Here is a 135,108-nt window from a genome sequence, read left to right on the forward strand (position 1 = left end):
CTTCCGCTTAGAAACATTGATTTGCCATGCAAGAAAAATACTCATCATTTTTTATGCACTTCTACCGAGATGCTTAAGCGACCGTCTGAAGAAAGAGCAGATTCAGATGATGCAATAGAATCTGACTGCCTCCTTACTACACCACATGGCCACCCAGTGTTACACGAGTTTCAAACGCTTTGTGACTCGTGGCTGGATCTTTAGGGCCATCCCAATAACAAGGGGGACCGCCTCTAAGAAACCATTGGCATCTAAATAATAGGTCAACGCAATGAAAGCAGTGGCAGAGCTGTCAGATCCGCCGGTGATTTGGCAGCAGAATAGTACGTCCGTCAGAACGCCGATCAAGCAACTCCCTCCACCCAAACTAAGCATACGTAAGTCCTCTGGCTTTGCATTCAATCCTTTAGAGCGACAGTACAAAATTACACGTCTATGCGGCTTTGCGTCATTGATTACTTCTATCCATTGCAGTTGGACATATGGGTTTTACAAGACTTCAGTAGGGAGTTCTGGTTGAAGAAATACAGCTTTAGTGCACAGAAAATGTTGCCATTAGGACCAGAGACCTCAATGGTTGCAAGAAGAATGATGGGGACTGCAGGTGAAAAATGTTATTACATTTTTAAATTCAGGATGTCGTTGAAGGGTCTCTGTCTATCTTTGATTACTTCTATCCAATGCAGTTGGACATATGTGTTTTACAAGACTTCAGTAGAGGGAGTTCTGGTTGAAGAAATACAGCTTTAGTGCATGGAAAATGTTGCCATTAAGACCAGAGACCTCAATGGTTGCAAGAAGAATGATGGGGACTGCAGGTGAAAAATGGTATTACACCCTTAAATGCAGGATGTCTTGGGCATAATTATAATGTTATTAGGCACATTAAGATGGATAGTCTAGTTGGGTTGAGAATGACTTTCCCCCATGCTCATGCAGTTATTGATACTGCTACAAATCACTTTTCTAAAACTTTGTACTCCGTTGCAATCTAAAACTTTTTTGCACTATGCATTATTTGGCCAAATTCCCAAATGTGATATTCAAGGCACAGCTTTTTTATCAAACATTTCAATCATGATTACAGAAAATTAAGAGTGTGATTTTGAAGCTATCATGTAATGCAGGTGAATGTCATGTTGAGAGAACTACTAGAAGAGGAATTTGGCCCCAGGATTGACTTCAGAAAGTCAGAGAGTACCCTTTCCTTGACAGCCCGTTACTGCCCAAACGAGTAAAATAAAATTCAGTTATATTATATTCAAAGGAATTAGGAATTTCTCGTTGGCTTTGGCATAAGTGTAAACTTTTTCTCTCGATGATTTCAGGTAAAGGAATCACTGCGTGAAGTTCAACTTTGTGAAGAGCGATCCTATAACTGCAACATATACACAACGAAACAAGTCAAATGGGGATACTCAGATTTCCTAAACATAGCAGTGAAGATATGGTATTCAAAATTGTTTTGTTAATATGCTATTCTATCAATAAGATATGATAATTCAAGCTTCCAGCCATCCCTCATTCATGTTTTTGACTGTTTCTCAATTTTTTTCTACTTAGTATTTTGTTGAATAGATTGCAATTCAAGTTTCTTGAAGCTTCTAGGTTTGGGTTCACTCATCTTTGTAGATGTCCTAATTCCAAGTTGAACCCTTGAATATGAATTATGTCAAAACTTTGCGGCCATTTTGGTCGGAAAACCATCAAATGTTATATATGGTTCAAGGGTAGGAAGAGATTAATGTTTGACAGCTACAACATAAAATGCCCTTTTGTCATTCCAAATTTTCTGGAACAATTAGTCCACACTCCACAGCACACTAGAGATGTCCAGAACATGTGTATTTCTGTATGTGCTCATTTTAGGAGTATAAGGATGCCATTGTTTCTATATAGATAAGTGGCATTGTCTATGCTTCAATTTCACTAACTCTTTTAAGATTCTCCAGATCACTGAAGGCCTAACTGACCACCGATTTTCTAACCTCACAGCTCAGAAAGGTATTCTCCTCATACAAGGATGTCAAAGTCATTCGATTCTCATCCACGGAGAATGCATTCCAAGGTTTCACTGACAAGGCAAGCTTTCTTTTCCAGCATACTACTATCTGAATAGCATACTTTTTTGTAAACAGTATGGGTATAGTCAGGAGGCAATGAGTACTTTAGAAACTATTTTCTGTTACTATGATGCAAAATATTTGAACCTTAAAATCAGGTAAGAGAGGCAAAGTTCAGGAACCGTGTGAAGCAGTATGTGGGGATATGGTGCTGCGTGGAGAACCGTGATCGTGGCCACATATATTATGATATGTGCTGGGATGAGAAGTCTGGATGGAAACCAGCTCCACCTGAAACTCCAGAGGACGACCATCCAATTTGGTAGACTTGATCTCGGCCGTGCATTGTTTTCTGAAAAATGCCCAATAATAGGGAAATAGAAATATCCACAACTGAAAGGCGGCCCTACCATGCGTCATTTAAAGCGCGAAGGTAGTATATCTTTATCCTGTAGGATGAGAGGGTACTTAAGAGTAAAACGGGTGATGTGGTCATGTAGAACAGCATAAAAAATTTTACATTAAAATTTTTCGAAAAAAAAATCAATTGATCCTGTAGATTTCATCACCTCATGTACCATTCTTTATAAATGCCCCTTTTGCGCCTTGGTGGGAAGAATAATACCTTGTTTAACTGTATGTCAATGCATGAAATATTCATTTTCTGTAGAATTGGATGGAGTTGTTTTTCCATCCTTCTTTACACTAGATCAACATTGCGGGCAGCAGGTTCAGGGATAGTTCTAATTCAACATTCTAATATATGATCTTTCACTTCATTACAGCACTGGTATTGCAATAGAGATACACTTTGAATCAAATTTGAGTTCAAAAGATGTGTGATTGCAGAAGAATGTATTCATTATATCTGCCCATTCCCCTACACATTTTAGACTCACTGGCTATTACGAGTCCCTATGAGAGCCAATGAAGGAGTTTCAAATAGAGAAGATGAAAGGTAATAAAAACTAGGGCTGCAACTCGGGTCGGGCGGGTCGGGTTTTGGAGAACCCAACCCTACCCGAGAAATATCTCAGGTCGGATTTTTTTTCGGAAAACCCACGATTCCCAAACCCGGCCCTACCCATGATAAATCTCGGGTCGGGTCGGGTTTTTTCACGTTGACGCAATTTTTTAAGGAAAACTCTTGTTTGGCAAGGCAACTCAACTCATAGAAGCAGAAATTACACTCACATTACACTTGAATCAAACAATGATGTAATTACACTAACTTTACACTTGAATCAAACAATGATGTAATCAAACAATGCTGTAATTACAATCAAACAACGCTGAATCAAAGACTTGAATCAACTCAACTCATAGAAGCAGAAATTACACCCACATACTATAACAGTGGGTGCGTGGATTTTCACTTTTAACTTTTAACTAACAATAGAAAAAAAATACATACTATAACTTATGTAACTCGGGTCGGGCCGGGCCGGGCCGACCCGACCCGAGATTCATGCGGGCTTTTGGATGCTCAACCCGGCTCGACCCGAAACCCATGAAACCTGAACCCAACCCAGGCTATTTTCGGGTCGGGTCGATGCAGGTCGGGTAAAACCCAGCTCGAGTTGCAGCCCTAATAAAAACAAGGGTGTGAAAATATCAGCTCCCTCTTAAGAAATGAGCCGCTCTATGGTAAGTGTACATGCATTTCACTGAAAATTTACTAGCGGCCAAAAACATCACCTGTTTGACCAACTCAACTCAACTAATCCTTTGTCCCAAACTAGTTGGGTCGGCTAATGAATCCTTCAGAAAATTTTCATGAAGAAAGTGGAAAGGATCTACCCGGCTCAAATTGAATAAGTTTAATCACCTGTTATACCCTTTCAAAAAAATCCTGCCACTCTCTCTTAACCCTCTGATTTGTTAAGACTTGCCCAATGAACGTGGATTGTTGCTGTTACCGTTAAACACAAATTGGAGGGTTGGGAACACTTGATTTACAAGAAGTTTGGTCATGGCCCATTCAGTGCATTGGCCCAATAGATGAATGATTTGAATCATTTTGTGTCCATTTGAACCTATAAGCCATAGAAACAGTCTAATGAGAGTTGCAACTTGCAACATGATAGAGAGAGAGGAATTTATCATCTATAAGTCATGACAGCCTAATTTCAGAGTTAGGTGACCTAAACCATTAAAAAGATGGCCCCCGGGTGGTTAGGCCGTAGGTGTACAAATCACCCGACAGAGGCAAGACAAGACAGCCCACTTGGTTTACTTTCCCATTACTTGGCCAAATTGCAACCAAGCAATGGGTTTTTGCCTTACGTGGGAGCTTATTCTCCTCGTACAATCTCTATAATTGCAGCCAATGAGCCAAACATTAGCCATGGAGGCTTAGAAAAACTCCATGGATCAGAGTGAGAAGTGCATCCCATCATTGTGATCTCAACATCATTATTTTATCTTATAATTACAGTTGGGAGTGTTGCTAGCAAAACGGGACCCCGTTTGGAAAATAAAAAGTACTATAATGTCTTCTCGTGACACATGCCAAAATTCAATTTATATACGGGAACCCATGCCAACATGTAGGAGTAGGAGCATCAAAGTAACTTTCTCCTTAATTTCTTTTTAGCGTTTTGCTTGAAAATAACCAAACAACATGGTGGGCCTCTTATCATGACAGTTAACTGGTGATATTTATGAGTGTGGGAACGTTCCAAAGAGAGAGAGGAGAATGATTGAACACTAAGACTTATGATAAGATAATGGTACGTGGGAAGGAGAGGAAAAGAAAGGAGGAAGATGATGACAATGGTGGGATTGGGGTCACCCTGGTTAGCCAAACCACCCAAACCCCAACAACACAATCTCATTCTCCCATTTGCCTCACCAAACTCTCTCCAATCAACGCTCAACTGTCGCCCTGCCGTTATTCTACCAGCTAACTAACTCTCTCTCTCTCTCTCTCTGTCTCTCTGTCTCAATAGTTTTGACAATGAATGATCGAATGATAATTTCTCTGTGAATTGCAGGGTTTGGGTAACAATACAGGGGATTATGACAAGTTGGCATTTTCATTAAAGGAATATGGTGTTCCAAGTGTGATAGCTAAGGTTTCGCGAGTTGATTGGTTAAGGAATGCAGCTGGTTTGTTTGATGGCAATTACTGGAGGGGAACGTTCCGTCCCAGACCCATTCTCGATTGGTATTTCCACATCCTTCTTCTCAATTTCTCAATGAAATCATTAGTATATCTGGCTACGCTACTCAATATCTGTTCTTCATTTCCTTTCTATCAGGTATCTGGAAAGGGTTGAAAATGCCATTTCTGAAGCAAAACTACTGTCTGAAGGTGAGGTTTTCTAAAGTATAAGTTGCATTATTTAACATATTCACTTCTCATATTTCAATCTAGGACAATGATAAGTACTCCATCTACTTGTTACTTCGGCCATGTTCGTTTACGATTAATTTTGAGTCCAATAATAGGTTCTGGACTCATAATCGGTTAGCATAATCTTGAACGAACAGAGCTTTAGTATCAAAACCACCACAATCCGAGTTCAAAATGCAGAAACATGTTTATTTTATAGGTAAGCTGGGATTTGGCGGGGAACCCTACTGGGTTATCATTACAATCAAGCATACAAAACACTCACTCTATCACAAGAATAGGGATACTAACCAAAAGAACAAAGACAAGACCTATCCCTAGAATCCATTGCTGAGAGTGAAAAGTCGGAATTCTCCAAGCAGTTTCCACTTCTTTGAGAGATTCTCTTTAAGAGCCTGAAAGTAAGGCCGTTTGCCAAAGAAGTACCCCACCGGACAGTTTTCCCATCTTCTCCCTCTTTCTTTTTTTCCTCCTCTTCAAATTTGATGATAGGATTGCCTTCTGTGTCTTTCTATAAACTTATGAACTCCAAGCTTGACACGTGCTAGGTTTGGTTTTTTGCAAATAGAGCCCGTGTTTAAAACTCGCCGACTCTACTCGGAACTCGGCCGAGTAGACGGGGATTTGTGATGGCCGCGTTCGGGAGTCACCGACTCGACGAGTCCAGGCCGAGTCTGGCTGAGTTTGGCTGAATCAAAGGGCTATCTAAAGTAAATGGGCTCTGACTTGCTTTATTCGCATATGATGAGATGCGTAGGAAGAATAGAGTGTAATATTCTGTGAGGTACAACCGTACAAGTGGCATGCTTTGTTCCATCACCTCCCTCACCTGCCATCATTACCCTCTATTAAATATTAAATATTGGAAAGTGATATATTCACCCCCTTTTATTTACTAGGCCACCACTCTGTAAAAGCATTTATGAAAGGGGAAGGCACAGCAGGCATGCTTGGTCTCATCCTCTCTCTCCTTCTCACGACCATCTTTAACCTCCGTTAAATATTACTGGAAGTGATATATTCACCCCCTATTCTTTCCCTGGTTTAAAATTTCGGTTTTGGTACCGGTTTCGGACCCCTGAAATTTCGAAATTTCTGCCAAAATCCGGCGAAATAAAGAAAAGAATATTTTTTCAATATTACATTTCGGCCGAAATTTCTGTGAAATATTAAATTAATTAAAAAAAACAGGTTTTTTGGGTGAAATTTCGACCGAAATTCCAAAATTTCGACCGAAATAAAATACCGTTCGGGTTTTCGTGATCGTGGTTTAAAATACCGGTTTTGGTCCTTGGGAAAATCGAAATTTCGGTTGAAATTTGGTAAGAAATTTAAAAGAGTATTTAATTAATTTCGGACGAAATTTTGTAACAACTTTTTTTTTCCCAAAAACGAAATTTCTGTATTTAGCAAAAAATGGGATTTCGGGAAATTTCGGTTTCGGTCCCTACTGAAATCCGAAATTTAAGACCATCTTCGTGATCTCGGTGTTGGTCTCAAATTTATCCTTTTACACTACAAGGAGTGGACCAAAGAAGGAAAGGGACCAAATATATCACTTCCGTAAATCATCTAGGCCACTGATAATAACTCATCTTGTCTTTATTAATTAACAGATGCACCATAGGATGATCCAAACCGTCCATTAAATGGGCCACAGCCTAAATAGCTTGTGCTCTAAAATCATTTCCGTAGGTTGATGCCAACCCTCAGATCTGAATGTTAGAGGGTTGATCCTAAACCCCTATAAAAATAAAGAAGTTATACATCTGCCCCTGTTTCTTCCTTGGGCCAGCTCCCTCTAGTGCATTTATGATCATGGTTTTAAATTTCGACCGAAATCCGAAATTTCGGATACCGGTGGGGACTGAAACCGAATTTTTCCGAAATTCAATTTTTCGCCTTTTACCAAATTTCGGACCGAAATTTCATTTTTATTTTTTTTAAAGTGTTACAAAATTGCGGTCTGAAATTTCGGAATTTCGGTCCGGAATTTGGAACCAAATTACCAAATTTCAGTTTTTGGTGGGGTCTGAAACGGTTACCGAAACCGAAATTTTAAACCATGTTTATGATTACTCTTTTACACTACAGGGGAGTGGCCCGGGGAAGAAAAATGGGTGAATGTATCATTTCCCTAAATTTATTACTTTTTTGAAGATATATATGCTTCATATCACTAAAGATTTAGTTTATGATGATAATTATAAATGTTGTTTGTTTAATACTTATTTTTTCATTCTTTTTATATTTTTTTTGTATTTTTTCATTTAATTTTTTTATAAAAATTATTACTCATACGACTTGGCTGCGTCCACGCCGAGTCAACAAGGATTTTCTTTGGCCGCATTCCACGTCGTATCCGCGTTTTTAAACACTGGCCTGTATGAATTAAAAACAGACCAATGTATGAAAATAAGAGATTTCGGATCAATCAATTGAAAACCGATTTCACCCCGGTCTCTTAAACAGGTTTCACCCCTATGACCTTATGAGTATATCTCATAGGTATCTGATCAAGAGGTTTTCCACTCTTTAGGCCGTGTTCGTTTGAGATTATGCCTATCAATTGTGAGTCCAAAACCAATTATTGGACACAAATTTTGAGTCTAGTAATTGGTTTTGGACTCACAATCGATTGGCATGATCGTTAGTCTTTTGGTTTCACCAAAATGTCAGCTCCTTCTCCTCTAATTCTCCAATTCTAAGCTCAGTGTGTACAAAAAATAAGAAAGAGTGACCTTGTTTTTTTTTTAATTGAAGTTCATTATTTAAAAAAGTGCTTAGCTGCAAGTTTCAAAAGTGTGTTTTTACTGTCTTTACTAGTCACTGGACCCTGCTAATTCATAAAAGATAATTTTCGTATTAATGAAGCACTTGGATACAAATTCCTGTGGATAGTCATTCAGGGATCCCTTTTACTTACTTCACATTCAAAATCCTTGAAAACTCATTCCAGAAACCAATATCTGAGATTATGTGTTGAGTACATTACTAGTCCAGTATTTCTGTACTAACAATCTATGAGACTGAGTATTGTGTGCATTGATCAGAAACTTTTGCTAATATTTTTAGAGAAATGTCTTACATGAATAGTTAAAGGGGCGCAAAATACTATAGATATGCATAATCGAGACTTACCGCAGTTGAGACTTTGTGCCTTTCTGTATTTACCTACATAATTGTTCTTTTGAATACCTATCTTAACTATCTACATTTGTTTCCATGCTTTATGTAATTTCGTTTCTGAATAAAAATTATGCATTGTAGGTGGGAGTTTATCCATAATTGGACATTCAGCTGGAGGATGGCTAGCACGCGTCTGCTTGGAGGAATTTGGGATGTCTCATGTTTCTTTGTTGTTGACTCTTGGAACCCCTCACTTGTAAGAATTTATTGTAAAATCAAGTACGAATGGCTTGAGTTTTTCAAATTATCTACGAGATGTGACTTTTGACCTCAAAATTTATAGCCTAAGACAACATTTAGAACAGAAGACAAGTTAGTGGTAATTCAGGAATGCATCACTAAAAATTGAGCCTTCTTATAGCCATAATAATGTGGTTCTGTTTAAAAGTTAAGTGTTTCCTACTTTTGTGATTCATTACCACTTTGTTTCGCACATATGGATTGCCATTTTCCTTGCACTGTTTTCAGAATTGTAACCCCCCTTAAAAGTGATAAACACATTTCTTCTAGGACTTCCAGTCATAGAGTATATAAGATGCAATAATGAGCCTCATAGTGGAGCACAAACAGTTTGTTCTCAGTGATTTGATTTTCTATTTGGATCCGGATTGAAGTTAATGTTTAAACTAAGAAATACTTCTTCCAGTGTTGAAACATATTCAACATGACATTGTCAATGCTGACGGACAAATGATTAACCTTCCTGGCAATTGATTCTTTCCACCCCTGAGTTTTATTATGAATACTTTAATGAAAGATAGTCTTCTTCTTTTTCAGGCCACCTCCAAAGGGTTTGTCGGGAGTTATTGATCAAACGAGGGGCCTCTTGAATTATGTTGAAGAATATTGTTCAAGAGCTGTTTATACACCGGAGTTAAAATACGTATGTATTGCAGGGAGGTAAGTTTGATTATCTTATCTGTTACTTTTTCATTTTCTGATCATTATTTTGAAACTGATTATGACCTTAGGAATGCCTACATGCACTTAATTCTGCTAAATCTTATGCTTATATGCTCCATGTATATTTCATTTTGATTCATGTATCTTTGCCAGACATGTGTTAGGTACTTGTATGGTACTCACAGTTTAAGGTACTCTAAGAATCATTTATTCCCCTATAACTGTCTTGCTCATATGTTATGCTTCCAAAAAGAAACCTTAATCTTTGGTTTTTCATTTAGCTTGGACGATTCCTTTCCAACTCAACTCAACTCAACTAAACTAAGCCTTTGTCCCAAACTAGTTGGGCGATCTCTTTCCAAAGAGAGAAAAATCTACAGTCCCAGTTTCATCAGTAGTTCCGTCCTCTCTGCTTGTTGTATGTGAGAGTTGTCCCTTACTTCTGGATGCTGTTATGCTATTGACTACAAGTAGTTGACGGGGCATCAAGCTACCAAAAAATGAGAAGTATGAACTGACATGTAAGCATGGTGAGCCAATGAATGCATGAACCTTGAGTTCCACATTTGGAGGTTGCAGAGAGGATCATAAGGTATTTGAAGGTATCTTCTGGCAACGGGATTCTTTTCTCTAAGCATGGTCACCGTAAGATTGAGGTGTATACTGTGCTGGTACAGTTGACGATCGCCGATATGCTTCAGGTTACCTTTTTGAGGATCATCGATATACTTCAGGTCATTATACATTTGTGGGAGGCAATATTGTGATGTGGAAGAGTAAGAAGCAATCCATAGTTGCTCAAACTAACGCTTAGGCAGAATACAGATCATTGCGTCATATAGTTGCTGAGCCTCTCTGGAGAACTCTTTTATTGGAGTTGGTTATCAGAACTGAACCTCTTGGAACAATACCATTACTATCTTTTCAAAAGAAGATAGGACAATCGAAATCTAATATCCTCATGATGATTTTAACAGATTGATTTTGGCCTTGGAATTGAATCATTTCTTGATGATGAATTGAAACGATGAAATAGCTGACAGTTCAAAGAAACTCATCATTTGAAATTGTAGTCAACTTTCATGCTTAGTGTATCCAGTGCGAGATTTTGGAATTTTCTCTAAGCTTTCATTGTAATTCTGCAGGTATATTCAAGGAGCTTGTTTCTATGGAAACTTAAATGCAGGTTTAGATGTGGTGGCTCCAATTGATAGTGATCAACATGTGAGTGAAGCAGTTGTCATAAACAGCATAGACAAGTCATCAATTACTCCCTCAATACGTTCCCGCTTCATCGGTCAGGGGTACAAGCAGGTTAAACATAACTTATATAATTACAGTTTATATAACTTCATATGAAATCTCTCGTCATTGACTTGCATCCATGTCAGAACAGCAAGTTTTGTAATTTATAAACAATGTTCATAATATTAATCTCCAATTATGCATTTGTTCTTCTTTGAATCCTCAGAAAAAAATTTATGTTACAACTTGTAATGATGTGGCAGGTGTGTGGGCGGGCAGATGTTTGGGGCGATGGGGTGGTTCCTGAAGTGTCAGCTCATCTGGAGGGTGCCCTGAACATTAGCTTTGAGGGTGTTTATCACTCTCCAGTTGGTTCAGATGACCAACTGAGGCCTTGGTATGGCTCACCTGCTGTTTTAGCGAAATGGGTTCATCATCTTCTCAACTGATAGCTACTGTTGTCAAGATGAAAGGAAAAGGTTGTTATATGCCATCCTTATATTAATTTAAGTTCTATACTTGGTTATGGTAGTTAATTGTCCATTCCGTACTCTCATTTTTTGTTCATTTCAATTATGTACAAGGGTTTGAACCGTCTCTATTATTATGGATAACTTAAGTCTACAAGCAAGTTCATTTCTTTTCTTTTGCATTGGATCATAGCTCACAATCGTCTCATCTTCAAGCCTGTGTTGATGCGATCTTAACTTTGATTTAACCATTGTCTCTGGACAATCGTCTCAAGATTTACCATCACCCAATCGACCAAGTTTCACCCTTAATCCCTCAACATTTGCCAGATCAAGGCATCATAAGAACTCAACCCACAGTCTCCCCCCTTCTGCAAGTAAGCCTGCAATATCTGTTGTGCTTCTGTTTCCATGTGTTGGATTTTGGTTGCATGTCTTTAGGTTCTCCCAACACCAACCCAACCTTTCCCATGTCATTGCAGTTCCAATGCTGCCTATAAGTACCTAGATAATAGTTTATTATGCTTGCTAGTGAGATTTTAAGGATCAATTTTAGATTTTGGATGAATCGAGTGGACAGTTGGGATTGAATGGTATCTTTATGGGATGATCCGTCTCTCCAATATGACCAAGATTGAAACAGATCTATCTTGTAAGTGCAGATTATCCTTAATTAAGAAAGGTTATCTAACTGTGCTTTTATGGGTTACTAAGGTTATCTAAGGTTTGTTGTGGCCTAGGCAAGGTTAAAGTTGACTATGGTTGCTTGTTACATGTGGGCCCAGCAATGATCTTGCTTTAATCGTACATGATCCCCTGGTTTTCTTCTTCTTTATGAAGAGGCCGGTGATTGTTTATTACTATAGATCACGCCTCAGTACTTTGCGAAACAAAACTTGTCTACGGGTGGAATGGGGAAGGTTTTTTTTTCGAATGGATGAAATGGGAAGTTCAGAATCAGGTATCTTTTGTTGTATAATTTTCCATTATGTGTTTGAACTTCTTAATTACTTGGATATTTTCCTTATGCTATTCCATATAATTATTTGGTTTTCTCATTTGTATATGTAAGCGTTTAAAGTTTTCCTTGGAAATGGTGTTAAAAAAGTTTTTCCTTGGACAATCATTTTTTGATGACCTCTTTTTTAAGGTTAAAATTATTTCAGGTGGACCTTCTCTCGCGGAAAATTCATACAAAGAAAATCATAAAACGAACTTCTCGATTTGTTTTGCTTTGATCTCTTCATGTCTGCCCCACATTCCAGTTTGATTTTGTCCGAAATTTAATGTGCTTGTAGTTGTTGATAGGTGAGTAAATCGATTCATAGGTTGTTGATGATTGATGGAGGGATTGCTTACAGTTCAGGATATATAATGACTACAACTGTGCAATTGAATTTGGGGAATTTTTGTTTGTTTCATTGCTTCATAGGCATAGCTACTTTGCCACTATATGTCTTTAGTGTTTTTCATTGGAAATGGATGTCGATGCTTGTAAATTCTATTGCTTCTACACTTTTGCATAAAACTTAAGAATGCCGCATTGGAAACTCTCTGTCAATAATACAGACTCCTAGTTCAGATTCTGTATTTATTTCTTTGCGTTTCACTTAAAGGTCTGAATTTCAGGCAAAGAACCACTGGATGTCTAAAAAGGATTCTGTCAGAGGGAAGTTGACTGTTCTCCTGATATTTCAGAACAAAATGATGCTGTTATAAAGAATCTGGAAATGGGATGGGAGGACCAAGAACAGCATAAATGCATTAGAGAGAAAGATTCATATTGAAGAACATGGCTTCTCAATACTAAAGCTTCTTTTTTGAAAAAAGAGCTGATGATGAGTCTGCTACTTGAACTATGATAGTCATAGTTGAGTGTCAGGAAATCTTATAGAAGTTAACATATAGGCCTGATAACTTCCAAGTCCCCAATAACAAGTAATGAATATGAATATTGCTTCAGAGGTCAATAAAGAAAAGTCTATTATGCAGACGATAATGCATTGGTAACTGAGTAACGGAAATGAAATGGTTGTAGAAGTTAAGAAAATGTATGAAGCTAGAACAAGGAATATTTTTAAATAAGTATGGGGATTATGCAGACGATAATGCATTGGTCTTTGAGTAATGGAGGCAGTGGGGACACTATCACATATGAACGCTGCAAGAGAAAATTATCCTGAGAGAGATCGACAGGAACTTGGGAGGCCGAAAGAAAATTATGAAACTAGTGTTGTAAGCTTGCAGTCTCAACTTGGAGAATAACAATGGATAAGGCCCAGACCAAGATAATAAGTCGTTGAATGCAGAAGTCATGAGTTTTATTTTCTTTAACTGCATGATATTGTGGTTTGCAAGCTTAAACTTAGTGTTTCTAAACTCTAGTTTTACAGAACAATCCCATCCAAAACTCTCATATCCAAATATGAGAGGCATGATTTCCTGAATGTCACAAACCTGTGTTTTCTTGCCGATACTTAGAGAATGCAACTGCAAATTTCCTCTATATGTACGATTTACATATATAAAAAAAAAAGATTGTCTTTTGCAGTCTCTTTGTTGTGACTTGTGAGCATTGATACTATAGGAATTATCTACGATTTTTTTTTTTGGAATTGTAGGAATTAGCCACGATTTTTATCACATTATAAGGTAATATATATTTTGGTGAAGTTACTGTATAGAGTAAACCACTATTTTCTTGAATGTTATTTGTGTTGCATTTTTAGTTGTCTGATCCCTCTCTTCAATCATGAATGCAGCTTTGGCCATGCTCCATAGAGAAAGAAGCTAACCATAGTGAAGGGTCAGTCCAGAGTTGGCACTTGTGAATATTGGAGCAAAGGAGGTCAAGGAGAAACTTGTGGTGATCTTCCTTTAGCTATGAAATAACAGCTTTTGCTATTTTCAGTATTCTTGAGTAGAACTTTGGAGTAAACAGAAGTAAATGTATTTTCCAGTATGAGCAAAGCATCAAAAATGATACTTGCTTTTCGTGATCTCGTATTTGAGTTTACTTGAAACCTCAAATCATGTAATATAACAAATTCACGCATGTTCTATTCTACTTTCTTTCTCCTATAGATGGAGGCTTGTACATTCCATCCCTTCTCACATAGTTTAAAGTATTTTAACAGTATTTTTTGGTTTTGGAACCCTCATTCTTGGTCCTGTTTGTTTTAGATTGTGACAACCGATTGTAGGCCCCAAGCCGATTATCGTATTCAATTGGTTGTCACAATCTAAAACGAACAGCGCCTAAATCTTCTCTCGTTACAACTTGTTGGAAAATATAACAGATAATGAGAGACGTAATGAAATAGAGAGCTGCCAAATATCAAAATAAATGTGCCCATTGCCTCATGCACTTGCCAACTTGAAGTACTTAAAAACTGGAGGAAAGCTAGACTCCCAGGCGCCCCCATTGGTCAAATTCCATTTAAGATGGCACAGAAAATTGCAATCATTACTGTCTTTTAATGGAATTTGACCAGTAGTAGCACCCTTTGTCCCCCAGCTTTTTTTTGCGAGGGCACTTGTGAATCTAGCATTCCTCCAAGAACTGATATCTGCAATCCCTTGTTTTGATAATGGCTCTCTTATTTGTTCTAAGCTTTTTCAATTAGCTTCTAAAGGCTACTGCAATGACCAAAAGGCAACAAGCAGCTATTTAGAAAAGTGCTTATGAAAGTGAGCAGTGACATTATCAAAACAAGACTATGGATATCATTTCCTTAGGCAAATATATAACCAAACCATGCATGCAAAACCCAGCACTTTTAGAGCCCCAATGACAAGTTACATAAGAGAGCAAAGAGACACAGACTAGCTACTTTGTACATGAGAGCCATCCACTTCTTCTGACAGTGACACAGAGAAAGTCCATTTTCAAAAGGTAATAGTTTTGCAAATGAGCAATTAAAAAGGATGCAAAGGTAGTTATAGGAGCTCAAAATACGGTCAGTCCTAGTGCAAACAAAGGTGTAAGTCAGGTGGTCTTGACGAAATGGACAGACATCAACCTTGCAACCTCCAGAAACCCAACTCTGTCTTTCCCATCAAATATGGTCTTCAGCTTCTCGTCACAGATAATCTCTCTTTTATTAGCAGGGTTCTGCAAGAATAGAGATACATTGCATCATCAAAGAACTGAGACGGCAAAATCAAGTTTCCTTGACATCATTCCACAAAATGATGAATCCACAATTCACAGAGAAATAAAACCAGAGAAAATGAGAGACAGCTTTATAACCTAACAAAAAAGCATCAGTGTCCACAATAACATTCATTGTTTTTTTTTTTTTTTTGAATGGCCACAGTAACATTCACTGTTAATAACAATTGATCTATTAGTAAGGGGAGATGATGCCAAAGGCTGAGAGGCAGCTCCATGGAATATATAAAAAGTCATATCTTCTTTACATAGATAATATTATGCTACAAAAAAAAAAAACAGATGCCTGGAACAAAACACTCGTTTTTCTGTTAAGCCCTTCTCTTGTTAGCTGTTACCCAACTTGACCAAAGCTCTTGGTTCACCTTGTGCCCATAGTTTTCGAATAGCTAAATCACTTGCTAAAAAGAGTAAAGCACGAAAACAACGAAAGGAAACAAGCAGACAGCCCCATAAGTAACACACTTTACTATCACCCTTAGTTGTAAATTTCGTTTCGGTCACCATTTCGTTTTGGTGAAGTTTCGGTCCGGTTTCGGTCATTTCGTTCTGATTTCGGCCGATTTCAGTCATTTCGTTCCGATTTCGGTCATTTCATTCATTTCGTTCCGATTTCAATCATTTCATTCATTTCGTTCCGATTTCGGCCGAAATTTCCGGAATGGACCGAAATCCGGAACGAAACGATATTTTCATCATTTCGTTTCGGATCTTGGCCAAAAACGAAATGTTTTGTCCATTTCGGACGAAATGAAACAAAATTTACAACTAAGCTATCACCCCTCAGAACACACTAGGAAGTGTCATTCCCTCCACCTATGTCATGTATAAAATCTCATCATTAGTAGAAGCTAGTCTCCACGGCCAATGGAGACCCTATGCAAGAAAAAATCCTTGTAACTTACACACACATTCTGAAAACGCCTCTCTTTGGATGCCACCAAAATTGGATTTTATTAAGATTGTTTTATCTCAATCTTATTAGCAAATGGTTTTTTTTTTTTTTGAATGGTAGAATTCATTAAAAAAAAGACCGAGATGGTCGGAAAATACAAATAAAAGAAAAACAATACAAAGAAGACATTACGCTAGGGCTGGCAATTTCACCCGTTAAAACGGGGATCCGCCCACCCCGTTCGGGGTGGGGACTTGAAAAATCCCCCGAACCGGGGACGGGGGCAGGGATGGACCTGCCCCGCCCCGACCCGTTTTAATATGCAAGCCATTATTAATATCCTCTTATTTTAGTATTGTTTGTGTTTTTTAAGTTAACAGTAAATATTTTTTTATAATAGTGATATTGGCACTACCAGATTTTGATAAGTGCACAAACACGGCTTGTCTTTCCCTTTTTTTGGGTGTTAAAAAGTTTTTTTTGAGGTGAGGATTTTTGTATGAGGCAGGGATGGGGATTAGGTATTCCCCGCGGGGGCGGAGACAGGGATTCCCCGTCATCCCCGAAAAGGGGACGGGGCGGTGACGGGGAATGGTCCTTCCGGCCGGGGCGGGGACGGGGAATGCAACATCCTGCCCCGTCCCGCCCCGTTACCAGCCTTACATTACACCCTCAAGGGGGGAAGAAAATCAAATCTCTCCAAGGACTCCAAATCAATCCCCCCTCCTAGCTTGTGAATCCACCTCTCCATTTGCCGATCTCCTAACATGATTGAACTCAACATGAGAATCTCCGATAATATATAGGACCTCATTAAAAAAATCCGCAAACCTCCACGGAAACTTATGAGAACCGGACAACCATCGGATAACATTTATGGAATCACCTTCCACTACAACATTATTAAGATTCTCCCTTCAAGAAGCTTTATTCCTCGATGCGCAGCCCTCACTTCCGCCTCATTCGAATCAGCAATCCCAATAGGCCCGGCAAAAGACCAAATCACCTCACCCTTATCATCCCTTAAGAGCCCACCAATACCTGCCGGTCCGGGATTACCTAAACTTGATCCATCAAAGTTAAGCTTACACAAGCCATACCCCGGAGGTTCCCATTCTTGTACAATATTATTACTCCTTTCACCACTTGAGCACACCTCTAACCATCCATACCATAAATCAAACGCCGATACAAAATGAAATAACTGTAATGACTTCGCCCAAAATATTGTTAACGCCGTAACTTTAGAAGCAACGAAAGTAGCACTTTTAGAAATGCCTCTGAACGTTCTAGCATTTCTTTCTCTACATAACGACCAAATGACAACAAGAAAAGATAGTTTCCAAAGAATTTTCCCTTCAATCCCCACGGGGCATATTGCCAACTCTCTAGAGCCTGGGCTATGTCTCTCGGAAAAACCCAATGCACACTAAACCTCCCCATAACCCTTCCCCACACCTTCCTCGCGAAACTACAATGAAGAAGCAAATGGTCTGCCGACTCTCCATCTTCTTGGCAAAGAATACAGAAATTAATGATGATCATCTTTCTATCTCTCAAAAAGTCAATCGTTTGAATTCTCCCTAATAAGTCCGCCCACCCAAAACAACAACCGAAGGGGGAGCTGGTATAGCCCAAACTTTGGCAATCACAGGAGCAACAGGAGAAGGCAATAAATGGTTGTAAAAAGATTTAGACGAGAATTCACCTCCCGTGTTCCAAATCCATACCCTGGCATCCGCCCCATCCCTCTTTGTATAACAACTTTCAAGAACATCAAAGAGCCTAGAAACTGATATTAGTTCTCTATCAAAGAAATTACGCCTAAAAGCAGGCATCCATATAACCCTTCCTTCCATCCTACCAAAACATCATTCGCCGACGCCACCAAAAATAAGTCTAGAAATGCATCTTTCAATCGATCCTTCCCAAACCACAAATCCAGCCAAAATCTCACACGATCACCACTATGCACCTTGAATCTAATGCCCTTATGGAAATCCAAGGAAACACCCAAAATATCCCTCCATACCGTGCAACTTTTCCTAGGAAATCGATCTTCAGACACCCAACGAGACAAATCCGAGCCATACTTACTAGCAATAACTCTCACCCAAAGATCATCCACTTCTTCTCCAAACCTCCACAACCACTTACCCAACAGAGACTGATTCACCATTCTAATACCCAAACCACCTGCTTTTATCGGCAAGCAAACCTTCTTCCAACCCACTAACGAAATACCCTTCCCCCCCCAAAGAAATCTCTGCTGAATCTGTTCAATTCTCTTCGAAATACTCACAGGGCATCTATATACCGACAATTGATAAATCTTGCTAATACGGCCTTAACCAAAGTAAGACGACCACCCCGAGATACAAGGTTTCTCTTCCAAGTATCCAATCTCCTCTCCACCCTCTAGACAATCGGCACCCAGCTAGCAATATTTAGCCTCCCAAAGCCCAATGGTAACCCCGAATAAGATGAAGAAAGATGATCCAGCTTACAACCCATAATGCCCGCCAAACCAAGAGACAACTCATGATCCATATTTACACCCATATAGCTTAGACTTAAGGAAGTTCACACGTTGGCCGGAAATCAATTCGTACCAACGAATGATGGCTTTAAGATAGATAACCAATTCGACCTCCGGCGAACATTATAACCATTATTAGCAAATGGTAATAAAACAATTATAACCATCATTTGATATTTAACTTCAGTGTAGATAATCAACTTCAAGGAGGATGAGGACAGAATAAATAGACTTTGGCCTTCAGTTCCACGCAAGTATCTTATGATCCAATGAACAACAGTAAGATGAGGCGCACGAGGAGCGGAAACAAACCAGCTCACTATCTGAAGATTCTGAACAGTGTATGCTAAACTCTGCACAAGTCAGGGATATCCCGTCAGAAGTCAGGGACAGCCCGTCAGACCGTCAAGAAGTATACCATTAGCCTCACGATACTTAACATTGAGCTCAAGTAGAATGTCAACAACCTTGGTGTTATTAAAATTTGCAAAACGAAGTAAATCCCTAGCACATTTTGTTCACCGACAAGAGTTCGTAGCCGGATACATCTAAAAGCCAAAAAATATGAGAGGCCCAAAATACTTCATTCAAAAGGATGACTGAGGACATTACTTCAATAGATAGATACCATCTTGGTCATCACCAAAAATAATGATCACATCAACATATATGAGAAGTAACAATCCCTGTTTGTGTTACTCAGCTCAAAACCATGGGTAAGTACAAAATTCTCAAATCACACATATGATGCTTTTTTTTAATGATTCACGCATATGGTGCGCTTCTTTGAGAATATAAGAAGATTTCTTTAGTTTTCAAACAAGAGGTGGAGATTTAGAAACCAATAGCCCATGTGTGTGTGTGTGTGTGTGTGTGTGTGTGTGTGTGTGTGAGAGAGAGAGAGAGAGAGAGAGAGAGTATGCAATCTCAAGGTGGTCGTCATATAACAACGTATTCATAATATCCATTTGATAGAGGAACCACTGTCTATACAGACAGTAGCAATCAAGGTTCAAAGCGTAGTCATTTTTGCAATCGGGGCAAATGTTTCTCCATAATTAATCACATATTCTTGCTTATAAAAGAAAGCACCCAGGTATGTATTACGATCAGGGGAAATGTTTCTTCATAATTAATCACATATTCTTGCTTATAAAAGAAAGCAACCAAGTGTGCCTTATATCTATCGATATTAGCTTCAGATTTGAGTTCGATAGAATAAACTCACTAGCTTCAAATATAGAGCAATATCATCTTGGTCATCACCAGAAATAATGATGTTGTCAGCATATATGAGAAGTATAGTAATCCTTGTTTTCGCTACGATATGTAAGGAACATTCCAAGTTATTCAGCCCAAAACCATGTGTCCCCCTTATGTCAACTGCCCTCGGATTTCCAAAAGAGCTTCAATGAAATCTTAAACTTTAGGTGTTAGCACACCTTTTGAAGAGAACTTCTGTCATTGAATCACTGTAAAGTCTAATTTTAGAGAATATAAAATTTTAATGTATTTATCACCTGCTGGTATTGTTTTGATAGCTAATATCCAGTCTTCCATCTATTGTTTCAAATGTCTACTCTTCCATCCTTTTTTCGAACAATTAAGAATCTATTAAAGAAGAGAAAGTAAGAAAAATAACAGTTTTTGGCATTGCAGAGGTCTTCCTACGTTGGCTAAAGACACTGTGAAATGTGATTTCTTGGAAATCCCTAGCATTCATATCATGTAAAATTTTTGTATATTTGTTGGTTTTTTGTTTGCAGAGCAAGGTAGTATGTACCCCTCACGTACTTTTGGGACTCCTTGGGTCATTCCAAGCATTTGTAACAGTTAGGTATTTTATTAGTTTTGTTGTTATGGAGGTAAGGTGGTATGTCCTCCTCTTTTTACTCTTTTATTATATCAATAAAATTGAAGATGCCGTCACGGGTTCCTAGATAAATTCTGTGTTAAAAAACCTACAAGCAACGCATACAACAGAAAGAAAGACAACCAAAATTACAAAACAGGCATCTCATTCTAGATCCTAACATCAGAACAATCCACCCCAAAATTGGCTGGAGAATCTGCCCTAGTATTCTCATCTATATGGGTGTACAAAATGGACAGTTCATAAAAGGCCGATGGTAACTCTTTCATTTCAAAAAATAATCCTTCTCAAATGCCATCTATCAACTCAAAACATCACAAATCAAGTCAATAACACTAAATTAGAATCATTTTCTAAAAAAAACATATAAAATGAAAAAATGCAAAGGCATGAAAGTAATGGCCATCGTGCACTAAATGCAGGCTACCTAAAGGACCAAAAGAAGTTAAAGATGATTATATATAAGGGACTTGCTAGGGACCATTGCAGAAGGCATTTCACGGCTGGGCTGTTGCATGTGAGAGCAGATTTTGTCTTATTCATTTAATTCACCTGAGGTGGCTGCTCTCACATGCAACAGCCCGGCCACGAAATGCCCTCTGAGATGGTCCCTAGCAAACAAGGTTTAAAATTTCGGTTTCGGTACCTATTTCGGACCCCACCGAAATCCGAACTTTCGGTCCGAAATTTGGTATTAAGCTTCAAAATTTGGGTTTGAAATTTCGAAATTTCGGCGAATTTCGGTTTCGGTCCCCGCCGAAATCCGAAATTTCGGACCGATTTCTGTCGAAATTTAAAACCATGCTAGCAAATCCCTATATATAACTATGCATACGCATGTATCAAACTTCTCTTGTCTACTTGCACCCAGTCTCCTTCCCCGCTTCTAATGCGCCATGTCCCAGTCTCCTTCCTCCCTTCTAATGTGCCCTGTCTATAATTGTGCAATATGGCACATTTAAACCTAAATGACCCAAGAAAGCCAATTTGACCTCCTGATGATCTTGACTCTGACTAAACTCCCTATGCCCCTTTATGCCAACTGGCATCCGATTTTGAAAAGAGCATCCATATAAATCTATAACTTAAGTGTTCGCACACATTTTGAAGAGCACTTTTGTCATTCAATCACTTTAAAGTCCAATTTCAGGACATATCAAAAATTTATGAACTTATCATCTGCTGGTATTTGATTGCAAATATTCTGAGTCTTCCATATATATTTTTTTAAACAATTAAGAATCTATTAAAGAAAAGAAGCAACACATACAACACCAAAAAGAGAGTCAAAAAACAATCAAAATTATAAAACAGGCATCTCATGCCAAACCCTAACATCAGAACAAAACATCCCAAAATTGGCTGAAGAATCTGCCCTAGTATTCCCATTTCTATGGATGTGCGAAATGGACAGTTCATAAGAGGCTGATGGCAAATCTTTCATTTCAAAAAAAAAAAAAAATTCCTTCTCAAATGCCATCTATCAACTCAAACATCACGAATTAATCCAGTAGCATTTAAATTAAAAAATGCAAAGGCACATGAAATTGGTGCAAACCTAGGGTATTCAGGTGATCTTCAGGAAATTTATGAACATTAATTCAATAAAACAGCAATATGAATTCTCAAATCAGCATAAACATAACATAATAATCAATTTGAAAACCTAAGCATTGGAGTTCATTCATCAAAAGAAATCAATTCATCCAAAACAAGTTCCAAACACTAATTCCAAAGAAAACAGTTATCTAATGAATAAAAATAGCATCTCAATCAAATTTGTCCTATAAAAAAAATCAGATCTATAAAAAATATCTATGTATAAAAGTATCAAACACTACTGATGGGGTAAGGAAGTAATGGGAAATCTATAGGTCTAGAGGGTAATAAAGTGACAAAGTTTAAGAATGATTAAAGTAAGGAGGGAAAGGTTGGTGTGAAAGATTTCAATGGAAAAGACTGAAAAAGATTGCAGAAAATAGAGGCGATTGTATCCAGACTTGAGGTGGCATTTCGGGCTTCATACCTTGGTCGTCATGATCCCAGATGTATCGCGCGCGAGAGAGAGAGAGAGAGAGAGAGAGAGAGAGAGAGAGAGTGACTATAGGTTGAGATCATGATTTTAAATTTCCACAGAACGAAACGACCGAAATGTTTCAGTTTCCATCCAAACTGAAACGACAGAAATGCATAAACCAATACCGTAAGTGTAATCGTGAATACTATAGCATTTATGCTGTATCTTTCGGACCTCCTCAGTCTCCTTTTCATTAATGAAATCCTGTTACCATACCGGAAAAATAAAATAGTGAATACTATAGCAGTATGTATTTTTTGTTCTTTTTGAAATGATAGAAGTATTACTAGATAAAGGGTTGTTCTTTTTGAAATGATAGAAGTATTACTAGATAAAGGAGACGAAGCCCCGATGACTGAGATGGTCAGAACACAAAAGATAACAATAAAGCAAGGATACAAACAACTCAAGGAGGAAAAAAGTCAAAGATCTCTAGCCACTCTCTAGCCACTCTCTAGCAACACTCTCTCTGACTAGTCTACTGCATCTGAGTTTTCACATCTTCTAACATGCTTAAAGCAGATAAGTGATCCTGCTATCCGATCCTAAATCTCATCAATCCAACAAGCAAATCTCGACGAGTGAGAGGAAGACCCCTAAAGCCATCTAATAACATTGAGGGAGTCACCCTCAACTATTAAACAATTGAAGAGATTGGGCTCAATGAGCCGGAGCCCTTGAAGCACGGCTTTGATCCCTGCCTCGTTTGAGTTTGTCATCCCCAACGAACCTGAGTAGGCTACAAACATCGCCCCGTGATCATCTCTCAGTAGGCCTCTTACTTCAGCTGGACCCAAGTTGCCCATACTTGATCCATCGAAGTTCAAATTCAATTTGCTCGCCTCTGGCGGAACCCACTCGCTATCGGTTACCTAAGCCTGCTCACTGCTAGAACAGACTTCTCTCCAATCATACCATAGATTATAAGCCGAGACAAATCTAAAGTCATAGAGGATTTTTAACCAAGCAATAGTAAGAACTATCACCTTGTTATAAATATATTGAGACCTTTTACCATGCCCTTAAACACCCTGGCATTCCTTTCTTTCCATAGAACCCAAATTGTGGCCAAGAGAGCCACCTTCCATAGTATTTTACCTCTTTCCCACCACATCGCGAAGGGACCAGCTTTCCAGTATATCCATAACATTGGACGGGAAGACCCATGATATACCGAACCTGTTGAATATTTTGCCCCACACCTCCCTAGCCACCCGACAGTGAAGGAGCATATGGTCAGCTGACTCCCCTGCCTCTACACATAGAGCCCCTGTGTCTACACATAGAGCGCAATGATCAGTGATCATCATATGACGACTACGCAAGTAGTCCACAATGAGGATTTTATTAAGGAATGCTAACCATATGAATGCACGAACTATGGGTGGGGATGAAATGTCGCATATCCTAGCGAGAGGCGAAGAGGAATGGGCGAGAACCAGATGGTGATAAGAACGACTTGACATTAAAGGTCTGGAAAGAGCACCAAATCCACACCCTTTTGTCTTCCATTGTCCTCTTGATGTAGCATGACTGCATCGTGTGCATCATGTCTAACAATCCAGCAACTTGATCTACTTACCTGTCAAAAAATTCCCTCTATCCTTATCTGTAGTCAGTAGAACTAAAGATGGGAATGCCACCTTCAAGTGAAAGTTATGGCACCATATGTCATGCAAAAACCAAATTCTATCCCTGTAGTATACTGTAAACCTAATACCCTCTTCAAATTTGAGCTTTGGCATGAGGAATTCCCTCCAAACTGTGAGTAATGCATCTATAATTGTCATCTGAGGTCTCACCCCATATCTGCTTGCTATGAACTTGGCCCAAAGGGTATTTTTTCACAATTGGATCCCATTCCCGCTTCCTTGGGCGGCCTATGCAAAGTGGGAGACCAAGGTATTTTGATGGGAATCTATCTACCAAGCATCCGAGCAAACCAGCCATACCTTCTACCTCACAATATGGGATGTTTATGCCCATCATTCTTGATTTACACATTAGACCGCTGTCCAATCACCATCTCGTAACACCTTAATATGGCCTTTAACTTTAGAGCCTGCTCTATCTTTGGAGCACTGAACAATAGGGTACCATCTACGAACTGAAGGGAAGTCACTTCCACCTGAAAGATCCACCTTCAATCCCTCAGTCAACCCTTAGGCTTTCCCTTTTTCCATCATTCTGTTGAAGGTCTTTGCCACTATCAAGAATAAGAACGGTGACAATGAATCACCTTCTCTCAAACCTCTGTAAGACTTGAAGAAACCTTTAAGTGACTCAATCACCAATATAGAGAATCATGTTGAAGAGGTGCATTTTATATCAGTATGTATTACGTAATTTTACTTAAATGAATTGCATGTGAAATGCGGTGCAAGTATTATGTATAAATATTTATATGAATTACATGTGAAATTTGGTATCTACAACTATCAGACAAGCGGCATGTCATTTGGTGTTCGAAAATTTTAAACCATACTGTTTCTGTGGTGACCAAAACCGAAATTTAAAACCTTGGTTGAGATGAGAAGGACAAGTGGGGTTGATCTCAACCCCAAGAGAAAACAGGAGAGAAGACTGGAGAAACGAGAACAAAAGAAAGATAAATGAAGGGAAAAAAGGGTAAAAGGGGGCCGCTTATAAACCCTGCAATGAGGGTGAGCGAAGGAGAGGAAATAAGTGAGGGAGATGAAGAGAAAGAGAAGAGTAGGAAAGAGGGCGTGCTCAGCTAGCCATGAGGGGGGAAGAGGAGAGAAGGGAAGAGGTGAGAGGAGCGAGCTTGCTCCACGCAATAGGGTGGTTTTCGATCTCCAAAACGAGGGTTTAGAGAGGGTGTTATGTTTTATATGGAGAGCAAATTAGATTCAGTAGTGGGCCAAGGAGTTTTGTTCAATAGGATAAAAGAATGTGTTTTAAAAATTGCCAAGGTGGGTTTTAAAGGATTTAAATGGTGGGTCATGGGAGCAATCAAAGAGGTTTTAAGGTTTAAGTAACTTATAGGGATTTAAGTGTGAGCTATCGGAGAAACGAAAGAGGCGTTTTAAGTGGGTTAAGCAGGTTTTTAAGTGGGCTTAAAACTTACTAAACTGATCTTGAATCACATCAGGAAAATATCCCCATCGTGCCCTAAATGCAAGCTATCTAAAAGACCAAAAGAAGTTGATGTGTCAGTCTTCTCATGTCCACTTGCACCCACTCTCCTTTCCTCCCTCCCCCAACCACGTCATTTATTATCATTATTTAAGATAAACCCTCCACAGAAGTGGAAATAGAGAGAAATACTGAGAGGACCTCTTGCCTTTCTAAAGGATTAATGGCATATATAGTCACTGCATCTAGCTAACAAGAACAAATACAAAGTCATTGTTGACCAAACAATAGAGAGAGAGAGAGATGACAATTCTTAATCATAAGAACTTGGATACACTGAACAGGAGCATTCACTCCAAGGCACATAAAATGTATCTCCTGGAAATAAAATGAGGATTGGTATGGGATATCATCATTTAAAGTTTTAACATTGTCAAATAGATAACACTAACACTTATGCACCATATAAATTCTCACCATCAACAAATAACCCACCCATCAGGAATATCAGTTTATAGAGCAAGAGAAAACAAGGAAAGAATTCTTAATACACAGATAGGATGCATAAAGTACTAAAAGAACACAAACAAGAAATAAATGGGTATCCTCAAAAGTGAAAACCACCTCCCAACAAGAAAACAACAAAGAAACAAGGGAAAGGGACTTCAGATTCACACCAGATAAACACACAGCGGGTTTTGTACACTAATGAGAAGTTCTACTTGAACGCTATCCGTACCAAAGACAGAGAAGCTAATGTTGCAAAAATCATTAGTTTCTCACATCACAGATACCAACAATGCATTTCCATTAGAAATTTTTTTTAAAAAAAAAGCATGCTAACTCATCAGCTGTATATAATAAAAATCACAGTTTAGGCCAACCAAATCCCCACATAATGCATTGTTAAACCCTAGAGCGTTCAAAATCTAAAACAAAAAATAGAAGAAAAATAAACCTGGAGATCGTTGAGTTTGATGTACTCCCATATCTTCTTGACCGCTTCGGTACGAGAAATCTCGGGAACTCCGAGGAACTTTCGCATAGCAGGAGAGACAGGAACGGACTTCAAAATGCCATTAGGGCGAGTCGTGGTTTTGGCCTTGGTAGTAGCAGCCATAGAAGCAGATCTAGGGTTAGGGTTAGCTTTGGCCCCGGCCTTTGCAGCCGCCATAAGAACCCTACATGCTTCGAAAACTCTCGACATGATGTTTTGCTCTGTGTTGTTTTGCTCTCGCTCTATGGATCTGCCTCTACCTAGGTTTTTCTTTCTTTCTTTCTTTCCCTCTTACTCTTTCTTTTGGGGGTTATAAATTCGAATGTCCTACTGTGGTTGAGTTTGGACTCTTAACCCTGGTTAGTTAGACACCTGGGACCGACTTTTGATTTTTCCGCCGAGTTACCTGTTTTGCCCTAATTCGAACCCCCTTCTTGTGGTTTGGTTCCACCACCTTGATAGCCTGTTCATCTATTTAGGGTTTTACCTAGAGGAGAAAAAGACTTAATTTTTGTTGTTTTTAATGATAGAGATATTGGAAAGGTGGTGGAAGAATTATTTCAAAACTTTTTAATTCCTTGATCATTTTTCCAAGATATTGGTTATTAGATGATCTATGTTTATCGAAAGGAAAATACAAAGATAAGAAGTTATATAAATGTGATTCTCTAAGGCTCTGATCACTTGTATTCCCTGTAAAGTAAATCCCTGGAAAACAGCCTCTTTTTTCCTCGACAAAACTTTGACAAGACAGAATTCTAGTGTTCACACTTGCTTCACAGGAAAAATATAATTACACATGTGGAATTTCTGCAATTAGTCAAAAAATGACATGGAAAAGCCCATTTTCCCCCCTTTTAGGGATTTTATTTCCGACCAAAAACACACGGATTTTGTTTCCCTAGAAAACTAGTGCAAAAAGAAGGGCAAGCAGTTTCCCTGAAAACTTTTTCTTGTGCAAGTGAACAGTCCAGAAACAGTCCAGGGAAATATTTTCCTGCACAGATTTCCTGGATTTCTTTTCCTAATGCCACGTCAGATTCCCGGGAAACATTTTCTTTTCCTTTCCCGGGAAAACAAGTGAACAGAGACAGTCTCTACTTGATTCACTCCGCTCTTGGCTTCAAATCTTCTCAAGATAGACGCCCCAAAAATATGAGAATTTTTATTTTAATAGGGAAGTGATATATCCTCCCCTTTTGATTACTTGGGACACCTAGCAATAGTGTACGTGGCAATCGGTCCCATTGAATCATTTTGACGGGAAGTACATCAACCCCTCTGCAGTCATTGATACACTGCTGCTAGTGTCCCAAGTAATCAAAAGGGGCGGATATATCACTTCCTTTTTTTTTAATAATGTGAGATTCTTTATAGTTCAAAACGAGACTTAACAAATTAGGACTGTCTCAGAATTTCAGTCTTTGGAATAGCCGTCAAGGGCCTATCCCAAATGTTACGTCTTGGCTTTCAGATTCTCCGCACTGACCCAACCGAACCCTGCTTAGGCTGCACGGTATCCATCAAGGTTAGCTCATGATGCTCCCCAAGATGAACAGTCTTGATCGCACATACATGTATCCATCTTCGATCATAGAATTGATCTTTACAATTGATCCCGATCGTATTACCTGGTTAGTGCTTATCTCAGACATAACTAGTTTATTGATTTATACTGCTTAATCAACTCGGGAATAGTATGGAGTGTGCTCATAATTAGTTAGAGTGGTTGAGCCAGCTCGATCGATCTGAGACACCAAACAAGCGTCCCAATTGAACAATCCAGTCCATCCATCTGGAACTCCATTGTGGATTAGCCACAGTTCATAGATATTTCATCACGCTCACTGATATGATGTTCGTATTAACCAATCTAAGAACTTTTCCCCATCTAATGTGCTCTATTGACCTTTTCTTTCTAACCTTCCATCTGAAAACCATTCATGGGACGGTTAGGATCATCCAATTTGTGCCTTTTTGATCGGTACGTGAATCGCAAACTCCAACAGATGGACGGTCCAAATCAACCGCAAAGCCCTGCAACATTTACATATGTATGTAGGGAAATGATTTCACCCTTTTAAACATAAAATGTAGGGATTTGCTAGGGACCATCACAAAAGGCATTTCACAGACAGGTTGTTGAATGAGAGAGCAGCCACATAAGACAAATTAAAATGAATAAGTAAGCCTACATAGCTTCTCTCTCATGCAACAGCCTGACCGCAAAATGCCTTCTGGATGGTCTCTAGCAAATCCCTAAAATGTAATCCCTTTCATCAAATTTTCAGCAGTCTGGGCTGGTATTTCCAACTCTTTATTTAGATTTTTTTTCATTACTGTTACAATTCTCAATTAGTTGTACCCGCCTATGAAAGTTTTCTGAGTAGGGAAGGTAACACAAGAAAGAGTTGAAAACATCAACTTCACTTTTGTCAAAAATCGGTGTACTTCGGACTCTAAAAGGGAGTTTTAAATATCACTTTGATTCTATTTTTTGGTATTCATCTAGCCTTTGTAGTTTTCAAATCAGGTTACAACAGGGTCAGTGCTATTTACACATTGTCCTATAAATGTTATCATTTAAACCCTATTATTCGATAAAGACATAACATGGTACAGCAAAGCAAGGAGCAAATTGTTGGTGATTTTTCATCCAAAATCAAAATATGGTGTACCTGATTTATGTGAAAAAAAGAAAATAGATGTTGTTAAGAAAACCTTTTCCATGTGGCAAGAAGAGGCACGGACTATGTCTCTTTTTCTTTAAGGTGACTTTGCACATTTGCGAAAACTCATTCCGATGCAACAGATTATTGGACACAATCACCCAAGGATATAACAGCCCGACGCACCGTCGATCTCTAAGAACTGCACGTTCGAAGAGATTCGAACCACACGAACACTTTAATCGCTCAGTAAAATATTAAATGTGGAAAGAGGAAGAAGAAATCGAAATAGTACTACTTAACAGAGAGAAATAAAGAGAACAAAAAATCTTTTGTTTGTTTTTTTGTATGTTATAAAAAACACAGACAAGTCTCTGTTTTTATAACCTAAAGATGTCCGTTCAACACGCCCTTTAATATAGTAAATACACCATTTAATAAAAGAGCCATTTTATTGACATTCCCGTGGAAGATCACAACCCAACAGTCACTACGCAAATAAGTTATTTTGATGTCGATGGGAAAAACGCACCTCAAAGACCACAGGAACGACGAAGTGACTTACCCAATAACGGCGACGTTTTCCTCTAGAACGGCGAAGGTAAGGGAAGGTAAAAACAAAAAACAAAATATAGGGGAAACGAAAAAGCCACAGATCACATGCTCGGTAGGCCGTGCCGGGCAGCGCGCTTGTGTGGTATAGCCAAATGCCTACCGGGTCCACTTCATGGCTCGTGCATGCAAGCCCCCTTTCTCCTCTTCTTATTTACAAAGCAAGAGAAGTGGATGGCTATATATATAGCCATGAACCTTTCCTCCACTTTCCAATGTGGGAGAAAACTCACTTTTCAAACCAAAGTGGCAGATTTGTAAATAGCACAAACTTTATTCTCAACTTAGTTCAATAGGCTGAACTAGAACTTGATGTTGGTTATGTTACCAGAATATGAAATCAAAGCTTGATACTTTGTCGAATGTAAAAAAGATTTTTATTTCAATGAATTATGTATTCACCCTCCTTTTGTTTTTTATTGACCTGGGCCAATTTATTTCCTAGGAACTGCATTCCTCTGAAGACAATATTATAACATGGAACTGATTATGTCATGTTTTTTATGTATTCACCCACCCTATACCAATTTAATGCAATGTTGGGTGCACAGTACACGAATTTGTGATAGATATTCGGCTTGCTAGCTGCGAAATCAAAAATTGACAAAGAACTCAAGAAGAGAAGAGGTTCCAATCTAGAGTAAAACCTCAATAATCAAAACAATCTAATTAGATTCATCTTGAAAACCCCAAAACATCTATGCGCTTATATCAGCAATACTTTCACGAAAATAGATCCCTAAACCAACAATAACTAATCCAAAATAGCAAGAAAAATTGAAATAAAATGTAACTACAGTAGGTTTGATTTCTATTGTTCTGCGAAATTGGGTCAGTTGCCCTCACTATGAGACAGTCACCCGCCCTCCTATGTTATCAAATAGCACAAAACTTCGGGTTTCTTAAACCTTTGATGGATTTCTCTTTGGTTCAATCTTGAACTTCTGTAGACATTGCAGAATCTCTGCTCTCCATCAGAGTGCTCTTTTTCCAACGTGGGTAAGTTTCTGGTTTAATGTATTCGTTCCCTAGGAGATGTATTATCTTCTCTTGCTATTAAGAAATCCTAGAGACCCAAGATTGTTTAGGGTGCCATTCGCGGAGTTGTTTGGAGTTGGTGACTAGGGTGTGAAGGAGGGTTGAAATCCGAATTTCAACTAGTGTGTATTGTAAGAAACTGTCAATTTTTTGTGTAGAGAACGGAGTCACGATCATCATCCAATCATATGTAGTAGTTTCTAAAAGAACGTGGCATGACAGATGTGAAACAATAACTTCACTTGATGACAGGGCATTTGTATCCTTATTGGGATGGTAGATAACCAACCTATCCCTCTTGAACAGGCTGGTGGAAGTTTTGGATTTGTAGGTTCATTATATTCTATATTATGAAACAATAAGCTTACAAGATGTTAGGGGCATCGTATTCTATATTATGAAACAATAAGCTTACTTGATATTAGGTTCAACATATTCTATAGTATGAAACAATAAGCTTACTTGATGTTAGGTTCATCATATTCTATATTAGGATGGTAGATAACCAACCTATCCCTCTTAAGCAGGGGTGGAAGTTTTTGGATTTGTTGGTTCGTCAGATTCCATATTACCTGGTATAGAGTCAGGTTTGGGTCAAACCAAATACGTTGTCAGCAAAAAACTCATGCCAACTGGACCCAACTTGCACCCCCAAATACTGGGAATATGACCAAAGCATCAACATAACTAGGATATGGCGATGAGAAAACACTTCTAGACAAGAATCATTTTAGTAATTTTTCAAATGGCAGACAAATTATCAAACTACATTTATTAAGGGTGATGATATTTTCACCCCCCAGTACTTGCACACACCCCTTATAACGTGATTTGACATAAAGTTGCCCACTTTTCATGTTAAATCAAGTTAGAAGAGGCGTCCACATGATGCCCCGGGGAAGGGGGGGTATCGTCTCCCTTTATTAATAGGGATTTGCTAGGGTCCATTCATGAGGTGGCTGGTCTGATTTGATTGGCCACACTGTGTCCAAAAAATAATCTCCATAAGATGATCCTATCCCTACAATCTCTAGAGGAACTGCATATTATGGACACCTCTATAGATCTGAGTAAAATGATTTTTGGCCATAACTCATTTACGCGTGGCCTATCAAATGGACGGTTTGGATCATCTTAATGTGTAAGCCGTACAGTACATTTCGGAAAAATACTAGACTAAAAGATTTTGATGTATAACAGAGAGATATGGGGGGTATACGTACAACCAATAAGAAGTGTGGTTGTGTCATTCCCATTATCAACCAAAAGATTGTGTTGGTCTGGGCACTACACATACACACTCGTCGCACCTTCCTTCTCCACACACCCGATTCGCGGTTCAGAAAAAAAGGGCAAAAAAAAAAAAAAAAAAAAAAAAAGAGAGAGAGAGAGAGGCCATTTTGGTTTCTCTCATTCTCGCTTCTGATGAGTCATTTACTCCTCCGATAACTGAAAAGTTTCGGAAATGGAAGCCTCCTGCTGCTGTGGTTTCTCTACAGCCAGATCGAGCTTCCTTTTCCAGAACACCTCCTCTTTCTCTTCCTTTCGTTCCATCCATTTACTCCCCAAGAAGAAAAACCACTCTGTTTATTATTCTTCTTCTTTTGCATCTCTTGAAGGATCCAAATCCGGATCCCACCCATTGATTCGTGGCACCAAAAAGACTAGGACTAGGAATAAAATCTTCAAGGCTTCTGAAATTGCTTTAGAGGAGGAGAAGGATAGTATTAGTATTCCTCCTCCTGATATTTTCATTCTCAGTTATCAAAACGGGGATCCTTTAGGTCGTAGGGATTTAGGTAAGTGTGTGGTGAGATGGATTTCGCAAGGGATGAGGGCGATGGCGTCGGATTTTGCGTCTGCTGAGATTCAGGGAGAGTTCTTGGAGGTGAAGCAGAGGATTGGGATTGGGGGTCTTACTTTTGTGATACAAGCTCAGCCTTATCTAAATGCAGTCCCCATGCCTAATGGTTTTGAAGCCATCTGCTTGAAGGCTCGTACCCATTACCCAACTCTCTTGGACCATTTCCAAAGGGAGTTGAAACATGTCCTTCAAGACTTGCAGAACAAGTCCGTCTTCCAAGATTGGCGGAACACCGAGTCCTGGAAGCTGCTCAAGGACTTAGCCACTTCAGGTTTGTGCTTAAGCTGTTTTTGAGTTGGTGTTATTTAATCATTTACCCGTGGATTTTTAATATCAAGGATTTGTTGGGTTTTGAACCCCTGTGCTTAAGCTGTTAGAGTTGGTGTTATTTAATCATTTACACGTGGTTTTTAATATCAAGGAGTTGTTGGGTTTTGTTGGGTTTTGAACCCCTGTGCTTAAGCTGTTAGAGTTGGTGTTATTTAATCATTTACACGTGGATTTTTAATATCAAGGAGTTGTTGGGTTTTGAACCCCTGCCATAAGGAAATAACTCTATAGCATGTGAAACAACCGAATTACTCCCAAAGCTTAAGCTGTTAGGGTTGATGTTATTTAATCATTTATACTTCAACAAACCCCCTCACGCCTGACCATTCTTTTTTGTGGTTGGCTGTACTGATGGATTTTTAATATCAAGGAGTTGTTGGGTTTTGAACTGAGGACCTGCTGTGAGGCAATAATTCTAATACCTTTTGAAGCAACCAATGACTCCAAAAGCTCAAGCTATTAGAACTTAGAACTGTTGGGTTTTGAACCCAGGACCTGTCGTGAGACAATAACTCCGATACAGTGTGAAACGACCAATTACTCCAAATGCTGAAGCTGTTAGAGTTGGCGGTATTCAATCATTTACACTTCAACACCCAACAATAGCAATGTTCTGTTCCTTCAACAATTCCTACTCCATTTAAAACTCGTGTACATTTCTTCTTCTTTCCCTTCCCACCCTTCCTCAATCCTTACACAATCAATTTCGCTTCTCCTATTACTCCCAGGAAAGATGGACATTAACACAACATGGATGTTGGCAACAGTCAACACGATTATTGATATTGAGAACAGTTTTAAGTTTAAAAACGAGGGCTTGTCATTCAGGGGTGTACAATATCACTTTCTTCTTCCATTAAGCCATTGACGATTGACACATCACTCTGTTGCTTCAATTTATCTTGTGAAGGCCATGTGAAAGTCTCCCCACCTTTATGCATAGATGTTCATAATTTCTTCTACCATTCCACTGCACTTGCAATGTGTTATGTCATTGTTACATCTTAGACTAGAGCTCTAAATATCTCTCAGTTGATACTCTTTTTCTTCCCTTCTCTTCATTCATCTATAGCTTTCGCTTTCTCGTAAAAAATGGGCAAATCTTTGGTTTCAAATGGATCAAAAGAATTTGATGTTGCTGTTTGTGCTAGTTCTTGTTTTCCAGTTTATTCTTTGAGAGTTTACCTATAAGAAGGTGATACATTTGCAGCACAGCATCGAACTATTGTGCGGAAAGCTCCCATGTCAAAGCCCGTGAATGGTGCCTTAGGGATGGACCATGAGAAGGCCAAAGTAATACAGGGTAAGATTGATGACTTTGTGAAGCACATGTCAGATCTTCTTCGTATTGAACGTGATGCAGAGTTAGAATTTACACAAGAGGAGTTGAATGCTGTCCCTAACCCTGATGAGAATTCTGACTCTTCAAAACCAATTGAATACTTGGTCAGCCATGGGCAAGCTCAACAAGAGCAGTGTGACACCATTTGCAATTTGAGTGCAGTCAGCTCTTCTACTGGTGAGTCCAACAATCTTATGCGTATGTTCATTGCATTGTTGTTTCATATGCTAGTAATGGATGCTTTAGTAGTATGCGACTTACATTGTGGTCATTTTCTTCTTATTAGATAGGTAAAATGAAATGTTATTCTTTTTCTTTCCTGCTAAACTTCCCTAAAATATTGGATGTGTAGCCAATGCCCCTAAGATCATCTTATCAGATTTTCCTTGTAGTTTTTCTCATTACTTATCCTATCAGACATTGTTCCATTTACGGTTTGGAATCTGTAAGTATTAAGAAACATAAGCCACCACTCTCAGTAGTAAGGCTCTCGTAATATCTCTCACACAAAGGAAAATTATCCAGGTTTCACTCTTCATCATGTTAGTGTTATGGTTGGGATTTTAGGCTATCCCTGGTTAGACTCCAGACTTATATCTCAAATTTTTTCCCTCATTAATGTTGCCAGACCTCAATGAATAATTGAAGTGCTTTCCTAAATGTCACTACTTTCAAATTTAACTATGCACCAAAATTCTTCACTCACTTATTTATTTTCTTTTTTTATCTGCTCAACTAGCAAGAACTTTGATTGTATACAACACCAAAAGTGATACCTCTCTAAAGTGGCTTCTGGATTGTGATACATAGAATATGTTTAAATAGATCTTTCTTCTCTTTTTTTTTGAAAAGGATCTTTCTTCTCTTTTTAATGTGTATAAATGGAGACACATTGCAATTCTCCGCAGGCTTAGGAGGGATGCATTTGGTTTTGTTCAGAATTGAAGGGAACCATCGACTTCCACCTACTACCCTCTCGCCGGGAGACATGGTTTGTGTGAGAACATGTGATAGCAGGGGAATAGTCGCAACATCTTGCATGCAGGGCTTTGTTAACAACCTAGGGGAGGATGGTTGTAGCATCTGTGTAGCTTTGGAGTCCCGTCATGGTGACCCCACCTTTTCCAAGCTATTTGGCAAGAGTGTACGCATTGATCGGATTCATGGATTGGCTGATGCACTCACATATGAGGTAAAACAAGAATTCATATTAATGTTTTTTCTGATGAATGTGTTTAATATGGGCAAGGTTACTTGTAAAATGAATGGAAGTTCTAGTTACACTTATAGAGTTTGGCTCAAGTATGTTAAGCCATCATATTAAATTGTTTTTTTGTTCCTTGAAAGGAAGTACCTGGTTTTCCATTTTCTCCATTTTGATGAAATTTTTTGAAGTTTTCATTGTCTGAATTTTTACAATCACATAGAGATGTCATTGTGATTGTTAGACGAAGCGGTGTAATTACATACCCGATTAGGGGTATTTCTGACACTGTACATATAACCCTAGTAACACACACACGTAATACACACGTAGCGCGTCCCCACACACACATACATATAGGGAAATGATTTCAGCGCTACCATGGTTTGATAAAGATGCACGACCCATGTTGTCGTTTAGTATTTAAAGGCCAGTAAGAGCTTTTTGAGAACCGAAATATTCTTCTGACAGCCCTTTAATTACTAAATGATAAGATGCTTCGTGCATCTTGTCAAAACATGGTAGCGCTGAAATCATTTCCTGTGTTTATACCATATATATATATATATATATATATATATATATATATATATATATATATATATATAGAGAGAGAGAGAGAGAGAGAGAGAGAGAGAGAGAGAGAGAGAGAGAGAGAAGTGTTCCTACACAATCGTGTAGATAAGTTATCGACTCCGTCGGCTTAAAATACAGTGGGGGGCCACATTGTTTGGGTGATGCAAACCATTCATTTGATGGGCCCTCACATAGATAGGGTACCGAAAAATCAGCTTCATAGGATCATCCCAACCCTTCGATTTGTGGAGGTTAAAATGGACGGGTATAATACCTTCGCAAATCTGTCCATTTTTTACCTCCACAGTTTGAAGGGTTAGGATGATCCTATGGAGCTGATTTTTCGGTCACACCCTATCTATGTGAGGACCTATCAAATGAATGGTTTGGATCACCCAAACAATGTGGACCTATTGTGTTCTAAGCCGATGGAGTAGATAACTTATCTACACGATCGTGTAGGAACACTTTTCTCATATTATATATATATATATATATATATATATATATATATATATATATATTACATGTTATGAGAGGGAGATCTATTCCACTCTCTTCTCTTCTCTCTATCTCTTCTCTCCTCCACTTTTCTTCTTTCTCTCTTCTCCAATGGAGCTTAGGATACGGCAACATGGTATTAGAGCTATAGGTTCTGACACGATATTGCTGCTTTTCCATTTCCAATTGTAGTTTCTCCGACATATCTTTTGACACGATATTCTTGCTGCTCCCCTCGCCACAAGAAACCCTTTAGTCTTCTTCCTCGACTTTATTGGTTGTCATCATTCATCACATCACAAAACTTTCCCAAGTAAGAAGACAATTTCTTCCTCATTATTATGGAGGGTCATAATTAGGTTCCTCCTGTACTTATTCTCACGCACACTCAACCAAATTGACACGCTTATGAGGACTAGCATAGGAGAGGAAGCCTTGTTCCTCACATTGAAAAACTTTTCAATGTCTCTCCTCTGTTCATGTTACTTCTTGTGCAACCCCAAGGGTGTCTCGCGCCAACCCCTTACCTCTGTCCTTGTCATTGCCACCTCAAACTGCTTTAGTGGCTAGCCGATTCATTGCTGAATTGTTCCGATCAGTCCTATACGAGATCTGATTAGTCCGGACGTTCCTATCAACACTAAAGCTCCACGTACTTCCTATTGATCATGTGTGATGAGATAGTTTTTCCTATTCCTAAATCATGACACAGGTTCCTCTGCCAGTAGCCCATATTGATAAGTGACCTCCAGGTTAGAGACTCTGATTATATTCATTCCATCCTTAATTGTGATCTTCAATCCTACAATATATTATAGCATGCTGTCAATTGATCATCAGTTTCATTCAAGCCAGTAGCCCATATTGATAACCATTATGGATGACTGTCTTGCTTATGTGATGGTTTTTAAATGTGCATTTGGGCTTATTCTAGCATTTCCTGAATGTTCTTGACCTGACATCACCACCTCATTACCATTTGTGTAGACTTTCTTCTAACAAAATGGACCTTGGGCAACCGAAGGACCAAACCTCATAATATTTTTTATAGGACAGGACACAAATAACCCCTTCAGTTTGCTTGTTCAGATACTGGAGTTAGGACCAATTCCATGGGAAATGGATAATCCAGTCTATTCTGGGAGGAGAGACAAGAGTTCATTGAGGGCTCTATTTGCGGGCCTGTTATTTGGATTCTGCACCACTTGGTTACAGCTAAAGCTCTGAGATAAGCCAACAGATTAGTGGGTAGCTAGAATGACGTTTCCGCATCAGCTTATAGTTTCTATACATGTTTGTTTTGATTTTTTTTGTTCTCATTATTCATCTTATACCCTCCAATCAGTCCTAAGCTTTACAATATACAAGCACAGATGTTCCAAATTGAAATAAAAATCATCACATATTTTATTTTCATCGAATGTATGACAGGTGTTTCTCCTTTGGTTATCTTTGTGATATAATGATGGGTGAATTCCCTCTGTGATTTAATGATTTATTACCAAGGATGCTTGTTTGTTTTGGTTGCTAGTCATTTCCGGTTCCAACTTGACATCGACGGGCGTTGCTTCAACAGTTAACAGATTGTTACTGGAGGTGTTCAAGAATCACTTTTGTTATATGTGTGGGTGCCACATGAATTTAAAAATGTGAAACAACCAATTACTCCAAAATCTTAAGCTGTTGAAGATGGCGTTATTTAATCTTTTATACTAAACAAAAAATGTTTGGGTTTTGTCCAATTTATAATTTTTTACGTTCTCATCTTCCTCCACAGCGCAACTGTGAGGCATTAATGCTGCTCCAGAAAAATGGTCTTCAGAAGAAAAATCCTTCAATTGCTGTTGTTGCGACTCTATTTGGCGATGAAGAAGACATTAAGTGGCTCGAGAAAAATCAACTTGTTGGGTGGGGCCAAGCAGAGTTGGATGGTTTACCAGAAAGAGGAGTGTATGATGAGTCCCAACTAAGAGCAATTGCCTTAGGATTGAACAAAAAGCGATCTCTTCTGGTAATTCAAGGGCCACCAGGTACTGGAAAGACAGGTTTGCTAAAGGAGATAATAGCCCTTGCCGTTCAACAAGGTGAACGAGTGCTTGTGACGGCACCTACAAATGCTGCCGTGGACAACATGGTAGAAAAGCTTTCAAAGATGAGGCTAGACATCGTGCGTGTTGGAAATCCAGCCCGAATATCTACATCCGTGGCTTCAAAGTCTTTAGCAGAAATTGTAAATGCTAGGCTTGAAAGCTTTAAAAAAGAGTTTGAGAGGAAAAAGGCAGATTTAAGAAAGGATTTGAGGCACTGTTTAAAGGATGATTCTCTAGCCGCAGGTATACGCCAACTTTTAAAACAACTTGGGAAGACATTGAAGAAGAAAGAGAAGGATACTGTGAAGGAAGTATTGTCAGGTGCTCAGGTTGTACTTTCCACTAATACTGGAGCAGCAGACCCCGGCATCCGAAGGCTGGGAATTTTCGATCTGGTTGTGATAGATGAAGCTGGGCAGGCAATTGAACCATCTTGTTGGATACCAATTTTGCAGGGAAAGCGGTGCGTAGTTGCTGGTGACCAATGCCAGCTGGCACCAGTTATTCTATCGAGGAAAGCCATGGAAGGTGGACTTGGAATATCTCTTTTGGAAAGAACATCAGAATTGCATGAAGGTGTGCTTGCCACCAAATTGAAAGTTCAATACCGAATGCACGATGCGATAGCCAGCTGGGCTTCGAAAGAAATGTATGATGGATTCTTGCAGTCTTCTCCAACTGTTTCTTCACATCTTCTTGTAGATTCTCCATTTGTCAAGGTGATAACTCATTCAAGATTCAACATTTCACTTATGCTGTGATGTACCTTCACTTGATGCCTTTATGTAGGCAAACATCATATTACAGTATCATTTTAAAATGGCCATGTTTTAACTACAGGCTACATGGATAACTCAGTGTCCATTGCTCTTGCTGGATACACGAATGCCTTACGGCAGTTTGTCTTTTGGCTGTGAGGAGCATTTGGACCCAGCTGGCACGGGCTCCTTCTATAATGAAGGGGAGGCAGATATTGTTTTGGAACATGTCTATGCTCTTATATATGCTGGTATGCGTTTTTAGCTGCTTAGGTATATTTCTTGCAAAGTCATTCGAAACATGAGAAATCTATGGGATAATTGGTTATTGTTGTTCATTTTGTAAATGATTGACCTTGAATCGGCAGATGATTGCCAACAGCTGTCATTCAAAACATCAAACTTACCACGATAGAAAAAACTATCAGGTATTTTTCATGATAAATTCAATTTATTGGGAAAATATCTTCGTATTTTTTTAGATAATTATCATGATAAGTTGATTGATCGACAATAATTCTCCAATAGCTTGTCACCTACGACCAACCAAAGAAATAGTAGCGGAGACTTTCTCAGATATGGTTTGGAATTTTGTATTTGTACATTCATAGTTTTTAGCTTCCCCCCATGACCAACCAAAGAAATAGTAGTGGAAACTTTCTCAAACATGGTTTGGAATTTTGTATTTGCACATTCATAGTTTTCTTTTGATATTGTACGTAGTTTCTTGTGAAGTACTTAATGTTCGTACTCCATATATCTGCTTATAGATTTTGCCATTTTTACAAAACTCTCCTACCTGTAAGGGAAATAATTTTGTACAGCTTATATGCGTATATACATACGTATATATATAATTATACAGTTATATTGTCTGCGCTTCTTGTTTTTGGTAATGGCAATTTTTCTTTATTAACACTTTTCCAATTCGTTGTTAAAGGCTGTTTCAATTTCCGAAACGCTACAAAATCCTACTGTATGGGTTAAAAAGTGAGAAGTCCCATTATTAGAACAGAGGAGGAGTGCATATATCATTTCCTTAATATATCATGAACTTTTATTTCATTTGATGTTGTACTTTTGTTGGTCATTTTGCACCTTTTTAGTCTTATTTCCTTTTAAATTCAAATTCAATATGCAGGAGTCTCCCCGTCTGCCATTGCTGTGCAATCTCCTTATGTTGCTCAAGTGCAGCTTTTGAGGGATAGGCTTGATGAGTTGCCAGAGGCTTTAGGCGTTGAGGTTGCAACTATTGACAGCTTTCAAGGTCGTGAGGCCGATGCCGTAATTATATCAATGGTATGCTTACTCAAGTCAAAGTTTTTGATTGCATGTTATTCAAGCTGGTCATGAGCAATGATTGATATTGGAGGGCTGCTTGCCCAAATTGGTCCTATATTGATAAATCTCATACCCAGGATTCGTCAACAATGGCAACTCTAGGAGATTTTATTGTTTTGTTTTTCCTAAGGTTTCTATCAAGGAAATTTAGGGAATGACAAGATATAAACAGAAAAAAAATGGGGAAATAAAAATAAATAAAAACGGTATCAAAATCTCACAGAAGTGATCCTAAGCTTTCTATCAAGGAATTTTTAGGGAATGAAAAGTTATAAATATAAGAAAAAATGGGAGAATAAAAAAAATAAGTAAAAACTGCATGAAAATCTCACAGCAGTGATCCTAAGCTTTCTATCAATTAATCATCTGAATTGCTTTTGACGAACTGTGATCCATTTTTAGGTGATCCATCTTGTGCCATGTTTTCCCGAGCTTGCATTTTGTAGTTGACTGTATACAGGTGAGAAGGGGGGAAGGGTGGCTTGGAGATTAGTTTCATTAACCTTAAGCCAGATGAATTTGAATAATTTCTTTCACTTCTAAGTTTGCTAGATAGTCCATATTTCTCGATTCGATTCCGATGAGAGATGGTCTGCCAGTGTCAATGTGGCTAAATTATCTTTCCCCTCAATTATGGCTTGTGTAGAAGCAAACTCTTAATATTCACATTTATGTGCGAGGTTACAGACCCTCCTGGGTGGAGGCTGCAACACACCTAACACATTCTAAATATTAAAGGAAACAAGATTTAGACTTAGCTAGCGTATGCATTTCTTATAGAGAAGAGGAGTCACCCTCTAGTGATTTGCTTATTCACAGCAAAGTAGTCCATAGAATTTGGTGGCCCATAGAACTGGGTCCAACTCTTTAACCTGTCGGGCGAGATTCAATGAGTAATTTTTCCTGTATTTAAACTGGTGTTTTTTGCGTAGGTGAATGTAAGTTGCTACTTACTGGGTTGTAAGTTGTAACACATTGGGACATCTTGTCCCCTGTTTTTTCTTAATTAATGAAATATTCATTACCTTTCAAGGAAAAAAAAAAGAATTTGGTGGCCCATAGAACCTTTCTGGATAAAGGACAAATATCTTAGAAACTCAGTCTACATGCTTGATCTGGCCCTCTGTTTTAATGAAGAATTCAAATGAAGTGGAAATAAGATCTCTTCTTTATAGACTTGATATCTCTAAGGAGCCATAAGGAGTGTTATGGAAGTTGATTCTATGAATGTGATAGGATGTCCCATGAGATCCTCCCCACACCTTGGATGATAGCAAACTATTTTCTGGAGATAAATTAGTAGAGAAATATCACTGAATTTCAGCATATTCCAAGGTGCACCAATGAAATGGTGGATGGTTTAGGACGATAGGGAGTGGACTAGAATGAGCTTGTAACTGGAGTGCCAAACCTTAATAATATATGTGGTCCAATAATGTAAATGTTTCATTGGGAGGCAAATCTCTTTTCTGCTATTATTTTCTGCTTCAATAAAGATTTCATCTCCTTGCCTTGCAAAGCGATAATACAGAAAGTCCGAATAATGCTGGATAGAATACCAATGACTTTTCATTCGCTAACTACGAACAACTGCCTCTCCGTTTTCATCTTCTCAATGGATGTAAATAGCACAAGTCAAGGGGCCACCACTCGACCCCAAAATTGGTGGGAGCGGTTCAATCTAACATAAATTTTTAGCAATCCAAAATTTGATGTCTAGATGAATAATCAAAGAATCTCATAGATGTACTCTGCGAAGAGTACTTCACATAGAAAAGCTAGTAGCTTTTACCATTAAAAATGTGATATATTTTGTTTCTGTAGGTACGATCAAACACACTTGGAGCCGTTGGATTCTTGGGTGACAGTAGGCGAATTAATGTAGCCATAACCAGAGCACGCAAACATGTAGCTGTTGTCTGTGACAGCTCAACCATATGCCACAATACCTTCTTGGCCAGGCTTTTGCGTCACATTCGAAGATTTGGAAGAGTAAAGCATGTTGAACCTGGTACTTTTGGCAGTTCTGGTCTTAGCATGAACCCAATGTTGCCCTCCATTGGTTGATTTTTTTGGGCGCAATCCTTATTCCATTTTCTGTCGTATGTTTCTTTGGGAGGGAGGATCACTGTAAACTATGCTATATTCAGTACACATGGTACTGTCGACTGGGAGCCTCTCAGCTTGAATTCATATAATTATTTGGGGGGATAAGTTGAAGTTTGCTTATTCTCTTCTAAATGTGCTACTTGCACCATTCATGTACAGGGTTTCAATTTGTAAAGAAATAATGAAAACAAAATATGTTAAAAGTTTGCACTTCTCTATTTGGATTATTGTTGTTGTTTTTCAGGGGAAAAGATGTACATCCACAAACAGGAAATCTTGCATGCTTTTCTTTTTGTTATATGATTGAACTGTTAAGGTATGTTATGTTTGCAACATCTATCATCAGACATCCTTTGTGTGTGCAGAACCTCAAGAGGGGATTATGCTACCTTTTTTTCTTGGTGAAAAGATGCACATCCACAAACAAGAAATCTTGCAAGCCTCTCTCTTCGTTATATGATTTTGTCAAGGCATGTTATGTTCATCAGACATCGTTTGTGGGTGCTGAACCTCAAGATAGGGTGGGCAACATTTGAGCATGCAAGCATAGGGTGGTGCCTGCCATTTTACACCATATTTTGATAGGGTGGGTCCCACGAAATCCACTAACACATGATTCAGGTCAGGTGACGTGTGGTCCATCATTTTTACTCATATTTTGATGGGGTGGGTCCTACAATCTGCACCCAAGCCCATGCATAGGGTGGGGCAAACCATTTTACACCTCAAGTTGTTTTGATCAGGTGGGGTCCATATTCTACGCCCATCCATAGCATGGGCCAAGAATGCTAATATAGTAATATATGCTGGGTGTGAGTATAATGAGGCCCACTTCATAGGATGATCCAAACCATTCATCTGTTGGGGAACAACGTGCATAGGCCGTACCTGTATACTATCTCCATAGGATGATCGTAACCCTCCGATTTATGGAGCTTTTTATATTGTGCGGTCCCAGATTGGACGGTGAGGACCGTTCTATGGAAATGATTTCCGGGGTACAACCTATTTGTGTTGTGGCCCAACAGATGAGAAGTTTCGATCATCCTATGAAGTGGGCCCTACAGTACTTTTTTGAAAAATACTGTATTTCACGTCTGCACACTACAACAAATAAATTTAGATAGTCCTTTGTGGCTTCGGCAGCGACTAGATCAACCTCTCTATCTTTAGATACCCAAAAATGAGATTTACGTGCACTACCTACTAGTAAGAAGCCTAAAAACAAGAAATCATATGTATATACATTGGTTATGCTGTGCACAAGTGTGAAGTCTATTTTTTTTCAAAAAGTGCTGTAAGGTCACTTCATATGATGATCCAAAATGTTCATTTGTTATCCTTTCCATCTACAGAGGTTTCATATAATGTGCACAGGGTGCAACTCTGGTTGGGTCGGGTTAGGCCAACCCGACCTGAGTTCCAACCCAATGAGGTTCAAACCGATCTCACCCGAGGAACCCTTTTTTCAGACCTGACCCGACCCTAGGTGCACCCCTTTATTGTGCAGTCCCTCTTGTAGTTGGGTTTTGCAACTGCCCACCCGCACCTTAAAAGGTACAAAGGGCCTCTATGAATTGATGATTTGAACTACTCACTCATTTTTGCTCAAATCGATGGTCCACAAATTCAACCCTCTTTCTTTATTAGACTATTACACATTACACATGACTCTGAGGTTCTGTTCACTTGTTTTCGTGAGAAAAGAAATGAAAAGGTTTCCCGGGAATCTGACGTGGCACTAGGAAAAGAAATCCAGAGAAACTGTGCAGGAAAATGTTCCCCGCGCCTCTTTACGTGCGCAGGAACTATGCAGGAAAAGGTTTCCCGAGAAACTGCTTGCCCACCTTTTTTCACTAATTTTCTCGGGAAAGCAAATCTGACCAAAATAGTGGGATTTGGTTTCCCACACTTGTGAGAAAAGAGGCATTTCCACATCATTTTTGGTAATTTCTATGTCATTATTTGACATTTTCCACCTAGGCTTGTTACTTTCTCAGGAAAGCAAGTGAACACCAGAATTCTGTCTTATCAAGGTCTTGTCAAGGAGAAGGTGGCTGTTTTCCAAGGATTTGCTTTCCCGGGAACGCAAGTGAACAGAGCCGAGGGAAACTAATTCCCTTAGGTTTCGGTTGCTGTTGCTTGTAGAAGAGTTACCTAGACGGCATGAGAAGAAGAGAAGGGAAAAGTGAGAGCAGAGATAAGGAGGTGGAAGAAGAGGAGAGTAGTATTTCTAGTCTCTGGTCAGAAGTGAGGGAATTAAGCCTTGGCACGACCTCACGCATAGAGCGATTGGACTCCCCTCCATCACCCCTTCAATTCCTAAGAGACTTCGTATCCCCCAACAAACCCTGCATAGTCTCCAATGCAATCCACCACTGGCCAGCCATATCCTCCTGGACCCAAGACTCATACCTCTCCCAAAAACTCCAACACACCCCCATCTCCCTTCATCTCACCCCGGACGGCCGAGCCGATTCTCTCGTCCCTCTCCGACCCTATGAAGACTCTGATCTCTGCTTTGCCTCCTCTCATGTGGAACTCATGCCTTTCCCTCAAGCACTCCAACATATCATACACTCTTCTGATTCTGATTCTCCTTTTGTGGCTTATGCTCAGGAGCAGAACGATTGTTTTCGGTCAGAGTACTCGGTTCTTGCCTCGGATGTAGAGACCCACATTCCTTGGGCTTCTGAGGCTCTGGGATGCCTTCCGGAAGCCGTGAATCTATGGATTGGAAACCATGCCTCGGAGACGTCTTTCCACAAGGATCACTATGAGAACATCTACGCTGTTGTCTCTGGGGAGAAGCATTTCCTCCTCCTCCCTCCCACTGACGTCCACAGGATGTACATTCGCGACTATCCAGCCGCTCGCTACTCCTTCTCTCAGGTAGCTCACCAACCAATTGCTCCAAAAGTTTAAGCTGTTATTAGAGTTGGTGTTGTTTAATCATTTATACCTCAACACTCGTGTGACCCCTCTTTTGGGTTGGCTGGCCTTATACACGGATTTTTTCCTATATTAACGAGTTGTTGGGTTTTGAACAAGGACCTGCCCGGAGGCCAATACCTCTGATACCGTGTGATACAACCAATTACTTCAAAAGCTTAAGCTGTTAGAGTTGGTGATCATTTATACTTCAACACTCCTCCTCACATGTGGCCTGGTCGCGGGTAACTACGGAGAACTTATAAGCCTGATGGGTGAAACTTCACACTTAACAGTAGCCAAACTATACCAAAATCTGATAACCAATCCGATTTAATAAACAACAGTGGAAAAACTTCTTCGGGTTAGCATTTGAAATAATCCACAATGAGCAAAAGATTCTACATTAAGCATTCATTGTCTACAGCAACTCTCATTGAAGAAAACATGATATCTAAACAAACTGGCTGTAATAAATAAAGTCTGGATGCAATCTGATCGTACAAAAGAAAATAGTTCTAGGGCCCAAAAATCACCATCAATATAGGGTAAGGAATCTAAAAGGGTAGGGTGGTGTATAGATAGCAGTCCTAAGGGTAAAAAGGAACACAAAATAAGACCAAAATAACTATTCAAAAACAAAAAAAATAGGACCAAAATAATAAAGGAAATGCCTCACCCGAAAAGAGCAAGCCCATCAACCTCAAATTCGTGCGCAATAAGGCTCAAGAGAGTGGGAGAGAAGCCCGTGAGCACGATTTGTCCAGCTGTAGCAACCTCCAAAACTATATGTGAAATGGGGAAAATGAGAGGGAGATGTGACTATGGGTGGTGTGTGAGTGAGTGGGGTCCTAGATGATGGGGACATCCCCCACATCTAGGCTTATAAAATGCAAAAGAAATGAAATGTCTTCAACACAAACAAAAGTAACAACTAAAATGAGAAGATCCAAGGTCGGATCACATCATGGCCCCTCATTTTGGATTTTTACTATCAATGCTTTTTGAATTTTTAACATCAATGAGTTGTTGGGTTTTAAAAGTTTTGAACCCAGTACCTTCAGTGAGGCAATAGCGCTGATACCATGTGAAACTACCAATTATTCTAAAAGGTTAAGTTGTTAGAGTTGGTGTTATTTAATCATTTATACTTAACAGCCTTTGCTTTGCTCACTACTGTACTCGTTCATCACTGAAGTTATATATGTCTACTGCTACACATTTTCTTAGATTTTCAATAATGTTATCCCACAGGCAACAGGACAGTTCACGCTACAACTGGAAAAGCCCTTCAGATTCGTTCCTTGGTGCAGCATCAACCCTTACCCATCGTCCTCCACTAAGCAGGCTCACATGGAATTATTCCCTAGATATTTCAATGGCCCAGAGCCATTTCAATGTACTGTTAAAGCTGGAGAAATTCTTTACTTGTAAGAAAACCAACCCCAACCCATTTCTTAGCTTACTTCTTCTGGTCACGGCATTTTCTCATTCATTCATTCCTTCACTTTTATGCATATTTTTGTTTCTTGTTCTGTTTTCATCTATTCCTGATCTTTTATATTCCTTTAATAAAAATACTGGTTATAAATAACAGTTTTGAAGATTTTATTGCTTTTTGAGGGATATGGTTCTAAGAAATTGGTGTGATATTGTGATGGATAGGGTACCCAAGTTGGAAATAGTCCCTAATTGGATGCCTTCATTACCTACCAATGTCAAGCTTAACTTCAATGTTTGCTCTCTTGGCAAATTCGGATCGGCTGATAATGGTGGTGTTTACCAGAATCGGGGGTGGTGGGGGCATGATTTTCTCTTGTATCCGATCAAATTGGTCATATTGATTATTGATTCATTGGACACCTACATCAAGTTTCTCGATTTTGGTTTCCAGGTTTTCCTTAGATGGAAGGAAGATTAGAGGTGGAGGGTGATTCTTCTAGCACGATTTCACGAGCGCAAGGGTTAGTATTGGCCCATGTAGGTTGGGCAGATTCATTGATTTATGTAGTGGGCGAGAGGTTGTTGCCTATCACATTATGGGGTGTGCTAACTGCTAACAACCTCGCTACTAGATTGGTGAAGTCAGGTTTTTCTAGCGGCTTATGTCTTCTGGGCCTCAATTGCCCACTGATTTACCTTTGTAAATTTCGGTACCTTTAGGCCATGTTTGGCAACCATGAAATCTTTTGCCTTGGAGTGTTAGTTTATCAAGTGATGAGAGATAGGTAGTGAGGTCGGGAGAAGGAGAGACTTAGAGGGCATGAGTGAGGAGAGAATGATACATGGCTTAAAAATAGGGAAAATATAAACTCGTATTTTCAGTAGAGTTTTTCCCTTTGTTTTCAGCATTTTCTCTCCTCCTCGTCCAGATCTATCCTTCTCATTTACTCCCTCACCATTTGGTAAACTAAGGTTCCACGGAAAAAAAATTCATGGTTGCCAAACATGGCCTTAGTGAAGTTTCTTGTTGCCTTGTTAAAAAAACAAGTACTTCAATTCTCTTTCAAGTGGGCAGACCCATATACATGTTTGCTCCATCTCGGATTCATGAATGTACACTTTCAACACGATGAATTGATGTATCCTGGGAGAGACACTGTGAAACCCTTCTACACCAAGATTTTGATCTAGAGGTAGTGAATCTACCGTAAGGACAGCCACAACGTGTCCAACACTTGCCTCAATCCAATAAGTTCAACTCTTCATTTTATTCTGCATTGACATCTTTTGGGAATTTGATGTCGTGATCAGAACATACTACAATAATACAATTACTTCCATGTTCTTGTCGCTCTATAGTCTATACACACCACTTTTATGCAGTAGAACCAACATTCTGATTGTAGATTTTTATTGTTAATCTCGTCGAATATCCAAGATCACTTTAGGTTTGGAAAGTTTGATGGGAACAACATTACGGGATGGCAACAAACCTACTTTTTAGTCTTGTTTCTTTGAATCTAGATTATGTGTGTTAATGTTTTAATGACTACTTTGCATTCATAAAACTCGAACAAGAGCCTGGTAGCTCTGAAATGCTAAAGAAAAGTAAGAGGGGTGGCTTTTCTTTTCCTTTATTTATTTTTTTGGGTTTTTTGGTAGGTAAAGAGGGGTGGCTTTTTATGTAGTGGAAATGTCCTTAGTTCCATGAAAAATAATCTCTATGATGTTTAGTGTAACATTAAGAAGCCAAGAACTATGGGAAACCCTAGAAAAGAAGTACTTAATTGAAGATGTTGGATCAAAGCAACATCTAATAGGGAAATACCTTGCCTACAAAATGGTAGATGACCTATCATATCTCAAGTGAATGAACTGTAGATTATAGTGCATGAAATTGTAGCCGGAAGAATCATTTTAAATGAGGCCTTTAGAGTGTCACCGATAATTGAAAATTGCTGCCTTCTTTGAGGAATTATAAACAGTTTCTCAAACATCAGTGTAGTCTGATGTCACGTAAGGATCTCATAATCCACCTTATGCTAGAATGAAACAAAATTAGAGACAAAAAGCCTTACGGATCTGAGTTGGGTTTACTATATTTGAAATGAAGCCCAAATACAAGCCTTAACCCTATTTCCAGAACAAAGGAAAAATGTTTTTAGAAGAATGCTACGAGCTTCAAGAAGAAAAGAGGGGATTTTTGTGGGTGCGCGGCAAATCAGTTCATCATGCTAGGCAGAAGGTGAAGGACTCGGAGTCCTCAAAGGCAAATCCTAGAAAGCCCCAAGGGAACTTGGCTGAAGGTGAAATTGTTGTTGCGATGGTATCTGAAATCAACCTCATTTGCAACATCAAGGACCTGGTGTAGATGTTGGGGACACCAAATATATTTGTTGTGTCGAGGCATGTTTATCTCCTACTAGGAAAGAGATTCGGCTTGTAAGTTATCTTTCACGTGTGAGAAATTCGAAAGAATCTTGTCTCAGGCTCTCTGCTCATCAAGCATGGTATCAAGTTAGTGTTTGAGTTTAATAACAAGGTCTTTATGATTAAAATGGGGATCTTTTGTCTTCTCAAGTTAAATTACATAATTTTGAATTAATTAATTGTTATCCTTTGCTTTTTTTTCTCCCAGACTGATTCAAACCTAGGGTTCACAGTTGATTTATGGGTATTTACACCATTTTTTCTAGAAAGGTATGGGAATTCGCACCATACATTCTTATAAATTATCATTTTCTTCTAGCTGTTGTTACAAAACTCTTTCTTTCTTGTTCTTACCCCTTGCTGCTATCGAATGTAGTCCTCTCCCATCTTCCAAACTTTCCACTTTGTTTCTGCCTTGTGGCTTGAACAACCCCATTGCTTATCATTGCTGCAACTGTTTCTCTAGCATCGCTCGGAGTCTCCTTCACCGCAAATGTGGTGAAATCCGTCTGACAAAATCCGATAAAAAATACTCTCATAGGCAAATTAAAAAACAACCATAACAATTGCATGAAGGCAATACACAGAGAACACACGATTTGCATGGTTTGACACAATGGTCTGCATCTACGGGCAAGCTCATGTTCTTCCACTATTAGAGAAAAGATAATTAGATTACAACGGAATTAGTATAATCCCATAAACCCATAATCTTCTTTGCTCTTCAATCGATACACCTCTCTAACCCTTTTTCTCTATACAAAGAAAGCAAGCCCCAAGAGAAAAAGCTCTCACACTTTCTCTCTTCTTCACTACAAGAAATAAAAACTCCATAAGATAGTGTTGTTCTCTTGTCCCGTTTCAAAAATCAATGAGAAAACTGTTTTTTTAAATGTTCCATTTTCTTTCCTTTTCTCCAAGCATGCAAATTATGCAATACAAAACTGTCTCCCAACTTCTTTGGGAAACAAGGCACACATACTTACAACCAAGTTTTTAAATGTCGGTTTCGGTGTTGGCTTCGGCCACCACCGAAACCGATATTTCGGTTTCGGTGGAAATTTCGGCCGAAATCGTGTAAATGTTAGACAAAAATTTTGGGATTTTTAAGATTTCCACCGAATTGTATAAAATTTCAGTGAAAATCTTTAACATTTTGGTATAAATTTTGTAGAAATTTCGGGGAAATCAGGTAAAAATCCGATTCAATGTACTTTTGGTTTTGGGTTAAACCGAAGCCGAAATATTTCGTCCAAAATTTAAAACTAATCTTGTTTCTTACAACGATGACCAAGGCTGAAGCCCGGGACAGCCTACGTAAGTGTTCCTTTACTTACCTACTACACTACAACTTGAATTACTACCCATCGGATTTCTGGCGCCTATTTGTCTTGACCGGTCATTTTCATCTTTCTTAATCCCCCATACTCTACATATTCCCCTACTAGCCCTCTAGTTTTCTTGGCCATATATAGGTGTTTTATGAGAGACCAGTTTGTTTAACAGACTTGGTTATTATTGTTTGTTGATTTGTTTTCCTTTTTTTGTTTATATTGTTTGAAACCTACTTGGTTGATTGATTGATTTCGTTGATAAAGAAATTTCAAAAGCTATTTATCTTTATTAAAACCTTGACTGATTACTGATTGTTATGCACTATTCATTAGCTTTTGGGAATGCATGATACTATTTTTTTGGTGGGCTATGCATCATACTTTTGAATTGAATTAGAACCCATTTCTATGATGCTAAGTTCCTAGAAATCAATCCTTGAGCCCTAGGTTTGCACCACTTTTTTCTAGAACCTTGCATCTTGTGTCTGGCTTTTTCCATTTGTGTGTTTGGGGTTAATCTTTGCAACATTGCTGGATGTTGTAGGTATAATGATGTCGTTGACCTATTTTATTATCCACAGGATACTTTTTTTGACCAGTTTATATGCTAGGATCTTACGCAGGGAGCCGCATACTATTGTGTTCAGCTCTTATGGCTAACCGAGGATTAGTATTAACGACTTGAATCAAATGCATGAGTCTAATTGGAGTTTGACATCGAGTTTAAAAAGGTAAAAGAAAAAAGAAAGAAAAAAATCAATCACAAAAAATACAAGAGTTTGACCACGAGAGTTGAAACTACAAAAAGTATCATTCCTTGCCCAATTAAATATGCTTATAAGTGGGACCAGCCCCATGCTTGTTTGTGGTTATATGTAATCTCATACTACACGCCATGAAGAGGGTTTTATTTTCTGTTATAAAAACCTTGGATTTTAGGAGCTCCTTTCTCAAAGAGCCCTAGCCTTTTGTCATTTAGAATCATGTCATGGATTAATTAATTTATATGTACATGCTAATTCACTTTGAGGTAAACATGTATACCGGTGAATTTTCTCAGAATTCATTTTTCATATGATGTGAGTTCAATGCTATGAGCTATCATATTCTGGAAGGATTTTCCAGTGTAAAAGACAGGAAATATTGAACTATTCTTGGTGAAATGGAAGTAGTTTGAAAGAATTTGAGTGATAAGTTGCAAGCTGAATTGGCTACGTGTAATTCGTGGATCATGAGTATTTCTATTTTTATTTTTTTTCCCCAATAAATGACAAGTCTAAGCTAATGTAGGCCAAGTATGTGGTTTCATCATGTGAGGCAGAGTCCAGACAGCAAAGGGCGGACCATAGCTATCAATTATTGTGAGTGTATAATATATATATATATGAATTTGTTTTTTTTCTTCATCCTATGATTCAAGATTCGCTGAAATGGTTTTCCTCTGGCAGGGTACGATATGCAGTTTGATATCAAGTATGCATATTTTAACTTGTTGCAGAAAATTGATTTCCCTTGTGCGGGTGTATCTTGAGGAAAGGTTTGTGTGAAAATCAAAAAGATTTCCTAGAAGGGGGTTGTGCTATATCCAATTGCAATAGTTTCTATTTTTTTCTTCTTCTCATGTTGCTAAATCCAAAGAGTAAGGAAAGTGAAATATGAACATGTTTGTTTGTTTGAGATTCTTCTCTTGAGACTAGTGAATTTGAGATGGTCATGCCCAACATTCTCAATGGGGGTTGGAGATGAAGAGGAACAGGGGGCTTACAAGGAGCTGAGTTGTGTGATGGATGATTCCTAAGTGGCTGTAAAAGGAATTTTGGGATTGTTTGAAAGGGTTTCTAACTGTTAACAGTTCCTGATTTCATCCCTCTTTTTATCTAGAATAGACTTGTGATTCCTGAGAACTGGTATGTACACCAGTCTTATTGTGATTAATTTGTTCATTCAATTGGATTGAAATTTGGATTTATTGTCATTTTAGTAAGTTGGTATCATGTAATTGTTATGATGGGTCATCTACATGTGTAAGTAATGGGTTGAAATTCAAGGAGCAAGATTAACCATCTTTATGGATACTTTTAACTTTGGGTTGTAGGGCTGTAGCACAACTCCATGAGATGTTAGCGCATCACAGACACAGTGAGGTGGGCATACAAGCTTGCTCCATATCAGAAGAATTTCTTTGTTTGATTTGATTGCCTCTCTTACAAGTTACAACTAGTTCGTCGTGATCATTCATCTGTTTCACTTTCCCTTCCGTCTACCGAATAGAGCCTAAGATGACGTAAAGACACCATGCTTGTATGGGATTTGCTTAGTAATTCTGTGGAAAGCCATTTCCCGGCCCACCGTTGCACGATAGAACAGCCACCTCAGATGAATTTAATGAATAAGACAAAGTCTGCTAAAAAGTGAGCTCGTGTGGCTGTTCTCTCCTGCAAAAGAGATCCGCCAGCAACTCCCTGCATGTATTAGTTTGCTTATTAAAACAATTGGGACACATGGACTCTTCTCATTGGCCTCCCAAGTTTGTGTTTAATATGACACGTGGCAATTGTTGGCTCTTGTAAGACATAGTAAGCAAAGACTAATAATCCTTTCAGCTATTGATATAGACAATGCCATGTTTTGATAATTGCACAAACTCATCTTGTTTTTTATTATTTAAACGGCTGTCAAAGGTAAATAGTTCCCAAAAAGCTCTCTAAAACCAATTTAAAAAGAAAAGACAGGGTGAGTTCGTGCAATTATTAAAGCATACAATTTCGGTTGTCATCCTATTTGCTAGGGACCATCGCCAAAAGGCGTCTCGCAGGCGGGCTGCAGATTAGAAAGCAGCCACATAGGCTCACTTTTCAATAGATTTTGTCTTAATAATTTTATGGGATAATTACATTTACACCCACTCTAGTTTATGACACATCCACTTCCACCCCTATAGTTTAAAACGTGACAAATACACCCCTGTAGTTTCAATTTGTTTAAGGTTTGCCCCCTCAACTGAAGGTTTGTCCATAGATTGAAGGGTTAGGATGATCCGATGGAGCTGATTTTTTGGGCACACCCTATCTATGTCAGGACCCATCAAATGAACGCTTTGGATCATCCAAATAATGTGGGCCCATACCCGAATCCAAACACTACCAAAAAATCATCCAAATAATGTGGGCCCACATTGTTTGGATGATCCAAAGCGTTCATTTAATGGGTCCTGACATAGATAGGGTGTGCCCAAAAAATCAGCTCCATCGGATCATCCTAACCCTTCAATCTATGGACGAACCTTCAGCTGAGGGGGCCTACGCTTAACAAATTGAAACTACAGGGGTGTATTTGTCACGTTTTAAACTATAGGGGTGGAAGTGGATGTGTCAGAAACTAGGGGGTGAAAATGTAATTTTCCCTAATTTTATTCATGCAACTATAAGAGGAAGATAATAAATTCGCACCCCCTGTACGATAATTCGCACCCCGTGAGAGTTAAAGTCTGCCACATAATTTAACCTTACTGTGGTTCGAATCATCCTACGAGGGGTGCGAATTTATCATCACCCATATATAATAACTACAGCTCCCTAGTTAAATGACATAAATCTATAGATAGATAAATGCAGAATATATGATTAACCTATCCAACCTCCCCCCCTCCAAAACCCTTCCTCATATTCCTTCTTTTCAGGGAAGAAGAAAAGAAGAAAAGCTAAACCTAAGGAAAGTCCCAGAAGAAATGGACTGTGGTAGACATTGGAGGTAAGCAAATATCATATCTTGAATTTCAGAGCTTTATATCCTTCTTGATTTTTCTTGAGGTTTATCATTATGGGTAAACTGGTCTGTCCCAATGTATGCATAGTAGCTTCTGATGATTTGATCTTGTAATACACAACACACTATTCCCATTGCGACCCTGATTAGATGATCTTAAGACTGTTATCAGATTAAAATGTGGACATCCTTTTATGATCTATACTTTCGTAAGAAAGGTAACTCTTTTTTGGGGTTTTGGAAATTCCTTTCACTACGGATATTGGGTTTTTAATATTTTTATGTATTATTTATATCTTGGGGATGTTTTTTTTTTGATGGGTAAGCAGGGGTTAGGCAGACCCCAACCAGAATTCATAAAAATGGCAAAAAGTACACTAAGGGGGCTCGAAAGCCAACAATTTTAGGGGGGCAATCCAAGGTTGGGATGTTTATTTATTGGGATTTGTTAGGCAATTTTTCGGAAAGCCATTTCCCAGCTGACTTTTTCATGAGAGAACTACCACCACTGATGAATTAAATGAATAAGACAAAATCTGCTGAAAAGTGAGCCTGTGTGGTTGTTCTCTCATGCAAAAGTCAGCCTCAAAATGACTTTCTATGAAATAACAAATCCCTTCTTTGATAGATACAAGGGAGCCCTTGCATAAAGGGCTGCAAAAAGGCTCTTCATTGGATCCACGTCATTTTCAGTTACATTTTAAAATGAGTTGAAAAAGTAAAATCAGTTACATTTGATGACTTGGATCCAATCAAGAGCCCTTTTTCGGTTCTTTATGCAATTGCTCCCTTGTATCTATCATTCCTCATTTTAGATTTATAGGTAGAAAAAAAAAACCCCAAATGGATCAACTTTTGCATAAGACCTTATAATGTTATTTCACAAATCCTTTTTATCGGACAAGTAGCCAAACTCATATTAACTTTTATGTATGGGAGGCATTGGTGATGATAATGCTAGGTTTTACTCATTATTTGGTTCTATCACACTCATTGCCTACCATTTTCTAATTTTAGATGGATCAACTTGCATGAATACATTGAAAGCAGATTGGGTTAAAGAGAGTTGTAAGTTTGAATGTTTGTTATTAGTGGAAAGAATATATTTATTTTTTCTAATAATTGGTGAGACAAGAACATATTTGTTTGTTTGTTTGTTTGTTTTGCTTTAGCTATTGCTCATCGTGGTTTCTAATTCATAAATTTATCCTCATACATGATTTTTAGGTGGGATTGACCTGAGGCTGGCCGATTTCATGTTACATGGTAAATGTTGTCCTGCTTGATTACCCTATTTGAAACCTTAATTAGACCCCATTATTCTAGTTTCTTACATCCCTCATAGGCATAGAAAATTTGAAGTGAAACCGTGATATCTAGGATTTTACCTAAAAACATTGAAAAGGTATGCTTTTTTTTGTTGCACTATGTTCTTGCAATTGATGACATAGATGATTTTTCAAATGAATAAGAAATTCATATACCTGTTTCACTAAAGGCAATTGATAGTAGACTAACTCTTTATGGCTATGGAGCACGTATTTCTCCCTATCATCCAGCTTTCATCTCTCATAGAGTTCCTACAACAAATTGCTAATCTGAGGTCGTAAACTAATCCACACTTTAGAAAAATGCAGCACCAATCACAATTTTGGTTTTAATGATCATAGATCGAGACATACCTTCCAAAGATTTTTCCTTTAGATTGGCAAGGAATATATGATATTTTGCTTCTCAATGCATTGGTTTCCCACAATGGAAACAATGCAATTTATCTTTTCCATCCTTCTTGTTGGATATGCTTAGGATCTTGTTTCTTAAGGGTCCGTTCAAAATGAAGTAAAAGGCATGTAAAACAAAGTTTTACTGCTACTGCTTGTTCCAATAAACATAAATGCAAGTTTTACATGGTAAAACGATTTCCTAGAGGCTCCCTTTTTACTCCAAAAGTGCGAAACGGTTTTCCAGAAAAAGTAGGTAATACACTTACAAGGAAAAAAGGGAATCACGTTTCTGAGATGGCGCATGACTCATTCCTCATATCTAAATGGTTTTCCCTCTTTCACAGACATCCCTCTTTCGGCAACCTTGTTTATGCAACCATTGTTTTGGGTAGGTAAGCTAGGGTTTGATGGACTCCTGTTGTTTATGCAACCTTGGGACAAGAGAAACCCACTTTCGGCGGTCTTCTTGTTTCTGCAACCTTGAGACAAGAGAAACCCACTTTCGGCAGTCTTCTTGTTTCTGCAACCTTAGGATGATAGAAAATCCTGTTTCTGCAATTTTCACGTTTCTGCAACCTTGGACAAGAAGGGCTGTGGAAGCTCCAAATTCGCCAAGGAGTTGACCCGTGCCACTCCCTCCAACTTTCCACGTTCTGAAATGACACATAATTATGGCATTTTTGTTGTTGTAGCTGTTGCTGCTGCAAATTATTGATTGTAAATTTCTGGAATTAAAAGTCTTTGATTAGTTTAAAAGTGTTTCCAAATGAATATAAATCAGCTCTTAGTCAGTTTTGGGGGGTTCCTCCTTTTAATCTGTCAGTTCAATTTTTTAGTGGTTCCAAATGAAGATGCAGATTTTAATTAGTTTTTGGTCTTTACCCCCTTGCTTTCTCACATAAGCTTTCTATTCCCCTGTTCCACATGCTTTATTATTCTTAAACTCGGAGGATTGTTGCCATCATCGGTGAATCTTCATTTGCACTGATGTTGTTTCTTTTTCTCCATGGATTTTCATAAGCTTTAGTGTCACCCACCAGTTTTCAGAGTGTTCTGAATGACTGCAAGAAATGAACATCAACGCTCCACGATATCATCTGTCGAAAGTAAATAATAGGATAGGTACCCAGTTTACATCTCGTTTTACCGATGGCAATGGATCAAGGAAAAGAAAAACTTTCCGATGAAAAATTTTACGATATAAAAGTTTTACTTAGGAAATTGTTTACAATAATTTTACTGCAATTGGAACGGACCCATAGGCCCACAAGTTAACACTAGTTTTTATTTGTGATGTGTGGTCTGCTCATCTCTGAAGCATGAGTGCTTCAAAATGGCCCGCATACCCGTATCGGGTGCGCACCCGATTAAAAAACCTTTTTTTTTTCTAATTTTTACGGTCGGGTGCGTGTCGGGTGCGCACCCGACACATTTTTAAGTGTTTAAAAAACAAAACAAAAAAAAAGAGGGCTGCCAATAACAATTTGGGGGGGGGGGTTTTAAATTAGAAAAGGGGTTTTAAAACCCCCTCACTCACGCAACTCTCTCCCCCTCACCCTCTCTGTCTCGTCCCTCACCCTCTCTCTGTCTGCAATTCTCCTCTCTCTCTCTCTCTCTCTCTCTCTCTCTCTCTCTCTCTCTCTCTCTCCCTGCAACTCTCCTCTCTCACTCTCTCTCGGGCTTCTCTCGGGCTTCTCCTCTCCCTCTCGGTCTCTCCTCTCTCTCCCTGCAAGTCTGCAACTACTACCGCCGCCTCCGCCACCGTCGGAGCCCTAACGGCCTAACCTAACCCTACTTAAAGGTACTCTCTCTCTGTCTACTTCTCTTTTTCTCTTTGTATCTCTCTCTACTCTCTTTTTTTTTGTATCTCTACTTCTCTCTTTCTCTTTGTATCTCTCTCTACTCTTTTTTTTTTTTTTTTGTATCTCTACTCTCTTTCTCTCTTTCCTTTATTTTTATTTGTGATTGGCATTATTTTTATTTGTGATTTGCCCTAAAAAATATCCTAAAGCCCTAACCGATTGTGAGTCACATAAAAATCAATTTGGAGCTCACAATCGGTTGGCATAATCTTAAAATGGATTGTGATTTTGAAGCCCTAAACTGATTTTCAGTTTGGAGGTCACAACTGGGAATTTGGGATTTAGGGCTTTAGGGCCTAAAGCCCTAAATCCCAAATTTCCAATTGTGAGCTTTCAGGCCATGTTAATTTGAGATTCTGACATTCAATTGGGAGCTCTTTAGGGCTCAATTAGAGGGGTTAGGTCATTAGGGCTTTAGCCTGTAGCCCTTTACCCTTTAGGTCCTATTTTTAAACTTTTTTTTTAATAAAAAATATTATTATATTCAACGCACCCGAACACACCCGCACCCAAGTTTTTTGGAAAATCACGTACCCGCGCACCCGTGTCGTGTCGCACCCGCACCCCGCACCCGCACCCGTGCTTCATAGCTGCTCATCATATAATTCTTCAGTCTTCACTTTTATTTTGGTGTTAATTTCACAGATCTCAATAATCTTTTAAATTTTCTTTTCTGAACTTCCTTTTCAAAACGCCATTGACACTTTGTATACTTTGTTTCTAGTTTCTTATGTTATACTTAGCTTAGACTTCTGCTAACTTTGGATTTTTCATTACTTATGTTCAGAAAAATTCATGTTTCTGCTAAATGTATTGGGTTTAATTTCTATGTTGCACTTTTGATTGTTCAGTTTGAACTGAAGCTGTATCAAAGCAATTAGTTTTCCATACTCTCTGGGGGTTTTCAAAGAACTCATACGAAAGTCATTGATCTCACCGTGGGTGCTGCATTCTAGTGCAATGACTCAATCTTCTCTTTCCGCTGGAAACATGCATAGGGGCCTGTTTGTCTCCAAATTCGAAAGTTTATCTGGAACCAAATTCCCTTGGGGACACCGGAAAGAAGTTCTATGTCCTTATTCAAGCATCGTACTTAAGAAAATAGTTCTTCCTAAATCATTCTTTGTGTCCGCTGCTATGAAACCCTTTACAAATGAACAGACCCTAAAAATATTATGTAAAAATGGAAATCGATGCTATTCTTCTGACATTGCAAATTACTCTTCATTTGCTATCGGAGAAAAGTTTCAACTTGATGATGTAATTGAGGCTCAACAGTTTGATAGAGATACTTTAAATGCTATATTTGAAGTGGCAAGCGAGATGGAAAAGATTGAGAAGAATTCTCCTGGAAGTAAAATTTTGAGAGGCTATCTCATGGCCACTCTCTTTTATGAACCGTCAACACGAACTAGGTTGTCCTTTGAGTCTGCCATGAAGAGGTTGGGTGGAGAGGTTTTGACAACAGAAAATGCACGAGAATTTTCATCAGCTGCTAAGGGGGAGACACTTGAAGGTAACATTCATTACTTCATTGCTCAAGTTTTTTTTGTTTTTTGTTTTTTGTTTTTTGAATGGTTACTTCATTGCTGAAGTTTGGAGATGGTTTACTGCAATCTTGATTGAGCTTGACGTGCAGATTCCATAAGAACTATTGAAGGATACTCAGATATAATTGTCATGAGACACTTTGAAAGTGGTGCTGCCAAAAGAGCGGCACACACTGCTGGCATTCCTGTTATTAATGCCGGGGATGGTCCAGGACAACATCCAACACAAGTATGTATGACATGGTGGTTAATGGTGTTTTCTAGCAAGGGTAATTCTGTAAATATCTCTTTTTACAGCCTTCTGGCTTCTTTGAAAAGCCTAGGGTGCATTTTTTATTTTTAACTGGAAATAGCTTATTATAGTAATTGTTATTCCATTCTAAATATGCTGTTAGATTTATTTTCTCATTTACTAGAATTGGTCTTTTATTATGTTGTATGGATATATCAGAAATACTCGCTTCCAATGAAACATGACTCTAGGGTTGTTTAAGCTTGTATATCAGTGTTGGCGTGTTCCTTGTGAGTTCTGACTCTAGGGTTGTTTAAGCTTCTCTCTGGAATTGTGCTTTTTATGTGGTGTGTGGGCTTATGCTATGAATTATGAAATGGATTAATTAAGTTGGGCCGATCAAATGAATCATCTCTCTCTCAAATGACTCACCTCTATCAAATGACTCACCCCCCCCCCCCCCCCCCCCCCCCTCTCTCTCTCTCTCTGTGCTAACCATTTTCAAACATGGAAAATTCTTGTAGATCAAATACTGTCTACATTATACACCCATATACATGTAGGATTGAAACTGAAATTAATCATATAGTTTCAATAAACAATGCATATAATAAAATTCCAAAACCCTAGCAGACAGTAGTTCATATAATCCAACAACATTTCAATCAATACGTCTGAATCAGACCAGGCATTGTGCTTTTTATGTGGCCTGTGAGCTCATGCTACTAAATGCATTCGTTAGGGGGGCCGATCAAATGACTCGTCTCTCTCTCTCGATCAAATGACTCATCTCTCTCATTGTGCTGACCTTTTTCAAACATGGAAAGTTCTTGTAGATCAAATGACTGACCTCTCTCTGTCTCTCCAATCAACTGTCTGCCCCCCCTCTCTCTCTCACTCTCCCCAATCAAATGACTCACCTCTTTCTACTGACCGTTGTCAAACATGGAAAGTTCCTGAAGGTGTTGTTCTCTGTCGAGATTGAGAACCCATCATAACCTCTGCATCCATCGATTGACCTCCCAGCTCAAAATTTCCTGAATAACTCAATTTGAATCTGGAAAACCCTTATATCCCTTGATCTGTATGCATTTCTCCAATAGCAAATACTTGGATGCATTCGATAGGGAAAAGGGAGAAAGAGGAATGGAGAGAGGTAATTGTAAGCGGAGAGAAACTCTTCAATTCCTAACTTTTTTTTGTAATTTATATTAAAAAGATGTATTAGAAGGAGATCTTTTAACAGAAGCGTCAAAAAAAAGTTCAATGGTTTTTGTAAGAAAATTGCAAATTTGTTAACTATGAACATGATAATCAAAATCTAATATAGTCCCACTGTGTACCGCTGTTCATAGAAATAGATAGTCCGTATACTTTTATAATAATACTCTGTTTCATCCATATTACATACACCCGTTTTGGGTCATTAACGAAATGAGATGCTTTGTGTGATTTCTATTCTATTTGTCTCAGTCGAGATGGTTTTTTGCATCTCAGTATTTTTTATGCTCAAGAAATAATCTAGGCTGTCAGGTTATGCTTTGATAGATCTCAATTTTTTTAACCCGCAAAGGGTTGGCACATCGGCTGCCATCGTGGGTTTGCTCCCCATAGACTCGAGTTCGAATCCCCCAGGGGCTTATCCGATGCACGTGGTTTACTGGTGATTGCGTGCATCTTAGGGATTAGTCCTGCCCTAAATGGGGTAGGGATACCCTATGTCATAAAAAAAATCTCAAATTTTTACATTTATTTCTGTCTAGAATTTTGTATAATACAAATCTGTTGTGTTTTTTCTTTTAATTGAAAATTTTACCATTGTACAGTTCAATTCAATTCTTTTTGTTACATCTAAACCTTTCTGGGAGTATAGAAATTTCATCAGAGGCCAAGATTTTAAATTTTTTAAAGCATTATTATTATTATTATTTGTATATAGGGTCTTTTGGATGTATATACAATTGGAAGGGAGATCGGCAAACTGGATGGCATTAAAGTGGCTTTGGTTGGAGATCTTGCAAATGGCAGGACAGTTCGATCGTTGGCTTATCTGCTTTCAAAGTACCAAGATGTTAAGATCTACTTTGTTGCTCCAGATGTAGTAAAAATGAAGGTAAAATATCCATAATGCATAATGCTGTTATGTTAATAACTTTTTTGAATTAAAGCTTGCTAAACTTTTATATTTGTGTAACTGCTACTTTTGGATAGTTCCCATTAAATGCAAGAGAAACTTGTAGAAATTGGGTCCGTGATGCTCTTTTTTTTCTTCCACAGGATGACATAAAAGACTATCTGACATCGAAGGGGGTTGAGTGGGAAGAAAGCACTGATCTGATGGCAGTGGCTTCTAAATGTGACGTGGTTTATCAGACCCGCATTCAGCGGGAAAGATTTGGTGAGCAAATTGATCTATATGAAAAAGCTAGAGGGAAGTACATTGTGGATAGGAATGTGTTGGGTGTGTTGCAGAAGCATGCTGTAATAATGCATCCCCTCCCAAGGCTTGATGAGGTAAAAGTGGGTGGATGGCACATTAAGATGCACATGTTTTTTCTTTTTCTTTTTAATGGTGCAATAAAATACACATGTTATGCTCCTCATCCTTTTCTAATATTGTGATTGTCATATTCTGTTGTGTATGTTGTCGTAGATAACGGTGGATGTGGATGGGGATCCGAGAGCTGCATATTTTAGACAAGCAAAGAATGGGCTCTATATTCGGATGGCTCTATTAAAGCTTCTACTTCTTGGCTGGTGAGGGTATCAAATCTCATTGAAATTTTGATAAGCTAATTTATACATGTGAGGGTATCAAAGCTCATTGAAATTTTGATAAATCAATTTAAACTTGCTGACAATATGTTATTCATGAGCAGAATGAGCTTACAATAAAAAGGGAATGGAGACAATAATTTGGGATGTGATGGGGTTTGCCATGTTTATTTTTCTATTTTAAAAATAGAATAGTTTGAATATGAAAGTTTGGCAGGTTACCATCAATCAGTGTTCACAAAGGTGGGTCGATGTAAAATTGACAAACATTGTTGACCACGAAGGAAATGTTGGGTCTGCTTAAGATAAAAAAAAAATACTGAAGAGTTTCAATTATACTACGATTTTCACAAGCATCCGAGAGGGTCTTGCTTGTAAAGCAGAGAGTAGGTCAATGCATGGCTTAGCTGATCTTCGTACGAACAAAAAGGTAAATAATATACTTTTGTTGAAAGAGTAGAAAACCAATAGTAGCATTAGAGACCTCTACACCTAGGAAATACTTAGGCAGTCTAAGATCCTTGATATTGAATTTTTCATGAAGGTGGGCGAGCATGTGAGAAATTGCAATTTGCTTGTTTCCAGTGAGAATAATATCGTCATTGTAGTGGAGAATAATAACACCTGAACATCAATATATAAAGAGCGATGTGTAGGAATGGGAACCAATAAAATCATGCTGACATAGAAATTTGCTGAGACGTGTAAACAAAGGAAACAAAGATGCAGTAGATGATGAGACTGTAAAATCATGAGTCTGTACCATATACACTTCTTTAGAGAGAAAACTATAAAGGCATTGTGAATGTTTAGTTGGCGAAAGGAACCAACCATAGGTAAGCACAAAGGGAAAACGTATGGTAGTTGGTTTAACCACATTACTAAAAGTTTCATCATAGTCAATCCCCTCTTGTTGATGAAACCCGTTAGCCACCATTCGTGCTTTGTAGCCTTCAATGAACCATTAGCCCAGCATTTAATCATTGAAACCCATTTGCACCTATGGTTTTCATGGGTGTAGGTGGGATGGGTTCCCAAGTGCCACAACGGATTAAGGTGTTGAACTCATTAGCCATAATGGGCAGTCACAAGGGGCACACGGGCATCTGTTGGAGAGGAAGGGGTGACTGAGGTAGAGCCCAGGGAGCCACGATAGGAATGGAAGAGAGAGAGAGAGAGAGAGAGAGAGAGAGAGAGAGAGAGAGAGAGAGAGAGAGAAGGGTGGGGGTGGGGGTGTTGACAGTTCATGCGAATTGATGAAAGGAAAATAAAAAAATCAAGCTCATCTAAAAACAACATGCCTGTATCATAAATGCGAACCAGAGGAAGGCAAAGGCGCCATTATTCATGGTGTTTAATGTCAGAAACACGAAAAACACATTTTGAGGTACGAAATTGAAGCTTATATTTATTGTAGGGACAAAGGCATAGATAACAAGCACACATAGAAAAGGAATTTGTAATCAGGCTCATAGACAACCAAGCACTTCCGTGACTTCTGTATTCAATAACAGTAGATGTCATGCAAATAATAAGATAAGTGGTTATTTCTAAGGCATTGACGCACTAGGAAAGCAGAACAGACGAATGTGCAATCATCGTCAAACCCACCTCAACAATATGGCGATGCTTGTGTTTGACCGAACCATTTTGTTGGTGAGTACAAGGACAAGAGACTCTATGGCCAATTCCTGCTAAGAAAGGAACTATTTTAATTTTTCGAACTCAACCCCACCATTGGTCTGAAATATTTTGATCTTACAACACAATAGATTTTCAATGTGTAATTTAAAGTGTTGAAAAACACATCAAAGATTAGACTTGTGAACTAAAGGATAGATCCATGTTAATTTACTGAAGGCATCTGTACAATGTATGTAATAATGAAAACCAGAATTATAAGGGGAGTCGAGCCTCAGACATCAAAAGAGACCAAATCAGGAGGATGATATGACCTGTTGGAGGCGACATGTGTGGAACTGATGGATCTTTCTCTGTTGACAGAAGGGGGAATTTTGATGGTGCTATGTTATTGAACTGGAATTTGAGACTGATGAATGATACAATGGATAACATGAGAAGAAAGGTGTCCAAGACGTCGATGTCAGAGGTCCACGGAGACAGTTTCGTCGAGACAGGAGTATTCTCTGGCTTTATTTGATTATTGGAGTGGTGAGAAGCATTAGAGACGGGCCTTAATCATGCCTTGGAGGAGGAGGACCCCCATTGATCAATCATTGATAAGACCTAGATCAAGATGGAATTCAAAGAATACGTCATTACCACAACCAAGTTTTCGAGCAGAGAAGATTTTTAAAAATACGAGGGACATGTTAGAGATGTGATAGACAAACTTTAACCGTTACCAACCCGAATTTGATAAGAGCTGTGACACTCAGATGGAGAGTGGGGATTTGAGAGGTTGGATAGAGGTCAGATGGTTGGTGGATCCAGTGAGTACCGAGAGGGGTCAAAGGTAAGTGACTGGCCGGCATACATGGCTGCAAATGAGCGCGATGATTCTTTGGAGCTCTTGTAGCAGGGGCTTCTGTAGCGGAAGCATCTCAAGGCAGCATGACCCGTGCGACCACAAAGGTGACGGGTGACATGATCCGGGAAAGGGGTGAGACATGGAAGGGGATCTAGCACCGTATGACTTGTGACTGTGAACCCGAGTGCAATACTTATGTTGCTTATTGTTGTTCCACCTGGGCTGTGAGGCGGATGACAAATAGCCCTTAGAGGCAAAGTTCGCTTATGGTGGAGTGATCTATGCAAGAAATAGATACTGAGTCATACATCATGACTATACAAAAATCCATGAAGATCATCAATAAGAATGGATCTGGGTGGCTGAGAATAGCACTGAAGAGATTCTCGTAATCAGGATTGAGACCTACGAGGATGCATGTGACAAGGCCAGATTCGATAATAAGATGGCCAGAGTCGTCAATATGATCTACAACCACCGTAGCATATTGAAGGTAGCCCATCATGGAATTTGTCCCTTTCTGCAGGTTCGTCAATTGATGGTGAAGGTGTATCACTCAGAGCTCTAGATGGTGTTGGAGATCAACTAGTAGCCACATTGTGTGAGAAGTGCACACCTTTTCCAGGGTTAGCCACATTCCGTGAGAAGTGTCAAGGCCGACAACATGCACAATGAGGCCAGTGGAGAGCCAGAAGATGAACCAGCTCATGATAAGCTGATCTTGACGGTGCTATGCCTGGAAGGAGGGGAAACAGTTGGCGGATACTAAGGCTTCTGACACAGGAGATACATATGAGCATGGTTTGAAATTTCGGTTTCGGCATAAATTTTGTACCTAGCCGAAACTGAAATTTCAGCCAAAATCCCGAAATTTGGTAAAGACCCACGAACTGTTAATTTTTGGGGCTGAAATTTCGGCCGAAATTACTGAAATTATTCGGCTGAAATTTGGGAAAGGAGTAAAAATTAATATTTTTCTTCAAATCTCGCTTAAATTGATGAAGTTTGGAAATTTCGTCTTAAATTTGGTATGTTTTGCCAATTTCAGTTTCAGAATGTTTAGGTTTCGGTCTTGACCGAAATCCGAAATTTAAAACCATGCATATGAGATGGGGTTTCACCCGACCCGTACGGGTCCGGGTCATACGGGCCCAGAATTTTACGGGTCACTCATTGGTGGACCCGAACCCCACTGGCACGGGCCGGGTGGACCCGCGGGTCGCCCGTTTTATTATAAAGAATTTTTGTTTTGTTTTTAGAAACCTCTGCCACGTGCCTTATGCTTAGACGCACGTGAGACATGTGACGGAAAAGGAGGCAAATATATCACTTCCCTAAAAAAGATCACCGAAAATTTTTTCCACAGAAAGTACAGAGGAAAATTCGTAGTGACAAAATAGTCCTCAAACCACCACGAAAGAATTTAATCAAATATCAACTAAGAGAAGGGTAGTTTGGGTAATAGGGGGCATTACTGACATCACTACGAACAGCTCAAAAGAAAGGATTTATAGTACATAAAAGCTTTTAAACCAGATCCTCTCCTATTTTGATAACAGAACCCCTCCAAAAAGCTTATTTAAGCCGACGACTCCTATTTTTCCGGGCACCCGCCGGTCCGCCCGGCCCGGCCCACTTTTGAAGGGCCGGGTGGACCCGTGGATCATTTGCGGGCGGGCCTGGTGGACCCACGGGTCCAGGTCACTTTTTGCCAGGTCTAGGCACGAGTAGTGGAAGGAATTTTGCAATAATCCTAGGAGATAGTTCGGTCCATCAAGCTTGATGGGAAGCCCACGATGAGCTTTGCCAAATGATTGAGTGGGGGCTGAGGTGGCAAGGCCATTTGGTGTCGTGGGCTTGGTGGAAGTTGCCTTGGTGGACAAGTCATTCATGGAGGGTGAATGAAGCGTGAAGAGCAAGTCATCCATGGAGGGTGAATGAAGCGTGAAGAGAATGACTACTATTTGAAAAACACAAGATGACAAGGTATGGAAGAGAGAGCTACTAGAATCAAACCCTTGGCTCTCGTACCATTAGATTTTGTATTAGTTTGAAATGAGAAACTCCACTTAGCCATTCTTTGGCTTGGGAGTCTATATTTATTCTTTGGCTTGGGAGTCTATATTTATAAACATTGTTAAATCCTAGAGTTTTTGGCAATCGGCCCACTTTGGAAATTAGAAAATATAAGGCAGGAAGAGAGAGCTATTGCAAGCATGGTTGGCGTTTTGAGAGATGTGCAACCTGTTGGATAATAATCTTGGGGTCAAGTAGATTAGTTCAACAATTTAAATGAAGAAAATCAAGCAACTAATTGGAATCACATAAGAAAATGAAATTACCGGTGGTGATCTTAAATGCGATCCTCAAAACCGTTAGCAAGATTCAAAGCAAAATATAATGGAAATGAAATTGAAATTGAAATTGAAATTGAAATAAAGTTGAGCGGTAGAGGCACATTACTGATTAACGCTACCCTTAAGATAGATTATCGCCCCACCACGAACGGTATGCAATCGGATTCTCTTGCGACCTATCTTCAAGATACAACACCACTATACTTGTCTTTGACGGTGTGCACGCACTGGCTCGGACCTTGCGAACAATGGTTGATGCCAAATAATTTGCCCACTTGAAAAGAAACTTGCAAAATCTTGAAAAGCTTAAAGCTTGTAAACATGCAAAGTCTTGAAAAGCTTATAGCTTGTAAACACAACTCAAGAAACAAGAGAAACCAAGGTGAGGAATGGAGATGATCGTCTCTGTGTGCAAAAAAGTGTCTCAAATATACACCTTTATTTTCTTTTTTTAGGATGTCCCCACCCCCTTCGGGAGTAGGACTAGTCCCTACGGATACACTCAACGACCCACTCACCACGTGTATCAGGTAAGTCGGGGGCGGGATTCGAACACTCGTCAACAGGGAGCAAACCTGTGACTTTATGCCGAAGAGCCAACGCCATATGTCTACCATTGTACGACGGTCACAATAGGCATTGCAAATGATTAAATTTTTTAAATGAGAGTAAAGTTGTAAACGTATTATAATATTACAATGTGAAAACGCATAAAGCTTTTAAGTCCAATAAAATATTATAAAGAAGTAAAACGGTAGCATTTTAAAATTACAACCTTTGAATTTTCATTCACATTCACATACAGACAAAAAACTTTTAATGGATTAAATGCTAAAAATATAAAAAACTCCCAACACAACTTGCACATTTCAATCTTTAACACGCTCCATCCTATAATTCTGTAAATCGATTCTCATTCAATAACTTTTTGCCATGAGATTGAATACCACCTAATAATAAAAGTACCTTATAATTTATCTCGCGTTATTGGCTGAGGGATTCATTTTGTGATCATGACTCCTCACCCAACAAAGTAAAACAAAGTTTGCTTAATCCCGGTAAGTGGTGCCACAGAGAAAACCCATCCCCCATATCTATCAAGCAATGTGTAAGCTCCTTTCCTTCACTACAATCTCACCAACTTTCTATTTACCACTAGTGAGTTACTGAATGGTTATATCAAGCCGACATAAATTAGACAAGTGTTGGCGATCAAAGGTACAATCTATATGAGTGCTGTCGTGTGCATCTACACTACTCATACATGTGTGAGTTCGCAAATGTGTTGTGACAAACTCCCACCTTGTAAAAATCCTTACTGCATATCTAATAGAGTGAGTTTTACAAAGCTTGAATTGTACAATTGGAAGGAAGAACTGATCAGCCTCAAAGAGTTTTCCCCTACTTCGTTTCTCTGTCACCTTTCTCTATTTACAAAGCTTGGATTATAAAATTGAATCAGTGGGAAATGACACCTATTTATTTTTGCACCTTTCTCTCATTAGTTATTAATTGCTATTGCAATTCTGAGACATCTATCAACAACAAATCAGAATTTGTTCAATAAAGGGAGTCTTCAGTGCCATTATTTTGTTTTTTTTTTTAAAAATGAGTGAATATATAATTTGCATACTGATAATGGCACTACCATATTTTAATAATTGCACAAACTCAGCTTGTCTTTTCTCTTTTAATTGGCTTGTGAGATCTTTTTGGGAAACTGCAATAACCTTTGACAGCTGTTTAAATACTAAAGACATGAGGAATTAGTGCAATTATCAAAAGATGGTGGTGCCAGTATCATTAGCCTAGTTAGGAGCCGTATTACTACCGGATCATTAGTTCCCCTTTCCCAACAAATGAATGGTTTGGACCATCTACCATGTGCCCCACTGCAAGTAAGGGTGTCAATTTTGGCTCGGGCTCGGAGGCTCGCTCGAGCTCGGCTCGAATCCTTAACGAGCCGAGCCGAGCCGGCCTCGGCTCACCAGGCTCGTTAAGCTTAACGAGCCGAGCCCAATTTAGGCCAAGCTCGGCTCGGCTTGTTAAGAATTTAATATATTTAAATATATATATTATATATTAATTTATGCATTAAAAGGGTTGTCCAGGGAGTGAAAGGGAGGGGGAGGGGGCAAAATATGTCACTTCATTTTTGGAACCCCATTTGTTACTAGGACCACCCCCCATAGTGTAAAAAAAGTAGTCAAATTACACTAGTAGGGCTGTCCAGGGAAGATGAGGGGTGTGAACATAATATAACCTGAGCTCGGTAAGGCTCGCGAGCCTGGCCTAGCCGAGCAGAGCCCGAGCCTGGTTCGAGCCCAAGCCGAGCCTGAGCCGAGCTTTTGAGCTTAACGAGCCGAGCCGAGCCTGTCTGCAAGGACATGGGGGATACCATATAAAAACTCTATTATATACAGATAACTTTTGATAGATAAATGCGAGGAAGCCCGCAATGTGAGGTGAAAAGGATGGTAAGATGTGAGACTGTGGGCCACAGTTCACGTGGTGGGCCACAGTTCACGTGAAATGTTTAACTCACTATATATAAAGCAACCATAGAGACAACTACGGGATCCTAAACTACAATCATGTCTAAATATCCCTCAATCTCCTTATTGGGGAAAATGCGTGTTAAAATACATTCGATTAAACTTTGGATGGGACATGGATGGATTATTAGACCGGACGAAACTAGAAGACCCACATAGACCCACCACATTTATATTGGACGTTCCCACAGCAGACTCCATCAGCTGCTGATAGCCAAACAAATCAAATCAGGCATGCTTTTGAGAGAGACTCAACAAAGGGATAAGCTCTCCTCCACTTCCCGTGTCTGGATATGCTGCGAACCCTCACTCTCTAGGGGGGGTCCCTATTCCGTAAGAGATTTTTTTATCATTATTTTCAATTTTAATTTTGGGTGTGTGATATTTTGTTTGGGGTAAGCAAATGTGGTTCTCTCATGTTGTTGTTGTGGTTGTATACTTGTATTGGCTGCATCTCAAATCTAGATACATGGATAGAGTATAAATAATCACCCACCGCCACCTCCTTTTTATCCTCCTCAAATCCATACAAAAATTAAAAGATGGACTCCTTATCTTCCTCCCTCTTCACCCCATTCCTCCACACTAAAATCCCCACCCTTTCTCCACCCACTTCCTTCTCCCCTTATAAAATTCCCCTTATTTTAAATGTCTCCTCCCAAGTGGAATCCCAACACAGCATAACACCACCACCACCACCAACAACAAAAGCTACACCTCTTACTCAACAACGCAACACCACCACGACCACCACTAAAACAACTGTTAAGAATAATACTACGATTGCTTCGAAAACAACAACACGACGTCCTCCACCAGATGTATCCCTTCCAGCCGCCCTCTTCAACACATTCGATGACATTATCAACAACTTCATCGACCCTCCGCTCCGCTCTTCCGTCGATCCCAAACACGTCCTCGCCGACAACTTCGCACCCGTGGACGAATTGCCGCCGACGGAGTGTATGGAAGTGGAGGGTCAGTTACCTCCCTGCCTCGACGGTGCCTATATTCGTAACGGCCCCAACCCTCATTACCTCCCGAGAGGCCCATACCATCTCTTCGATGGGGATGGTATGCTCCAATCACTTAGAATTTCTCAAGGCCGTGCCACCTTCTGTAGTCGCTACGTCCATACCTATAAATTCACTTTAGAGCAAAAGGCAGGTTCACCCGTCCTCCCCAATGTCTTCTCCGGCTTCTACGGTCTCGGCGGCATTGCCCGTGGGGCACTTTGTGCGGCGAGAGCGCTCACCGGTCAGTTCAATCCCCTTCAAGGAGTGGGACTCGCTAACACCAGCGTCGTCCTTTTTGGAGACAGGCTCTTCGCCCTCGGGGAGTCAGACCTCCCCTACGCCGTCCGATTGACTGAGGACGGTGATATCGAGACTGTCGAGCGGTGTGACTTTGAGGGGAAATTGTTCATGGGCATGACTGCTCACCCCAAGATCGACCCGGAGACGGGAGAGATGTTTGCATTTCGGTACGGCCCGGTCCCTCCCTTTCTGACCATGTTCCGTTTTGATGTGACCGGGAGAAAGCAAGCCGACGTGCCCATATTCTCAATGATGCAACCCTCCTTGCTCCATGACTTTGCCATCACGAAGAATTATGCAATATTCCCAGACATACAGATTGGGATGAATCCGATGGAGATGATTGCTGGCGGGGGATCACCAGTGGGATCGGACCTGGGGAAGGTGCCAAGGATTGGGGTGATTCCCCGTTATGCGTCGAACGAATCGAAGATGAGGTGGTTCGAGGTGGCGGGATTCAACATCATGCATGCAATCAATGCGTGGGAGGAGGAAGACACGATTGTGTTGGTGGCACCCAATATCTTATCGATCGAACACACTCTGGAGAGAATGGATTTAATCCACTGCTCCGTTGAGAAGGTGAAGATCGACTTGAAGAGCGGTAACGTGACGAGGACCACGCTCTCCGCCAGAAACCTGGAGTTCGGTGCTATCAACCCACGGTACTATGAAACAACCAATTACTCCAAAAGCTTAAGCTGTTGTGCTAGAGACGCTGTTATACTTTAACACTCCCCCTCGCTTGTGACCCCTCTTTTCTTTTCAGACCCGACTTGCTGCGAGGCAATAGCTCTGATACAATTTGAAACAACCAATTACTCCAAAAGCTTAAGCACTCATACCTTGTTTGTTTCAGATTGTGAGAACAGATGGTGTGCCCCCAACCAATTATTGGACCAAAACTACATGTAACTTTGGTCCAATAATCAGTTTGGGGCCTCACCATCGGTTGTTACAATCACAATCCAAAACCACAGGGCCTTAGAGATGGTGTTATTTAATCATTTATACTTCAACACTCCACTCTCGTGCCACCCCTCTTTTTTTGGACCTGCTGTGAGGTAATAGCTCTGGTACCATGTCAAACAACCAATTACTCCAAAAGCTTAAGGCCCTGTTCCTTTTAGATTATGACAACTGATTGCCAGCCCTAAACCTATTATTGGACTCAAATTTAAATGTAATTTTGAGCCCAATAATAGGTTTGGGGCTCACAATCGGTTGTCGTAATGTCAAACAATCAGGGCCTAAGCTGTTAGAGATGATGTTATTTAATCATTTAAACTTCAACAGGTACGTGGGAAGGAGGAACCGGTACGCCTACATGGGTGTGGGTGAACCCATGCCCAAGATGTCGGGTGTGGTAAAGCTTGATTTTGAGGAGTTGGAAGGTGACTGCACCGTGGCCATCAGGCACTACGGGCCAGGGTGTTTTGGGGGTGAGCCCTTCTTCGTGGCCAAAGACCCCGATAATGCAGAGGCGGACGAGGACGACGGGTACGTCGTGTCCTATGTACACGACGAGAATTCAGGGGAGTCAAGGTTCATAGTGATGGATGCCAAGTCTCCTACGCTGGAGATCGTGGCCTCCGTGAAGCTCCCTCGCCGGGTGCCTTACGGTTTCCATGGACTCTTTGTGAGAGAAAGAGACCTCACACACCAATTCTACTAGCTGGGAATCTATCAATCATCCGATATCACAACCTAAACTTTACCTTGCGGTTGTAAATTAAACCATGGCAAGAACGACTGCTGGTGCCAATGGGTGGCCCACCACTAATTTTCTTGTGGGTGCAAGCTAATCTTTCCACTTTCGTGTACATATAGTATTTGGATTAAGGAAATGATATCTCCACCCTGTATTCGTCGTTCCCCCTCTTTTTTTTTTCTTTTTATTATCATTTTTCGTAAATTGTTTGGGTGCATTAATTTGTTGGGGAGGGAACTTGCCACTAGAAATCTGGTTATCGAAAACCACTCAAAGCAACCAATAACAAATATCCTCTGGTATCTCACAGAATTAGCCCAAATGAGTGTGTGCAACAATTCAAGTATGTATTCAAATAAAGAAAGACAACAAGAAATCACGAGAAAGACAACAAGAAATCACGAGACAAAATATTTGAGTGGTTCGATTTTCCATAATATAATGGTTTTTTTGGTTATTTATATGTAATGAGGCTGTTCTAGGATTTTTTTTTCTAAGGTCGTTCGACAGGACATGACATGCAGTTGAAATGGGCTGCTCTTGCTGCTGGGTTTTTGCAAGAGCACCCTTCGGTTTAGCATTCCTCAAATATTTTAATGAAAAAAAAAACTCCACGGACTCCATTTTCATTATTATATATAGCATGAACACGCCATCATGTGTACGGAGATGGGGGACCATGACAAGCCCGGCACACTGCCCATGGGTCGGAGATTAGCTAAGATAATAATACGGAAATGATATCCACACGACCATGTTTTGATAATGGGACGAACTCACATTGTTTTACAAGTTTTAACCCACTTTCAAAGAACAGCACAATTCCCATAAAACTCTAAGCCTAATAATACTCCAAATGTAATGCGAGAGGAGTGATGTTGTGGTTATGGATGGTGCAGCATATAAGTTTTGGATTGATAGGTACATCATCTTAAGCTTAATTCACGACTTGCGGTGCGAACCATCTAACAATCTGAGAAGATACATAGTCAATGCCTCCTTCTCTGTTTTTGCATCTGATAATTGTCACAATGTCTGGCCCCAAATATTTGTATGGAGATAGTGGTAATGTTTTCAAAATCAACACCTGCTTTGCGGATATTTGTCTTTTTCAACCGTTGTCTTTATCACCAAAATGGAATCCCAATTTAAAAGCTTTGTAGTAAAACAAAAGGGGAGGGGGCAGAGGGGCAGTTGAGCTGAAAGCGTTTTCCACCACCCAAGTGGTTGCTCGTACTTGACTCTGGGAAAAAAATCCATCTTAAAGCTAAATCGTCTTCTCAGGTGGATTTTTCCACAATATTCCCCTCTGCTAATTAGGAGCATAGTCAGCAAAAAACGGCGTTTTTTTAACCCGTTTAAAACTCATTTTAATGGTTTGCCGTATAAAATTTCTTCGTTTAAAACTTTTACAGGTAACTCCTTTTTTGAGGATAACATTTTAAACAAATGTAAATATACGTTTTAAATGTATTTAACACATTTTTGGCTAACTTTCCAATTCTAAATTACAAATTTTTTTAGCGTAATGATAAATGCTCGCCTTTTCATTACTTGGGTCACCCAGCTACAGTGTATCTATGACTGAAATGGGGCTGATGTACTTTACATTTGAAGGAATTAAGGCTCTGTTTGGTTGCAAAAAGTAGGGAAGACCGCTGAGCATTTCTAGGAATATGAAATACCAAATGTTGTTTGGTTGTCATTTTTAGCTCAATTCCCATTGGACTTCTAGACATGGAAGAGACGTAATTATTAGCTTTTGGCTTAGGTGGCGCCTATGTGGTGGGATTGTCCCCTCCCCTACTTTTTCAATGCCAAACCTTGTTTTTGGTAAATTTTAGAGGGGAGAAGAGTAGAATATGAAATGCCATGTGTAATCATTACTTTTTTCTCTCTTTCTCTCTCTTCTACTATTTATTTTGTTAATGATACCCCTCTATTCTCCCGCATGCTTTGACATCTAACCAAACACACTACCAAAATTCCCTCTAATCTTCTCAGACAAGTCTACACATATCCCACCCTTGTCACCTCCTTGTTGACTACTACTTCCACTAAAATCTCATCTAACCAAACAGAGCATAAGTGATTTGATTGCCAAGTACAATGCAGCTGGATGTCCCAAGTGATGAAAAGGGGTGCATTTATCATTTCCATGTTTTTGTGTTTCTGTTTTCTGGACCACGAATTTAAAAAAAAAAACAAAACCGCATTAAACTTGAATTTTTGACGTCCCGTTTTATTGCTGAATCATGTTTTACAATGATTGGGAGAAGATAAATTCCCCACATTCGCCCCCTTTTAATGGCTACAATATACCACCATAACAATATAATTTTATGGTATTTGCTAGGCAATTTTGTGGCAGCTGGCTTTTGGACGTGAGAACAGCCACACAGGTTGACTTTTTGGTAGATTTGTCTTATTCATTTAATTCATCTGAGGTGGCTGCTCTATCATGCAAAAGCCAGCCATGAAATGGCTTTCTACTAAATTGCCCAGCAAATCCCTAATTTTACTAAATTTTTGGGCGTAGCCAACATGTTGAATCGAACATACCCAGAAAAAATGTTTCTGCTTTACTCACTTTGGTATGACGCCGCAACTTTCCATTGAAATGGCTGGCTATATGGAAATGGGCTATGTACTTGTCATTGTTTTAGAAAGGTTCCACATTCCCTGTCATTGAACTAGATCTTCTCCTCTTTCTTCTTCTGTTGGAGACGAGTGTGCCATATTTCATGGACCTAAGATTTGCGTAGCCATGGGTGGCCACTCCAAAAATAAAACACATACTCCTATATATCATAAATAACTGGGAAGAAAACTAGTATCATCATATTACATCTAAGGCAGTGATAATACTATCATTTTAACTTATGAAAAAAAAAAATTTATAATCCGCACCCTCTGTCTTTGTTTGCTCTATTCACTTGATAAGCACTGCTGGCTTCAACACCTGTGACCTGAACATCAACAACACAACCAAGTTTATCAATACTCTTTCATGCTGAAACCTTTAAGGCTTGAGCATATGGATATACAAAATGAGGTACAACAAATGACCTTTGGCTTGCGCTGTCTCTGCTCCAGAAACCTTTGAAAGGGAGATATCTATCTCTGATTTTATGGGTGCAATGCTTAAGATTCCAAATGACAAGAAACTAAATGCTTTTAAAGAGCAAAAATTGCTCAACCCCTTGCGAGTGGCTAATCTTTTTTCTCTATATAACAAAATAACAATAAATTTATGGGGGAAAAAAGGGGGAGAATTATCATCATGATTCATGTGCCTCAACCCAAGGCCTAGGTAATGCTATGGAGGGCCCTGCAAAAACATGTCCTCTCTGGTACGAAGGCTTCACAAGAGGCAGATCTTCGCGGAGAAGTTCAGAATCTCGAGTCACATAAGTGATGCCAACAGCTGCTTGTCTCTCTCTATAGCGTGCCCAAGTCACCAGGTATAGACCAGCAATTATAAGAAGCCCTCCGATAATGCTGTTTGTATGTGGAAATCGCAAAATGTTAGATTTTGCATTAAAAAAAAAGCTTCTTTGTTTCCAATAATCATGGCATGTACTGAAATTGTTGAAACTGAAAAATAACCCAACCATCTGAAAAAGATAAAATGTCTAAAGTCCATCACATTATGACATTATTGTAAATAATTATGAATGAATATACATCAGCAAGCATAGGAGATCGTGGACCCACAAATTATAATTTCTCCTTTCTTATTATTCTTCTCTTCTCCTTTTCTTCTCTTCTTCTTTCTCTAAATACTTGGATGATTACCTCAAGATAGATTCTTCTTCTTTTTCCATTAGAATTGTAAGAAGGTGTATATGTGCCTACGGGCACTTTAGTCTTTGTACTCTTCCATATAAATACATAAGTGAGGCGGAGCATGCTTTTCTTCTCACATTCTCTCTTCTAACATGGTATCAGAGCCCTAGGGTATTGGTGCCCGTGCCCTAGGGACCACCATTGGAAGTTCTCCTTGCTTCCCACGTCTCATCGTAATCGTATCCGCCTTCGCAGATCATTCTCCGGAAACCCTAGCCGTTCCCCAATGCCACCCCTGCGATTACCCCACCCAAGCACCCAATCGCAACCTGCGATTAACCCCTCCCTAACTCCAATCGCAACCTGCGATTAACCACACCCCTTTTGCAATCCCAATCACAACCTGTGATTAACCACACCCCTCTTGCAATCCCAGTCGCAACCTGCGATTAACCTCCCTCCCAGCGATCACCTCTAATCCCCATCCAGACCCTCTCCACTGCTGTATTTCCTCTTCCCGCTCCCTTGTTTTCTTTGATTAGCCACCCTACTTTCTCTTACTTTTGACCCTATAATCTTCCTCTCCTAGGTTAATTTTAGTCTCCTGAAAGACCGTAACACCATATGCATCCATGGCAAAGGTCTGAGCCCAAAAATTGCCTTAGTATATGAAGGCTCCCTAAAAATTGCTCATCCCTAGGCCAATAAGAGGCCAAAAGTCCAGAGCTATCTTTCCAGGACATTATTATATCACCAATGCCGAAGAAATTGTCCACAATCTGCATGTATGGGTTATATTTTCCTTTGGGGAGCAGATAAGTTAAGTGTATGCTGGTCATCATTCAAGAGTGTTCAGCTGTCTGGAAAGCTAGGCGCTACATAACTGCCTCGACTAGGACCAATATAGCCAGTGACCATCCCATGTCATCAAGGGGCTTGCCCTGAACCCAGAATTTTACCATTTGGGATTCTGATCTTCCTACTATAAGGATATCTTCGGCTGAATTCAACATTCAGTCACTACTGGGCTGCAAAACTGGCATGGAAATTGAATGCTTAAATCATATCTCTGGACTAGCTCTCATCATATTCCCAGCTTGACCAAACCCATGGACAACCACTTGCAAGGAGTCCTCATAATGAAATTTTGCAGCTGATTTCTCATAGGCCTGAACCTTCTTTAAGCCACGAATCCCTCTTAAGATATATGATCATTGATATTTAAAGCTCCTAGAAACCGGCTAGAAGCATTGGTTCTGGAACCTTTTCGTGGGAGCTGATTTGTTCCTTATCTGTCTGGAAATTGTGGCAAGCAAATTCGTTCTATGCATAAGGATTGTCTTTTCTTCCTATTGTGTCAAAGATGTTCTGTGTTGGGACTGCTTCGAGCACAAAATGCTGTTGTCTTTCTCAGAGACATTCTCTTTAGCATAAGTAAAAGGATCACAGTTGAATAGGACAGATTTGTGGCTCTCAGGGTGACAACAGTCCTAATACATTGGGTTTGGCATGGTTAATGCAAATTAGTTCAGACCAAGGAAAGGACTCTCTCTAGAAATTGAAGTTGGCTTTATGTTCTTCATTACTCTTGGCTAGTAGGATTTAGGAACTATTGGCTAACTAGTCTTGAAATTTTCCTTGTGAAAGTGTTGGGTCTCAACCCTGTGATCTGAGTGAGCAGTGCTAAGTGCTAACTCCAGTCAAGCTACACATAGTTTTGCTTCCTTGTTAGGTTTTCTCCTAAAAAGTTCTACTGATCTGTTCTTAATTATCTTGGCCAGTTCTGAATTATCTTGTGAACGTTGGGTGAAGTACTTGCCAGAGAGATAAGCCTTTATTTTACAGAAGAATGGTACTATTCCTGCTTCATCTGTTATTGGGTGCATATAGGAACAAAATTCTCAATTGTTCGCTATAAGTCAGAGCTATTTCTCTAAATTACATCTGGATCACTTCTACAGCTGAGCTACAACTCTCAAAGGCAAACTTCATTTGAAAATCTTCACCACCAAAGGGAACATGCACTGTTTCTGGCTATCTGTCTTGCATGCGTCGATATCTACAACATTTGATCTCCTATTCTACTAAAGAAACTCCTCTTCATTGAATTCTGTCTTACATACGTTTTTATGAATTTGTAAAAGCGGGTTGTCAAAACAAAATTCAATGAGTGCTTTGCAAGTTTTGATTTCCAGCAAGATCAATTTAACCACAAGGTCATTTGCTCTCTACTCCAGAGTTGAGCAACGATCCACACAACCACCTATCGACGCATCTGTTCCTCACTTCTATGGCTATGCCAGCATTGGTTACTATGAGGCTGGGTGCTTGTATTGGGTCGACGACCTTGAGGCGTATCACAGATACTACAACTTCAATCATAGAAAGACATTGCGACGTGCCACAAAGACGAGGTCTGTAATCTCTTTCTGAGGATCTATGCACTGGTAGAGTATCAGAGACGATGTGAGGAGGAAAGAGTTTGTGAGGACCATTGGCAAAAGTTCTTTTTTTTCACCTCTAAGGGTGGAGAAGGAGATGTATGTGGCTGTGTCTCGAGCCTACATCTGCATGGTGAGGACATCAAGATCAACCTTCCATTTATGGCAAGTCTCCCACTCTCGGCGATGCTGGGCCAAGAACTTTTGCCAATGATGAGGCAAGAGAACAAGGGGAGGAAGAGGTTATGACTGATATTGAGGATTCACATGGCCAATCAAGAGAGATTGTCGAGACTATTTTACCACCTGACACATGTTGATAAGCTTAGCAAGAGCGACACTGTTGACGATCATGATGAGCCAATAGCAGATCATATAGATTCAGAGCCTGTAGGCTGTAGCACAGGCAGTGAGTATAGTGAGCACAAATGTAGATGAGGATCGTACAAACGCACACGTTACATATGACCTTACTTTGCCATAGTTGCAGATGACGTCATGACAGGTGTTATTCATGTTGAGATGGTACTGCCCATAGTCACTACACCAGCAACGGATGATCTTTATGTTGAGTATGTAGCTGGATTGCTTGGTGTACCACTACTTCTTTGCCAGTTTTCAGCAGATGCTTGATTTGATGGCGACTACTACTCAAATAGTCTGCCACATTTGCAGGCACATTCCATTCTTGATTAGATGCATAAGGTGGGTAGATTCTATCACTTACTATGCCTGATAAGAGAGTGGATCATCTCTATATTTGTTTCAGGAGGACCCATCCAACTGGAGCTGATGTGAACATGAGACCGAGTTCTTCTCAAGAAGGGGAGTTTGATGCAAAGCATCCTCTTATACACATTGGCTCATACATGCTCTTTAGTTTAGGCACCTTTGCTTCATTAGTTAGTGCTCATTTTTTGTGGTAGTTTAGTCATTTCATGAGTTTTGATGTCCGTTTGTCATTTTGTACAAGTAGTAGTGTGGAAAAACCGAAAAACTATGTTTCATTTAGGGGTATTATGGACATTTCTTGTAATGGGCTATTCTATATAAAGCCCTATCATAAGTCATTTCCCTTAGCTTTTTGATGAATTAAGATTAGTAGAGATTCTCTTTTGAGCTCTTCACTTTTTGCATCTTCATCTTTCTCTTGTAAAATTGGAGTTGCAAGCTTGTGATTCTAGCTTCCCTCCATTTCTCCCACCTACTTTCTTCTTGTGGAATGCAAGTGTGTCTTTTCGCCGATCCCATGCTTGATCTGATCTCTTGCGTCTCCATGCTCGTAGTAAAGAACAAGATCAAGAACGTTTAAAGCAACATATTTGTAATCCAATTATGTTGTTGTGAAAATTGTAACAGAATTGTCCTTCCCAAATTATTGAATGTTCATATAGTTTTGCAATATAATTTGAGTTACATTTCCTTTTGGTAAGAAATACAATATACAAGAAAGCATTCAGTCTAATGCATACTGTTTCTTACGATATCAGCCAAAAACGTCAACAGACTATGTACGAGGCAATAGTAGCATGGATTGGGATGATGTTTTGATGATAAACAAAAAAAATGAAAATGGATGGGAGCATGAAAGATGTTCCAAGCAGAAATACACTATGATTAGAGTTTGTGTAAAACCTCCCCAGATAAATAGTGCTCCCAAGAAAAAGTCTTGACAGAATAGCAGAAGCCGCAGGTTGAAGTGGATTATACAAAGCCACCAATGCAGGCCCTAAGATCTTATTGGACCATGTCAACAGTCCATAGTTAAGAGCAGATGCAATGATTCCCTGAAAAACAAGTAGAATTTTCAGCTCTTGTTTAGATGTGGAATGAGATGGTTCAAATTCGCCAAAGTAAATTTCAAACATTATTTTTGAATCACTACGATGAAGGTTATAAACTTATAAATATGGACTTAGACAGAACAAGATCATTGATAGCCTGCAAGTGGAACAATGTTCTCCCCAACTTGGACTAAAACTAAGACTAGGACAAGAATAGTTTCTGATGCATGAGTTTGTCATGATGAGACATGCTTTTATAATTTAATTTAAAAGAAACTATTACAGTTTATTGCTAATATATGCAGTCAACCCACTCACAAGTGTAGCATACAAGGTTTAAGAACTTGAAACTCAAGTCAAACTCAATAAGGCTTCCATTCAACGTTAAATGCTAGAGTGTGATTTAATAGGTTCGGAGTCTTGTTTTTACTTTTCAATAGGTTCTTGCTGTGAGATTTCCTTTTGTGCGTTCAGAGAGTAAGATGGAAGGCTTCTCAGGATTTATGGGGGATTTTTGTTTTTTGTCGTATTTTGGACCATAGGAGTAGTCTCCTCCCCAACTAGTTTGGGACAAAGGCTTAGTTGAGTTGAGTTGAGTCTGAGTAGTCTCCTACGACTTGGTAAGATGTAATGTAATGTGGTGGGACAACTTCTCCCCATCACTTTGTACATCTTATCTCTTATGAATATATATGTCATGTTTTAAAAAAAAAATGCTAGAGTGTGTGTAATGGCGTGGACTCAAGTTATCTTTTCATTTTTAATTGGCTGCTATATATATATATATATATATATGAGGAAATGGTTTGTGTGCAGCTGCACAGATAAGTTATTTGTGCATGGCTCACAAACCATGGGGGGGCCACATTTTTGGGGGGATCCAAAGCATTCTTTTGGATAGGGTGTGGACCAAAAATCAGCCCTATAGGATCATCCTAACCCAATCAAAGGTGGAGGGGAAAATGGACAGACACTGTTTCTGCCCATTTTTTCCCTCCACAAATGGCAGGGTTAGGATGATCCTATAAGGCTGATTTTTGGTACACACCCTATCCATGGAAGGGCCTTCCAAATGAATGCTTTGGATCCCCCCAAAAATGTGGCCCCCCTTATGGTTTGCGAGCCATGCACAAATAACTTATCTGTGCATGTGCAGCTGCACACAAACCATTTCTTCTCTCTCTCTCTCTCTCTCTCTCTCTCTCTATATATATATATATATATATATATATATATATATATATATATATATATATATATATATATATATATATATATATATATATATAAATCAAGAGTGTGGGTCACCCTTCAAAAAAACAATCAAGAGTGTGGGTTGACACTAGTATAAGCATATTACATGGCATAATACAGATATTACACAAGTAAATACTATATACTGTTGAATAACAGAATTATAGCTTCAATAGGATTGTCTAAAGGCATAAAAAAGTATTGCATGCATCAAGGTACATTGAATCGAATTAAGACATAAGCAAAAGATACTTGTCTTAGAGTCCACTCTGATCATAACTAAGCAATGTCTGATTTGGCAAGTTAGATCAGACTTGTTGAGACTTGACTTGGCTGAGCTATTAAACCATGACATCTGGGAAATAAAAGGGTAAATAAAAGCTTACCGCATATAAAACTGCGATTATCTCAGATTGAGTCACGTTCCAGTCTGTATACTCATTTGTCGCAAATATCCCCATCAATACCATCAAAAGTGCACCAAAGAAGTAGGAGTATGCTGTCAATGACAAACTGGCTGGATACTTGATCAAAACTGGAGCCTGCAATTATTGGACAACATTATTTGAAACATCTACCACCATTCGTTCCAATCGACTAGAACCAAAAAAGATCCTACGTAAACGCAACAAATTTTCATCCCTGCAAATATGCAACTATGTATAACACCAGCTTAATGGTCCAAGTAATTGATCTTCTATGCAAAAATGATGTTTTTCCTGGATAAATCTTGTCAGGGAATAATCAAGGAAGAGAAAATGTAATATCAACTGATGTGGCATTTTCATAGACAAGTGGTAGATGCATACAATGCAAAGATTTGATAGGAAACAAACAACTGTTATCACCAGTAATGTATTGCTTAGGCTCATGCAGGCTAGAAAAGTGTATTCTTTGAACTTTGTCTTCCCCCTTTTATTTGTTGATGTACTTCCAAAAATAACTGTATACCACTCTCAGTTTTCTCCCTTTTATCATTTTTCTTAATAAATGCTCATGTATCAGTAGGTCACTAAAAAAGGTGAAACCCGTAATGTATTTGTATGTACACACAAAGGGTAGTTGTCACAAAACAATGATACCGAAGCACAATAAAGATGAAAAAGGAAGAAGGTTTAGGCATTCCCAGCATTATGTGTGTCTAACAAACATAATGCTGCCCCAATACCCATGTTCTAGGAATTGAACATCTTCTCGAATGAGAAAATGCATAAAGAGAATAAATCTGACGCCAAGCTCCAAAACTAGCATGCATCAATTACAAGTTAGTTCCCGATGCCATAAAAAAACAGACTTATAGAACAACAAAATCATGGACTTTGTTTGTTTGTTCAAAGTCTAGTAGTAAGAAGACAATATTTTTCTAAGCATGCTTTCAAAACAGTTTCGGATAAATGTTAGAATATTATATGTCTAGGTCGATTGATATAAAAGTAGGTATACACATACGTTCCTACCAAATGGAAACCTACTGTGGACACATACTTATATTATCTTAATTTATTCTCTGATGAACATATTTTTAAATTGCCACTGAAACCGATATGAAACGATCAAAATGTTTCTGTTTCCATCTCCACCGAAACACATCAAAACCGAAATGCATAGTGAAACCAAAACATAAAGTGTATTGGTGGTATACTATACTGGTATATGTTACGTAATAACAGTTATATGAATTGCATGTGAGACTTGGTGTATATATTATGTATAAATATTTATATGAATTGCATATGCAACATGGTATGTACTGAATTATCATACATGTGGTCACTAGGTTTTTTATGTTGGTAAACCATTATGGATGGGTCTTTGCTTATGTGATGATTTATGAGTATGCATTTGTGTTTATTCTATAACTTTCATCATAAATGTCCACCATTTACATATGTTTTTCTAAGTTACCGTGATTCTACAACTGTAGAGCCAAGAAAGTTTCATCATGAGTTTCATCGGGACAAGCTCCATAATTACAGAGTTCATTTGACTCTTTGTTCTATTAAAATCACCAAGTTCAATAATAGATAGCACTATGAAGGCAGGGACCCTAAAAATTCCTCTTCTGATTTAGTTTTTGAACTCCATCCTTGACAACAATTTGAAAATTGAACGTTAGAAATATATATATAACTGCCAGCTACGCCCTTCTAAATGCCATAAACATATTAGCACTTCATGTTTATGCACTACTTGTACAGAAAGATATTAAATAAAGTGGCATAAGCTCAAGAAAATACCACAAAAAGGGAAAGAAAGAAAATAAAAGGTTAAAGTAAAGGAAATGAACTGCAATACCTGCAAAGCCAGGTAGAGTGACATGCACACACAGTTCCCAATTAAGCACAGCATACCGATGTGCCAACGCTCAAACCCTAATTCCATGAGGCCAGATGCCAACCATCCAGCTGGCTCTGGTTGAGACTTGGCAATTATTTCACTTTGCGCCACAAGATCGATGTCACTCATCCCCATTACAGGTGGACCCCTATATAAAACCATTAATAGAGCTCCAGAAACACAAACAAGTGTGCCTCCAACCTTTACTCGTCCCTCAATTCTGTGCAAATTTACTGTCTCAGTTCTGCATAGGTGAATTATACCAGATAATGTGAGGCACAGAAACAAAAAAATAATATAAAAGAAATAATCTCAATAAAATCATAGATGAATTAACATGCGCACACCCCATTATTGTGGCCAAGAGAAATGTGAATACTGGTATTGCAGGTTGTATTGCGGCAGCATAAGTAGGATTGGTGTAGCTAAGGCCAATAAGAAATAAAAGCTGGTTGCCAAATATCCTATACAGAAATTAACCAACCATTAAGCACTGAAACCATGTAGACTGTTTAATAAAACATTTTCTAGTTGTTAATTAATTAATCAATGTATAGAAAATAATATAAAAGAGTATTCTAAATCTGGCCTTACCCAGTGAGCCCAAGAAAGAAGAGTTGTATAAGGAGGCGTCGAGATAGTGGGACGCGTACCTTTCTGCAATAAAAAGAAGAATCATATGATACATAGTGATATACATTATTGGGAAAAAAATGAAAAATAAAGAAAAAGAGATGAAAAAAGGCCCCTTTTTTAACAAAATAATTAAAAAACAATCATATCAGACATAAGCCCTAAATCTTGAGGGAGTACAGATGGGTCAGTTTGCAAAAGATACAATAGGAAAGACCATTATTCAAAGAGAGAGAAACACGTACTGAGTCAGGCTATTGTTGAATTAGTACTATGAAAGAATAAGAAACCCAAAGAAACAGAAATTTTATGAACTCTGATACATACAGAGATACACAGAGAATAGAAAGAAATGGAATTGAAAAAAGACCAAAATGAAAGCAATAAGCCAAAGTAGAAAGATGGATAGAAATAGAGACCTCTCCTTGAAGTATGCAATGGGGGCGAGGATGGAAAGGGCGAGGATGTCACGGAAGACACAGAAGACGACTTGGTTCATGCCTACGTTGAGTGCCAACTTCGTTATCACGTGGTATCCCCCATAGCAGAATTGTACCAAAGCCAAAGCACTATGTGCCTTCCATATTTCTTCCATCTCTCTCCCTCTTCTGCCTCTCTCTTCCCAAATCACCAACAAAGGTTTTAACACCTAGTCTTACCGGGTGTCAACGGATCCTTTTCTAATAGGTCGGATCCTATTTGGACTGTCCTTCAAATCCTAAATATCTAAGTCGGGCCATCCATATATTATCCTAGTCCTACTTGTACTAGGTACAGGAGAAAAGTGTTGCTACTCCATCAAGTGGTAGATAACGTATCTACTCGGTCGGCTCAAAATAGAGGGCTCACATTGTTTGGATGATCCAAAGCATTTATTTGATAGGACCAGACATAGATAGGGTGTGACAAAAAAATCAGCTCCGTAGGATCATCCCATATTCCCAACCCACATGTGTGGAGGATTTGTGGAGGTTTATACCCGTCTATATTTAACCTTCACAAATCGAAGAGTTGGGATGATCCTATGGAGCTGATTTTTTTGTCACACCCTATCTATGTCAGGGCCCATCAAATGAATAGTTTGCATCGCCCAAACAATATGGGCCTCTATTGTATTTTGGGCCGACAAAGTAGATAACGTATTTACTTGATCGAGTAAAAACACTTTTCTCGTACTACATAATATCAGTATTTTGACAAGAAAAAGTTAAAATGTTTTGTCTACTAGTCTGCTTGGTGTATTTAATCCAAATCTTTAAATTGTGTCTAATTTAACTTCTAAATAAGTAAAATAGTGTCCACGCCCGCCCCACTACATAATTAGGCCAAGCTAAAACATATCATTTTCCCATAATTAAGGTAAGTTGTTCCTTGTATTTGCTACCCGCTGCTCTGCTTGGATAATTTTCTCTTGTACAACCATAAACCCCTGGGAGTGGCTACTCTACTTGTATAGTGCACCCTACCGCACCCTACCTAGAGGCTGTTCTCCACATCGAGAGAATACCAAGCCTATCCAAGGTTTAAATAAACTTTGTATTGCTATCAACCACAGAAGCGTTTAATATGACTTGATAATTCGACTGTATGAAGAAGAGAGAACGCATGCCGTGATTAGGTGTTGCTACCTGAATGGTGATTCCTTTTTTTTTTAATGAAAGATAACTATGTTCCTCGCAAAAAGAGATTACATATTCACATCAATGGAGAGAGAGGATGCGGTAAACTAAATCGCTCAATGCCCTGGATTTAGCCAACCCTCTAGATCTTTGGCACTCTGAGAGACGTGAATAGAAGAAAGAAAACTAGCATTAATCATACAAATAATCTCATCCAAAAACTTATCTAATTTTCATGGTCCAACAACCCAAGAAATGACATTTGAAGAATCCCCTTCAACCTCCAGCTTGCCTTCCATTTGATGCCTAAATAAGTTCTAACTGTGCTTAGGTGATGGCACGTAACTGGTGATTCCATATTTCCATTGAAGCCGACCTCAAAATAACAGCTCTCCCATACAAATAAATTCAAAGTGGTCATAGAAGCGGTCCTTACTTGCAATTAAGACTACTTTAAGTTAATCTTATTTGCAAAGGAAAACACTTCCAAAATGGAACTCCATTTTGAAAATAAATTTGAAAGTGAAATTCAACAACAATTGTCATTTCCAATTCATCTTATGTATTTTGTAGCGAATTTAGTTCACTTCCTTATCTTCTTGCACATGTGGGAAACAACCAAATACTCCAAAAGCTTAAGCTGTTAGAGTTGGCGTTATTTAATCATTTATACGTCAACATTCCTCACGTGGCCCCTTGCCACGTGCTCCTCTTTTGGGCTGCCTATACATGTGGATTTTTAATCTCAAGCAGCTCTTGTTTAGAACTCAGGACCTGCCGTGAGGCAATAGCTCTGATACAATGTGAAACAACCAATTACTCAAAAAGATTAAGATGTTAGAGTTAGCGTTATTTAATCATTTCATACTTCATCGTCATACAGATGATTTATCTTTTTTGTTTTAAAGAACGGACTTCCCTTTTGCTAGCAGTCCTCTATTTGCAAATGAGACTTTAGAACCCAATATCTGCATACAAGATGACATGATGTAATATTATAAGAAAATATTTTTTTGTTAGCATCCAAAGTGTTTGTTACAAAGACTTTGTTGACTTGACTTGAGTTGAGTTGTATCCAAAGAGGGCTCGTCTCTGATCCCCTCTTTAACCTTAAGGCCTCCTTTATAGCAAGAGGGGCACGATGGATGCTTTCATCAGAAGAAAAGACTATGTTTTGTATTTGATAGGGGAGGGAAAGGGTACCTACCATTGCTACCAAAAAAAAAAAGGGAACAGAAAAGGGAAGAGAACAGGGGAACAAAATGGCACATTGAAAGGCATCGATAGGCACCTCCCTCCTCTCGTACAATTCTTACCTTGGAGTCTAATCTACAATTACTTTAAACCCAATTCACTTGTGTATCAAGGATGTATATGTTGTTACCGTTTATTTGTTCAAGAAAGTTAACAACGCTTCTCTTCCATGAAGACCCAGAAGACCCACCAGTTCGATGGTGCGTCACTTCACTTGTGTCTCAAGGATGTATATGTTGTTACCGTTTATTCGTTCAAGAAAGTTAACAGGGCTTCTATTGCATGAAGCCCCACCATTTTTCGATGGTGTGTAGGACCCTCTTGATCACAATCAGTCCCTTGCCCTTAGTAGAGGTCAGAGGAAATGTCAGAGTTTCTTTTGGTTGGAATTGTGTACTCATGAGTCTCTAAACACGGGGAATTCTTTTTTGGCTTAATATGCAATAAAAAACGAATAAGTTGTTGCTTCTTGAAACTATAAGTAATCGGGATTTGATGAACAATGGGTAGTCGACAACCTAGGATAACGGCCTAGGACCCTATGAGGTCTGCATTCCAATGGGGTGGGTCCCGTACCTTGGTTACGAGTAGGGAAAGGTGTTAGGCACCGCACTCGCTCGGGAATTCCCAGGTCTATACCGGCTCTATAGGTCTTAGAAAATTCGTAATAAACATGTTTAATCCACCATCCAAAACTTAGATCTAACTCATCCAATCATCCATACGATCTAAAAGACAAACTTTCATCAACCGAATCGGTGATCGGAAGCCGATTGGCAAAAATATGAGAAATGACCAATCTAGAAAAGTTTGTCGGAATGGGCCCCACAACCATACAAACCATAATGAGACACACAGAAAACATTTTTTCGAGTATCTTAGAAGCACCCCTCCCTAAATTTTTAGAACCCGACTCTCAAGGAAGATCGGAAAACGAAATTCCTTCAAAACTTTGTCATTTTCAGCAATTTCACATAATCGGTCACTGTTATCATCAAATTCTTGCCGTTAGATCGAATGGTTTAAAGAGAACTACAGCAATGATCTATGAAATAACTTAGATCTCAGGCACAAAATTCTCTTATTAATAGAGCAAGAATCTAAAGAACACATTTAAGATTCAAAGCAAAATGATCTAATCAAAACAAAGAGAAAGCTAATTAGGACACATCTCTTCTAATAATCGAATCAAAGATCAGAAACATATTAGAGAAGATAAAGTTTTTCTCTTCAGAACAATGTTCTTTCTTTTTTCCATTCCCCCTCAAATAAGCAGGAAGATCCTCTTTTATACTAGAAGGAATCATACATCTTTGCGCCGGTGTATCACCTACGTGACACCTCTTCATTCGTTCTTTGTTATCTAGACCATTCTTAGCATAAATTCCGAATAAAGCCATCTGTCATGTTATGTGATCGTGGGATTAGATCTGTAACAACTTTATCTGACGTGGCTTAAAGGAATCATGGGATTTGTTATGAACGGAAAGCGATGGATAAGTTGTTTTAGGCCGTCGGTGTTGGTGGGTCCAACTCATGTGTGGGCCCCACACATACACATCTCGTTACCTATATTAAATAGGAAATAAGAGTTCTTTCTCAATTGGGAAACGGAAAGTGAGAGAGAATCATGCGAGGGTGTGTGTGAGTGTTGACGTTAACAAAAAGGAAAACGTCAATAAAAGAAAAGAGAGAGAGAGAGAGAGAGAGAGAGAGAGAGAGAGAGAGAGAGAGAGAGAGAGAGAGAGAGAGAGAGAGAGAGAGAGAGAGAAGAAGAAGAAGAAGAAGAAACTTTGGGTTTCTTGTGTGCTTTCTTTTGGGGATTTTGTAAGGGACAAAATCTAGGGCTCTTTTGGAGCGTTCCTTCTTGAATATTTTCACCACGCCATTGCATCCTCTCATTGCACGGAGACTTCGCGTCGCGAGGATTTGGGTTTCTTCGACTTGAAGATCGAAGTGGGTATTTTTGGTGAGAAAGTGGATTTTGTTGTTCGCAACGAGGTAACCCTTTTATCTCTCTTGTTTCTTGTATTGGCTCAAGTTTCGGGTGAAAAAACTTGAGAGAAAGACGTTGTAATACTTATTTTGATTGTGGATATTTCGGTTTTTCCCTCTTCGTTGGAGGGTTTTCCACGTAAATCTTTGTATTCTTTTGTGTGATTACTCTCTTGATTGTTTGGTTCTTTAAATCCACATATAGTAGTTATGCCATTGCCCAATATCTAGTAATTGCATAAATTGGTAGTGAGATTAAATTGGTTGTGCACATGTTATTCTCAAAGTTGATAATGTGATATACTTATCAATGACTTCTGTCATACAGGACGTGTCAATCTCATTGGGTGTTGACTTATTCTTTATTATTGCATTACAGATGTTGGGCCTTAAAAGGTCTTGTTCTTGCTGGATTGGGGAAAGTGAGTGGGTTGCTCACTAGACTCTATGTCACACCTTCATCGGTTGAGTTGTTGTGCCATTCGTTGTAGTCCAGGTTAGATGACTTCATTTAGAGTTTATGCTCTGTGTATTGCGAAGGTTGTTAGAATGAGTATGTATATGATTCGCGGGGTTGTGATCAAATCCAATTCATCTACTAGCATTGGCCAATAATATTCATGGACCCGATCTCGGTGGCACTGACACCATATTACCATACCGCATATCCTCGTTTTGGTGAAAACAATGCTTGTCCCAAAAGATGCTCGTTCCAGAATATACTTCCAAAATCTTGATCCCGACTTTTGTGGTCAAAAGGATCATCAACCCGTGATTATATATGGCGTGTGCGTCAACTCCTGCATTTTCAAAAAGTACAGTGGGCCCACTTCACAGGATTAGGCCACAGTATAAATAAGCTGTAACCCGTAAATGAACTCCAGAAGATTATCCTAACTAAGGGTGTCAATTTTCGCTCGGGCTCGGAGGCTCGCTCGAGCTCGGCTAGAATCCTTAACGAGCCTAGCCAGAGCCGGGTCTAGCTCGGGCTAGGCTCGTTAAAGCTCGTTAAGAATTTTATATATATATATATATATATACACACACACACACACACTAAAAGGGTTGTTCAAGGAGTAAAAGGGGGAGGCAAAATATGTCACTTCTTTTTTGGAACCCCATTTGTTACTTGGACCACCCCCCGTAGTGTAAAAAGAGTAGTGAAATTACACTAGATAGGGCTGTCCAGGGAAGATGAGGGGTGTGACCTTAATATAACCCGAGCTCGTTAAGGCTCGCGAGCCTGAGCCTGGTTTGAACAAGAGCAGAGCCCGAGCCGAGCTTTTGAGCTTAACGAGTCGAGCCGAGCCTATGATCTATCATCCTAACCCTATGATCTGTAGAGGTTTCTATAATGGACCATCCATCTACATATGCGAGGGTTAGGAATGAATAACTGGATACCATCTATTTACATTGTGTGCCAACAAATGAACGGTTTGGATCATCCTATGAAGTGGGCCCACTATACATTTAGGAAAAATACTAGACTTGACTCCTACATTATTATTTAAAATCTCCATTAACTGATTCCTCCTTACTTATCCAATGAATTTAATCTTACAGGACAATTGCTGTCCAAGTCACCTTTTATGCTTTATTCCAAAATACAAGACCCAGTCTTCCACAAGTGCACAGTTTTTATTGATATCAAAAGGAAACTATTCCTTCAGTCAGTTTTGATAGTGGCAATCCTAACTTTTTTTTAACACTTGGTCGTGCTAATATCATTTCCTACGCCGATATTGACCCCTATTATTTTGTGGTCATATCTCGATTAGGTACTGCTCTCATGGCCCGCACCGAAACTGTGCTTTACCCTAGATGCGGCAATGATATTTTTCACGCCATTCGCCCCCTTGTAACGTGAACAGTGGGTAACTTTAATGCTTTTTAACGTCAAATCACGTTAAAAGGGGAGCGAATGCGTACTGCATGGGGTGAAAATATCATCGCCCTTCATATATTGGATGTTGGCAAATTGTTGGAAATTGTAACAACTTCCAAACGCTAGTTGGTAAATTGTAAAATGAAGAGATTGATGATGAAACAATTGAAACAAGGGCTTACGGATCTCAATTCCCTATGATGAAGGAAATCATATATTCTCCGTTTGTTTTACTTGGGACAGCCCCCCTAGTGCAAAGGAGTAGTGAAAATACACTAGTGGGGCTGTCCCAGGTTAACAAAAGGGCCCAGTAGAGGAGGCACTTACCTAATGTTTTCTCCTCCAGTCACCCCTTGTTTAAGTCAAGAGGTAGAAACTAGAAAGTTCACGTGACGTGGCTTCTTTCATGTCTCTTTCTAGTGGAAAATTTTTCAACGGCGAGATAGGAAAACAGACACGTACCACTATTTAAAAAAAGGGCCTGCGGTTAATAATTCCGTATATGACAGAAAAATAATAACAGCACAACCCTATTTTAATCGCTGCACGAACTCCACCTGTCTTTTCCTTTTTTAATTGGAGATTTTTGGGGACTGTAATAACCTTTATCATCTCTTTAAATGATAAAAGATAACCAAATATGATGGTCGTGTCAATGTCATTGCCAGAAGATAATATGGAAAATGCCGAATTTTCCATGGCCGCCTTATGACGACTCAAACAGTAGAAAGTTCACAAGCTTCATTTGCACAGCAATTGGAAAAAAGAAGAAGAAGAAGACGAAGAAGAAGAAATCGTTCTACGAATTGCGTTTGGTTCAATGGAGGAGCTCCATAACCGAATAATTCTTCTCTGCTTTTTCCTCCTTACGTCCCTCTCCTCATCTACCTCCTTCAAACCTCCAGATAACTATCTCATAGACTGTGGATCCACCATTAACACCAACTTTAGCAACCGAGTTTTTGTTAGTGATTCCAACCCCAATTCATTCACTCTCTCTCCATCTCAAACGACCCCCCTACAAGATCCAAACCCATCTCCTGATTCAATCCCACTCTACTACACTGCAAGGATTTTTACAAGACCCTCATCTTATGAGTTCCAAGTCATGCCCAACAAAACCCATCTGGTACGTTTCCATTTCTTCCATTTTTCCTCTCAAGAATACAATCTCAGTTCTGCTGTTTTCGATGTTTCGGTTTCTGGGTCTCCTCTGTTGAGCAATTTCAGTGTTAACAACAACAATTCCACTGTGGTAGAGTTCTTCCTTAGGGTTAATACTACCAATCTCGCAATTTTATTTACGCCATCCAGTAAATCATCTTCTTCTTTCGCTTTCGTTAACGCAATTGAGGTCTTTTCTGCTCCCACTGATCTGTTGATCGAGGGCGCTCATCTTGTTAGCCGTGATAAAAATGAAATTTACAATGGTTTGTTGGATGAGGTGTTAGAAACGGTCTACAGAATTAATGTTGGAGGGCCACTAGTCACACCTTCTAATGACACTCTGTGGAGAACTTGGATCAATGATGAGAATTTCCTACGATTGAAATCCGCCGCGAAGAATGTTTCTTTCAGTGGGTTGCTCAAGTACCAGGTTGGAGGAGCTAGCCGCGAAATCGCTCCGGATAGTGTTTATAACACTGCCCAAGTAATGAACAAGGATAATTCTATACGCAACCCGAATTTCAACATAACCTGGGTATTTTCTGTGACTCCGCGCTTTAGACACCTTGTTCGGTTGCATTTTTGTGACATTGTAAGTTCTGGGCTCCATGATCTGTATTTCAATGTCTATGTCAATGATTACTCTGCATATAAAGATCTTGATCCCTCGACTTTGACATCTCAAGCGTTGGCTTCCCCATTCTACTATGACTTTGTTGCTGATTCTGATGAATCGGGTTTTATACGTATAAGCGTCGGTCCTTCGGAATTAAGCAATCCTACTACTAAAAGAAATGCAATACTAAATGGGTTGGAGATCATGAAGATTAATGGTCCGATAAGTATGATGCCGCAGCGTAATTCGAAGAAGCATGTTGGTGTGCTAGTCGGGTCAGTTCTTGGAGGTTTTGCCCTTCTCTTGTTGGTTGTAATTGCATTGTTTCTGGTGTTTAAACGAAGGAATCCGACAAAACCAGAGCCAAAGCCTAGGGACAGCATGGTATGGTCACCTGTGCCGGTATATGGAGGGAGTTCATATAGTAAATGGACTGAAAGAACCAATGCATCTCCTGCTCCTAATATTAATCCCAGTCTGAAGATATCTTTTGCTGACATACAGTTTGCGACTAACAACTTCGATGAGAATTCACTCATTGGTTCGGGTGGATTCGGCAATGTTTACGGAGGGGTGCTTAAAAATGGTACAAAAGTTGCGGTGAAACGAAGCATGCCCGGGTCTAGGCAGGGCCTTGGGGAATTCATGACTGAGATCATGGTGTTATCGAAAATTCGCCATCGCCATCTTGTTTCCCTAATTGGGTATTGTGAAGAACAGTCGGAGATGATACTGGTATATGAATTCATGGAACATGGAACACTGAAAAATCACCTCTATGGTTCGGATTTACCTTGTTTGTCTTGGAAGCAGAGGCTTGAGATATGTATTGGTTCGGCGAGGGGTCTTCACTACCTCCACACTGGTTCTGCACAGGGAATCATTCACCGTGATGTTAAATCAGCAAACATTTTGCTCGACGATAACTATTTGGCCAAGGTTGCTGATTTTGGTCTTTCGAGAGCATTGCCCGGTCTCGAAGAATCCCATGTAAGCACCAACGTAAAGGGTAGCTTTGGGTATCTTGATCCTGAGTACTTCAAAAGGCAGCATCTGACAGATAAATCAGATGTGTATTCATTTGGTGTGGTGCTTTTCGAAGTTCTTTGTGCGAGGCCTGCTCTCGATCCTTCCCTTTCGAGGGAACAAGTGAGCTTAGCTGAATGGGCATTGTACTGGCAAAAGAAGGGTCTTCTTGAGCAGATCATAGATCCTAAACTCGTTGGCAAGATCAATTCTAATTCATTAAGGAAATTTGGGGAGACTGCGGAAAACTGCTTGGCTGAATATGGAGTTGATAGGCCGACAATGGGTGATGTGTTGTGGAATTTGGAATATGTACTGAAACTCGAAGAGACTGCAATGCAGAGAGAACCATATGAAGACAGCACTACTGATGCTTCTGAGTCGTCTTCGTTTCCGACAATTCGACGTGCTCCTTCTAGTACCACAAGGATCGAGGCACATATTTTACCTGTAAATAGCGACGGAAGTTCTGACTTAACGACCGATGCTTTCTCCCAATTGCTGAGCAATGAAGGCCGATAGACAGTTTTGGGGCTAAAAAATATTCGGGGTTCTGGAAAACAAAATGGATGATCAACAGATAATCAACTTGGTGTAATCACCTAAAGTTCCCCACTTCCTACTCCTTGAACTTATTCTGGAGCTAATGGTTTGTAATTTCTAATTGCAGTGCTATAAAGTTTCTGTAAGTTATTCATTTGGTCTGAAATTGTACTATTAAAAGACTTCTGTAAGCTTTTAATCTGGTTAGGTTCTTCTCTAATGATTTGTTCTACACTTTGTCATGCTGTCATCACCAAGGCATAAATGGTTATTTGCTTATGTACTAAAGCATCTAAGAGCCCATTTGTTTATCCCTTGATTTGGATTTGGAAATCCGAACCAAATCTTGCATTTGTCACCAGTTTTAAGGTTTGAGATTTGGAGTGGGACCAAATCCCTATAATTTCCAAATCCTTTTTCATAAGAAGAGATAGATATTTGGCTTTCTTACTTTAGTACGGGTACGAGAATCGGAATCCTACGCAGGTATCAAGTATCAGGTTCAACAAAAAATGAACGAGTAGTGGATTCCTCGAAATATTTTAATAAATTCTCAAATTTTAATTATTTTATATAATAATATGATTATAACTAGTTACATATTGAAAATTTTAACAGGTTGAGTAGATATAATTTTTTATTTCCATATAAGAAACATACTATTAGGATTGGTAAAAATTAGAAATTTTCTTATTTTGCACCACTTATTCTAATGAGAAAAAAAATCACTACAGATGAAACAAAGCCTTTGTCAATGTATAATACATTATGGGATTTGCTAGGGACCATAGCAGAAGGCATTTCGGGGAACGGCTGTTGTGTGAGAGTGAAGCCACATAGGCTGAGATTTTGTCTTGTTCATTTAATTCATCTGAGGTGGCTGCGCTCTAATGCAACAGCCGTTCCGCGAAATTCCTTCTGCGATGGTCCCTAGCAAATTCCACAGTATATAAGAAAGAAAGACAAGTGAAGAATGTAGGGTACTAATACTTCAAAAGTCAGCACCCATTTTCATACTGTTGCCTAGTCTCCAATAGTTTTTCATCCTCAAAATAAACACTGCCTTCCATCTTCCTTCTATTTTGGTGAGTAAGCACAACTCCATAGTGCAAAATTCATCCAACCCTCCCCATAGTTCCCCCCCCCCCCCCCCCTCTCTCTCTCTCTCTCTCTCTCAGTTGGTTTTCTAGTTGTTTTGGAAGCAACATTTAAGCCAAAGGGATTTCAGCCCAAGGCTTTGCCACTTCAGGTTTTTTAACTGAAATGCATCAATCCACAATATAAGTGCCCAGGGATTGGATCCCACCAAGAAGTTCTCCTCTTCCTCCTTCATCCGTGCAACGCGAGAAGCTACTACTTCGACTTCCAGAACGGCTTGGGTTTGAGAAATGCCGGTCACCTAGCAGGGAGTAGATCAAGCAGAGATTGGTGGTAACAATCAATCAATTGGTATGTTTTATTCTTATGCATTTCAATTCATCATCATGGATTCATCTAGTAACTAGAATCTTGGTTCAGTTGGTGGAAAGACATTTGTTTATGTTTAGCGCAATCTTGCTTTTGCCCGTGTACTGATTCCACCACCGTTCTTACAATTTACCAGAGGATAAAGGAGGAGCTCTCTGAGTGCTCTGGTTGTCTTAGTTTCTTGGAGATGGAGAGTGTCCTTCTAGAGTGGCGGGTTCCCCTTAATATGGAGGTTCTGAAATCCTGTGCGCGATGTGACGGCGATGTGGCAATGTGTATATCGCTGGACCGTTGGCATAATAGGCCATGCGTGTATGGCTTTGAGGGGGATGCTAGATTCACTGCTACGTGTCGCCTCAAGTGGTGACAACTTGGTGGTTGGCAAGTGATCGAATCTTGTATGACAGAGGCAGGATTTGATATGGCTGCCAGTGGCGGTAGCGCCAGATGATGACATGATGTACTAGCTCTTTAGGAGACTGAGACGGCACGGCGGGAGGACTATGACGTAGCCATGTTTCCCACATCTCCCATGTTTCTTGGTTTTTTTTTTTTTTTTTATGGGCAAACTGGGGTTAGGAAGCCCCCTACCGGATATATTAAGATCAGAATAAGAATAAATTACCCTCTCGGGTATCGAGTGCCAGAGGCATCATTACAAAGAATGAGAGAAAAATCATCAGGGAAATTATCACAATGTTCACCTTTAATAGGGCAATTCCATTTGGATAGGTAGTGTGCTGCGCCATTTCCTTCCCTCCATATATGAGATATATTCCATGTTTCGCATTTTGAAAGGAAATTTTTTATCTTTTCTACAGTGCTAGCTCTTTTTCAGGGGCAAGGGAAGTGGAAACGCCCATGTTTCTTGGTTGCCTGACGATAAGGATTTAAAAAAATAAAAACTCCAGGAGTCTAGTTACGTATGAGAGTCTTGTATACAATAGGAATTTGCTTTAGTGGCTGATGTAGTATTTGTTTTTAGTTAGGAGTTTATTTAGGGGTAGGCAGTTATCCAATATGGTCTAATGGTTTAGTATCTATAGGATTTGGAATTTTATATATAGTAGGAAACTTATCTTTATAAAAGCCTAGCGTGCAAGGCTTGTTGCAAGATTTTACTTTTATTTGCTGAATTAAAGAAAGAAGGATTTTCTTCTTGGTTCTAATTTATACTTTGTGGATTCAAAGAGCAGCCTTTCGTGGATTCGAAGGATATTCGATCAGAGGTCGGCCAAAATCAGCCCCCGACTCGTTCTTCTCGCTTTTGGCTACGCCAGACTTGCTCCAAGATCAGAGTTTGGAGCCACTTGGCTCGGGGTGTTTCTCTCCACAAGCCAACTGCCAGAGTCCGGTCTGATACTATCTCACGGAGGTCCTTACCAGTCAGGCCACATACCGGCAGATCCATAGTTTTCCATTTTCACCTCCAACATGTATGCTACTTTAGTACGAGTACGAGCATCAGAATCCTACACAGATCAAGTATCGGATTTGACAAACATCAAAAAGATTTAGTGGTTGATTTGTCAAAATGTTTTAATCAATTATTAATTATTAATTTTTTATATAATAATATGATTATAACTACTAACATATTGAATTTTCAATAGGTTAAGTAGATATAGGGGTGGCAATGGTTCGGTTTCAGTTCGGTTCGACCCCCAAACCGTACCGAACCAAAATTTGAATCGGTTTGGTTTTACCAAACCAAAACCGAACTGAAACCGAATTTTAGGTTCGGTTTCGGTTCGGTTTGATCCCCAAACCGAACCAAACCGAAATTTGAATAACCAAACCGACACCAAATTTTCGGTTCGGTTTTGGCTCGGTTCTGGTTTGATTCAGCCAATTTTGCCACCCCTAAGTAGATATAATATCTTATGTCCGTATAAGAAACTTACTATTAGATAGGTTAAAAGTAGGAAATTTCCTTTTCTAACAATGTATCCTGATGAGAAACAAATTCAAACAGACGAAACAATGCCTTCGTGAATGCATAATACATTATATAAGAAAGAAAGACAACTAAAGAATGTAAGGTACCAAGTCAGTAAGCATTTCGTACTGTTGCCTAGCCTCCTATAGTTTTTCATCCTTGAAATAAACATTGCCTTCCATTTTACTTCTATTTGCCGGTTCAATCCTTTCCTCAATTGTCATATCAATTAGGGGTGCAACTCGGGTCGGGTTGAGGCCAACTCGAACCCAATCTGACCCAACTCAAGTTCCAACCCGATGAGGTTCAACCCGACCCGACCTGGGGAACCATTTTTTTTTCCAACCTGAACCCGACCCGAGTTCCAACCCAGCCGAATTCGAGGCTTTAAGCAAGCTAAAAACTAAAAATAAAAAATAAAAACGATAAAAAAAAATGTCGGGTTTCAATTGGGTCAGGTTGCGCAAGCCCTCAACATGAACCATACAAGAACTCAATCCGGGTTGGGTTTTCCCAACCCGAACCCAAACATGACCCGGAAGACACCCAACCCGACCCAATTTTCTTTTGGGTTGAACCTGACCTGAGTTGCACCCGTAAATTGTCAATGGGAGCTTTTCCCTGAAAAAATTATCATCAAACTATCGAACTGATGCATTGTTCTTAGAAACTTGGCATTGCTGAAGCCCCCTAAGTTTTTACCGCATGTCAATGGGGAAAATTAGACATTATTGGACCTTAGATGATCCAAAAGCAAGATCTATCAAACGGACAATTCAGATCTATCAAAAGTTATCGGGGACAAAAGTCGTTATTCAGTCACAGCTCAGAACAAGCCAGACCCTATAGATTGAACAGAACCTCAATTTCGTGTATTTTGAGGCGTTTCCTGTCTACAAAATGATCGCCTAAACATGCAGAAACCTTTTTTCTCATGAATTGGGGACAAAAGTCGCCCAACAGTGGCGCTACTGCAGACTTACCTAACCGTTAATCTGAGAACGTGACGAAAGTGGGCCCCAGTACCACATATTCACGCGCAAAGACGCGTGTTCGTGCTTCTTTCTCTTTACCAAGTCATAGTAAGGAAAGTGTTCCCACCAAGACACAAAAATGCCATTGCTAATCTCACTCGCGCGAGTGAGACACGTTATAAATGATCAGACACATGCCATTGTTTTTATGGTACAAAATCATCAGGCGATCCACAATGTTATGCTAACTCGCAAGTTGTACTAGCAGTAGCCAGTGTTCTTGACTTGGGGTGTCACCCCAGTCCAAAGTCAATTCGGAACAATAAAAAATGTAAAATAATATCACAGAAACATTCCTGACTTATTTGCTCTAAGCCTCTAATATCATTGTCCGAAAATTCAGCTCTCTCTCTCTCTCTGCTAATCCAAAACCAGTCTCTCCACAATTTCATCAATGGATTATCTCCAAAAGCATATGAAAATCCAAATTAGTCTTCTTCTTCTCTTCTTCTCCCTATTTCAGTTCAACTCATCAGTTTTCACTCCTCCAGATAACTATCTCTTAGACTGCGGATCAACCTCCAACACCCCAGTTGATAACCGAATTTTCATAAGCGACTCTGATTTCATCCACCACTCTCCAACTCAGACAATCTCTCTCAATGATCCAAACCCACTTTCAGATTCCTCACCTCTCTACCAAACTGCAAGGATTTTCACCAAACTCACTTCCTACGAGTTCAAGATAAACAGCAGAGGCACCCATATGGTACGCTTTCATTTCTTCCCTTTCTCAGCTGAAGGTTATGATCTCCACTCTCCTGTTTTCAATGTTTTAGCTCTTGGGTCCATGCTGTTGAGTAATTTCAGCTTTCCTAACAAAACCCATGTTGTGAAAGAGTATTTAATCAGGGTAGATGCAGAGAAACTTGTAATCTCCTTTATGCCTTCGAGTAGTTCTTCAATAGCCTTTGTAAATGCTATTGAAGTCTTTTCTGTTCCTGAAAATCTTATTGGGGGTACTCCAAAGTATGTATCTGCAGAGGGATTCAAGGAATTTGATAGAATATCAGAGCAGAGATTAGAGACAGTTCATAGAATCAATGTAGGAGGTCCAAAACTCACCCCTTATAATGACACTCTATGGAGGATTTGGCTTCCAGATGATGATTTTCTTCTACTGGACTCTTCAGCTATGGCCATAAATTTCACTGCTCAAATTCATTATCAGACATATAGCCGTGAAATCGCTCCTGATAGTGTCTATAACACTGCTCGGGTGATGAACAAGATGAACATCATCGACCCGAATTTCAATTTGACTTGGGTTTTCCCTGTGGATTCGGATTATAAGTACCTTATTCGGATGCATTTCTGTGATATCATTGGCCAGTCGGCACAATCCCCTACTCAATTGTATTTCAATGTTTACATCAATGATTATTTCGCGTATAAAGATTTACATCCCTCTGAAATAACCCTTCAAACTCCTGCTACCCCTTTCTACTTAGACTATGTTGCTGATCCTGACAGCAAAGGGTTTATTCATGTAAGCGTTGGCCCTTCAGCTATGAGTAGCCCTTCAAAGAAAAACGCTACACTAAATGGATTGGAAATCATGAAGATAAACAATTCCATGGGTGGTCTAGATGGAGTGGTCTCTGCCAATTCGAATTTGGGAAGTGGATCGAAGAAAAAGTTTCCAGTTGTTGTTCTGATCACTTCGATTCTCGGTGGCCTAGCTATTATCGCTTTATTGATCTTCATATGGTTCTTGGTGGCCAAACGTCTAAAACGAAAGAAACCAATTGAAACTGCTATCGAGTTTATGCACATGCCATTAGATGGAGGGAATTCGTATACTTTTGGAACATATCAAGCAGAAGGAAGCACTCCATCCCCTTCTCCGAGTGTAAACCCCGGCCTACAGATCTCATTTGCTGACTTAATGGTAGCAACTAACAACTTTGACAAGGACTCTATCATTGGTTCAGGTGGATTTGGTAAGGTCTACAAAGGTGTACTTAGAGACGGAACCAAAGTTGCGGTCAAAAGAAAAATGCCGGGGTCTAGGCAGGGCCTTCCAGAGTTTTATAACGAGATCATGGTCTTAACCAGAATTCGCCATCGACATCTGGTTTCACTGATCGGATACTGTGAAGAACAGTCTGAAATGATATTGGTTAATGAATTCATGGAGAAGGGGTCACTGAATAAACATCTATATGGTTCGGATTTGCCCTGTTTGTCTTGGACACAAAGGCTCAAAATTTGCATTGGTTCTGCGAGAGGTCTTCACTATCTCCACACAGGATCTTCAGAGAGAATCATACATCGTGATGTGAAGTCATCTAACATTTTACTCGATGAGGATTATGTGGCTAAGGTTGCTGATTTTGGCCTGTCAAAGTTTGGGCCTTCTTTGAATGAGACTCATGTAAGCACAACTGTCAAAGGTAGCTTCGGTTATCTCGATCCGGAGTACTATAAGCGGCATCAGCTGACCGAGAAGTCTGACATCTATTCATTTGGAGTTGTTCTTCTTGAAGTCATGTGTGCGAGGCCTGTGATCGATTCCACGCTTTCAAACGAACAAGAGAACTTAGCACAATGGGCAATGCACTGTCAAAAGAGGGGGTTGCTAGAACAGATTGTAGACCCCCGAATTGTGGATCGGATCAATTCAAATTCTCTGAGGAAATATGGGGAGACTGCAGAGAAATGTCTTGCTGAATTTGGTGTTGATAGGCCTACAATCAGTGATGTCCTGTGGAACTTAGAGTATGCACTCCAACTCCAAGAGACTGCAATGCAGAGAGAACCTTACGAAGATACTGCGGGCACCAGTGTGTCCGAGATTCCACTGCTGATTGTTCAACGAGCACCTTCTAGCAGGATAAGAATGGACAGAGCTGATGTTGCTGAGGTGAGCGACGAGCAATTGGATATAAATACAAGCCAAGTTTTCTCACAGCTGATAACCCATGAAGGCAGGTGATGCAGTGGTTGCTCTCAATTTACGTCCCCTTCTAGTATGTTTTTTACAATTATTAATAAAATTTAAGATGTGGGTTCTAGATAAATTCTGGGTTAGTAAAAAGTACCGGCATATATGTAGATGAAATTTGAAGATCCTTGATTCCATAGTCGAGTACGGAAAGAGGCATTTCTGTGATGATGAGCATATTTGAAGCTTTCGTTTCTTTCTATCATATTTTAAATATTTGATTTGGAAATATTTTTGAAATGTCTGTGTGATTGAGGTGTGTTGCCAACCATGCCATTGCAGCTACAATGTTCTTGCGTTAGTGGAATGTATAAAACAAAGTGACCAACTGTTAGGGGATGTTTCGCGACCATGAAAAAAATGAGTCCTGTTATATCACCAAGACTATCAGAGTTAGGAACCCCTCTAATCCCTGCTCGCCAACTGGCATTAGGCTTTTTGTTTGCTGGCTAGTAACAAAGTAGAGACGGTCATATGCCATAGCAGAAGTCGGGTCGCCGGGTCTCCAATTTTAGCTAGAGTAACTACTAAATTCGTACGGGGATAAGGAATATTGTGGAGAGTTTAACTGTCATATGCCATAGCATAAGCTATTGTGTCCCTCTTCATGTTTCCGAGGCAGTGAGTGTAACTTAACAGGCAAAGGGTTTTGATGCCCAAAGGATAGACACACATAGATGCTCGGAGGGCAAATCCAAATTGGAGATCATATTAAACATGATGGGTTAGATGAACCCACCTGTTCAGGGCAAGTATGGTCTAACACAAAAGCCGATGGCCATTGTTGCATGAATGGGTTCCCGATGCCCATTGGAGAAAATTCATTTTTCTCCTGATCCACGGGATAGTGGGTCCTATGGATGGGACATCAATGTGCGGAATCAACGAGGTAGAGAACCTAGACCTGTTGGTTATATGTCATGAAATTAAATAAATAAGATGTGGATGCTTATTTAATAATTTGCCTTTCATGTTCCTTCAAAATTTAGAGTTGTCACTCGCCATTCCCCTAAGCTAGATTGTTGAATTATAATGAAAAACCCGGTCCTAATTTCGTGGACTGGATGAGGTAGAAGACTAAAGTAATCACAACACAATGATCAACTATATTCTAACCAAGGTTTTAAATTTCGGTTTCGGGGATTATTTTGGTCCTCACGGAAACCGAAATTTTAGCCAAAATCCCAAAATTTCAGAAGAAATTCGGTAAAGGAGTTCGAAATATCGGCTTTTTGGGCAGAAATTTCAGAAATTCTGTAAAGAAATAAAAAATTAATATTTTATAAAAAATTTGGCCAAAATTTCTGAAAATTTGGCAATTTCGGTTTCATTCCTCACTGAAATCCAAAATTTAAAACCTTGGTTCTAACCACGAGTGCTTGGAGTACCAAATCCAAGTGCCACTGACGAGGATTTTTCCATAAAGTGGCACGACGATAGTAACATGGCAAGTGTTGTCTGTGTCAATAACCTGCATGCTGCAATAGCAATATTGGGGGTTAGCGACGGCCGCAGACATACTAGTTGTTATTAATGAGATGTTTAGAGAGCAAGATGGCACTGTTGGGCAGTTGGCGATGGGCTCTAGGGAAGTGGAAAGTTGACTAAAAGGAAGTTACTCCTACAAGTTGGAATGATGCAATTGTTGTGGTTTACACTATAGGATTATTAGAGTTAACATATTTCTGAAGTAGGGAATTTATCTCAGTAAGCTATTTATTGGTACCTTCGACCATGGGAAATTGGATTTCTATTTTTTTCAAAAACTAATTTGTTTAGATTCCAAATTGGTTGTATAACATGTTTTTGAGAAAAAAACATGGAGTTTTAAACGAGGAAAGGTACCTTGGACATCACATTATCTATCTATTGAATTGTGCTATATGTAGAATATAGAAGTAGATTGTTGGGTATATAGTATAATCCTAATTATGTTATAATATAAGCACAATAAGATAATGGACCGGTGTAATAGGCCTACATGGGCTAGAGTCCATTAACCAGTCAATAACCCTAGTGTATCTCTATATATAGGAGCCGGAGGCAGCAGTCTAGGTATTCCAAACTTGATACCTAGGGTGTAATGTTTCAAGCACTCTTTGCTTGATTCAACACTGTCAATGTCCTGATAAGGGCAAGAGACGCAGTAAACTCAACATATCTTCACTCCTTCGATCTAGTCATTTTAACCTTAACAGGTTCACTGGGTTGGTCTAGGTAGGTCCATTGTATGTGATTCAAGTGGACCCCTTTCCAACGTTTGAACCGTGTCTGTTGGTTAAAATGACAAAGACTCCCAAGAGTGGAAGGATAGTGAATTTGTTGGGGTTGATTCATACTGCTGTGTGTAGACCCTTTTGTTGTCCATTGAGAGGAAGATTTGTCTACTTCGTGTTTTTCGGGTATGGATGGAGCAACATAAGTGGGGAACCTTTGAAGAGTTTAAAGGGTTCGGGAACGAAGTAGAGAACTAGGTAAGTAAGACTCTTGCTCTCTTAAAGGAGGAGAATATCTCTTGGATGAATTTGGGTGCTACATACAGATGAGTGGAATTGTTTCTCTGTTAAACTCCACCTGCAACGTCATCGGATGACAGTGTTGCAAAGAGGAGATGTCGAACCTCGTTAGACATAGTTCGATGATCAAGGATAAGAAAATCCATTTAGCATCCAAATGTGTTGTTACCTCCATAGCAAATCTGAGCCTGTTGATCATTTATTTGCTTTTAGCAATTTAGCAAACGATATTTAGACAATTTTCGCCAGGATTTTCGTCCCATCCCAGGTTTGCTTGCCTTTTAGCACTATAATTTTTTTAATCCCACTCTTGTAATGATTGCTTATGAGTATGACATGGACTCCTTGTCACCTCTTTTTCTTTCCTAGGGAATTATGTCCTCTCTCTTTCTCTCTCTTCCCTCTCTCTCCTCCCTTCCCATATTTGGTAATGACACCCCTAAATTTTGAAGGGAATTTTAGGAATTGTAGGAAAAAAAAAAACCTAGCAAATCCCATTGACTTCACTGTTGGGATTAAAAAGCTCCTAGGATAAAAAAAAAAATTTTGAAAAGGACCTAGGATAAAATTTTACTGGCAACCAAAAGGATTGTGGAGGATCTTAGGTCATTGACCTATTCTGCTAAGGGGTCTCGACTCTCGAGAGCCATCTATGGTGGAAAGGTTAGCCTAGGAAATTTTAAAGATGAAGACCCGAGCACCTATAAACGAGTCAAAGAAACTTGGATATGGTGGAAAAGGCCCGATGTAGGAGCATTGAAGCTAAACATTGATGGGGCAGCTAAAGGGAATCCGGAAATCTCTGGAGGGGGTGGGGTTCTCAGCAATGAAAAAGCTTGCCTCCTCCTATAGTAATCGGTACTAATATGGTTGCTGAAGACGGACAACAAAGTCCTGGTGGATTTCATTTGTAAGAAAGGTTTGTGCCCCTGGTCCATTCATTACTATTGGAGAAGGAAATTCTAGCTCTCGTGGAACTCTTGAGCCCGGTGATCCAACACCAATATAGAGAGGGGAATTGTGATGCTATGGGGCTCCCCAATATGCGGTCCTCATCAATTTACAGGTTCTATCTGTATCTAATCTGTCGTCCCTGTGTATTGTGGTATCTGTAGAGGCTTGGATTTCCTAGATGGTTATTCTCTTCTAAATTTATCTCGACGGTATCAATTAACAAAAGATGATCTGTCCCAACTGCAGATTTGAACTTAGAGAAAGAAAAAACCCTTCCGGGATGTTACATTTCCATAACGTTATCTCTCAGCATTTTGAGCCCTCCATTTTGTACCGACATGTAGATTGGTTAGAAATTAGAATTATCTTATAAAGTTTAATTATTCGGATTATATAACAGGTGGCCCCCACTAGACCTTATCTTACAGTATACATCCAAAAATAAATAATAAACCCCACGTGTCTTAGCAATAAACTTTTTCTAGTTTCAAGTAAATAACCTCAACAATCCATGTAAAGGAACCATAGTTTAAAATCTCGGTTTCGGTAACCGTTTCGGACCCCACCAAAAACCAAAATTACGGTCCGGAATTTGGTAATTTGGGACCAAATTTCGGCTGAAATTCCGGACCAAAATTCCGAAATCTGGTGAAAAATTGAATTTCGGAAAATTTCGATTTCGGTTTCGGTCCGAAATTTTAAACCATGGAAGGAACCACACAAAACAAAATAATAAACGATAGGCTGGCTACATTTACGATATTGCCCGTAATTTATTTTTTATTAATCTGTTTTAGTCCCTAATGATGAAGTAAAAAACCTAGAGAGTCTATCCTAGATTTTAGCTTGTTAATAAGATGACACATGATAGAGCAAAGGAGCATCTTAGACCGGCATAGATGAAGCTAGACCAGATTTCTTTACACCAAAACCTTTGTTATGCTTGGGATCACTCATTTGCACCCCTCTGCATTTGATATTAACACCTCTCAAACTCAGCTGAATGCATAAAAGTCATCAATAATAGATTAAAAAATGCAATAAACATCAAAAGCAAGTGCCGCAAGAACAGCCAAAAACATCGCTTTCCTTTCTCATTCAGATTAGAAAATGAATTAAAAATAATAAAAGAAAGAGATTCGCTTAATTTAATATAAACAAATCGTCCGCATATACACGTGAAATATCTTACCGCCATCAAGCTCTACGCGTCTCTCTATATTTCACTGATTTCACCTTCCCTGCATACACCCACGTCAATAATCATTTCACCTCTCTTCTCAGAAGGCATCAGACGACAGCAATTCCTTCGGGGAGACTGCAAACATCATTAAAAATAAATAAATCAGAGATTAATTAATGTATTAGTATTAATTTAAAGAGAAAAAAAAGTTCCCGCTCTCTGGCTCAGATAGCTTATCTACACTTGAGAGTGCAGAAACAAGAGTGGCGCCACAAATGAAAGGGTTAGGATGATTCAATGGAGTTGAATTTTGGTACACACCCCATCCATGATGGGCCCTTTCAAATGAATGCTCAAGATCACCCAAAAAATTATAGCCCACCATGTTTGAGAGCAGGAATTGTTTTCTCTAATCTAAAAGAAGAAATAGGGGGTTTTAGTATCAGAAATGGACGGTCAAGATTTTCTTGCCTTATCCCAAAGAGACAGATCTAGTTTCTTGTAAACCTCTATCGTGTCAATAGCGGAAGCGTCTTCCATCTTCCACCGGCATTGGGGGTGAGGAATTCGGTGACGGGAGTAGACGGTAACGGTTATATTCCGGGTCGGATCGTAACGGGCCCGGGAGAGGTAGAAAACAAAGGGTTTCTGGCAGGGATTCCGACTAACGGGCCGAGTGTTGAAAGCATAGGCAGTGTAATCGGCTTTTCTGTACCAGTTGAGGAAGGTCCGTGAAGGGATTTGGATTTCTCTAGCTGAAATAACACCACGGAAGATTTGAATGGCAAAGCCCCATGAGACCGAGATGGTCCATTTCTTGGCTCTGTGGTAGCAGATTGACTGTTGCATGATTCCAGCAGAGTCCAGTAAAATGGGCTCGAATAATCTCCCTAGAGCTTCGACCCGGTTCATGTTAGGAAATATGGGTTCAACAACATCAAGGTGGTGAAGAGAAACCAGTGGTGTTACAGGGTGTGCGGCTAGTAATCCGAATAGGTTCCCATAAACATCATACTGAAAGAAGAAGGAAAAAAAAACCCAGTTAGAAAAGAAGAAATCTAGCAAATTAAAGAAAAAAAAAAAAACCCAGCTGGGAAATAACCTGGTGGAAACCGAGCTCTTTGGAGAGAGGGACCCCGAGCTCAGCCATGCAGGCCTGGATCCGATCATCGCTACCGTACAATCCAGGATACCTTTGAATACAACGATCTTGGATTTTCTCTAGGGCTACAGCTAGAGGATAGCTAATGGCAAACCCTCCACCACCATAAGCCATACCATAAGAGAAGTAGATATTTTGTAAATGGCTCTCTGAGTGACTACCAATGTAATAAAACTCCTTATGATCATACTTAGACAAAACCCTAACTAAATTCTCTACTACAAAGACCGTATCATCATCTCCCATCACAAACCACTTCACATCTTTAAGCCCTAATCTCAGAGTCTCCGATACGATCCGAGATATCCGAATCGCCGATCGGCGACCCTGCCGGTTTGTGTAGGAGAAACGAGAGGTATTGCCGGAGATTTTAATTGGTGGGAGCCCTTCGTTTTGGCTAGATTTAACCTTCTTATCTAGCCACACGATCCCTCTCATCTGCTTAGGTCTCCACCATAGCTTGATGTAGTTCTTCCTCTTCTCCCATAGCCTAGAAGACGCAGCGATTCCAAATACGATGTGTTGTAGTCCTGTTGTGGTAGAAGAACTAACAATCCTCTCTCGGTTTGGTATGATTGGAATGTTAGTGAGGGAGATATTAGAGATTGTGGAAGCAGAACCCTTTTGGTGGAGAGTGGTTGAACCCTTTTGGCGGAGAGTGATGTGGGTTTCAGGGCAAGGACGGGAGTATGAAAGGAGCTTCAATGTGTAGACCATGTAGGTGAGAGAGATGAAGAGAAGGAGCCATACCATGAGCTTGGGGAGAGGTCGACCGGTGACCGGTGACCGATGACCGGGAGTTGCCGATGTCATCTGATCCCAAAAAAGCTTTTCACCATCCTTGTGGTTTGCTTTCATGATCCTTATAGGGTCTCTCTATTCAAAACCAAAAGAAAAAACATAGAGGAAAACAGGGTTTCCTCTTGTCTCTGTTTTTCACAGTCTATCTATCTGGCTGAAGGGGCATTTACATTGGAGAAATGGGAAATCTGCTTCTTTTCCACTGTTGAAATGGAGGAGGTAGCTGACAAATGTACAAGAGAAATGGAAGAAAAGGAAAAGAGAAACCTCGGGCGGAGAGATTGAGATGGAGGAGAGAGGGAGAAGGAAGACATGCACAGGTGCCAGGTTGCACATTTTTTTTTTAATTACGGTGGTTGAACTTGGAAGAAATTACAGTAAAATTACAGTATACATTTATGGGCCTTGTGTTTATGGAGAAGGTAAGAAGGTAAAACGAGAGTGGGTAAAAAGACTAAAGAGAGAGAGTTTTCTTCTCGCTAGTTACAAGACTCACAATCAAAAGCGTTGGGCTCCTATAATAAAACCCACCAATCGCTATCCTCGTCAAATCCTGGGAACGTGATTGCTGCTACTCTTTCACACGCTCCCTTCTGTTCTGCACGCGGCCCCTGCCCATTAGCTGACAAAGACAGACAAAAATGGAAGATGATTTTTTTTCGCCCCCTGTAGGATAATGCGCCCCTCTTTTAACATGAATTTCCGGTAGACTTATAACGCTTTTTGACGTCAAATTACGTTACAAGTGTGTCGCATACGCATTACCCACAAAAATACTATAAACCATGACTCCGTTCTGTACACCATCGCTTATATCTCTCCCCCTCATTTCACTTTTTCAGCATTCAATACAAATTTCCCTTGTAACTATCACGCTCTCTTTTTTCTTTTCCTTTTTCCTCTGATTCCATTAAAACTCATCGTAAAAACCGCCCGTCAATTTTTTTTCCCCTAAACCAAACCCAGCCCATTTCGCAAAAGACAAGAAGCAGGCCATGGCAGCATCCTTACACCTCAAAACCCAAACCCAAGCCCAACCCAAATCCAAACGTCGGAAGCGTCGTGAAACCACAATCTCCACGTCAGCTTCTCCCATTACGCCGGAATCCGATCTCCCTCACCGGAATCGTGAAACCCCAACCGTCGTAACTTCCAACGGTCCCTGGTGCTGCACCTCTTCTAAACCCTCTCTCTCTCCTTCTCCTCACTCCCCGCAACAAAACCCAGAACCCGAACCCGGACCCAGTTCTCGGATCATGGTTTCTTCGGGCCGGGCTTCTCCGGTCATGGATTCTTCTTCCCCTGCCTATGCACCATACCCTTCCAGTTATAGTAAATTCAACAATGCCTTAAACGCAGGGCTCTTAAACCCAATGTCTCCACCACCTCCTCATGACAAAACCCGATCTAGTCCTACCCTCTTTGAGATGATGGCGAGTGAGCAGGACCCAAGAAACACCATCCCAGCCATGAATTTTCAGCCGATTGGGAAATCAACGGTCACTATGCAAGATAAACAGTTTTTGTTACATGAAAAGCTTATGGAGATTATGGGAAGCTGTAGTCCTGGGAACCAGTTCAATGATCCCAGATCGAGCGATGTGAAGCTAACCCTAAGCTCGAAAGAGGGTTTGAGTGTTTCGATGAGTGTTCATCGTCAGATCCTCATCGCCCATAGCCGATTCTTTGCTGCTAAGATCTCTGATCGATGGTCGAAACAGCAGAAATCACTGCCTCATCTTGTGGAAATTTCAGATTGTGACGATGTTGAGATCTATATGGAGACGATTCGTCTTATGTATTGTAAAGACCTCCGAAGAAAGCTCATGAAAGAAGATGTCTCCAAAGTCTTGGGCATTTTAAAGGTAATTGCACCATTTCCCTCACCTTCTGATTCAAATCGGGGCTTGAGTTTGTTTTTTTCTTACTGCGTTTTTTCATCTTCTTATGTTTCATTTTTTGGGTTGGGCATTTTTTAGGCAATTTCTCTGCTGTCTTCTTGTAATTGAAATTGGGTGTTTGGGTTTGTTTTTGTTACTGGGTTTTTTTTTTCGTCTTCTCAGGTTCCTTTGCATCATTTCCTTCTTGTTTTTTCATATTTTACGTTGATGGTCTGTTTTTACTGACTTTTTTTTTCTTCTTATACTCAGGTTTCAGCTGCAATTTTTTTCGATGCTGGGATTTTATCGTGTCTAGAGTACTTAGAAGCAGCTCCATGGGCTGAAGATGAAGAGGAAAGAGTGGCTTCGCTGCTCTCAGAACTTCATCTGGAGAACGCGGGAGCAGGGGAAGTTCTGAAGAGGGTTTCTGTGGAATTTACCGTGGAGGAAGAAGGGAGCAGCGAACAAATCCTTTTAAGGCTTTTGCAGGTGGTTCTTCAAGGGAAAGATGAGAAGGCACGAAGAGACATGAAAACCCTAGTTTCGAAAATGCTTAGAGAGAATGCCTCTCAGAATGATCTCAGCAAGGAGTCACTCTACTCTTCTTGCAATACTTGCCTTCAGCTTCTCCGGTTGCATTTTCTCCGTGCTGTTTCGTTGGATTTCACTGATGTGGGTCAGGTTGCACGACAGGCGGATAATCTGCATTGGATTTTGGACATTTTAATCGACCGTCAGATTGCCGATGAATTTCTGATGACGTGGGCGGGTCAGAGTGAGCTCTCTGAGGCCCATTCTAGGGTTCCGGCGATCCACCGGTACGAGGTGAGCAGGGTTACGTCGAGATTGTTTGTGGGAATTGGGAAAGGGCAGATTCTGGTGTCAAAGGAGGTGAGGTGTTTGTTGTTACAGACATGGTTGGAGCCATTTTATGATGATTTTGGGTGGATGAGAAGAGCTTGCAAGGGACTGGATAGGCATCTGATTGAGGACGGTCTTAGTAACACTATTCTCACATTGCCATTGGGTTGGCAGCAGGAAATCTTGCTTGCCTGGTTTGATAGGTTCTTGAATTCGGGCGAGGATTGCCCCAACATTCAGAGGGGTTTTGAGGTGTGGTGGAGGAGGGCTTTCTGGAGGCGGAATGGTGAGCCTGACCCCGAACGGCCTCGCCAACTCTGGATCACCGCCGCTTGTGAGAATTCTTCTTGAATTGGGGTGGAAGAGATCCGATTCGAGAAAGTGGAGCAGTTCAGCGGATTCTCAATGGTATTTGGATTCTTTATCTGTTTCTTGATTCAGAGTTTTTTGTTCTTTTTGTTATGGTTTTCTCGTCTTCTTCCTTTCTAAACCAGCTGTGCAAGCTTCAAGCTCCAAAGACATTTGGGTCTGGTTTAGAAAGGAAGGGGAAGAGCTTTGAATGTGTTGAAATTTTCTTGTTCCAATCTTTGTTTGGAGATAGTTAGGGTGCGCTTTGTGATGATTCTAATTCTGTTTCTTGATTTTGATATTGATTCTTAATGTTGTTTTTTATTCTGATTCTAATTTTAACATAAAAAATTATTTTTTCCTTTTTAGACAGAATCACGTTTGCCTGATGAAATTTATTATTTCTACAAGTAATAGAGAATAGGTAATAATACATGCATTATAAAAGCGATATAATAATTGAAAGGGATTGAACCTCTAACTCAATCGTCAAGGCTTTGTTCTTTGACCCAGAGGTGGTGTGTTCAATTCCAGCTTACCTACCCAAAAAAAAAGAAAAGAAGTCAGACTAACCAAAAATTAATAATAATAGAGAGTGATACAATATCATCAATAAAAAGTATTAATTATAAAAATTAAAGTAAAGATCTACTCAGTATTATCTATAAAAACAAGGCAATGTTGGGCTGTTTGCTGTAAAAACTGGGCTGCAATGTTGGGCTGTTTGGTGTGAACAAAGGGCTGCTAAACTGGGTCTGTTTGACGTAAAAACTGGGATGCAATGTTGGGCTGTATACAGGGCTGCTAAACTGGGGCTGTTTGGTGTAAAAACCGGGCTGCAATGTCGGAGCTGTTTGGTGTATAAACAAGGCAGTTTGTATGCCACTACTAAGTTCTCAGACAAAGGTCCCAGCCCCCAGGTGATACAGAAGCATCCCCTTGGATTGTTAACATTGGCTTTTCATGTATCATTAGTTAGGAATATTTCCCTTTTGTGTCATGGCGTAGGGATAATTTATCTATTTTTGGTACTTTCATATCCGTTTTGTGTCATTTTAGATCTTGATTTGTATTTTGAACTTTGCGGGAATTGTAATTTGACTTTAGGGCCCGTTTGAATGCTTAGAGATTTTGATTTGGATTTCTCACATTTGCAGCCCTTTTTGCATTGTAATTTGGATCGGATCAAATTCTTGGATTTCTAATTCAGCAGCTGACAGTGAAAAAAATCAGATTTCTAAATTTGCTGTGGAAATAAGAAATTGGAAATCCACAGATCTGGCAGTTTCCTTCACCCTCTTTGCTCCTCAACCTCTCCCCTCCAATAAGAAGTACCCCCTTCCCTCTCTGTTGGCGGATCTATTCATTTTGCAGTCAAAAGTCAAAACTCAATTCCAAATCCAAATACAAAATATGAGGTATCCAAACGGGCCCTTAAGAGAATTTGGAATTAAAAACTTTGGAGGGAAATTCTCCTTTTGGAGAAAATTTTCTTGCAAAATTCGTATATTTAAGAGAGCTGAAGGCTGGATCTCCGCTTTTGTATCTGTTTTTTGTTCCTAATTCCTGGTAGATTGCAAGGATTTCCATTATGTGAACGGAGCTGAGCATCCCCTTCACCGCTTGCATCTGTTTTAATTAGCAAATACTCCAGAGGAAAAGTGCCGAAATCAGCACTTGCTGTTTGTAAGTGCAGACATGAGATTGGAGTGGTTTTTGTTCTATGCTATGCATGCTAGGTGCTGAATTTCAAGAATTACATGTCTTCAATTGCCAATCTACCCTGTATTTTCAGTGTCTCTCCTATAAATTAGAAATTCGAGCATTTTAAGGTTAATTAGGGTGAAATACTGTGGGAAAAGAGTTGAACAGCAACCATTGGAACTACTTTACATTTTTTAGAAAGCAACATGCAGAGAAGAACAGATCTGGAGGTTTATCTCTTACATCTTTCAGATCTGCTATTGTTCTTGAAATTTCTGTTCGTGATCTTCATTGCATGACGATTTCTTGCTTGAAATATTGCTAGAGATGAAGCAGGAGACTATCCTATTTCTGTTCGTGATATGCTCTTGTGATTTACGTTCTTTTGCATGAGGTTTCGATTGCAATTTCTCCTCTGCATGTCAGTGACCAGTCCAGAAATGTTTGCAAATTTTCCTTTTCATGGGATTTACATTTTAGATTTCAAGTTTGTTACAAATGGATCCTACTTTCTGATCTCCTGATGCCACAAGAAACCTTCATGGTAGAGTACAACCATTGATGGACAGTTAAATGAGCCATTCAAGTGAATTTCTTACTCATTTCGGAGTTTAGTTTGACACAGGGTTACACAAGAAACAAAGGTTCTACTTAGATGTCATCTTTTCAATTCGAGAGACTTTGAAAAGCAAGGAATTTTGAAGCTATTTAGGCCTGAATCGGCCTCAGTGGTACCTGTTCTTCATGAGCTACCAGTATGACTCATTGAGAGTTCCGGATGAGTTACATTTGAATCTCATACATGTAGAAGCTGACTTTAAGTTGATATAAACTTACCATTTGGATCAAGGCTTCATAGAGAAAGTCTGTTTTGGGAATGGACGAAGTGGCAGTGTTCATGCCAAATTTCTCTCAGTTCATAGAGAGTCTATTTTGGGAATGGACGAAGTGGCAGTTTTCATGCCAAATTTCTCTCAGTTCATAGATAAAGTCTGTTTTGGGAATGAGAATCAACGCTTAACTTCTGATTTTAGTTCTGATTATCAGTCCTACATGACAATCTGATAGCTTATACACAAAAATAGCAGAATTCTGGTCTTGTGAACAGTTCTTTCTGGGTGCTAACACCTTGATGTAAAAGAGCGGTTTCACAAAACAATGGGCCATAAATTTCCTTAAGACAAGCTTCAAATCCTGTGGTTTGTAATTGTTGTCCCTAGAATGTAGTATCATGCCCTTCTAAATCAAACAAAAACTGTCACAATTTTGAACCGCATGAGAGCTCCTGTATTTTCTCTTGAAGGAAATTTGTAGACAAGGCCAGCCACCTACTTCTATTTGCAAGTAAATTTCCACCTTGCAGGCCAGAGTTTTCGCTCCGTGCCCCTGACCTGCATCACCAGGTTCAAAGTCATGAAGATGATCTCTCCAGCTCTTTTCTTCTCCAGGTGCCCTGCCAAACAAGGAAGGACACTGGCATATATAGATCAGAATCTTGGCTAAGGGAACATGGGCATCTGCTAGTTTATGTCTGTGTTTACTGGAAGAGAGGCTGTTGGAACTCATGTTGGAACTCCTAATCAACAGTAGTAATGATAATACGTCTGACTAACAAACAACATTTGCATTTTCAGGGAAGCAATAAAAGAGTACATTAAGCAAGTAAGTATATTGGCGGAGAGGCTGTTGGAACTCATGTCTGAGAATCTGGTTCTAGAGAAGGGATACTTGAAGAAACAGTTCTTGGGAGATAATGGAAGGCCTTGTGTGGGAACCAAGTTGGCAAAGTATCCCCCGTCTCCTCAACCAGAGCTGGTGAAGTGATTTCGATCACATATTGACGGCGATGCGATCATCCTCCTCCTCCAAGATGATCAAGTGCTTGTTATTTGCTCAAAATAAGGGAGGGTTCCAATCGATTAGAACAAGGATGATGGCTGTCAGTTTATGGTGGGCTGAAACTACAGGGAGGAGGATGGCTGCTACAAATAGGGATTTTTTTTACTATCGGAAGGATTCAAAATCGATTAGCATAGAGGAAAACTGGGCTATATTTTAGAGGCATTTGGGGAGTTATGGGACAGTTTTGGGCTTTTATGACTTATGGAAAGAGGCAACATGGTGGTGATCGGTTAAGAGGTGGAAGTTGGGCTTGCGGGCGGCTGTAACTGGGTATTATGTTTGACGCTAAAAGCAAACCAGTAAATCTGGGTTTGCAATGGAGATAAGAGTGAGAGAGAGCGACTTGGGTGGTTTCAGCAATCGTTGTAGGGCTCGGATTCAATGTAGATGGATCTTTGGAGAAGATGTGTTGGGCATAAAACCGGGCCCTAACTACACCAAGACACGTGGCATGGGATCGAAGCGCATCCTACTAGACGACCGCTGCCCGACACAATCAGAATAACCCACCTGAAAAAAGAGGTTGGTCCACACGATGCGCCAGACCCACATGGAGCAAGCCATGCACCGTCCCAGCCTCCAATGGGCACTCACCGACCATACAATGCATCATTGACAATCATGGCGCTACCTTGCGACGTCCCATCGCTGGTCACACAATCGTCACGGGGCCTATAAAACTGGGCCCCAACTACACCAAGACAAGTGGCATGGGATCCGAAGCGCATCCCACTAGACGACCGCTGCGTGACACAATTAGAACAACCCACCTCACAAGAGGGGTTGGTCCGCACGATACGCCAGACCCACATGGAGCAAGCCATGCACCGTCCCAGCCTCCAATGGGCACTCACCGACCATACAATGCATCATTGACAATCACAGCGCTACCTTGCAACGTCCTGTCCTCGCTGGTCACACCATCGTCACAGGGGCCTATGAGCTCACCTGCTCCACAGTATTTTCTCCAATGCCAACGGATTGGCTTGAGTGTACGCAACCGTCATCTCTCCCTAATCTTGGAACCTCCACCTATAAAAGGTTTACCTCCACTCTGGTCTTGAGGTAACACGCTCACCCTATTCCCCAATCAAGACTCCCTATTGTGTTTTGGTCCATCTGTTGCCTTGAGACTAACTTGAGTTTCAAATGGTTCCCCTGGGGTCCCAAAACTCTAGGTGTCTCTAACCTTTTGTGTTGGGTGCATGCCATACTCCAGGACTTCCCTTCTCATCCCTGCTGGGACCAGGGGAAGGAGGGACCCGCTTGCGCGCTCAGCCGAATATGATCCGCAACATATTGATGCCCATTGTGGGGCCGATTTCATCCTTACTAAAAAAAGGAGATGAACTCGAAGGAGGATACACACACAAAAAGAGGGTCATGGCAATCAGAAAAATCATTGGGTGTACGATTGCGAACCCTCAACCAGCGTCTCGACGCTAACCCGCTAACCCGCTAGCCTGACGAATCGATCAACTCGATCAGCGAATTGACATCATCACGCGACTCATGAAGAGAATGGCAGAACGCGGAGCATAGAGGCTGATAGAGGAAGACCCTTAGAAACAGCGCCAGCACAACCACGTGGTTTCTAGAGGCAATAGAAGGGACTAAGCTCAAAACAAAGGCTTATGCGTACCTTGGCCTCTCTCTCCCTTTTCTTCTTTACTTAGTGCAGGTTTCCCTTTTTCATAGGCGGAGTTCCCTTGGAATATGGGGATTCCGTATGGTCTCGGCGAGGACTGGTATTGGTGCCCTTGCCGGTGCCGCCGGTCTGCTCAATGTTTTTAGGTTAGCCCTCACAATGGACGGGACACCATAGGCGGATGCCATGATTGGCATTGGTGCTGCCTCTTCCCTAGGTTTTTTGGTCGCTCTTAATTGACCGGTGGGGAGGCGCCCGGCTTCAGGTGATGCCGTGTTGGAGAGAATTATTGTGCTGGCTCAGGGAGACCATCATAGCTAGGGGGAGACGTGTCTTGCCACTTGGCTTTGGGTCCTTTGTGGTTCCAAGGCCACATGGCACTGTGTGGTCGGTGCTCTATTTTAACCCCAACACTTACAAACAGCCAAAATAGCTGATGGGGGTGTATTCTATCCCATTTGCGAAGCTACATCTTTGTCACCATGCTCTTACTTGTAGAACCTACGCCAACACTGGCAAACAGACAAAATAGCTGATGGGGTGTTTTCTATCCCATTTGCGAAGCTACAACTCTGTCCCCGTGCCTTCACTTGTCGAACCTTGTGGTAGGTTGGATAACCGTTGTTGGAAGGTAACCTGGGTGAGGTAAAAAAGGTCTTAGAAAGCTGCACCAAACAGAGCCTTTTCACTTTAAAGGGGTCTTTCCTTTTTTCCTAACGGGTGAGCATCCGTTGCGGAAGGCATTTCGCGGATGGGCTGTTGCATGTGAGATTTTCTGTCTTCATTTATGATGTGGCTGCTGACATGCAACAGACCAGCCGCAAAGCCTTTTGCGATGGACCCTAGCAAATTTCTGAGGGAATGAGCAGGTGCATTAATTGTTGTTTCTTAGGGTACACAGTGAAAGTAATTTAGGCATAAACGTGTTTAAGGATGTCACTAGACCCATTGCTGATCGAACTCATCTGTATCGGTGCCACAATCCATTTGAATGGATCCACAGATCTATCTGTTTGTCTTTGTAACGGTTCCATTAAGAATGAGAATGTGTCGTTCACAGGTCCTATTATTTTACACCATTTGTTCAAATGTTAAAATTTTCAGCAACTGTTCTCAGCACTGATATGGCAAATGAAGATAAGGAATGCATCCACTAGCAACCGGTGAATGAGTTATAGGTTATTTTATCGATTTAGCAAGAGAGAAAGAGGAGATGGAGACATCGCTGTTCTATTCTATGTATTTGAATGAGAGTTTTGTTTTCTAGTGTTGTATATCAAAAGCAACATACATGTTTAACCAAAATATGAATAGAAATGTATTCAGATCTAGTACAAGGAATGGTTTTTCGGAAATGTCTGATTCTCATCATCCAATCAAAACGAAAATTGTTTCTATGTCCCACAGGACATGTGACACTCCAATGGACCCCCGACATCTATTTATGTCCTTCCCCCTTTACCGTTGTTCGGGCTACAATGTTCGGGTGCAGTCGGTCAGTGCACCGATAGTGGAGTGTGCTTGTAGATTGGAAGGTACACATTGGGTTGGCCTAGGAGGTAGTAAACTTCCACCCCCCATAGGACCCGGGGTGCAGTCGGTCAGTGCACCGATAGTGGAGTGTGCTTGTAGATTGGAAGGTACACATTGGGTTGGCCTAGGAGGTAGTAAACTTCCACCCCCCATAGGACCTGACCCGATAAGTGACGATTGGAGGTAGGACGTACACCTAAGATATGATTAAGGGTATTTGGATGATCTGATGGTCATCTTCAGGTTAATGCCTTAGTGGGGGCAACGTACCTAAATGCGTGAGGTCGCAGTGGGGCTCTCTAAGTCCGGCATGATAGACGGTCTGATACCTGTGTCGATCCTACTCTTAACTCGCTTGACCCTTATGAATTCTTAGAGAATCCGGGTCTTGGATTTTTTCGGTTGCATGGACGGATAAGATTAAATATATATGATACATGGAAGGCTTACACCATACTATGGTGTGCATTTGGGTGCGTGAACCATAGTAGTGGTATATGTGAATTAGTTAATTAATTATATCAATTAATTAAAGGATTAATTAATTCGAAAATGGGAACTTGGAATTTCCATTTTTGGATAGAAGAGAAAGTTTCTAATTATAGATTCCTATAATAGGAAAGTTCCTTAATTAATTTTGATTGATTAATCTAAATGAAAACTCAGAGTTTCTATTTTGAGAAAAAAGAGAGAATTCAAATGGAAAGTGATTCCATGTTTGGAGTTGTTTTTAGAAATGAATTTATATGGAAAAGAGTTCCCTTATTCCTTTTAGAAATAAATTCCAAAAGGAAAAAGTTTCCTTATTAGTTTTTTGAAACATATTTTGAAAAGAAAATGAGTATCCCATTTGGGCTGTTTGTTTTTTAAATCAAAAATTAAGTGGAAAGGAGTTTCTTAATGTATATTTATTTGTTTTAGAAACAAATTTCAAAATGGAGAATAGTTTTCTAATTTGACTTCTTTTTTGGAAACAATAAAATGTTGGAAACGTTTTTTTTTTTTATGTGAAAAGATTTCTTTTGGAAATGAGTTTTGCAAAAGAAAAGGTTCCCTATTTGTTAAATATATTAAATTATGAAGTGGAGAGATAAATAACCCACATGGGTTGGATGCCCAAACATAATGGGACGTCCAACCGTGCTTATTTGGAAACAAAGGACTTCAAAAGGAAAATGAAAATAGAGTTAATGAGGGCCCCTCTCCAGCCAAAGTTCTTAATTGAAACAATAGGGCAATTGTAGTGAATTGAAAATCCAATGGGTTCGGCGCCCAAGCTTTGTCGGACGTCCATATTGTTAGTAAATTGAAAATCGAATGGGTCCTCCCTTTGATTCCAGGAGCTTGGGCCTCTTCTCTTGTAGGGGGGTGGGGGATGTTATCACTGGAGATGTCGTTGTGGCAGGCCATGTGTGTACGATCCTGGAGAGTGATGTGATGGGATAAATGTTCTGTTTCTCTAAGTGGTGGCCGATTGGTAGATTGCAGGTGTATAATCCTGTATAGTGGAGGCAGGAATTTATATGAAAACGGGTTGTGGCAATGTGAGATAATGTCAAGACGTCAACCGGTCTTCATGGGGATGGCATCAGGTGACTTGGGAGGCTCTGTTCAAGATCACTTGGTGCCGGAGTCATCCTGGGGCAGGCCGTCCATCGAAGAAGCCGCATTCTGTTGGTTTTGGCGAGCTGTCTCATCTTTGATGGTGCCGCCATATATAGGCATTGCAATAGCGTCTGATTTTTACCCCCATCACAAGCAATTCCTCAATCCAAACAGCACCTCGGGTGCGTTTGGATAGGGCTGCAACTCGGGTCAGGCGGGTCAGGTTTTGAAGAACCCAACCCTACCCGAGAAATATCTCGGGTCGGGTTTTTTTCCGGAAATCCCACGATTCCCAAAACCGGCCCTACCCATGATAAATCTTTCTTTAGTCTGGTCGGATCGGGTTTTTTTTTACGTTAACACATTTTTTTAAGAAAAACTCTTGTTTGGCAAGGCAACTCAACTCATAGAAGTAGAAAAACTCAAGCATGGCAAACTCTTTAGTGCATTAACTAATAACTAGTCCAAAGAGGATAAATTGATGCATTACCAAATGAAAATGATTTTACTCATATGAGATAAACAAAAAACTATTTAGTGCATTAACTATTTAGTTGAAACTTGAAACCCTAGAGCTAAAGTGGGGAAATGAACCGAAGATGGAAAGAGTCATTGTGATTGCATGCGTGCATGAGTTTTACTTTTTTCACTTTTAAAGTCACAAAGTCCTAGAAAATAAAATAGATATTATAACTTAAGTAACTCAGGTCGGGTCGGGCTTTTGGATTGTAGACGCAGCTCGACCCAAAACCCGAGAAACATGAACCTGACCCAAGCTATTTTCGGGTCGGGTTCACAGGAATCTGGAATCGCTATTGAAATCAAATTCTAATCCTATTCCTATTCCCCCACTAGAGGGAATCTCAATTCCGATTGTACTGTTTTGTAAGCATTAGAATAAGGAATAGATAAATATATAGGGAGAGATTTTCACCGTAAATTTATAGGGATATTTTCTCCTCTAAAGAAAATTTTAGGGAGGGACGCAAAAAGAGAGATTTTCACTAGAGAAGAAAGAGCGAACCGAAATTGAAAATACCACCTGATAGGGTCCGGACTCAGCACTGAGGGAATCCGGACTCAGCAATCCGGACTCAGCACTGAGGGATCCGAACTCAGCATCCAATTAGCTTCTGGCACGTGGCCCTCACAAGGACCGTTGAAAGGCCAACACCTGTCTCCCCTAGGTGTGGCACCTGGACCAATCAGGGACCTCCACCTGCCCTCCTTAGGCATGAGACCTGGTCCATACAGAGGCCACCACCTGTCTCACCACTACCACCTGTCTCAGACAGGTGGCTCAGAATCACTATAAATAGCCTTCACTTGTTCTAAGGTGAGGGTCCGAAAAATCTGAGAACCAAAACTCTAAGCTTTTTGCTCTGACATTGCTCTACACTCCTGCTCATACTGACTTGAGTGTCGAAGCGCCCGTCCGGAGTATCACTCCGGGTTGGTCCTCTGACCCTTTTCTTTCTTGTCTGTACTCTGTGCAGCGCAGGACTCAACCAGCTATTCAGCCGTGGCTCGTTAGCCCGAACCACCCAGTCCTACCATAACCTGTTACCGATTTTAGGCCTAACAGATTTGGCGCCATCCGTGGGACCCCGCAACAAAAAGCTGTTCGAAAATCTCACCCAGATAAAAATGGTAGGACAGACCGGCAAGCGAGCACCTCCGACTTCTCGGGCTACCCGGGCTACGGCCCCCCGTGAAGGACGAAGTGAGCGTCTGGCCTCACAAGTGGAGGTCGGGGCGGCCGTGGAGCGGACTTCGCCCCACTCGGACCGTTCAGACCCCACCCCGACCCCGAGGGAGATGAGGGCCCTTTTTCAGGAAATGACCGCTGTAGTTGCGCAGTTCAGGAATGCGGCTCCCGCACTCCAGCAACACCCCGTCGAGGTTTCTCGACCTGTTCAGAGGGGAGAAAGCTCCCGCAGAGAACGCGCGTCTCCACCCCGCGACCAAACTCGTCACTCCACTCGAAGAAACAACCACTCGCGGGACAGGAGCGTGCGTCCTGAGCCTCGTCGACAGCATCACCGGTCACGATCTCCCTCCGTGCAGAAGCGGGGCAGCAAGAGAGACCCTATGCACGGAGAGGGATCGCGGCACCGGCGAAGGAGTCCCCTCAGCCAGTCCGGATCCGCAAGGAGCCCATCAGCCGTAAGAAGTAGACCTGCCCGTCTGGCCGAACAGAGGGATGATCCGATGTTGCTAAGAATCCAGAAGATCGATAACAGAATCGAGGAGCTGGCTAGAGATCATGGCCGCCCTGCTTCAAGAATCTTTAGTAGCAATCCCCCTTTCACAGATCGGGTACTCGGTGCGGCAGTCCCCTTGGGCTTCAAGATGCCGCAGATCCCGCAGTATGATGGGACCACCGACCCCGTGGATCATCTGCAGACCTTCAGGACCACGATGCTTCTCCACGGGGCGTCGGATGGGTTCCTTTGCAGGGCACTCCCCACCACATTAACCGGAGCCGCAAGAGATTGGTACTCACGGCTCAAGCCCAAGTCCGTTGACAATTTCGACGACTTCGGGGACGACTTGGCCCGGCATTTCATGAGCAGCAGAAGGCCTCGAAAGACGACGGCTTCACTGATGGCCCTGAGGCAGGAAGACGGTGAGGCCTTAAAAGCGTTCGTTGGCCGGTTCAACAGGGAGGCCCTTCAGGTACCCAACCTGGATCCCTCCGCGGCAACGAATGCTCTTCTGGCCGGAGCCCGGTCCACCGACTTCCGAAGAGCAGTCGCCCGGCGAAATCCGCAGTCCTTGGCAGATCTGATGACCGGGGCGGAAGAATACATCTCCGTCGAGGAGACTCTCGCTGCCCTGGATTCCGTCAGCAAGAGAAGACCAGAGGAGAAGAACCCCGCCAAGCAGCGTAGGGATGACAGACCTCAGAGGAAGGAGAGCAGTCCGTCCCGGAAGGAAAGGAGCTCCCCCCGGCCTCGAAAGGAGAGTAGCCCCCCGACGAGGGAGCGCTACACGCCCCTCACCGCGTCCAGGGCTCAAATTTTGGCAGCCATCCGGAAAGAAGACTTCATCCGGTGGCCGAAGAAGCAGACGTCGGAGGCAGGCACCCAAGACATGTCCAGGTATTGCCGGTTCCATAAGAGCCACGGCCACGACACCAACGCCTGCATTCATCTCAAGGAGGAAATCGAGCAGCTGATAAGCAGAGGGTACCTCGGGAGGTACTTAAAAAATAACGACAAGAGAAGGGAGCGCCAGGACAATCCGAGACCCAGAGACAGAAGTCCTCGAGACGCCCAACCCCTGGGCGACCGCATCCAGGCTCCAGCCCCGGCCGTTCTCCCTCCTCAGGTACCTCAACCTCAACTCCAACCTCATGGTGTCATTGGTACCATTTCAGGAGGGCCGACCGCGGGAGGGACCTCTTCATCGGCCCGCAGAACCTATGCCCGGCAGGTCAACGCCGTCCATGCCTGCAGCAAGAGGGCCGAGCCAGAAAATGAGATATCCTTTTCGGAGGCAGATCTGGACGGTCTGATCCTCCCGCACGATGATGCCCTGGTCGTCACAATGCTAGTGGCGAACTGGGAAATGAAGAAGATCTTGGTCGACAACGGGAGCTCTGCCGACATCCTCTACTACCACGCCTTCGAGCAGATGATGATCGGAGCCGACCGTCTGAAGCCGGCCAACTCAGATCTGTTCGGATTCTCGGGAGAAGTTGTCAAGGTCGAAGGGCAGATTGAGCTTCCAGTTCTGATCGGGGAGCCGCCCTGCCAGTCCTTTGCAATGGTGACCTTCCTGGTAGTTAAGGCCAAGTCGGCCTATAACGCCATTCTAGGACGCCCCGGCCAGAACCTCCTCCGAGCGATTCCCTCCGCTTATCACCAGAAGATGAAGTTCATTACGCCAGGAGGCGTAGGTGAAGTCAGAGGGGATCAGCCCCAATCAAGACAATGCTATGCGGCAGCACTGAGAGGGAAGAATGCGTCTGAGTCTCTTCCAATCGAGCTGTACGATCTGAGAGACGAAGCGCAGATCACAGTCAACCAGCCCGCAGAGGACCTCATCTCCATTCAATTGAACATCGATGATGAACAGAGGGTTGTCCAGATCGGCTCTGCCCTGCCAGAGGCCGCGCAGCAGGATCTCGCTCAATTCCTCAGGGCCAATGCAGATGTCTTTGCCTGGACTCCTTCAGACATGCCCGGCATTGACCCGTCGATTAGCACCCACGAGCTCGGTGTCGATCAGACCTGCAAGCCCGTGAAGCAGAAGCGTAGACACTTTGCACCGGAGAGACGGAGAGCCATCAGAGAAGAGGTGGAGAGGCTTTTGAAGGCCGATTTCATTCGTGAGATCCAGTATCCGGACTGGCTCGCGAATGTGGTAATGGTAAAAAAGTCCAACGGGAAGTGGAGGACCTGTATAGACTTCACAGACCTGAACAAGGCCTGCCCAAAAGACAGCTACCCGCTTCCAAAAATAGACCAGCTCATTGACGCTACAGCAGGTCACGAGCTGCTCAGTTTCATGGATGCTTTCTCGGGATACAATCAAATCAGAATGTACGAGTCTGACATCCCGAAGACATCATTCGTTACCGACCAGGGGACGTATTGCTATCGGGTGATGCCTTTCGGACTGAAGAATGCGGGAGCCACTTACCAGCGTCTCGTCAACAAGCTGTTCAGAAATCAGATTGGCCGGAACATGGAGGTCTACGTTGATGATATGCTAGTGAAGAGCAGAAGTGCTTCCAACCACGTCTCCGACCTCGAAGAGGCCTTCCAAGTCTTGAGGGAACACAACATGAAGCTTAATCCGACCAAATGTACATTTGGCGTCGGAGCGGGCAAGTTCCTGGGCTTCATGGTAAGCCAGAGAGGAATAGAGGCGAACCCGGAGAAGATCAAGGCGGTAATGGAGCTGACTCCTCCGAGCACTATCAGAGAAGTACAGCGGCTGACCGGGCTGGTGGCAGCTCTGGGGCGTTTTATCTCAAAATCCGCCGAGAGATGCCTCCCTTTCTTCAATGCGATCAGAGGTATAAAAACCGCGCCCTGGACTCCGGAGTGTCAAGCAGCGTTCGAGGAGCTGAAGCAGTATTTGTCCTCCCCACCCTTGTTGTCCACGCCGGAGCCAGGAGAAGAGCTGATTCTGTACCTCTCAGCGGGACCCTTGGCGGTTGCAGCAGTACTGATCAAAGAAGAATCTAATCAGCAAAAGCCGATCTACTATGTTAGTAAGGTCCTCCATGATGCCGAGACCAGATATCAGAGAGTAGAGAAGCTCGTGTGCGCCCTCATTACGGCGGCCCGGAAGCTAAGGCCGTACTTCCAGGCGCACACAATCAAAGTCCTAACAGGACAGCCTCTCAGACAGATCCTCCACCGGCCAGACACTTCGGGCCGGCTTGTCAAGTGGGCCGTGGAGCTCAGTGAGTTTGATATCAAGTTCCTACCCAGGCCGGCGATCAAAGCTCAGATCCTCGCTGACTTCATAGCCGAGTGCACAGTTCCGGACCCAGACCCCGGGCTAGTAGCAGTTCCATCTCCAGAAGCAGAGCTGGCCGTGCCAGATCCCCGGGTCGTTTCCAGAGCATCACCGCCCCCCGGGCCTGAGACCGTCATCTCGCACCCAGTTTTTGATGGAGAGCCGCTTTGGGAAGTTTACGTGGACGGGTCATCGAACAAGACAGGGTGTGGTGCAGGGCTAGTTCTCACTGGACCAGAGGACTTCGTCCTGAACTATGCCTTGAGGTTCGGTTTCCGTGCGTCCAATAATGAAGCAGAATATGAAGCGCTCATCGCCGGGATGAATCTTGCTGTGCAGACCCGTGCTCAGAGGCTAAAGGCGTACTGCGATTCGCAGCTCGTCGTCTGCCAGATCCAGGGAGTGTATGAAGCCCGTGAAGAGCGAATGATCAAGTACCTGGGGAGGGTTCGCAGTCTTGCCGTTCATTTCAAGAGCTTTGAGGTCGTCAGAATCCCCCGAGCAGAGAATGTAAAGGCAGATGTGCTATCAAAGCTCGCAGCCTCAGGTTACACCGCCCTCAGGGAAATTCGCATGGAGTTCCTGAAGAGGTCCAGTATCGACGCCCAGTCCGTCGTGGTGATGCAGATCGACGATGAACCGTGCTGGATGGATGAGATAATCAGGTATCTGCGCAGCGGAGAGCTCCCGGGAGAGAGAAAGGAAGCCCGTAAGGTCATGCAGAGGGCAGCGAGGTTTTCACTGGATGGCGAGACTCTATACAAGAGGTCGTATACCCTCCCGTATCTGAAGTGTCTTCGCCCCAGTGATGCCTTGTTAGCCCTGCAGGAAACCCATGAAGGAATCTGTGGAGAGCACCTCGGGGGCAAGGCCCTGGCCATTAAAATCCTCCTGAGAGGTCTGTACTGGCCTACGCTGAGGAAGGACGCGCTGAGCCTTGTGAAAAAGTGTGAGAAGTGCCAGAAGTTCTCTCCAGCCGTCCACCAGCCACCCGTTCCGATGGCCCCGATCATCAGTCCTCTTCCCTTCGCAGTATGGGGGATGGATATTCTGGGCCCCTTTCCGCCGGCCTCAGGAGGCCGTGAGTTCGTCGTTGTTGCCATTGATTATTTCACCAAGTGGGTGGAAGCAGAGCCTCTGGCCAAGATCACAGAGCAGAATGTACAGAACTTCTTCTGGAAATCGGTGGTGTGCAGGTTCGGGATCCCCCGGGTCCTCATAACGGACAATGGCAAGCAGTTCGACTCGAGGAATTTCCGAAAGTTTTGTTCTGATCGGCACATAGAGCAAAGATTCACATCTGTGGCACATCCTCAGACGAATGGGCAAACAGAGGTGACGAACAGGACCCTCTTGCAGGGGATAAAGAAGAGACTGGATGGCAAGGCCGGGCGTTGGGCAGACGAACTGTATCATGTGCTCTGGGCGTATCGGACTACTCCGCGTACGGCCACAGGCGAGTCGCCTTTTAATCTCTCCTTCGGAACAGAAGCAGTGATCCCGGTTGACATCGGCGTCCCCTCCCCAAGGATCGTCCATTTCAGTGAGCAGCTCAACGGGGACGGACTCCGTGCCAACCTTGACTTGCTTGAAGAAGTCCGTGAGGAATCTCAGATCAGGTCGGCGGCCTATAAGCAGAAAGTATCCAGATATCATGACGTCAAGATCCGACCAAGAGAATTCCGCGCTGGCCACCTAGTCCTGAGGAAAGCCTCCGTTTCCCAGCCAAGAAGCGTGGGCAAGCTCTCTCCGACCTGGGAAGGACCATACCGAGTCAAGGAAGTCATCCGCCCAGGAAGCTATCGGTTAGAGTCCCTCGACGAACAGATGCTGCCACGTGCTTGGAATTCTAGAAATCTTCGGATCTACTATCAGTAATTTTGTTTGCCTTCATAGGCTTGTAAAGAACTGCTGTAATCATCCACATTCTGCAATGAATAAAATAAGTTTCCCAAATAATTGTCTCTCTTTGAGTAACTCATTTAGCCATCAGTATATAGCAGCAGTGGTGCACTCCGGCTCATCCTAATGGCTTGGAGATCAGTTCCAGCCAGGACGCCCGCAGTGGAAACCACCTTCAAATATTTCCTAAGTGTTTGAGCACCAAGCTTCCAGCTCGGCTCTCGCAGACTTAGGACGAGCAGCAGTGGTGCACTCCGGCTCATCCTAGTGGCTTGGAGATCAGTTCCAGCCAGGACGCCCGCAGTGGAAACCACCTTCAAATATTTCCTAAGTGTTTGAGCACCAAGCTTCCAGCTCGGCTCTCGCAGACTTAGGACGAGCAGCAGTGGTGCACTCCGGCTCATCCTAATGGCTTGGAGATCAGTTCCAGCCAGGACGCCCGCAGTGGAAACCACCTTCAAATATTTCCTAAGTGTTTGAGCACCAAGCTTCCAGCTCGGCTCTCGCAGACTTAGGACGAGCAGCAGTGGTGCACTCCGGCTCATCCTAGTGGCTTGGAGATCAGTTCCAGCCAGGACGCCCGCAGGGGAAACCACCTTCAAATATTTCCTAAGTGTTTGAGCACCAAGCTTCCAGCTCGGCTCTCGCAGACTTAGGACGAGCAGCAGTGGTGCACTCCGGCTCATCCTAATGGCTTGGAGATCAGTTCCAGCCAGGACGCCCGCAGTGGAAACCACCTTCAAATATTTCCTAAGTGTTTGAGCACCAAGCTTCCAGCTCGGCTCTCGCAGACTTAGGACGAGCAGCAGTGGTGCACTCCGGCTCATCCTAATGGCTTGGAGATCAGTTCCAGCCAGGACGCCCGCAGTGGAAACCACCTTCAAATATTTCCTAAGTGTTTGAGCACCAAGCTTCCAGCTCGGCTCTCGCAGACTTAGGACGAGCAGCAGTGGTGCACTCCGGCTCGTCCTAGTGGCTTGGAGATCAGTTCCAGCCAGGACGCCCGCGGTGGAAACCAACTTCAAATATTCCCAGCACGGTTCTCGATGAAGCACAGAAATAATACGCGTACAAAAAAATAAGGATGCTGTACAGACAGTTTAACAAAAAATGTATTTGTATTCAGTATTCATATTTGCATTACAAAATTGCTCTCTTCGCCGAGCTGGCTTACAAAGAATAGGCGTTACCAACTGTGCAAACAAAAAAGAAAGAAGGCTGCTGCTCAGGCCTCCTCGTCGGCCACCACCTCGGTGACGACCCCTTCGGGAGTGAGGGCTGCGAGCTCGCCACCCTCCGCCGCCGCCGAGGCGACGGCGGCCACTGTCACCCCCGCATCCACCTCAATAGGCCGGGAGGAGTCCGGTTCGTCTTCCTCCTCATCTTCCTCGTCCTCTGGAGGTGCATACGGGACGGTTAGCGCGTCCAAGGAGATGCCGGGGTGAATCCTCTTCACCTGCTCGGAGCAGAGAAGGAAACCCGCCCTGTAGGCCTGGAGGCCTAAGTCGAAGTGCTGGGCATCCTTCCTCTCCTCAGTTTCCTTCACGGCCGCCTCCACGGCCGCCTTTTCCTTCCTTCCGGCCCTCTCAGCCGCACTCAGGAGATCCTGCACGGCCTGGTTTTTGACCCTCTGCAGCTCATCCTGTAAGCTGTTGAGCTCGGCCTCTTTGATCTGGACGGCTTCATTCAGCTCGCCGTTCTCCTTCTGGACCTGGGCCTTTTCAGACTCGATCCTTGTGATCGTCTCAGAGAAGAGATATCGCTTCTTGGCCATATCCCTTGAGTACACCTGGAGTTGATAGAGGGCGGAGCTGATTGCCGCTTCGCAGGTCTCCGGCACCTCTTTTTCGACCGCTAGCCGGTCGCGGGCGAGGACACCCTTGTACATCAACTCTGCGGCCACCCGGGTATCCCCCAGGCCGGTGTCCGTTTTCTGCACGGCCCAGTTCGGGCGGAAGACGTTGTCGCCTCCAACCGTTGCCGTAGCCGGCATACCCAGTACTGCCCCGCCGTGCTTTGACCCCGTCGCCGCTCCGGACTTGGAGCTCTGACCCGTGGTGTCTGCCCGGCTAGATAGGGCAAGCTTATGCGTCGCCCGGCTGCTTTTAAGAGGCTTAGCCAGCGCGACCATCGGCGGGGTCGACTCCGGCACCTTCCTCTTCTTGCCCTTTGGTTGGGGCTGCTCCTGCGCTGGAGACGCGCCCGAAGACTGCTTGATTCTGTCCAAAAGGGACATCTGCTTCACCATTTCTGCAAAAGAGAACGGAGCGCAGTCAGCAATATGAAAGTTAAAAAATACTTCAGAAAAATAAATGCTATCCTATAGTGTCTACGTACGTGCCGGCGTCGCACGGCTGACCCCGAGTGCGACCAGCTCGGCCTCCTCTTCGAACTCTGAGCAGTGAACTGGACCTCGCTTGAGCTCTTCTTTGATCAGAGCGAAGGTCATATGGTCATAGTCTTCGAGAGCTGGTTTTTTACTAAGGCGGCGAGTGTCTGGCGTTCTCCATTGTAATGAGAACGGCCACTGCGAGCCCGGCGCGGTGTCCTTTACATAGAAGAACCTGTTCTTCCATGTGTGAATGGAAGAAGGTATCCCAGTGATCATTTTCATTTCGGGCCTCTGGCTAATGTAGATCCAGCCGCCGTCCTTATGCCTCTTCAGGTGCGCACACATCCTGAAGACGGGCACGGTGGGGTTCCTACGGAGCCGGACTTCAAGAAGGTACAAGAAGCCGATCAGTGTCCTCCAAGAGTTCGGGACGACCTGTGTAACTGCCAGCCCGTAGTAATTCAGTGCATCCGCAAAGAAGGGGTGGAAGGGGAGCCTAAGCCCGGCCCGGAAGGCCTCCTCATACACGCAGAGGTCTGCGCTATCGTTGCTGGCCCGATCCCCTTCGACAGCCGCCCTCAGAATGTACCGGCCAGGAATACAGTATTTGTCCCTGACGATCTGAAGCCTGTTCGGCCACAGATGGTTCACCTCGTATAGGGCCCCGATGTTATACTGCGGGTTGGCTTCCATCTGTGCCTCCGCTATCACCTCGACTGGCATGCGCGACGATTGAGGGACTGCCGCTTCGACGTCCTCATCATCGTCGCTGGTTTCTACCCGGTCCGGTCCGTCCCCACAGGCCGGGATTGTGTCTAAGTCCACACTCATTTCCTCACCGCTCTCCTCGTCTATTATGATCACTAGCTCTTCGCCCTCAACACCGGCCTCCACTATAGGTGAGGCCGGAACCGCTCTCTCTGATGCCTCGGACCCCGATGCGGTACTGGTCGAACCGGACTCCCTTGAACTGGAGTCCGTCTCCGAACTAGTGCTAGACATAAAAAGCAAAAAAAGAAAGAAAGGCTAAAAGCTAAAAAAGATTACCGAACTGGAGTGTTGGACGAGGACCTCCGGGCTCACTGATCCGAAGCGGGCAGAAAACTTGAGCAGCCGAACAGAAGAGGAGGAGAGTAAAAGATGAAAAGTAAGAAATGAAGAGTAAACTCCTGTATTTATAGAGAAGCTGGGAAGAGCGGGAAAAATCCCGCCCATTTCCGCCAGCCGGAGTGCGCCACGTCGCCTTCCGCATTAAATGCGCCGCTCGCATTAAATGCGCCGCTCGCATTAAATGCGCCGCCTGCATTAAATACAAGGCACAGGTCCCAAAGCGCCAGAAGACAAAAGACCTGTCCGGCTGTCCGGACAGGAAATGGGGCATTCGAAAGACGACAAAAGACCTGTCCGGCTGTCCGGACTGGATATGGCGCGTTCGCTAGACGACAAAAGCGCTAGACGACAAAAGACCTGTCCGGCTGTCCGGACTGGATATGGCGCGTTCGCTAGACGACAAAAGCGCTAGACGACAAAAGACCTGTCCGGCTGTCCGGACTGGATATGGCGCGTTCGCTAGACGACAAAAGCGCTAGACGACAAAAGACCTGTCCGGCTGTCCGGACTGGATATGGCGCGTTCGCTAGACGACAAAAGCGCTAGACGACAAAAGACCTGTCCGGCTGTCCGGACAGGATGATTCAAGACGACAAAAGACCTGTCCGGCTGTCCGGACAGGATGATTCAAGACGACAAAAGACCTGTCCGGCTGTCCGGACAGGATGATTCGAGAAGACAAAGACCTGTCCGGCTGTCCGGACAGGATAATTCAAAAGACAAAAGACCTGTCCGGCTGTCCGGACTGGATATGGCGCGTTCGCTAGACGACAAAAGACCTGTCCGGCTGTCCGGACTGGATATGGCGCGTTCGCTAGACGACAAAAGCGCTAGACGACAAAAGACCTGTCCGGCTGTCCGGACTGGATATGGCGCGTTCGCTAGACGACAAAAGCGCTAGACGACAAAAGACCTGTCCGGCTGTCCGGACTGGATATGGCGCGTTCGCTAGACGACAAAAGACCTGTCCGGCTGTCCGGACTGGATATGGCGCGTTCGCTAGACGACAAAAGACCTGTCCGGCTGTCCGGACTGGATATGGCGCGTTCGCTAGACGACAAAAGCGCTAGACGACAAAAGACCTGTCCGGCTGTCCGGACAGGATGATTCAAGACGACAAAAGACCTGTCCGGCTGTCCAGACAGGATGATTCAAGACGACAAAAGACCTGTCCGGCTGTCCGGACAGGATGATTCAAGACGACAAAAGACCTGTCCGGCTGTCCGGACAGGATGATTCAAGACGACAAAAGACCTGTCCGGCTGTCCGGACAGGATGATTCCAGAGGATAAAAGACCTGTCCGGCTGTCCGGACAGAATATGGCGCGTTCGCTAGACGACAAAAGCGCTAGGCGACAAAAAGTTTCACCAGCAAAGACCTGCCCGGCTGGCCGTTCACAGCCTTAGCCGAGCAGGACCCCATGACTTCCTGAACCAAGGACGTTCAGGACCCCTGGCCGCCCAGGCCCCTGGTCAAAAATTCAGCCATGCTGGATAGTCAAATGCCTTCTGCCCGGCCGTACCCCTACAGGCTAAACGCCAAGGCCAGGCCAGGGCGCCAGGAATCTCCTGTCCAGCCACTGTTTCTCTTAGCTGAGTCTGAGCCCGGCCTCATCTGCCTGGAGGTTTTAAGGCCGGCCCAACGCTGTCTTTACCTTCTCTTTGCTTCTTCTAGCCACTTTCGTGGCTTGAAGAACCAGGGGGCAACTGATAGGGTCCGGACTCAGCACTGAGGGAATCCGGACTCAGCAATCCGGACTCAGCACTGAGGGATCCGAACTCAGCATCCAATTAGCTTCTGGCACGTGGCCCTCACAAGGACCGTTGAAAGGCCAACACCTGTCTCCCCTAGGTGTGGCACCTGGACCAATCAGGGACCTCCACCTGCCCTCCTTAGGCATGAGACCTGGTCCATACAGAGGCCACCACCTGTCTCACCACTACCACCTGTCTCAGACAGGTGGCTCAGAATCACTATAAATAGCCTTCACTTGTTCTAAGGTGAGGGTCCGGAAAATCTGAGAACCAAAACTCTAAGCTTTTTGCTCTGACATTGCTCTACACTCCTGCTCATACTGACTTGAGTGTCGAAGCGCCCGTCCGGAGTATCACTCCGGGTTGGTCCTCTGACCCTTTTCTTTCTTGTCTGTACTCTGTGCAGCGCAGGACTCAACCAGCTATTCAGCCGTGGCTCGTTAGCCCGGACCACCCAGTCCTACCATAACCTGTTACCGATTTTAGGCCTAACACCACCTCTTCCTGTGAAATTAAAATCCACAAGATATTCACTCAACTATTCAGATTTCCTTTTGGGTCAGCAATACCGATCCAAATGCTGCATTCGAGTATACACACAGATCCTTATTCTCTATTCCTATAATCCACATGTGCTAGCTCCTGATGGTATACTACAGAGCCCTCAAATCAAGATAAGGTCTCTACTCAACCGAAACCAATCTTTAAACATCACAAATTAAAATATCCAAAATGGAAAAAGTCTAGTAAACCAAAGGAACTCAATCTGCAGTTCTCAATTTCAAATGGGTCAATTGGTCACCCATTTGACCACAGCGTGAAGAATTAGCCACACAAAAAAGAAAAACAATGAACTGCATATTATATAGTATTGGTGTGACTTGAACGGAGTCATCTCAAATTTGTCTTGTG

The 135,108-nt window shown here is 41.1% G+C and overlaps 10 protein-coding genes, 1 long non-coding RNA gene and 2 pseudogenes across 20 annotated transcripts; 9 read left to right on the forward strand and 4 right to left on the reverse strand.

The window, feature by feature from the left end:
- Positions 1-2,668, forward strand: part of LOC143845484 (arabinosyltransferase XEG113-like) — a 13,655-nt pseudogene extending 10,987 nt beyond the window's left edge.
- A 1,948-nt stretch (positions 2,669-4,616) lies between these two features.
- LOC143879980 (alpha/beta-Hydrolases superfamily protein) lies at positions 4,617-14,325 on the forward strand. Of its 5 annotated transcripts, none has more exons than XR_013251469.1 (9): positions 4,618-4,967; positions 5,060-5,232; positions 5,327-5,379; positions 8,692-8,806; positions 9,388-9,510; positions 10,659-10,827; positions 11,022-11,880; positions 11,969-12,189; positions 13,991-14,325. XR_013251469.1 is itself a non-coding variant. In XM_077382739.1 (8 exons), the coding sequence occupies exons 1-7, from the start codon at positions 4,830-4,832 to the stop codon at positions 11,205-11,207; spliced, it is 957 nt and encodes a 318-aa protein (XP_077238854.1). In that variant the 5' UTR covers positions 4,617-4,829; the 3' UTR covers positions 11,208-11,237; positions 12,858-13,510. The 5 variants fall into 5 exon arrangements, 2 of the variants coding, with proteins under 2 accessions (XP_077238854.1, XP_077238835.1); XR_013251470.1 differs by having other exon boundaries at positions 12,014-12,189; XM_077382739.1 differs by lacking the exons at positions 11,969-12,189; positions 13,991-14,325 and adding an exon at positions 12,858-13,510 and having other exon boundaries at positions 4,617-4,967; positions 11,022-11,237.
- A 665-nt stretch (positions 14,326-14,990) lies between these two features.
- On the reverse strand, positions 14,991-27,197 carry LOC143880000 (SWIB/MDM2 domain superfamily protein). The gene is made up of 2 exons (XM_077382750.1): positions 26,841-27,197; positions 14,991-15,342 (listed from the first exon to the last, which is right to left on the reverse strand). The coding sequence occupies exons 1-2, from the start codon at positions 27,087-27,089 to the stop codon at positions 15,217-15,219; spliced, it is 375 nt and encodes a 124-aa protein (XP_077238865.1). The 5' UTR covers positions 27,090-27,197; the 3' UTR covers positions 14,991-15,216.
- Positions 27,198-32,529: 5,332 nt separating this feature from the next.
- LOC143880010 (P-loop containing nucleoside triphosphate hydrolases superfamily protein) lies at positions 32,530-43,540 on the forward strand. 2 transcript variants are annotated; one of them, XM_077382767.1, is made up of 7 exons: positions 32,530-33,333; positions 34,603-34,911; positions 35,643-35,926; positions 38,793-39,824; positions 39,946-40,114; positions 40,232-40,291; positions 41,005-41,141. In XM_077382767.1, the coding sequence occupies exons 1-6, from the start codon at positions 32,664-32,666 to the stop codon at positions 40,276-40,278; spliced, it is 2,511 nt and encodes an 836-aa protein (XP_077238882.1). In that variant the 5' UTR covers positions 32,530-32,663; the 3' UTR covers positions 40,279-40,291; positions 41,005-41,141. The 2 variants fall into 2 exon arrangements, with proteins under 2 accessions (XP_077238882.1, XP_077238873.1); XM_077382758.1 differs by lacking the exon at positions 40,232-40,291 and adding an exon at positions 43,029-43,540 and having other exon boundaries at positions 32,531-33,333; positions 41,005-41,162.
- A 1,910-nt stretch (positions 43,541-45,450) lies between these two features.
- LOC143880023 (2-oxoglutarate (2OG) and Fe(II)-dependent oxygenase superfamily protein) lies at positions 45,451-53,466 on the forward strand. Its single transcript, XM_077382781.1, has 4 exons — positions 45,451-46,205; positions 47,499-47,674; positions 52,742-52,812; positions 52,900-53,466. Exons 1-4 carry the CDS (start codon positions 45,480-45,482, stop codon positions 52,980-52,982), a joined length of 1,056 nt encoding a protein of 351 aa, XP_077238896.1. The 5' UTR covers positions 45,451-45,479; the 3' UTR covers positions 52,983-53,466.
- Positions 53,467-55,046: 1,580 nt separating this feature from the next.
- On the forward strand, positions 55,047-63,509 carry PYRB (PYRIMIDINE B). 2 transcript variants are annotated; one of them, XM_077382801.1, is made up of 7 exons: positions 55,064-55,201; positions 56,444-56,482; positions 59,654-60,318; positions 60,442-60,581; positions 62,524-62,697; positions 62,862-63,098; positions 63,238-63,509. In XM_077382801.1, the coding sequence occupies exons 3-7, from the start codon at positions 59,763-59,765 to the stop codon at positions 63,343-63,345; spliced, it is 1,215 nt and encodes a 404-aa protein (XP_077238916.1). In that variant the 5' UTR covers positions 55,064-55,201; positions 56,444-56,482; positions 59,654-59,762; the 3' UTR covers positions 63,346-63,509. The 2 variants fall into 2 exon arrangements, with proteins under 2 accessions (XP_077238907.1, XP_077238916.1); XM_077382792.1 differs by lacking the exon at positions 56,444-56,482 and having other exon boundaries at positions 55,047-55,201.
- On the reverse strand, positions 57,052-58,319 carry LOC143880043 (uncharacterized). The gene is made up of 2 exons (XR_013251478.1): positions 57,823-58,319; positions 57,052-57,641 (listed from the first exon to the last, which is right to left on the reverse strand). It is a non-coding gene; the product is annotated as an uncharacterized LOC143880043 (long non-coding RNA).
- Positions 63,510-71,263: 7,754 nt separating the features above from the next.
- NCED4 (nine-cis-epoxycarotenoid dioxygenase 4) lies at positions 71,264-73,943 on the forward strand. The gene is made up of 2 exons (XM_077382821.1): positions 71,264-72,743; positions 73,375-73,943. The coding sequence occupies exons 1-2, from the start codon at positions 71,305-71,307 to the stop codon at positions 73,751-73,753; spliced, it is 1,818 nt and encodes a 605-aa protein (XP_077238936.1). The 5' UTR covers positions 71,264-71,304; the 3' UTR covers positions 73,754-73,943.
- Positions 73,944-76,575: 2,632 nt separating this feature from the next.
- LOC143880056 (WAT1-related protein At4g19185-like) lies at positions 76,576-86,701 on the reverse strand. The gene is made up of 8 exons (XM_077382832.1): positions 86,447-86,701; positions 85,989-86,051; positions 85,742-85,858; positions 85,353-85,638; positions 83,444-83,599; positions 81,655-81,806; positions 76,859-77,290; positions 76,576-76,758 (listed from the first exon to the last, which is right to left on the reverse strand). The coding sequence occupies exons 1-7, from the start codon at positions 86,620-86,622 to the stop codon at positions 77,071-77,073; spliced, it is 1,170 nt and encodes a 389-aa protein (XP_077238947.1). The 5' UTR covers positions 86,623-86,701; the 3' UTR covers positions 76,576-76,758; positions 76,859-77,070.
- Positions 86,702-93,426: 6,725 nt separating this feature from the next.
- LOC143880065 (putative receptor-like protein kinase At5g24010) lies at positions 93,427-96,372 on the forward strand. The gene has a single exon (XM_077382835.1). It carries the CDS (start codon positions 93,604-93,606, stop codon positions 96,112-96,114), a length of 2,511 nt encoding a protein of 836 aa, XP_077238950.1. The 5' UTR covers positions 93,427-93,603; the 3' UTR covers positions 96,115-96,372.
- A 4,492-nt stretch (positions 96,373-100,864) lies between these two features.
- On the forward strand, positions 100,865-103,773 carry LOC143880073 (putative receptor-like protein kinase At5g24010 pseudogene; annotated as a pseudogene).
- A 4,286-nt stretch (positions 103,774-108,059) lies between these two features.
- On the reverse strand, positions 108,060-110,616 carry LOC143880103 (uncharacterized). Its single transcript, XM_077382857.1, has 3 exons — positions 109,278-110,616; positions 108,647-109,189; positions 108,060-108,310 (listed from the first exon to the last, which is right to left on the reverse strand). The coding sequence occupies exons 1-3, from the start codon at positions 110,193-110,195 to the stop codon at positions 108,209-108,211; spliced, it is 1,563 nt and encodes a 520-aa protein (XP_077238972.1). The 5' UTR covers positions 110,196-110,616; the 3' UTR covers positions 108,060-108,208.
- LOC143880083 (BTB/POZ domain-containing protein At1g63850-like) lies at positions 108,517-118,286 on the forward strand. Of its 4 annotated transcripts, XR_013251500.1 has the most exons (4): positions 108,518-112,003; positions 112,289-113,287; positions 116,566-117,898; positions 118,053-118,286. XR_013251500.1 is itself a non-coding variant. In XM_077382843.1 (2 exons), exons 1-2 carry the CDS (start codon positions 111,134-111,136, stop codon positions 113,228-113,230), a joined length of 1,812 nt encoding a protein of 603 aa, XP_077238958.1. In that variant the 5' UTR covers positions 108,519-111,133; the 3' UTR covers positions 113,231-113,557. The 4 variants fall into 4 exon arrangements, 1 of the variants encoding a protein (XP_077238958.1); XR_013251501.1 differs by lacking the exons at positions 116,566-117,898; positions 118,053-118,286 and adding an exon at positions 115,557-116,489 and having other exon boundaries at positions 108,517-112,003; XR_013251499.1 differs by having other exon boundaries at positions 116,566-118,073.
- The last annotated feature ends 16,822 nt before the right edge of the window (positions 118,287-135,108 follow it).

The sequence above is a fragment of the Tasmannia lanceolata genome, unplaced genomic scaffold (genome assembly GCF_043159265.1).
Source record: "Tasmannia lanceolata isolate RefF3 unplaced genomic scaffold, GAP_Taslan_0.1 ptg000002l, whole genome shotgun sequence".
In the NCBI taxonomy this organism is placed as follows: Eukaryota; Viridiplantae; Streptophyta; class Magnoliopsida; order Canellales; family Winteraceae; genus Tasmannia; species Tasmannia lanceolata.

What these genes read in the sequence shown, in the direction of transcription:
- LOC143880056 (XM_077382832.1), bottom strand. Translation starts at nt 86,622, where the DNA reads ATGGAAGAAATATGGAAGGCACATAGTGCTTTGGCTTTGGTACAATTC. An exon ending in ATTGCATACTTCAAGGAGAG is followed by an intron (nt 86,052 to 86,446) that starts GTCTCTATTTCT and finishes TTTTTATTGCAG; the next exon opens with AAAGGTACGCGTCCCACTAT. An exon ending in AGCACTATTTATCTGGGGAG is followed by an intron (nt 77,291 to 81,654) that starts GTTTTACACAAA and finishes ACATACAAACAG; the next exon opens with CATTATCGGAGGGCTTCTTA.
- LOC143880010 (XM_077382758.1), top strand. Translation starts at nt 32,664, where the DNA reads ATGGAAGCCTCCTGCTGCTGTGGTTTCTCTACAGCCAGATCGAGCTTC. An exon ending in CAAGGACTTAGCCACTTCAG is followed by an intron (nt 33,334 to 34,602) that starts GTTTGTGCTTAA and finishes ATACATTTGCAG; the next exon opens with CACAGCATCGAACTATTGTG. An exon ending in TGCAGTCAGCTCTTCTACTG is followed by an intron (nt 34,912 to 35,642) that starts GTGAGTCCAACA and finishes AATTCTCCGCAG; the next exon opens with GCTTAGGAGGGATGCATTTG.
- LOC143880065 (XM_077382835.1), top strand. Translation starts at nt 93,604, where the DNA reads ATGGAGGAGCTCCATAACCGAATAATTCTTCTCTGCTTTTTCCTCCTT.
- NCED4 (XM_077382821.1), top strand. Translation starts at nt 71,305, where the DNA reads ATGGACTCCTTATCTTCCTCCCTCTTCACCCCATTCCTCCACACTAAA. An exon ending in TTCGGTGCTATCAACCCACG is followed by an intron (nt 72,744 to 73,374) that starts GTACTATGAAAC and finishes AAACTTCAACAG; the next exon opens with GTACGTGGGAAGGAGGAACC.
- LOC143879980 (XM_077382739.1), top strand. Translation starts at nt 4,830, where the DNA reads ATGATGACAATGGTGGGATTGGGGTCACCCTGGTTAGCCAAACCACCC. An exon ending in GCCCTGCCGTTATTCTACCA is followed by an intron (nt 4,968 to 5,059) that starts GCTAACTAACTC and finishes TGTGAATTGCAG; the next exon opens with GGTTTGGGTAACAATACAGG. An exon ending in AGCAAAACTACTGTCTGAAG is followed by an intron (nt 5,380 to 8,691) that starts GTGAGGTTTTCT and finishes TATGCATTGTAG; the next exon opens with GTGGGAGTTTATCCATAATT.
- LOC143880023 (XM_077382781.1), top strand. Translation starts at nt 45,480, where the DNA reads ATGAGAAGAAGAGAAGGGAAAAGTGAGAGCAGAGATAAGGAGGTGGAA. An exon ending in GCTGGAGAAATTCTTTACTT is followed by an intron (nt 47,675 to 52,741) that starts GTAAGAAAACCA and finishes AAGCTAATGTAG; the next exon opens with GCCAAGTATGTGGTTTCATC. An exon ending in GACCATAGCTATCAATTATT is followed by an intron (nt 52,813 to 52,899) that starts GTGAGTGTATAA and finishes TTCCTCTGGCAG; the next exon opens with GGTACGATATGCAGTTTGAT.
- LOC143880103 (XM_077382857.1), bottom strand. Translation starts at nt 110,195, where the DNA reads ATGAAAGCAAACCACAAGGATGGTGAAAAGCTTTTTTGGGATCAGATG. An exon ending in AAGAGCTCGGTTTCCACCAG is followed by an intron (nt 109,190 to 109,277) that starts GTTATTTCCCAG and finishes TTCTTCTTTCAG; the next exon opens with TATGATGTTTATGGGAACCT. An exon ending in ATCTGTCTCTTTGGGATAAG is followed by an intron (nt 108,311 to 108,646) that starts GCAAGAAAATCT and finishes TGATGTTTGCAG; the next exon opens with TCTCCCCGAAGGAATTGCTG.
- LOC143880083 (XM_077382843.1), top strand. Translation starts at nt 111,134, where the DNA reads ATGGCAGCATCCTTACACCTCAAAACCCAAACCCAAGCCCAACCCAAA. An exon ending in AAGTCTTGGGCATTTTAAAG is followed by an intron (nt 112,004 to 112,288) that starts GTAATTGCACCA and finishes TCTTATACTCAG; the next exon opens with GTTTCAGCTGCAATTTTTTT.
- LOC143880000 (XM_077382750.1), bottom strand. Translation starts at nt 27,089, where the DNA reads ATGTCGAGAGTTTTCGAAGCATGTAGGGTTCTTATGGCGGCTGCAAAG. An exon ending in TCAAACTCAACGATCTCCAG is followed by an intron (nt 15,343 to 26,840) that starts GTTTATTTTTCT and finishes CTATTCTTGCAG; the next exon opens with AACCCTGCTAATAAAAGAGA.
- PYRB (XM_077382792.1), top strand. Translation starts at nt 59,763, where the DNA reads ATGACTCAATCTTCTCTTTCCGCTGGAAACATGCATAGGGGCCTGTTT. An exon ending in CAGATGTAGTAAAAATGAAG is followed by an intron (nt 62,698 to 62,861) that starts GTAAAATATCCA and finishes TTTCTTCCACAG; the next exon opens with GATGACATAAAAGACTATCT. An exon ending in CCCTCCCAAGGCTTGATGAG is followed by an intron (nt 63,099 to 63,237) that starts GTAAAAGTGGGT and finishes ATGTTGTCGTAG; the next exon opens with ATAACGGTGGATGTGGATGG.